We start from the raw sequence: 144,179 nt of genomic DNA, 5'->3' as shown, positions 1-144,179 counted from the left end.
CGAATCTGGGACCCTGGAGCTGTGAAGCAACTATGCTAACCACTGTGCTACCGTGCTGACTAGTCATTGGGCAAATAATGGTAACGCAGAACAGCAACCCCACAATGCAGGACGTCACAAGAGCTACAGTGGAGGAGGATGGCATGGATGGTAACGTTAAATGCCGCAGTGACTGAGAGAACAGGGGGAGATATTTCACCATTGTCAAAGCACTAGATTTTGATTAGCACATGTAGTCAATGAGTGTTTGGGGAGCTGCAACAATGAGTTTAACTTATGGATGAGAAAGATCGGTAACCCATGAATGTTTGTTAATCCAGCACCCTGCTAGCATTGATCTCCCAGTAATCTAATACTCCCTTTAAACTATGGTTGTTATTTAGCCAGTGATCAAATAAATAGTAAATGAATCATACTATCAAAATGTACATCCTCTGATTTTCATTAAATTGTGTCTCAGAGGTTATACTGAGAATGAAGCTGGGTGATGCGTGTGCGTGGAATTAAGTGCATGAGAAGGAAATGAGAGAAACAGGAGAGAGCGAAAGATCCTGCCGCCAACCTACTGGAGTAAATCATCACCAATGTTGTTCATCATGTTGAAGTATATCAATCTCTAATATTTGAATTATTTTTCTGCCCGTCCATCACATTCACACACCTCTTTATTATTTCAGCTGTCAAAATCAATACTGGCTGACTGGTCATTGTGATTTGTCAGACCGTTGTATAATAACTCCGAAGGAAGTTCTTGTGAACAAAGTTGAATTTATTTACACATTTACAATTGCAGGGAGGATATGGTACCACTGGAGGGAGTTAAGGCTAAGTGGGAGGAGGAGTTGGGAATGGCACTGGAGGAGGGGGGTGTGGTGTGGCAGGGTGAACACCATGACTTTGTGTGCGAGGTTAGGGTTGATTCAATTAAAGGTGGGGCATTGGGCATGTTTTAAAAAAATATATATTTTATTCAAATTTTTCGGCCAAACAAAACAGTACAACGGTTTTTCCCTTTTTACAACAATAAAACAATATAAATAACAGTGACCGTTTTTAACAAATAAATAAATAATATATAAACTAAATGGCAACTGCCATAACAAAAATAATAGCTCTCCCAAATAATAAAATCAAGCAATCCAATATACATAACCAAGTACAAATATCTATACAAAAACATCCCTGAGGACCCACCCGAGCCCCCTCCCCCCTGGGTTGCTGCTGTTACCTTCCCATTTCCTTTATCGTTCTGCGAGGTAGTCAATGAACGGTTGCCACCGCCTGGTGAACCCTTGAGCCGAACCCCTTAATGCAAACTTTATCCGTTCTAGTTTTATAAACCCTGCCATGTCGTTTATCCAGGTCTCCACGCCCGGGGGTTTGGCTTCCTTCCACACAAGCAATATCCTTCGCCGGGCTACTAGAGACGCAAAGGCCAAAACATCAGCCTCTCTCGCCTCCTGCGCTCCCGGCTCTTCTGCAACCCCAAATATAGCCAACCCCCAGCTTGGCTCGACCCAGACCCCCACCACCTTCGAAAGCACATTCGCCACCCCCACCCAGAGCCCCTGCAATGCCGGGCATGACCAAAACATGTGGGTGTGGTTTGCTGGGCTCCTCGAGCATCTCCCACACCTATCCTCTACCCCGAAAAATTTACTGAGCCTTGCTCCGGTCATATGCGCCCTGTGCAAAACCTTGAATTGTATCAGGCTAAGCCTGGCGCATGAGGACGAAGAGTTTACCCTACGTAGGGCATCTGCCCACAGCCCCTCTTCGATCTCTTCCCCCAGCTCTTCTTCCCATTTTCCCTTCAGCTCATCCACCATGATCTCCCCCTCGTCCCTCATTTCCCTGTATATGTCCGACACCCTACCATCCCCCACCCATGTCCCTGAGATCACTCTATCCTGAATCTCCTGCGTCGGGAGCTGCGGGAATTCCCTCCCCTGTTGCCTCGCAAAAGCCCTCAGTTGCATGTACCGAAATGCATTCCCTTGGGGCAACCCATATTTTTCCGTCAGTGCTCCCAGACTCGCAAACGTCCCGTCTAAGAACAGATCCCTCAGTTGCACAATCCCAGCTCTCTGCCATGCTCTAAATCCCCCATCTATTCTCCCCGGGACAAACCTATGATTATTTCTTATCGGGGACCGCACCAAGGCTCCCGTCATTCCCCTATGTCGTCTCCACTGCCCCCAAATTTTCAGTGTTGCCACCACCACTGGACCTGTGGTGTATTTCTTCGGGGAGAACGGCAACGGCGCCGTCACCATAGCTTGTAGGCTGGTTCCTTTACAGGACGCCATCTCCAATCTCTTCCACGCCGCTCCCTCCCCTTCTCCCATCCACTTACACACCATTGAGATATTGGCGGCCCAATAGTACTCACTTAAGCTCGGTAGTGCCTGTCCCTCCCTATCCCTGCTACGCTGCAAAACCCCTCCTCACTCTCGGGGTCTTCCCAGCCCACACAAAACTCATGACGCTTTTCTCGATTTTCTTGAAAAAAGCCTTCGTGACCACCACTGGGAGGCACTGAAACACAAAAAGGAATCTCGGGAGGACTACCATTTTGACCGCCTGCACCCTACCCACCAGTGACAGGGGCACCATGTCCCATCTCTTAAAATCCTCCTCCATCTGTTCCACCAATCGTGTTAGATTTAGTCTATGTAAGGTTCCCCAACTCCTGGCTATCTGAATCCCTAAGTACCGGAAATCTCTTATTACCTTCCTCAGCGGTAAATCATCTATTCCCCTACTCTGCTCCCCCGGATGCACCACAAACAACTCACTCTTCCCCATATTCAATTTGTACCCCGAGAATTCCCCAAACTCCCTGAGTGTCTGCATTATCTCAGGCATCCCCTCCACTGGGTCCGCAACATACAACAACAAATCATCTGCGTACAATGATACCCGGTGTTCTTCTCCTCCCCTGAGTACTCCCCTCCACTTCCTGGAGCCCCTCAATGCTATGGCCAGGGGCTCAATTGCCAATGCAAACAGTAACGGAGACAGGGAACACCCCTGCCTCGTCCCTCTATAAAGACGGAAGTAGTCAGACCTCTGCCTGTTCGTGATCACACTCGCCACCGGGGCCCTGTACAGCAGCTGTACCCATCCAATAAACCCTTCTCCAAAACCAAATCTCCTCAACACATCCCACAGGTAGTCCCACTCCACTCTGTCGAATGCTTTCTCGGCGTCCATAGCCACCACTATCTCCGCCTCCCCCTCTGGTGGGGGCATCATCATCACCCCTAGCAGCCTCCGTATGTTCGTGTTCAGCTGTCTCCCCTTAACAAACCCAGTTTGATCCTCGTGGACCACCCCCGGGACACAGTCCTCTAGCCTCGTCGCCATCACCTTGGCCAGGAGCTCAGCACCTACGTATAAAAGGGAAATGGGCCTGTAGGACCCACACTGCAGCGGGTCTTTTTCCTTCTTCAAAAGGAGCGATATCGTCGCCTCTGACATAGTCGGGGGCAACTTCTCCCTTTCCCTGGCCTCATTAAAGGTTCTCGTCAAAAGCAGGGCCAGTAGGTCCATATATTTCCTATAAAATTCCACCGGGAATCCGTCCGGTCCCGGGGCCTTCCCCGCCTGCATGCTCCCAATCCCCTTTACCACCTCCTCCATCTCAATCTGTGCTCCCAGTCCCGCCCTCTCCTGCTCCTCCACCTTCGGGAATTCCAGCTGATCCAGGAAACACATCATTCCCTCCTTCCCTTCCGAGGACTGAGCCTTATAAAACCTCTCATAGAATGCCTTGAACACCCCGTTCACTCTCTCCGCTCCCCGTTCCATCTCTCCCTCCTCATCTCTCACCCCACCTATCTCCCTCGCTGCTCCCCTCTTCCTCAATTGGTGGGCCAGTAGCCGACTCGCCTTCTCTCCATACTCATACTGTACATCCTGTGCCCTCCTCCACTGTGCCCATGCCTTACCTGTGGTCAGCAGGTCAAATTCCACATGTAACCTTTGTCTTTCCCTGTACAGTCCCTCGTCCGGTGCCTCTGCATATTGCCTGTCCACCCTCAGAAGTTCTTTCAACAATCGCTCCCTTTCTTTACCCTCTTGCTTCCCTTTATGTGCCCTTATGGATATCAGTTCCCCTCTGACCACCGCCTTCAACGCCTCCCAGACCACTCCCACCTGAACCTCTCCGTTGTCATTAAGCTCCAAGTACCTTGCGATACAGCCCCTCACCCTTAGACATATCCCCTCATCCGCCAATAAGCCCATATCCATTCTCCAGAGTGGGTGCTGTTCTTTTTCCTCTCCTACCTCCAGGTCTACCCAATGTGGAGCGTGGTCCGAGATGGCTATGGCCGTATACTCCGTCCCTGTCACCTTCGGAATCAGTGCCCTTCCCAAGACAAAAAAGTCTATCCGTGAGTATACTTTGTGAACATGGGAGAAAAATGTGAACTCCTTACTCCTAGGCCTACTAGATCTCCAGGGATCTACTCCTCCCATCTGCTCCATGAAGTCCTTGAGCACCCTGGCCGCTGCCGGCCTCCTCCCGGTCCTGGACCTCGACCGGTCCAGCCCTGGATCAAGCACCGTATTGAAGTCTCCCCCCATTACCAACTTTCCCGCCTCCAGGCCCGGGATACGTCCCAAAGTACGCCTCATAAAATTTGCATCATCCCAGTTCGGGGCGTATACGTTCACCAGAACCACCACCTCCCCTTGCAATCTGCCACTCACCATTACATATCTCCCCCCACTATCCGCCACTATGGTCTTTGCCTCAAACAGTACCCGTTTCCCCACTAAGATAGCCATCCCCCTATTCTTCGCATCTAAACCCGAATGAAACACCTGCCCCACCCATCCTTTACGTAGTCTGACCTGGTCTATCAGTTTCAGGTGCGTCTCCTGCAACATAACCACATCTGCCTTTAATTTCTTTAGGTGTGCGAGTACCCGTGCCCTTTTAATCGGCCCGTTCAGCCCTCTCACATTCCACGTGATCAGCCGGGTTGGGGGGCTCTTTACCACCCCCCCCTTGTCGACTAGCCATCCCCTTTTTTAACCCAGCTCATCACCCGGCTCCCACGTACCCGTATATCCCCCCGACGGTGCCCTCCCGCCTCGACCACCCCATCCCATAACAGCTCCCCCTTCTCCTTAGCAGCAGCAACCCAGTTAACCCCCCCCCTCTCCGCTAGATCCCCCCCTAGCGTAGTTGCACCCCCCATGTTGCTCCCAGAAGTCAGTGAACTCTGGCTGACCTCGGCTTCCCCCCTTGTCCTCGGCCCCCACTGTGCGAGGCCCCCTCCTTCCTGCGTCCCCGTTCCCGCCACAATTACCATAGCACGGGAACAAAGCCCGCGTTTCCCACTCGGCCCCGCCCCTAATGGCGCATTTCCCTTCTCCTTCCCCTTTCCGTCCCACCGGTGCCCACAGTTCCTCATACTCCCTCCCCCCCCCAACATGGGGAAGAGAGAAAAGTTACAGGATCACAGAATTAACAAATTGAAAAATCATTCCCCCCCCTTCCCCTTCCTCTCCCCACATAACCACCTCACCACTTTGTCCCAGAAGCTCTTTCTCTCGCCAGACTATTCCAGCTTCTCGTCGACAATGAATGTCCACGCCTCTTCTGCCGTCTCAAAGTAGTGGTGCTTCCCTTGGTGTGTGACCCACAGTCTCGCCGGTTGCAGCATTCCAAACTGAACCTTCTTTTTGTGAAGCACCGCCTTAGCCCGATTGAAACTTGCCCTCTTTCTCGCCACCTCCGCACTCCAATCCTGGTATACGCGGATCACCGCGTTCTCCCACCTACAGCTCCGAGTTTTCTTCGCCCATCTGAGGACCGTCTCTCTGTCATTATAGCGGTGAAACCTCACCACTATAGCACGAGGTATTTCTCCAGCCTTTGGTCTTCGCACCAGAACTCGATAGGCTCCCTCCACCTCCAGAGGGCCCGTCGGGGCCTCCGATCCCATTAGCGAGTGAAGCATCGTGCTCACATATGTCCCGACGTCCGCCCCTTCTGCGCCTTCGGGAAGACCCAGGACTCTTAAATCCTTCCTCCGCGAGTTATTCTCCAGTGCTTCCAACCTCTCCACATACCTTTTGTGCTGTGCCTCATGCGTTTCTGCCTTCACCACCAGGCCCTGTATTTCATCCTCGTTTTCAGCAGTCTTTGCCTTCACGACCCGAAGTTCCAGCTCTTGGGTCCTCTGCTCCTCCTTTAGCCCTTCAATCGCCTGTAATATCGGGGCCAACACTTCCTTCTTCAACTCCTTCTTCAGCTCTTCCACACAGTGCCGCAGGAACTCTTGTTGCTCCGGGCCCCATAACAAACGGCCACCTTCCGACGCCATCTTGCTTTGAGCTTCCCTTCCTTGTCGCTGCTCCAGAGGATCCTCCGTAATCCGGCCGCTATCCTCTCCCTTTTCCATACTTGTCCGGGGGGATTCCCTTCTGGTTTACCGCACAGTGTTTTTGGCCGTTTAAATTGCCGTTGGGGCTCCTATTAAGAGCCCAAAAGTCCGTTCCAACGGGAGATGCCGAAACGTGCGACTCAGCTGGTCATTGCCGCACCCGGAAGTCACAATTTGATTTTCTATTAAGTCACAGCAGCTGCTTTCTAGATATCCTCCTGAGGCAGCAGGTATAAGGCACAGGTGCGTGAATAAAACAATGATTTTTAAAATCGTTTCTGCCTGGAATACTCTTCAACTTCCAGGCATGGATGACCGGGGCGGTGTGAGGGAGGGGTCTCTGCTATGGGGGAGGAGCCTGTTATTGGGGGTCCTCTGCAATGCAGGTTCTCTGTTATGGGAGGTGGTTCTCTGCGATATGGGGCCCCTGTTGTGGGGGGGGTTTCCACTATGGGGATCCTCTATAATTCTGGTAGGGGGGGGGTTTCTCTGCTTTGGGGGGGACTCCGTTTTATGGGGAATTCACATTATGGGGTTATCTGAAATGTGGGGTCTCTGGTGGGGAGTCTCTGGTAGGGGTTGGTGGGGGGAGTTGGGTCATCTTCATGTGAGTGTTCCAGCAATTCCCATGGTGGAGAAGGGGAGGATGCTTTTGTGGGGGCGGGGGCTGAAAGGGTCGGGACCTGAAGGGAGAGCCCAATGTTGGCGATCCTCTGTGGAGTCGGGCTTGCTGGCACCTTTAGGCCCCAGCCCTCACAATTACAGTGCAAAACACACCCTCTTCAAAAAATTGGCAATGTGTGGGATGATGGAAAAGCAGCCTGGAAAAACACACTGGTTTCCTGTCAGAACCTGACACTTTGCCATTTGTTGGGAAAATTTCGCCCATGGTTCCAAGGTAATCAAACTTTGAAAAAAATTATTCCAGTGTACACAATATTTTGGAAAGACAGAATACCAATGGAGGAGGGCAAGGCCTGGTAGTAAAGGACGTCATATAAAAACATTAGTGAGAAAGGATCTGGCCTCAGAAGATAATGAAGTTGAATCAGTATGGGTGGAAATTGGAAATAACAAGATTCAGAAGACACTGATAGTTATACCAGTCATTATACCATTGGGCAGAGCATTAAACAAGAAATTATTGGAGCTTGTAACAAAGGTAATGTAATAATTCTGGGGGACTTTAATCCTCATATAGACTGGATAATCCAGAGGTCTTGTGGTGCAGTGGTAGCATCCTTCCCACTCAGCCAGACACTCTGTGTTCAAGTTGTCCTTCAGAATATGATGGCCATTGAAGATGTGTTTGTAACATGGCCAACAGGTTGATTATCAGCCCATTAAAAAAAAAAAATTCCAATGCACCTGAAAGGAGGAGTGTTTCGTGGTCAGCCATACTTCACAAGACAATGACAAACCATTGCAGCACTTTGCCAAGCATAACCATGGACCAATTGAACATAAGTCCATGATTGCCAATGCCTTCTTAATGCAAGGTACCTGGAGGAGGATAGACAGAAACAAAATGAGTTTGCGCAATGTTTTTGTGCTAGTTTTTTGGAACAATAGCTTGAGGGATAAAGCCATCTTATTCTATTATGTAAGGAAGAAGAGTTAATTAGTAATTAGCAAAACATCCACTGGAAAATAGTGATCATAATATCATTGAATTGCATGTTAAGTTTGAAAGTGATATTCTCCAATCAGAAATAAAGATCTAAGCTTAAAAAAAGCCATACATAGGTATGAGGCAAGAGCTGGCTAGGAATAATTGGGTAAGTAGACTAAAAAGTATGGAGGTAAATGAACAGTAGGGAACATTTAAAGAAACAGGCTAAAGTTTTCAACAAAGATATAATCCATTGGAAAACAAAACTCAGGAATCCATGGCTCACTCAGGAAGTTAAAGATAGTATTATATTGAAGAGGATCACAATATTGCAAAAAACAGTAGCAAGGCTGAGGATTGGAAATATAAAAACAGATTGTAAGAGCTTTTCTAAGTATATAAACAGGAGAGGAGTTGTTTAAAGTAACCATTGGTCCCTTAGAAGCAGGGACTGGAGAAATTATCATGGGGATTGAGGAAATGGCAGCGGCACGGAACATATATTTTGTCTGGAATTCCCTGACCTCGCTCACGGCTGGGATCCTCCAGTGCTGCTGCAGTGAATGGAGTTTTGGCTGTGTGTCAAATTCTCCGTTCTCGTTGGCAGCGGTTGAGGGGTGAACGAGATTGGAGAATCCCAGCCTTTGTGTCTGTTTTTACAGTAGATAACACAAGTTTCATACCAGGAATAGACTGCAACCTAACGACTAAGAAGAGTGAAGGAATGAGACTTCCGGTTGCGGCCATGGGGTGAGTGGGCGCACACAGGGCGGCTCTGGTTCAAAGGTGTTGGCTTTGGCCTTTTTCACCTAGGCAGCACTGTAGCACAGTGGATAGCACTGTTGCTTCACAGTTCCAGGGTCCCAGGTTCAATTCCCGGCTTGGGTCACAGTCTGTGTGGAGTCTGCACGTTCTCCCCGTTGTGGTGATATGCATCATTGTAAATACACAAGGGGTTAATGCAAATACACTAAGGCTAAATAAACACTAGAGGGAGTACCAGAGACATATGACACACAGACATTCAACCAATAGGTCAGTAAGATAGGACACGACCAATGGGCAGTCAAGGCACACCCAGAGGTGACACTACCACAAGGGGGCTACCCATATAAAAGGACAGGGCTCACATGCTCTTTCTCTTTTCCACATGCGGCATTCAGAGAGACAGGGGCAGATCAGGAAGCATCACACCCACTGCATGGATTAGAGCAGGCTGGTAAGTTAGATTGAGTTACTGTAGCAAGATTAGCAAGAGAGTCGAGCTCAAGTAGGAGAATTGTTAACTGTTCAATAAATGTGTTAAACCTATCTCCAAGTCTGAATCTTCCTTTGTCAGAATATACATCAAGGAAGCAGCTTATGCTACATGAAGAAGCATAACACAACACCCGTGTCATTATGGGTTTCCTCCGGGCGCTCCGGTTTCCTCCCTCAAGTCCTGAAAGACGTGCTGTTAGGTAATTTGGATATTCTGAATTCTCCCTCTGTGTACCCAAACAGGCACCGCAATGTGGTGACTAGGGGCTTTTAACAGTAACTTTATTGCAGTGTTAATGTAAGCCTACTTGCGACAATAAAGATTATTATTATTATTATTAATTTATTCCTTCAAAGGAAAGAGGATGTAATGATATCATGACTGTGTTGTAATGCATCGCCTGACCACTATGAGTCTCATTAGTATATAAGTGAATGTTAGGGTCAGGTGACCCCTCAGACTGGCTGGAAGAAGCTGAAGAGAGAGGTTGCTTGTGTTTGATCTTACTGTTATTCATCTGTTGTTTAGTATATAGTTTACCCACAGTTAATGTTAATAAATTGTTTATAGCTTTAGCTACAGTGTTCTTGTAAAATAAATCAGGCCATTCAACAAGAACATTACATCTGTGTCCTCTCCACAAATTACCTTTCCACCTAACTTGGTATGATCAGCAAACGTTGATACATTGCTGTCTCTCTCTTCATCTAAGTCATTAGTATAGATTGTAATTAGCGGAGGTCCCAACATTAATCCTTGCAGCATTCCACTATTCACTGCCTGCCAACTTGAAAAAGCCCCATTTATGTCTATTTTCTGCCTTCTATCTGTTATCAATCCTCCATCCATGTTAATCTAGTGCCCCAATTCCATGTGCCTTCAATGACTGGTTGCCTTTCATCTAATCGATTAATTACATCCTCCTCTATATTTGTCAGATAGTATTTCCCTTTCGTAAAACCGTGTTAACTTGTTTTAATCATATGATGCTTTATGCATTGTTGAGCTTTCCTTCACAATACAATCCAGCATTTTCCCAACAAATTACGTTCAGCTAACTGGCCTGTAATTCCATTTTATCTCTCACTCCTTTCTTGAAACGTGGTGCAACAATAGCCAACTTCCAATCTGATTGAACTGTTCCCAAATCTAAGAAATTTTGGAAAATCATTGCATGCGCACCACTATCTCTGCAGCTATCTCCTTTAGTAAACTGGGCTGTAGGCCATCAGGTCCCAGCGGTATGTTGATATTTAGTCCCTTAAGTTTCTTCAATACATTTCCTCTGCTGGTATTAATTTCCTTCATTCTTTCACTCTTCTTTTTTAAAATATATTTTATTCCAAACATAATAAAAATATCAACAAAATACACAGTCCAACAAAGTAGAGTTAACAGTTTGTACACTCTCCCCACCAGTAATGCCTTCCCCCTTCCCATAACCTCCCACCCCACGATAAACAGCTCCTCAAATAAAGTAATGAACGACCTCCGCCGCACTTTGAAGCCCTCTTCTGACCCCGTCAGAGCGAACTTAATCTGCTCCAGCCGGAGAACGTCATACAAATCCCCCAGACAGTCCGCCACCCCCGGCGGTATATCCGACCATCAGTTCAACAGGATCCTTCGCCGGGCAATCAGAGAGGCGAAGGTCACAACATCGTCCCCCTTCCCCTTCAGCAGCTCTGGCTCCTCCAAAACCCCAAAGATCGTCACCATGGGGTCCGGCCTGACCTTGGCCCCACTATTCTGGATAACACCGCCTGCCAAAAACTGTCCAACTTCTCGCAGCTCCAAAACATGTGAGCATGATTCACTGGCCCCCGCTTCTCAGTCCATCTGTCACCCTCTGGAAGAATCCACTCATCCTCGCCCGAGTCATATGTACCCTGTGCACCACCTTGAACTGAACCAAGCTCATCCTCGTGCAGGAGGAGGTAGAGTTCTCCCTCCCCTCCCTAACTCCTCCTCCCACTTAGGCTTTATCCTCACCACCCGTGCCTTGCCCTGCTCCCCCAACCACCCGGATATATCTCCAATCCTGCCCTCCCCCAAATCGTCAGGAAGCAGCAGTTGCTCCAACAGTGCGTACTCCGGTAGCTGGGGAAAACGTCTCCACTCCTTTCACACAAAGTCCCGCACCTGCATATATTTAAACTCACTGCCCCTCGGCAGCTCAAACCTCTCCCGCAGCTCATCCAGTCCAACAAATTTCCCCTCCAAGAACATATCTCTAACCCGCTCCAACCCCGCCTCCCTCCACTTCCCATACGTCCCACCCATCATCCCTGGCTTAAACATGTGGTTCCCACATAATGGCATCAGCGGCAACATTTTATCCAACTTAAAATGCATACTCAATTGGTTCCATATCCTGATCATCGACCGCAACACTGGACTCCCCCTATACTTCCCGGGCCTAACGGCAAAGGGCCGTCACCAGGGCCCTCAGGCTAGACCCCCTGCAGGACTCCTCCTCTAAGCTGATCTAATCGCCACCCTCTTCTCCCCCCTCCCCAAACTAACATTTGCAGCCCAGTAATAATACATCAGGTTCGGGAACGCCAACCCCCCCCTTTCTGACTCAGCCTTTGTAGCAGAGCCCTTTTCACCCATGATACCTTCCCCGCCCATGTGAACTCCGAATCAGTGCTTCCACCCTCCGAAGAAGGCCTCATGGAGAAAGTTTGGGAGGGTCTGAAAGACAAACAGAAACCTTAACAGCACATTCTTCTTTACCACCTGCACTCTCCCCGCCAACGTCAAGTGCAAAGTGTCCCATCTTTTAAAGTCCCCCTCAACATCTTCCACTAGCGCTGTCAAGTTCTACCTGTGCATCGTGACCCACTCGTGCCTCACCTGCATCCCCAAATACTTGAACTGCTCTCTTGCCACCTTAAATGGTTGCACCCCCAATTTGCCCCCCCCCCCCCCCCCCACCCTGTCGAATTCATCAGAAAATCCTCACCCTTCCCTACATTCAACGTATACTCGGAGAAGGCCCCAACTCTCTGCAACAGGCCCATAATTCTGCCCATACTCTCCAGTTGGTCCGACACAAACAACAACGGGTCATCTGCATGCAGCGACACCTGGTGCTCCCTACACCCCGCCCCCTCACAATACCTTGCAACTCAGCCGAACCCCGAAGGGCCGACGCCAAGGGCTCAATTGCCAACACAAATAACAACGGGCACTCCTGCCTAATTCCCCTGTGTAACCCAAATTACCCTGAACTCACATCGTTCGAACACTTGCCATGGGCAACACTTCCAAAAGGCTAACCCGAGCCACAAATTTCGGTCCAAACCCAAACCTACCCAGAATTTCACATAGGTACCTTCACTCTACTCAATCAAAATAATAATAATAGTAATAATAATAATAATTGCTGTTGTCACGAGTAGGCTTCAATGAAGTTACTGTGAAAAGCCCCTAGTCGCCACATTCCGGCGCCTGTTCGGGGAGGCCGGTACAGGAATTGAACCTGTGCTGCTGGCATTGTTCTGCATTACAAGCCAGCTGTGTAGCCCACTGTGCTAAACCAGTCCCGCCTTTTCCCATCCATGGATACAACCTCCAGTGCCCACCCCCTGACGGAGCCATAATTACATTCAGCAGCCTCCTAATGTTACTGGAGAGCTGCCTACCCTTCTCAAATCTTGTTTGATCCTCAGAGACCGCCACTGGCACACAGCCCTCCAACCTACACGCCAACATCTTCGCCAGTACTTTCCCATCGTTGTTCAGCAAAGAAATGTGCCTGAAGGACCCACACTCCAATGGGTCCTTCCCCTTCTTCGGGATCAGCGAACTCGATCCCTGAGACAAAGTTGCTGGCAACTCATCCTTTTCCACCGCCTCACTGAACATCCCCCAACAAGTGGGGGCCAACTCTGTTGTAAACTGCTTGTAAAACTCCACCGGAAAGCCATCCAACCCCAGGGCCTTCCCCGACTGCATCCTACTGATACAATCCATCACCTCCTTTAGCCCCAACTGCTCCTCCAGTGTCTGCCTCTTCCCCTCCTTCAGCTCTGGGAACTCCAACTCATCCAGAACCCGCCCCATACCCTCCGCATTTCCAACTGGCTCAGCTTTCTACAACTTTTCGTAGAATACCTTGAGCAACTCATTTGTCTTTTCCGGCTTCGACACCACCTCCCCAAGTCCGCCCTTATCTGAAAAACATCCCTAGACATTGCCTGACACCGCACCTGGGGGGGCCAACATATGACTTGCCTTCTCTCTATACTCATACTGCACCCTCCTTGCCCTCCACAGCTGCCCCACAGCCTTGCCCTTCATCAACCAATCAAGCTACCCCTGCAACCTCTTCCTCTCTGCCAATAGCTCCTTCGTGGGGGCTGCTGATTATCTTCTATCTTCCTCACAACCTCATCGAACAACCGCCTGTGCTCCCTACTCCTCCTATCCCTATGAGCCTTAAACAAAACAATCTCACCTCGAACCACCACCTACAAAGCATCCCAAAATGAGGCTGCTGTGATTAAGCTCCACATAGGAACATCAACTCACACTGAGTCACCAGAGATCAGTGTATGGAGTTCTACAATATAAGATCTGAACTCAGTACCATTAATGGAGTGGTACTCCGTTTGAACACTATAGTCATACCTCAATCTCTTTGCAAGGATGTACTAAAGAGGATACACAAAGGATGTCTCGGGATTGAGAAATATAAATGGAGAGCTCGTGACTCTGTTTACTGGCCAGGTATAAACCAGGATATTGACAGGCTGGTCAGTTGTTGTGACACATGCCAGACGCATCGTTTCAAGCATACAAGAGAACATATGCAAATATCTGATTTACCTACGGCACCATAGCAGAGAGTAGCTATTGATCTCTTTCACCTACAATGGAAAGATTATTTAATGATCATTGTCTATTTTTCAAACTTTCCCAAAATGGCTCTACTGTCAAGCATAATGACAAGCAGTATTGAGTTACAGAACATCACCATTGTCACATGGTAGATCGCCAGCAGAGTTACTCATGAATAGAAGGTTCCGTACCTCTCTTCCATACTTGGCAAAGAAGGAGGAGAATGGAGCGGTACTGCAGGAAATGTAAAACATTAAAGCAAAACAAAAGCAGTTGTATGATAGAGTGTCTATAACTTTACCACCTGTGAGCAGCGATGACATTGTGAGAGTAGAAGATTCAGGCAATTGGTCGAGAAAAGGCATTGTACTTGAAGAAGTAGGACCTCGTTCCTGCAATGTACAGACAGAGGATGGGTTGGTTTGAAGAAGAAATCATCGCTCACTCTTGAAAACTAGAGAAGACTTTCACAACAATGTGATGGATGACGAATCTACATCAGAATCAACGCAAGCTGCAGTGTCAGATAGTTCAGCAGTTCCTGAGCATGAGAATGTCATGGGGAACATTGAATCTACAAGTTCTGAGCAGCAAGGTCAAACTTTGAGAAGATTAGCAAGAGTCAGAAGAAAACCTGATCGACTCAATTTGTAGATTTGGACATTTTGTACATACTATGCTTGCTGTTCTTGTATATATACATATTGTTATGGGCGAGGCATTTTCAGAACCCTAAAATGTATCATGGAGTTCAACCTACCTCTCCCTTTAATGGATTTGTTGCTTTTCCTAGCACACGGCTTGTTCCCTAGGTGTGGGATTACAATTATGGACACGTGGGTTTTTAAACACAAAACACTGTTTACTCCATGAACTCAACAACATCTTAAATAAACATTGGATCTCTTAACTCCCCTTACTTCAAAGATAACTCAGAAAATATTGCAACAGTAAATAATTCCTCAAAATGTTCCTTCAAACTTCCAAGAGACTTAACACCTTTAAACAGAATCACATCAGGTTAGAGGCTTTACTATTATGAGTTTAAATCACCCAAATGATCCAGAGTTAGCCTTTCATGGCAGAGATCCAGCTCACTGGAAACACAGACACTCCCCAAGCACTTTTCCTCCAAACTGCAGCTCTCTGGAAACACACAGACACACACCAGCTCTTTTTCAAAACTGAAACTAAAAACTAAAATCTAAAGCCCAACTCCACCCACTCTCTGACATCACTGTTTTCTTAAAGGTACATTGCTTAAACATCCATGTCTTAAAGGTACTCTCACATGACAATATATGTATATATATAATATATTTGTTAAACCAGTTTTAAAATTAAAAAAAAAATTAACACTGTTAGACTCACAGGCTCATGATATCACATGTAAATATACTGATGATAATGTATTACGGATGGCCTGGCAGCACAGTGGTTAGCACAGTTGCTTCACAGCACCAGGGTCCCAGGTTTGATTTCCGGCTTGCGTCACTGTCTGTGCGGAGTCTGCACGTTCTCCCCGTGTCTGCGTGGGTTTCCTCCGGGTGCTCCAGTTTCCTCCCACAAGACCCAAAAGACGTGCTTGTTAGGTGAATTGGACATTCTGAATTCTCCTTCAGTGTACCCGAACAGGCGCCGGAATGCGGCTACTTGGGGATTTTCACAGTAATTTATTTGCAGTGTTAATGTAAGCCTATTTTTGACAATAAAGATTATTATTATAGAATTGTGCACCAGCCATCACAGATGTGATTTCCTCACGCTCTGTTATTTGGTAATGTTCTCTTTTGATATTCTCGTTAAGATCTTTAGGATTCATGCATATGCGAATATCGTTATTCGTTTTCTTCACTCAAACCATGGAGTTTACGCAATCAGTAGGTTATTCTAGCTTTTTGAGGTGATCCCGAAGAGGTGAAGGTACTTTTCTGGGTGCCTGTATCACAGATTTAGCATCCTCTTTTAAAAAAAAAAAAAAAAATTTTTATTGAAGGTTTTCATAAAATATCAATAACAAAATGAGAAAGAAAAAAGAACCCAAAAGGGTTAAGTACAAAACACAATCTAAAAAAGCAAACCCCTCCCCCCTGTACATAAATAATAAATTAACAGTAACACCCCGACTTAATACAACAGGTATATACACCCCCTCAGACCCTCCAGTGTAAATAACTTAAACAAAAATAAAGTAAGCCCCCCCGCCCCCCCCTCCCCCCGCCCCCCGAGCTGCTGCTGCCATTGTCTATCGTTCTGTCAGAAAGTCTAAAAACGGTTGCCACCGCCTAAAGAACCCTTGTACCGACCCTCTCAAGGCGAATTTCACCCTCTCCAATTTAATGAACCCTGCCATATCGCTGATCCAGGATTCCACGCTTGGGGGCCTCGCATCTTTCCACTGAAGGAGAATCCTTCGCCGGGCTACCAGGGACGCAAAGGCCAGAATTCCGGCCTCTTTCGCCTCCTGCACTCCCGGCTCCTCTGCCACCCCAAATATTGCGAGCCCCCAGCCCGGTCTGACCCTGGATCCTACCACCCTCCACACCATCCTCACTACGCCCTTCCAAAATTCCACCAGCGCTGTGCATGCCCAGAACATATGGGTGTGATTTGCTGGGCTCCCTGAGCACCTAACACACCTATCCTCACCCCCCAAAGAACCGGCTCATCCTTGTCCCGGTCATGTGTGCCCTGTGCAGCACCTTAAACTGTATGAGGCTGAGCCTCGTGCATGAAGAGGAAGAATTCACCCTCCCTAGGGCATCTGCCCACGTCCCCTCTTCGATCTCCTCTCCCAACTCCTCCTCCCACTTACCTTTCACCTCCACCTCCGAGGCCTCTTCCTCCTCCTACATCACCTGGTAAGTTTCCGAGATCTTCCCCACTCCTACCCACCCCCCCGAGAGCACCCTGTCCTGTACTGTGTGTGGCAGTAGCCGCGGGAATTCCACCACCTGCCGTCTGGCAAACGCCCTTACCTGTCAGTACCTGAAGGTGTTCCCCGAGGGGAGCCCGTACTTCTCCTCCAGCTCACCCAAGCTCGCGAACTTCCCGTCCACAAACAGGTACCCCAACTTTCGGAACCCTGCCCTGTGCCACCCCGAAAACCCTCCACCTGTTCTTCCTGGGGCGAACCGGTGGTTCCCCATAATGGGGTCCACGCCAAGGCCCCAACTTCCCCCCTATGCCGCCTCCACTGCCCCCAAATTTTGAAGGCCGCCACCACCACCGGGCTTGTGGTATACCTCCTTGGAGGGAGCGGCAGCGGCGCCGTTGCCAGCGCCCCCAGATTCGTACCCACACAGGACACCGTCTCCAGCCTCTTCCATGCAGCCCCCTCCCCCTCCATCACTCACTTATGCACCATCGGCATTGGCGGCCCAGTAGTACCCACAGAGGTTGGGCAGCGCCAGCCCCCCCATCTCTACTTCTCTCCAGGAACACCCTTCTCACCCTCGGAGTCCCTCGCGCCCACACAAACCCCATTATACTCCTGTTAACCCGCCTGAAAAAAGCCTTCGGTATAAACACGAGGAGGCACTGAAACAGGAACAAAAACCTTGGGAGCACCGTCATTTTGATTGACTGCACCCTACCCGCCAAGGACAGCGGCAACGCGTCCCACCTCTTGAATTCCTCCTCCATTTGCTCCACCAGCCTTGTAAAGTTAAGCCTATGCAGAGCCCCCCAGCTCCTGGACACCTGGACCCCCAAATATCTGAAGCTCCTCTCTGCCCTTTTTAGTGGGAGCTCGCCAATCCCCCTCTCCTGGTCCCCTAGCTGAACTACGAACAGCTCGCTCTTCCCCATATTGTGCTTGTACCCCGAAAAGTCCCCGAATTCCCTAACGATCCTCATTACCTCTGGCATTCCTCCCACCGGGTCCGCCACATACAGCAGCAGGTCGTCCGCAAAAAGCGACACCCTATGCTCCTCCCCACCCCGCACCAACCCCCTCCAGTTCCTCCACTCTCTCAGTGCCATAGCCAGGGGTTCAATTGCCAGTGCGAAGAGCAGGGGGGACAGGGGACACCCTTGTCTCGTCACTCGGTGCAACCGAAAGTACTCGGACCTCCTCCTATTTGTGGCCACACTCACCATCGGGACCTCATACAACAGCCTAACCCACCTGACAAAACCCTCCCCAAACCCGAACCTCTTCAGCACCTCCCACAGGTACCCCCACTCTACCCTATCGAAGGCTTTCTCAGCGTCCATCGCCGCCACTATCTCCGCCTCCCCCTCCCTCGCCGGCATCATGATAATGTTCAAAAGCCTCCGCACATTTGCGTTCAACTGTCTCCCCTTCACAAACCCCGTCTGGTCTTCATGGATGATCTGCGGCACACAATCCTCAATCCTCGTGGCTAAGACCTTCGCCAGTACCTTGGCATCTACATTTAGCAAGGAAATCGGTCTGTAAGACCCACATTGCAGGGGATCCTTGTCCCGCTTCAGGATCAAGGAGATCAGTGCCCGGGACATTGTCGGGGGTAAAGCCCCCCCCTCCCTTGCCTCATTAAAGGTCCTAACTAACAGCGGGCCCAACAGGTCCATATATTTTTTATAGAAATCGACCGGGAAACCGTCCGGCCCTGTTGCCTTCCCCGCCTGCATGCTTCCTATCCCTTTGATCAGCTCCTCCAGCCCAATCGGGGCCCCCAGTCCCGCCACCAGTCCCTCTTCCACCTTTGGAAACCTCAAATGGTCGAGGAAACGGCCCATCCCTCCCTCCTCCCGTGGTGGCTCGGATCGGTACAATTCCTCGTAGAAGTCCCTGAAGACCCCATTGATGCCAACCCCACTCCGCACCACGCTCCCTCCCCTGTCCTTAACTCCCCTGATCTCCCTAGCTGCGTCCCGCTTCCGAAGCTGATGCGCCAGCATCCGGCTTGCCTTTTCCCCATACTCGTAGACCGCCCCCTGGGCCTTCCTCCACTGCACCTCTGCCTTCCTGGTGGTCACCAGGTCGAATTCGGCCTAGAGGCTGCGCCTCTTCCTCAACAATCCTTCCTCAGGCTCTTCCGCATACCTCCTGTCCAGCCTCACCATCTCCCCCACTAGCCTCTCCCTCTCCCTCCGCCCCTTGTGGGCCCCAATGGAGATCAGCTCTCCCCTCACCACCGCCTTCAGTGCCTCCCATACCATCCCCACTCGGACCTCCCCGTTGTTGTTGGTCTCCAAGTTCCTCTCTATACTTCCTCGGACCCGTTCGCTCACCTCCTCGTCCGCCAACAGCCCCACCTCCAAGCGCCACAGTGGGTGCTGGTCCCTCTCCTCCCCCATCTCCAAGTCCACCCAATGCGGGGCGTGGTCCGAAATGGCTATTGCCGAGTACTCGATATCCTCTACTCTCGCTATCAGTGCCCTACTCAAAATGAAAAAGTCGATTCGAGAATAAGCCTTATGGACATGTGAGAAGAATGAAAATTCCCTAACCCCCGTCCTTGCAAATCTCCAAGGGTCCACCCCTCCCATTTGGTCCATAAATCCCCTCAACACTCTAGCCGCCGCCGGCTTCCTACCCGTCCTAGACCTGGAGCGATCCAGTGCCGGATCCAACACCGTGTTAAAGTCTCCCCCCATTATCAGGTCCCCCACTTCCAAGTCTGGGATCCGACCCAACATAGGCCGCATAAAACCCGCATCGTCCCAGTTCGGGGCGTACACATTGACCAGTACCACCCTCTCTCCCTGCAACTTACCACTTACCATTATGTACCTACCGCCATTATCTGCCACAATGCTCGATGCCTTGAATGACACCTTCTTTCCCACCAAGATCGCCACCCCTCGATTTTTGGCATCTAGCCCCGAGTGAAACACCTGACCTACCCACCCTTTCCTCAGTCTTACCTGGTCTGCCACCTTCAGGTGTGTCTCCTGGAGCATAACCACATCCGCCTTGAGCCCCTTGAGGTGCGCAAACACGCGGGCCCGCTTAACCGGCCCATTCAGTCCCCTTACATTCCAGGTTATCAGCCGGATCAGGGGGCTACCCGCCCCCCTCCCCCGCCGACTAGCCATGACCCCTCCTCGGCCAGCCACGCACCCGCACCCCACACCCGGCCCGTTCCCCACAGCGGCATACCCCGTCTCGACCCCCCCCCACTCGCTCCAGCACCTCGATTCTCCCCACCCACCCCCCACCCCCCCCAGCTAGGACCCATCCTAGCTGGTTTACTCCCCCCATTGCACTTCCGCAAGTCAGCTGACTCCTGCTGACCCTGGCCACTCCCGCCTTCCCTTCGACTCCTCCCATTATGTGGCACACCCTCCTCTCCCGCTCCCCACCCACAGGCTCTCCCCCTCCCCCCTCCATTCTAAGCACGGGAAACAATCCTCGCTTCCCCGCCCTGGCCCCGACCCGCCCCCCCCCAGTTTTCGGCGCGGGAAAAAAATCCCGCGCTCTCCACCTACCAGGCCCCGCCACCAACCAAAACAGTGCCCAACCCGCCCCATCCACCCTCCCCAACCCGAAAGAGAAAAGCACAGAGAAAAAGAAACCCAAAACAATGCAAAGGCCCCCCCCTCCCCCCCCGAACCAAAAATAGGCATAACATATCCACCGCAGTCCCCAATCGCCCATCCCGACCCTCAGTCTGTGTCCAGCTTCTCGGCCTGAACAAAGGCCCACGCCTCCTCCGGAGACTCAAAATAATGGTGCCGGTCCTTGTAGGTAACCCACAGTCGCACCGGCTGCAACATGCCAAACTTTACCCCCTTCCTGTGCAGCACCGCCTTCGCTCGATTGTACCCGGCCCTCCTCTTCGCCACCTCCGCACTCCAGTCCTGATATATCCGAACCTCCGCGTTCTCCCACTTGCTGCTCCTCTCCTTCTTGGCCCACCTGAGCACACACTCCCGATCGACGAACCGATGGAACCGCACCAGCACCGCCCGCGGAGGCTTGTTAGCCTTGGGCCTCCTCGCCAACATTCTATGGGCCCCTTCCAGCTCCAGGGGCCCCTGGAAGGACCCCGCTCCCATCAGCAAGTTCAACATGGTGGCCACATAGGCCCCCACATCCGGCCCCTCCAGCCCCTCCGGGAGGCCCAGAATCCACAGATTCTTCCGCCTCGACCGATTCTCCATCTCCTCTCCTCACCTTTACCGCCAGGCCTAAGATCTCATCCTCATTGTCAGAGATCTTTTGTCGAGCCTCTCGGATCGCCACCCCCTGGGCCGTCTGTGTCTCCAGCAGCTTATCAATAGAAGCCTTCATCGTCTGTAGCAAGTCCGTTTTAATCTCTCTGAGGCAGCGCTGGATACCCTCCTGTTGCTCCTCCGCCCACTGCCTCCACGCAGCCTGGTGTCCACCCGCCGCCATTTTGTCCTCCTTCCCTCCCTTCTTCTGGTCCACCACCACCTTTTTTGTCGCCCCGCTCCTAGTTAAAGCCATATACTGACATGGAGCTGTTATTAACTCCTTCCCACACCGGGAAACGTCGAAAAAGTGCCCGTGGGGGCCCTGAAAAGAGCCCAAAAGTCCGTTTTTGCGGGAGCCGCCGAATGTGCGACTTAGCTCCGCATAGCTGCAACCGGAAGTCTCGAGAGGGAATTCTTTTGGCAGTGTTCGCTTCACCAATCTGCCCCAAAAAGTCTATGGAAACTCTTGAAAAAGGTCTGAGAGTACGTTCCAGACGGGAGCTGCCGAATGCGCGACCTACTCCTCCATGGCCGCCACCGGAAGCCTCGTCCCCACTTCTTCAATGGTCTTGGTAGATCTTTTCACAGTTGTTCCCTCTGCTGCTAAAATTCACCTTTAATAGAGGCCCTCAAGTCAGCTTGCAGCTTTAAGCTTGCCCTTCCCCTGCCTGCATGCTGGAAGAGGCCCCTCTCTCCCCTGCAGTTACAGCCAAATCTTTTACTGTTTCTGCCAGGTCTGGTAACCAAAAGACATACCATTCATGGGGGACACTGTCAGGGGAATGTTACAGTCTTCTTCCCACACCGGGAAATGTCAAACAAATGCCGTGGGGGCCCTGTAAAAGAGCCCAAAAGTCCGTTCCAAGCGGGAGCTAACGAATATGCGACCTAGCTCTGCATAGCCGCAGCCGGAAGTCAGCATCCTCTTTCAGTTGTATCTTGTAGGTGAATGGTTGTGTACCAAAACCTGTGAACACATTGCTAAATTTGCTGATAATGTTCTCAGAATCATTGGAATGTTGATCCAATCCATTGTGGATGCTATATACCAACTGCACTGGACCTAATTCTTCATAGGACTAATCACCTAAGAATGAATCCAAGTTCTTGGATACAATACAGAATGGGACTGAATAAACTGTGTTCTTCACCGCCACACTCAGGTCACAATCATCATAACATTTATTGCTTGAACCATTATAATATTTTGTGTTTTCTTCTAATCGGCCGAATTTTTTGATTTTTTAAAATCAGTCATGCTGCTTAAATTGGATTTGGCACCAGCGTCTAACTTCAATTGGACCACTGTACCGTTCACTTCAAGTGGTATCAGCCATTTGTCCCCCTCAACCGCATTTATTTTAACAGGGGCTGTTTAGCACAGGGCTAAATCGCTGGCTTTGAAAGCAGACCAAGGCAGGCCAGCAGCACGGTTCAATTCCCGTAACAGCCTCCCTGAACAGGCGCCGGAATGTGGCAACTAGGGGCTTTTCACAGTAACTTCATTTGAAGCCTACTTGTGTCAATAAGCAATTTTCATTTTCATTTTTTTCAAATGGAGTATCAGTTTGCATTCTTTTCAGTGCTGGAGAATATTTTGATATCTCCAAAAGATTATTTTCCCTGTTATTACTCCAACAAACAATGATGTTATATCACTGGAGACTGTGCCCTCCACTGTGCTGACTGCTCTGGGGTTGAGCTTAGAGTAACAATTCTGAGCAAAGTGATTTTTTCCTTTGCATCTGGAACAAAACTTGCCAAACGCTGGACACTGCCTTAATTCATGCCTTTGACTACATCTTTTACACAGAAATACTTTACTGTGATCTTTAACCTGTTTGTTGGTGTGCGCAGAGCTGGAGGAATTTTCCTACCTTTCTCCGGAGGTTTCCCGCCTTTTTGGAAAAAGGGCAGCAACCGGAGTGTTTTCCTCTAAGATGCCGCCATTATTGAGAAACATTTTAGAATGTTGTGCTGCTATCTCATGAGCCTGGCCAATCTTAACTGTTTGTCCCAAAGACAGCTCTGATTCCCTCAGCAACCGTTCCCTCAGCTTATTTTCATTCACAACAAACACAATCTGGTCCCAGATCATGGAAGATTCCACCACAGAAAAATTAGAAGTTTTAGTTTTTAACTTTAAATCAGTGATGAAATGATCCATGGACTCTCCTGTCTTCTGTAAATGTGATCTAAACACATAGCGATCATAAATGTTATTGTTTCTGGGGCTGCAATGTACATCAAAACTTCGAATGACTTAGTTAAAATTTTTACTACCTTGATCGTTTGCAAATTTATGCGTATTAAACACAGCAATTGCTTCGGGCCCTGCCGCTGTTAGGAGCATCGCTGCCTTACGCAAATCTAATTGATCTTCTAAATTTACTGCAATAAGAAACAGATTAAATCTGAGGCTCATTGGTGGCTTCAAGGATTCCATGTGGTTCATTCTGGCAGTCTGCAAAATCTGACCCACGACACCACACAACCCTGCCATGGCAATCTCTGCAAGACGTGCCAGATCATCGACATGGATACCACCATTACACGTGAGAACACCACCCTCCAGGTACGCGGTACATACTCGTGCGACTCGGCCAACATTGTCTACCTCATACTCTGCAGGAAAGGATGTCCCGAAGCGTGGTACATTGGCGAGACCATGCAGACTCTGCGACAACGAATGAACGGACATCGCGCGACAATCACTAGGCAGGAATGTTCCCTTCCAGTCGGGGAACACTTCAGCAGTCAAGGGCATTCAGCCTCTGATCTCCGGGTAAGCGTTCTCCAAGGCGGCCTCCAGGACGCGCGACAACGCAGAATCGCCGAGCAGAAGCTTATAGCCAAGTTCCGCACACATGAGTGCGGCCTCAACCGGGACCTGGGATTCATGTCGCATTACATTCATCCCCCACCATCTGGCCTGCGAAATCCTACCAACTGTCCTGGCTTGACACAATTCAGACCTCTTTAACCTGGGGTTACCCAGTCCAACGCCGGCATCTCCACATCATGATATCATTATAACAGGGAGGCTAAAAAGTGATGTAGGCAGGTTAAATGAATGAGTAACAAGATGGCAGATGAAGTATAATGCAAGGAAATGTGAAGTTATTCACTTTGGTCAGAAGAATCGAAAAGTAGAATATATTTTAAAAGGTGAGGAACTTGTAAATGTAAATGTAAATGTTCAAGGAGACTTGGGTTTACTTGTACAAGGGACGCAGAAAGTTAGCATACAGGTGCAACAAGCAATTAGGACAGCAAATAGCAAGGGGATTGGAGTACAAGAATAAAGCAGTCCTGCTACAGTTGTACAGAGTTTTGGTGAGACCACATCTGCAGTATTGTGTGCAGTTCTGGGGTAGGATTCTCCATTGGCTGATGCCAAAATCAGGAAACGCAATTGGACGGAGAATTGGTTCCTACGTGGAAATCGCAGCAAGTGCAAATTTGAAGCCAAGTCGCAATTCTCTGTCACCTTGACAGCGGAATCAATGCGGTCTGGAACGCACGTGCAGTAAACACTGTTTGCATGTCATTAGTGGGCTTGACACGGAATTGTCCGGGGCCTCCACGATTCTTCGCCTCCGATGGGCCACGATCCCAATGGCGTGGTACATTTGTGTTTTTAAAAATCATGGCTGATGTGGGAGAGAGAGGAGAAAGGTCACAGAGACGCGTGACCGGGCCGGACACTGGGCCGGCTGGTTGGGGTGGGGGGGCCCTGCCAGGGCCGGGGAGGGAGGTGGGGGTGACCAGGGAACAGGCTGTGTGGCGGTGGTGACTCCCCGCGGGCCTGGGGCGGTCCCAGTCACACGGCCTGCAAGGCAGCCATCTTGCTGCACACCCCATTGACCACCCACCTTGGAACCTGGTTCTGCAGAGTGACACTGGCCCTATGGCTGCCCCCACCCGACTGCGAACCACCGGCGGGGCATCACGCGGCCCACTCAAGGGCAACACCCACTGTCGCACCTAGGGGGCCCCAACAGGGGCTGCAGAGCGTACCGCTGGAAAGGGCAGCAGCAGCTGACGGTACCCTTGGCAGCAGGGACGGGCGTCATGGCCAGAGGTCCCCATCGGTGCCGGGCAACGACGGGATGAAGAGTGTGGAGATGGGGAGGGGAATATGTAGGGGCAGAGCCCACAGAGCCACTATGTAGCCCGAAGACCTGGTTGGGCACGAGGGTACGCACCATGCTAATATGTTGGACTTTCATCCCCTGCAGACAATGGATATTGGAATTCAACAAGCAATGGTGGCCTTCCTCCTAGTCGCCACACCCCTGGTGGATGCCCTGCTGTTGTACGAGCTGGAGCTGCTCGAGGAGCAGGTGGAAGCTGCAGCAGCGGAGCGTGCAGCAGCGGAGCGTGCAGCAGCGGAGCGTGCAGCAGCAGAGCATGCAGCAGCGGAGCGTGCAGCAGCGGAACGTGCAGCAGCGGAGCGTGCAGCAGCGGAACGTGCAGCAGCGGAGCGTGCAGCAGCGGAGTGTGCAGCAGCGGAGCGTGCAGCAGCGGAGCGTGCAGCAGCGGAGCGTGCAGCAGCGGAGTGTGCAGCAGCGGAGCGTGCAGCAGCGGAGCGTGCAGCAGCGGAGCGTGCAGCAGCGGAGTGTGCAGCAGCGGAGCGAGCAGCAGCGGAGCGTGCAGCAGCGGAGCGTGCAGCAGCGGAGCGTGCAGCAGCGGAGCGTGCAGCAGCGGAGTGTGCAGCAGCAGAGCATGCAGCAGCGGAGCGTGCAGCAGCGGAGTGTGCAGCAGCGGAGCGTGCAGCAGCGGAGTGTGCAGCAGCGGAGCGTGCAGCAGCGGAGCGTGCAGCAGCGGAGCGTGCAGCAGCGGAGTGTGCAGCAGCGGAGCGTGCAGCAGCGGAGCGTGCAGCAGCGGAGCGTGCAGCAGCGGAGTGTGCAGCAGCGGAGCGAGCAGCAGCGGAGCGTGCAGCAGCAGAGCGTGCAGCAGCGGAGCGTGCAGCAGCGGAGCGTGCAGCAGCGGCGTGTGCAGCAGCGGAGTGAGCAGCAGCGGAGCATGCAGCAGCGGAGCGTGCAGCAGCGGAGCGTGCAGCAGCGGAGCGAGCAGCAGCGGAGCGTGCAGCAGCGGAGCGAGCAGCAGCGGAGCGTGCAGCAGCGGAGCGAGCAGCAGCGGAGCGAGCAGCAGCGGAGCGAGCAGCAGCGGAGCGTGCAGCAGCGGAGCGTGCAGCAGCGGAGCGTGCAGCAGCGGAGCGTGCAGCAGCGGAGCGAGCAGCAGCGGAGCGTGCAGCAGCGGAGTGTGCAGCAGCGGAGCGAGCAGCAGCGGAGCATGCAGCAGCGGAGCGTGCAGCAGCGGAGCGTGCAGCAGTGGAGCATGCAGCAGCGGAGCGTGCAGCAGCGGAGCGTGCAGCAGCGGAGTGTGCAGCAGCAGAGTGCGCAGCAGCGGAGCGCGCAGCAGCGGAGCGTGCAGCAGCGGAGCGTGCAGCAGCGGAGCGTGCAGCAGCGGAGCGTGCAGCAGTGGAGCGAGCAGCAGCGGAGCGTGCAGCAGCGGAGCGTGCAGCAGCGGAGCATGCAGCAGCGGAGCGTGCAGCAGCGGAGCGTGCAGCAGCGGAGTGTGCAGCAGCAGAGCGCGCAGCAGCGGAGCGGGCATCAGCGGAGCGCGCAGCAGCGGAGCGTGCAGCAGCGGAGCGAGCAGCAGCGGAGCGAGCAGCAGCGGAGCGTGCAGCAGCGGAGCGAGCAGCAGCGGAGCGTGCAGCAGCGGAGCGTGCAGCAGCGGAGCGTGCAGCAGCGGAACGTGCAGCGGCGGAACGTGCAGCGGCGGAGCGTGCAGCAGCGGAGCGTGCAGCAGCGGAGCGTGCAGCAGCGGAGCGTGCAGCAGCGGAGCGTGCAGCAGCGGAGCGTGCAGCAGCGGAGTGAGCAGCAGCGGAGCGTGCAGCAGCGGAGTGTGCAGCAGCGGAGTGAGCAGCAGCGGAGCATGCAGCAGCGGAGCGTGCAGCAGCGGAGCGTGCGGCAGCGGAGCGAGCAGCAGCGGAGCGAGCAGCAGCGGAGCGTGCAGCAGCGGAGCGAGCAGCAGCGGAACGTGCAGCGGCGGAGTGTGCAGCGGCGGAGCGTGCAGCAGCGGAACGTGCAGCAGCGGAGCGTGCAGCAGCGGAACGTGCAGCGGCGGAGCGTGCAGCAGCGGAGCGAGCAGCAGCGGAACGTGCAGCGGCGGAGTGTGCAGCGGCGGAGTGTGCAGCAGCGGAATGTGCAGCAGCGGAGCGTGCAGCAGCGGAGTGTGCAGCAGCGGAGCGAGCAGCAGCGGAGCGTGCAGCAGCGGAGCGAGCAGCAGCGGAACGTGCAGCGGCGGAGCGGGCAGCAGCGGAGCGTGCAGCGGCGGAGCGTGCAGCAGCGGAATGTGCAGCAGCGGAGCGTGCAGCAGCGGAGCGAGCAGCAGCGGAGCGTGCAGCAGCGGAACGTGCAGCAGCGGAGCGAGCAGCAGCGGAGCGAGCAGCAGCGGAGCGTGCAGCAGCGGAGCGTGCAGCAGCGGAGCGTGCAGCAGCGGAGCGTGCAGCAGCGGAGCGAGCAGCAGCGGAGCGTGCAGCAGCGGAACGTGCAGCGGCGGAGCGTGCAGCAGCGGAACGTGCAGCAGCGGAGTGTGCAGCAGCGGAGCGTGCAGCAGCGGAGCGAGCAGCAGCGGAGCGAGCAGCAGCGGAACGTGCAGCGGCGGAGCGTGCAGCAGCGGAGCGTGCAGCGGCGGAGTGTGCAGCAGCGGAGCGTGCAGCAGCGGAGCGAGCAGCAGCGGAGCGAGCAGCAGCGGAACGTGCAGCGGCGGAGTGTGCAGCAGCGGAGTGTGCAGCAGCGGAGCGTGCAGCAGCGGAGCGAGCAGCAGCGGAGCGTGCAGCAGCGGAACGTGCAGCGGCGGAGCGTGCAGCAGCGGAACGTGCAGCGGCGGAGCGTGCAGCAGCGGAGCGTGCAGCGGCGGAACGTGCAGCAGCGGAGCGAGCAGCAGCGGAGCGAGCAGCAGCGGAGCGTGCAGCAGCGGAGCGTGCAGCAGCGGAGTGTGCAGCAGCGGAGCGTGCAGCAGCGGAGCGTGCAGCAGCGGAGCGAGCAGCAGCGGAGCGTGCAGCAGCGGAACGTGCAGCGGCGGAGCGTGCAGCAGCGGAGCGTGCAGCAGCGGAGCGTGCAGCAGCGGAGCGAGCAGCAGCGGAGCGAGCAGCAGCGGAACGTGCAGCGGCGGAGTGTGCAGCAGCGGAGTGTGCAGCAGCGGAGCGTGCAGCAGCGGAGCGAGCAGCAGCGGAGCGTGCAGCAGCGGAACGTGCAGCGGCGGAGCGTGCAGCAGCGGAACGTGCAGCGGCGGAGCGTGCAGCAGCGGAGCGAGCAGCAGCGGAGCGAGCAGCAGCGGAGCGTGCAGCGGCGGAGCGTGCAGCAGCGGAACGTGCAGCGGCGGAGCGTGCAGCAGCGGAGCGAGCAGCAGCGGAGCGTGCAGCAGCGGAACGTGCAGCAGCGGAGCGTGCAGCAGCGGAGCGTGCAGCAGCGGAGCGTGCAGCAGCGGAGCGAGCAGCAGCGGAGCGTGCAGCAGCGGAGCGTGCAGCGGCGGAGCGAGCAGCAGCGGAGCGTGCAGCAGCGGAACGTGCAGCGGCGGAGCGTGCAGCAGCGGAACGTGCAGCGGCGGAGCGAGCAGCAGCGGAGCGTGCAGCAGCGGAGCGTGCAGCAGCGGAGTGTGCAGCAGCGGAGCGTGCAGCAGCGGAGCGTGCAGCAGCGGAGCGAGCAGCAGCGGAGCGTGCAGCAGCGGAACGTGCAGCGGCGGAGCGTGCAGCAGCGGAGCGTGCAGCAGCGGAGCGTGCAGCAGCGGAGCGAGCAGCAGCGGAGCGAGCAGCAGCGGAACGTGCAGCGGCGGAGTGTGCAGCAGCGGAGTGTGCAGCAGCGGAGCGTGCAGCAGCGGAGCGAGCAGCAGCGGAGCGTGCAGCAGCGGAACGTGCAGCGGCGGAGCGTGCAGCAGCGGAACGTGCAGCGGCGGAGCGTGCAGCAGCGGAGCGAGCAGCAGCGGAGCGAGCAGCAGCGGAGCGTGCAGCGGCGGAGCGTGCAGCAGCGGAACGTGCAGCGGCGGAGCGTGCAGCAGCGGAGCGAGCAGCAGCGGAGCGTGCAGCAGCGGAACGTGCAGCAGCGGAGCGTGCAGCAGCGGAGCGTGCAGCAGCGGAGCGTGCAGCAGCGGAGCGAGCAGCAGCGGAGCGTGCAGCAGCGGAGCGTGCAGCGGCGGAGCGAGCAGCAGCGGAGCGTGCAGCAGCGGAACGTGCAGCGGCGGAGCGTGCAGCAGCGGAACGTGCAGCGGCGGAGCGAGCAGCAGCGGAGCGTGCAGCAGCGGAGCGTGCAGGAGCGGAACGTGCAGCGGCGGAGCGTGCAGCAGCGGAGCGTGCAGCAGCGGAGCGAGCAGCAGCAGAACGTGCAGCGGCGGAGCGAGCAGCAGCGGAGCGTGCAGCAGCGGAGCGTGCAGCAGCGGAACGTGCAGCGGCGGAGCGTGCAGCAGTGAAGTGTTCAGCAGCAGCGCCTGCCCAAAGGAACAGGAGGCAACCGCCCAGGATGGAGAGCCGGCCGCCAACAGGCTGAGAAGGAGTAGGTGCCAAGGAGGCGCCGTATGAGGCCTCGTGTGTATCAGTCTTTGTCCGACGAGCAGGATGCGGGGGAGGGCAAGGGTGGGAAGAACATATAACCCAGGCAGGCAAGGGAGGCCGCACGGCGTGTGCTCCAGGGCCAACGCGCACAGGGTGCTCTGATCGCGTCCTGGTTCACCAACTAGAGGGGTGCTGGGAGGGGGATTGGCCAGGGGATCGAACACCTCATCCCACCCCTTCATCCTCTCACTGCCTAAACCAACCCCCACCTGCCTGCAACCCTCTCCGTGATACATACCTGACGCACTATGGGGTGTGGGCCCTGAGTTGGCAGTAACAGGGGGTCTGTTCCATGGATGGAGGATGATGGCAACCTGCTCTGTGATGAACTCTGGTGCTCTGCAGCGTTTGACAATGTCTGACTCCTGTCCAAGGTAGCACTTTCCACCAACTACCTGGGTTATTCCTGCAAGCAAGCTGGCCATTCCATCACATGGTGCCATCGAATCCCTGGGGTGATGATGGTTGTTGGGAGCTCAGGCCACCCACAATGCCTGCCCATTACCCCCCCCCCCCCCCCCCCGCACCCCCTCTCTGACCAGCCCAGACCAGCCCATCCCTCACACCCATCTGACAGAGAACCAAGACAGATTGTAACAGTGGTACCAGGTGTTTATTGTGAACAAATACATATAGATTTGTGCCCTAGCCCCTATCACTAAATTGTGTCCTGCACCCATGCCAACTTAACTGGTTTCTAATTTTCTGGCCTTACGGGCCCTAACGCTACATCTAGGTGGATCTCCAGATGGTACATCAGGAGTAGAGGCAGCCTGCTGTGATTCCTGCCCTGCGACCTGGGTCCCTGTTGGCGGTCGTCTCCTGGGGCGACCCGGCTTGAATGGGCCCAGCTGCTGCTCGGGTGTCCCAGGTTGTGTAGTGCCGCTCTGTTCTGTCCACTACCCCTCAGACATGCCAGGGACAGGAACGGGGGAGTCCGAGATGCTGCAGTGTTCTGGCAGCACCCTTGCGGGAATCACTGACATGGGCCCCATTACTTCCTCCTCCGTTAGGGTGCCCGATGGCCCCCAGGCTACTCCATGGGATGGGGCTGTGAGCGGTGCTATCCGCTGAGGCACCTCCCCCGCCACCTGCGGCTGCCAGTACTGCAGGCTCGCTCTGGTCTCCACCATGTTCGCATGTTCGCGACCATGGAGCCCAGGGAATGGACCACCTCTGCCTGGGACTGTGCCACATCACGCTGCGACTGCACCATCTCCCTCTGGGACTGGGCCACCACCCTCTGTATCACGTCAGCCAGTGCCTGGGCAATGCCGCCAACATTCCCAGGCATGGCCTGCTGTGACGGGCAAGCTCAGGAGTGCCGCTGCAATTTTCTCACTCCCAAAGCCTCCACCTCGGACATCACCCATGTGGTTTTGGCCTGGGTGGCACGCATTGTCGGCACCACCTCCAGCCGCAGCATGCGGTTGGACTCCTCCAACTGCGCCTGCAGGTGCTGTGGATGCTCGCCGACAACCCCGCAGCCCCGCAGGTGCTGGTTTAGCACAGTGGGCTAAACAGCTGGCTTGAACAGTTCTCCCAGTGAGACAGAGAAGACAGCCAGAGTGAGACAGCAAAGAGTGAGTTTGGGAATTTGAATCGAGGTGGGAATTGAATTGAATTAAATTGATTCAGTAAGGCAGCTCCTTTTAAATTTCAGGAGTTTAAATTAATTTATATTAAGCTAGTATTGGGCATTGTGCAGTGTAGGTTAACAAGGGCTGTCCCACCCACTCACATAACTGGTTAGCAGTTAAGTGTCAGTCACTTTAATCTACTTTGATCTGAAAGCAGGTGGGGGAGGGGAGTCAATTCAGGACAGTTTAAAAAGAGCAACTTGTAACTCACTCCCAGTGAGTTCTCCCAGTGAGACAGAGAAGACACAGCCAGAGTGAGACAGCAAAGTGTGAGTTTGGGAATTTAAATCGAGGTGGGAATTCGAAGCTGGGTGGGGAGGAAGTGTTTTTTTATCCCTGGTAAGTGACTGGTAAGTAGTGTTTCTGTTTTTCTGTTTCTTTTCATTGGTATATATATATATATATATATATTTTTTTTTCTTCATTGTTTATTTATTTAGTTAAATTTTGGGGGGGGAAATTGAAATTGTTCAAGTTAACCGAAGGTTTAAGACATGGCAGGAGATCTCAGACCCGTGTCATGCTCCTCGTGTGCGATGTGGGAGCTCAGGGACACGTCCACTGTCCCTGACTCCTTCACGTGCAAGAAGTGTGTCCAGTTGCAGCTCCTGTTAGACCGCTTGACGGCTCTGGAGCTGCGGATGGACTCACTTTGGAGCGTCCGCGATGCTGAGGACGTTGTGGATAGCACGTTTAGCGAGTTGGTCACACCGCAGGTGAAAGGTACTGAGGGAGATAGTAAATGGGTGACCAAAAGACAGAGCAAGAGTAGGAAGGCAGTGCAGGTGTCCTCTGCGGTCATCTCCCTGCAAAACAGATATACCGCTTTGGATACTGTTGAGGGAGATGGCTCACCAGGGGAAGGCGGCAGCAGCCAGGTTCATGGCACCGTGGCTGGTTCTGCTGCGCAGCTGGGCAGGAAGAAGAATGGCAGGGCTATAGTGATAGGGGACTCAATTGTAAGGGGAATAGACAGGCGGTTCTGCGGACGAAATCGAGACTCCAGGATGGTATGTTGCCTCCCTGGTGCAAGGGTCAAGGATGTCTCGGAGCGGCTGCAGGACATTCTGGGGGGGGGAGGGTGAACAGCCAGCTGTCGTGGTGCACGTAGGCACCAACGATATAGGTAAAAAAATGGGACGAGGTCCTACAAGCTGAATTTAGGGAGCTAGGAGTTAAACTAAAAAGTAGGACCTCAAAGGTAGTAATCTCAGGATTGCTACCAGTGCCACGAGCTAGTCAGAGTAGGAATGTCAGGATAGAGAGGATGAATATGTGGCTCGGGAGATGGTGCAAGAGGGAGGGATTCAAATTCCTGGGACATTGGAACCGATTCTGGGGGAGGTGGGACCAGTACAAACCGGACGGTCTGCACCTGGGCAGGACTGGAACCGATGTCCTAGGGGGGGGTGTTTGCTAGAGCTGTTGGGGAGAGTTTAAACTAATGTGGCAGGGGGATGGGAACCGATGCAGGAAGTTGGAAGGTAGTAAAACAGGGACAGAAATAAAAGGCAGTAAGGGGGAAAGTGTAAGGCAGAGAAGCCATAGTCAAAAATCAAAAAGGGCGACAGTACAAGGTACAGTGACTGAGGGGAGCTCAGTCAATAGGACCAGGAATACTAAAAGAAATAAAACGGGAAAACATTAATGGTAAGCGATGCGGCAGGTTGTTACAGGAAGATGTGGGTTCGACGACAAGGAAAATTAGGAGAAAGGTTAAGAGGAAATATAACTTGGGAGAGATTACTGATCGAGGTGTTAAGATTAAGGTAAAAAAGCCAACATAAGTGTACTTTACCTGAATGCTCGTAGTATTCGGAATGAGGTAAATGAGTTGATGGCGCAAATCATCGTGAATGACTATGATTTAGTGGCCATTACTGAAACATGGTTAAAGGATGGTCACGACTGGGAGTTAAATATCCGAGGGTATCAAACTTTTCGGAAGGACAGAGTGGATGGTAAGGGAGGTGATGTAGCTCTGTTATTTAAGGATGACATCCGGGCAACAGTAAGGGATGACATCAGTGCTATGGAGGATAAGGTTGAATCCATTTGGGTGGAAATCAGGAATAGGAAGGCGAAAAAGTCACTGATAGGAGTAATCTATAGGCCACCAAATAGTAACATTATGGTGGGGCAGGCTATAAACAAAGAAATAACAGATGCATGTAGAAATGGTACAGCAGTTATCATGGGGGATTTTAATCTACATGTTGATTGATTTAACCAGGTCGGTCAAGGCAGCCTTGAGGAGGAGTTTATAGAATGTATCCGCGATAGTTTCCTCGAACAGTATGTAATGGAACCTACGAGGGAACAAGCGGTCCTAGATCTGGTCCTGTGTAATGAGACAGGATTGATTCAGGATCTCGTAGTTAGGGATCCTCTCGGAAGGAGCGATCACAATATGTTGGAATTTAAAATACAGATGGAGGGTGAGAAGGTAAAATCAAGCACTAGTGTTTTGTGCTTAAACAAAGGAGATTACAATGGGATGAGAGAAGAACTAGCTAAGGTAGACTGGGAGCAAAGACTTTATGGTGAAACAGTTGAGGAACAGTGGAGAACCTTCCAAGTGATTTTTCAGTGCCCAGCAAAGGTTTATACCAACAAAAAGGAAGGACGGTAAAAAGAGGGAAAATCGACCGTAGATATCTAAGGAAATAAGGGAGAGTATCAAATTGAAGGAAAAAACATACAAAGTAGTAAAGATCAGTGGGAGACTAGAGGACTGGGAAATCTTTAGGGGGCAACAGAAAGCTACTAAAAAAGCTATAAAGAAGAGTAAGATAGATTATGAGAGTAAACTTGCTCAGAATATAAAAACAGATAGTAAAAGTTTCTACAAATACATAAAACAAAAAAGAGTGGCTAAGGTAAATATTGGTCCTTTAGAGGATGAGAAGGGAGATTTAATAATGGGAGATGAGGAAATGGCTGAGGAACTGAACAGGTTTTTTGGGTCGGTCTTCACAGTGGAAGACACAAATAACATGCCAGCGACTGATGGAAATGAGGCTATGACAGGTGAGGACCTTGAGAGGATTGATATCGCCAAGGAGGTAGTGATGGGCAAGCTAATGGGGCTAAAGGTAGACGAGTCTCCTGGCCCTGATGGAATGCATCCCAGAGTGCTAAAAGAGATGGCTAGGGAAATTGCAAATGCACTGGTGATAATTTACCAAAATTCACTAGACTCTGGGGTGGTCCCGGCGGATTGGAAATTAGCAAACGTGACACCACTGTTTAAAAAAGGAGGTAGGCAGAAAGTGGGTAATTATAGGCCAGTGAGCTTAACTTCGGTAGTAGGGAAGATGCTGGAATCTATCATCAAGGAAGAAATAGCGAGGCATCTGGATGGAAATTGTCCCATTGGACAGACGCAGCATGGGTTCATAAAGGGCAGGTCGTGCCTAACTAATTTAGTGGAATTTTTTGAGGACATTAACAGTGCGGTAGATAACGGGGAGCCAATGGATGTGGTATATCTGGATTTCCAGAAAGCCTTTGACAAGGTGCCACACAAAAGGTTGTTGCATAAGATAAAGATGCATGGCATTAAGGGGAAAGTAGGAGCATGGATAGAGGATTGGTTAATTAATAGAAAGCAAAGAGTGGGGATTAATGGGTGTTTTTCTGGTTGGCAATCAGTAGCTAGTGGTGTCCCTCGGGGATCAGTGTTGGGCCCACAACTGTTCACAATTTACATAGATGATTTGGAGTTGGGGACCAAGGGCAATGTGTCCAAGTTTGCAAATGACACAGATAAGTGGTAAAGCAAAAAGTGCAGAGGATACTGGAAGTCTGCAGAGGGATTTGGACAGGCTAAGTGAATGGGCTAGGGTCTGGCAGATGGAATACAATGTTGGCAAATGTGAGGTTATCCATTTTGGTAAGAATAACGGCAAAAGGGATTATTATTTAAATGATAAAATATTAAAACATGCTGCTGTGCAGAGAGACCTGGGTGTGCTCGTGCATGAGTCGCAGAAAGTTGGTTTTCAGGTGCAACAGGTGATTAAGAAGGCAAATGGAATTTTGTCCTTCATTGCTAGAGGGATGGAGTTTAAGACTAGGGAGGTTATGCTGCAATTGTATAAGGTGTTAGTGAGGCCACACCTGGAGTATTGTGTTCAGTTTTGGTCTCCTTACTTGAGAAAGGACGTACTGGCACTGGAGGGTGTGCAGAGGAGATTCACTAGGTTAATCCCAGAGCTGAAGGGGTTGGATTACGAGGAGAGGTTGAGTAGACTGGGACTATACTCGTTGGAATTTAGAAGGATGAGGGGGGATCTTATAGAAACATATAAAATTTATGAAGGGAATCGATAGGATCGATGCGGGCAGGTTGTTTCCACTGGCGGGTGAAAGCAGAACTAAGGGGCATAGCCTCAAAATAAGGGGAAGTAGATTTAGGACTGAGTTTAGGAGGAACTTCTTCACCCAAAGGGTTGTGAATCTATGGAATTCCTTGCCCAGTGAAGCAGTAGAGGCTCCTTCATTAAATGTTTTTAAGACAAAGATAGATAGTTTTTTGAAGAATAAAGGGATTAAGGGTTATGGTGTTCGGGCCGGAAAGTGGAGCTGAGTCCACAAAAGATCAGCCATGATCTCATTGACTGGCGGAGCAGGCTCGAGGGGCCAGATGGCCTACTCCTGCTCCTAGTTCTTATGTTCTTATGTAATGCAGAACAATGCCAGCAGCGTGTGTTCAATTTCAATACCGGCCTCCCCGATCAGGCGCCGGAATGTGGCTTTTCACAGTAACTTAATTGAAGCCTACTTGTGACAATAAATGATATTATTATTATGCAGTCCCTGGTTCTGCAGCTGCATCTCCATGATCGATAGGACTGTCCGTTCCCGAAGCCTGAAACCCTTCTGGAAGGCAGCTAGTCCCTGGGGTCGGCACATCCTCCGACCGCCCATCCCTTTGGGTGTTCCTACCTCCACATGATGTGCCGGAGCAGCTGTGTGGTGCGCACCAGAGAATGTCCCAGAAGCCGCTTCAATAAAGTGCCAACCCAGGTGAGTGTCTCTGGGATGGTGGACAGATGTTGGAGACAGCTGTTACAGGAAATCTGTGTCAACATTGGACTCGGACTCCGGGGTTTCCTGAATCCCGTGTCGAGGACTACCATCCGAGCTGCGCTCCTCATCACTGCTCGACTCATGGGGGGGGATGGGGGAGGGGAGGGGGGGGGCCTCCGGCTGTGGCACTCGCTGGGGGTGGCTCCGGATGGACCCGCCCTGTCACCAGCAGGTCGTGCAAGACACAAGACAAGACGCATGATTAGACTGCAGGCCGCTGGTTGGTGGGGCTGGTCGGGGTGCTGGTGGTATGTGGGTGTGTGAGGGCAAGTCTGAGGGTGGTATGAGGTTGAGAGTGGTGTGAGGGTGAGGGTGACGATGGTGTGGATATGAGGGTGAGGGTGGTGTGGGGTGGTGCTGGGGGAGCTTGACACATATGACACGGGGAACCGCAACACAGTGGGGTCTGACTTCCTTGCCCACGGTTGATCTCCACTCCTGCAACCCCCCTTTCCTCCGGGACGCTGGCCATGTCCAGGGCCCTCTGCTCTGCCACTGAGGAGCCGCAGGTCTGGCGGCCCCCCTCCAGTTTTCTCCCGCTCCTGGCGGTTATGAGCGGCCTTCTCCTGGGAGGAGAGGAGGGGGGTGCAGAAACAGAAAATGACACTGTTAGACAGTCCAACGCATGCAGCCTTGGGGGTGGATAGCTGGTGGCCTCAGTAGCCACGGCACCCGGCCATGGCGACCAGTATGGGTGCTGGCTTGTGGTGTAGGGTGGCGGTTCGGCCACCCTACGGGTGTGTGGGACTTGGGTTAGTGCCAGGGGCACAGTGTTGCCTATTCACCTGTGACGCCCTGAGGAGGTCATGCAGTTTTTTCCAGCATTGCTGGCCAGTTTTGACGGTGTTGCCCAGGGCACTCACCGCCTCTGCCACCTGCGCCTAGGCATGCTGAACAGCAGCGGCTGGCAACCTCGTTCCCGGGCCAGGATACAGGGTCAACCGCCTCTCCTCCACTGCGTCCAGGAGGGTCTCCAGCTCGGCGTCTGTGAAGCAGAGTGCCTTTCTGCCATCTTGTTGGCTGGGATGGTGTGTGCGGGGAGTGAAGTGTGTATATGTGGCTGCAGCTTGTCAGCCTCCTGAGTGTCAATCGCGAAACCGGCGAATCCAATACCATTTCTCCTTGGAATCGGTTGCGTTCCACGTGGCGCGGTGCTAGCCCCTCAACAGTAGCTATATTGGTCCAGATGTGGCGCCAGTTTTGCTGTCTTACCTAGAGGGTTGTGGATGCTCTGCCATTGAATACATTTGAGGCTGGGATAGAGAGATTTGTTTCTACCTCCCAGAGAATCAAGGAATAAGGGAAATTGGCGGGAAAATGGAAAGCCCAAGATCAGCCATGATTATATTGAATGGTGGAGCAGATTTGATGGGCCTTTTGGTCTACTTCACCTGCTACTATTTCTTGTGTGATGATTTCTAGATCATGGTCCTTTTGCTGGTGTGATCCGGGGGAAGGTGACTCTGTGCTTCGAATCTATTTGTTTTTAAAATAGTGGTCCGGCAATTGTCACCTTTTTCTCTTGACCTCTTGTCAATCCTAAGAATTGACATATTTTTTAAAATTCCATTTCCAGAAACCCTCTTTACGAGGCCACAGTTCAGAGATCTCGGCCGTTAATAATAACCAGATTCATTTAAATGTGGTTGCAATAAGTCCGAAGCTCAGATACTATCTCGCTATAATTTGTTTTTTTTAAAGGAATGTTTGTTTTGAACGTACATTACTTTAAAAAATATATTCATAGGACCTTTACAGTGCAGATGGGGGCCTTTTAGCCCATCAATTCTGCACCAACCCTCCGAAAAATCAATCTACCTATGCCCACTCCCCCATCTACCCTGCACACCTTTGGACTGTTGGAGGATACTGGAGCGCCCGGAGGAAACCCACATAGATATGGGGAGAAAGTGCAAACTCCACACAGACACTCACCCGAGGCCGGAATTGAACCCGGTTCTCTGGTGCTGTGAAGCAGCAGTGCTAACTGCCTGCCATTCTGTATAGGCCAGAATTTTATACTTTCCCCCATCCTCCAGTGGGTTTTGGCAGGGTCGGGGGGAGGGGCATGAAACAAGACCATAAGATCATAAGATAGGAGCAGAATTAGGCCACTTGGCCCATCGAGTCTGCTCCGCCATTCAATCATGGCTGATATTTTCTCATCCCCAGACTCCTGCCTTCTCCCCATAACCCCTGATCCCTGATCAAAGGAACGGGATTCCCACCAGGATGCCACCTGCCCCAACCTTTCAGAAACGTTACACAGGGGTAGACAAGGCCTTGGATGGGAAGTCCGCCCTTGCCACAATTGAGGCCTTTAAGTGGTCAATTGCATAGGAACATAGGGATTAGGAGCAGAAGTAGGCAATTCAGCCCTTTGAGCCTGCTCCTCCATTCAGGATTACTTAGGGTCTTTTTCCAGTCCAGCCTAAATTTTTAGGCTGGAAGAGAGATTGAAGCTCTGTGGGGGCAACCTGGAAATAAAGAAATTTAGATCTTGGATGGGAAGGATGGTATGGTGTGGGAACGTCCATCAGAAGCCCCCTAATGACTGGGGGACCCTCCCCTTAAGGCCATTGATCTCTGGACCTCCCTCTCTTCATCAGCTTATCCCCCAAAGCTCTGATTGCCCTTCCCCTCGAAACCCCACGGGTCTTCCCTACCCTCTCTGCCCTGGCACCCGTACACTTACCTGGGTCTTCTGTTCCCAGGAATTGGTTGCAGGCAGCCCTGTGCAGTTCATCGTGCGACTACTGCAGCACTGTTGCTGGTAGGGCTGGAGAACTATGGCCAATCAGATTGGCCAGCAGCCCTCCAAGGCAGGACTCCCTCCCGAGCGAGGGATTAAGTCTCACCTAACGCCAATCAACTCTCGTTGGAGCATAAAATGGCTGCAGGGCATTTGGAAATTTGGAATCAGTGAGGTTGTTGTGTTCACCATCAGCTTGGCACCCTGCCATCCTGAAGGGTCAGACCATAATTCCCATATATCCTGCTCCTAATGTTTAAAATTAATTTCAGTAATGGGAGGTGGGCATTGCTGGCTGGGCCAACATATATTGCCCATTCCTAATTACCTTTGAACTGAGTGGCGTGCGTGACCATATCTGAGTTAACCACATTGCTGTGGGCCTGGAGTCAGATGTAGGCCAGACTTGGTAAGGATGACAGATTTCCTTCCCTGAAGGAGATTAGTGAACCAGATGGGTTTTTACGACATTCATCATTAAACAATTGAATTAACTTTCCACAATTGACCATGGTGGAACTGGAACCCTGATCTCGGGATTACTGGTCCCGTGACAATATCATGACATCACTGCCTCCCTCTAAATGGGAATCAAATGAAAGGAATTTAGGTTTATCACTTAATTCCCTCTCTGTTAATAGCTTCAGTGTGAGTCGCTTCTGATTCTTAAACTATATTGGGAAATTCTTAATTTTTGTCTGACCTGTTTCTTAAGAATGTACCAACAATTCAAAAATACTGTTGGAGATATGTTAAACATTTATTTTAAGATCACTGATTATCTGTCATTTCAGCTGCCCCTGTGGCTTGTTCCAATGATATCCCTGTATGCTGCAACGAGGTGGCAAGATTTTCAGTGGAGACCACAGGGCTCTTGGAGCCTGAGAATGAACCCAGGTCACTGCATTTACAGGAAAGAACCCAGTTTCAGCCCTTGCTAAATGGTTATCACTCCCTTTCCTTTAAAGTCCTCCTTCAAGCCTGACCAAGCTTGTGGCCACCCTTTCTAATATCTCCTTCTTTGACCAAGCTTGTGGCCACCCTTTCTAATATCTCCTTCTGTTGCTCTGTGTATGTTTTATTTGATTACACTCCTGTGAAGCTCCTTGGGATATTTTCCTAAATGCCATTGAATGTAAGTACATTGTTTCACACTTCTTCCCCAATTTCCTCCTGTCCTCTACTTAAAATACTGACTTGTTCACTCTGTATGATTCATGGGTAATGACAGTCAGAACTGGCTATTTTATTCATTTAACAGACAACAACTGTTGGCAAACTATTGCACCAGACAAGGCATCACAGTCTTTAAGTACATTCTTGGGATGAAGATGCTGCATTTATTGCCCATCACTAATTGCCCATGGGAAGGTGGTGGTGTGGAGCCACCTATGTGAGCTGCTGCAGTCCTGGTGTAGGTACAATCAAAGAACAAAGAACAAAGAAATGTACAGCACAGGAACAGGCCCTTCGGCCCTCCAAGCCCGTGCCGACCATGCTGCCCGACTAAACTACAATCTTCTACACTTCCTGGGTCCGTATCCCTCTATTCCCATCCTATTCATGTATTTGTCAAGATGCCCCTTAAATGTCACTATTGTCCCTGCTTCCACCACCTCCTCCGGTAGCGAGTTCCAGGCACTCACTACCCTCTGCGTAAAAAACTTGCCTCGTACATCTACTCTAAACCTTGCCCCTCTCACCTTAAACCTATGCCCCTAGTAATTGACCCCTCTACCCTGGGGAAAAGCCTCTGACTATCCACTCTGTCGATGCCCCTCATAATTTTGTATACCTCTGTCAGGTCTCCCCTCAACCTCCTTCGCAGCACTATCAGGAAGGGCGTTCCAGGATCTTGACTCCATGCCAGTGAAAGAAGACAATATAATTCCTTGTTAGTGTGTAACTTGAAGCAGAACACGCAGGTGGTGGTCCCATGTGCCTGTTGTCCTTGTCCTTCTTGGTGGGAGAGATTGCTGGTTTGGAAGGTGCTGACGAAGAGGGCTTGGTGAGTTGCTGCAGTGAACCTTGTTGCCACTGTGTATCGGTGGCAGAGAGAGTGAATGTTGAAGGTGGTGGATGGGGTGCTGATCAAGTGGGGCTTGCTTTGTCCTGGATGGTGTTGAGCTTCTTCAGTGTTGTTGGAGCTGCGCTCATCCAGGCAAGTGGAAAGTATTCCATCACACTCATGACTTGTGCCTTGTCGGCTTTAGGAAGTCAAAGTTGAGTTACTCTGTGCAGAATTCCCAGCCCATGACCTGCTGACCCTTCTGCTGCCCTCATCACAAGGGTATGGGCCAAGGGCTGGCAAGGGGTTGCACAATGGCACAGTAGTTAACACTGCTGCCTCACAGCGCCGGGGTCCGGGGGTCAATTCCGGCTTCGAGTGACTGTGTGGAATTTGCACTTTCTCCCCGTGTGTGCGTGGGTTTCCTCCGGGTGCTCCGGTTTCCACCCACAGTCCAAAGATGTGCGGGTTAGGTGGATTGACCATGATCAATTGCCCCTTAGTGTCCAAAAGGTTAGGTGGGGTTACTGGGTTATGGGGGTAAGATGGAGACATGGGCTTAAGTGGGGTGCTCTTTCCAAGAGCCGGTGCAGACTCGATGGGCCGAATGGCCTCCATCTGCGCTGTTAATTCCATGAAATGGGATGAGGGCAGGTCAGGTGTCTTTCATGCGTGAGTGCAGACTCGATGGGCCGAAGGGCCTTTAATGCACTGTGATTCTGTGGTCTGATTCCATAGGTACATTTTCCAGCGGGGATAATGAACAGCAGTGAGACGTCTGTCTGGTTTTTTTCCGCCTCACTCGCTAAGGTCGTGGAGACCAAATTCAGACCTTTGATAGCGCTTCATTTTTGGGTCAACTCATCAGAGACCAGAAGGGAAGTGGGACATTCCTGGCGTGTGTGGAACAGTTACCACAATTGAAAAAAAAAAGAAATGGCAGCGTCATTAGTCGAAGTCTTGATGTTAACCTTGCACCTGACTCAGAGAATTCCTCCGCACTGTAACATTTGAAGGTCAGAACGCATGCTGATCTCAACGATTCTGCGAACGGTGAACTGGAGCTCATTCAGAGAGATGCATGCTCGCTTTCTCCCCGAAGCGAGACTGCCGTGTTGTGGAGTGTTCACTTTCCCACATTACCTGCCGTACGGGACAGAAACCTGTTTCGGCACCTGTCTGCAGGGCAGGTGTCTCCTGAGGAGCTGTACGGAGTGTGCAGTCTAGAAATGACTTCAATCCCGAGTCACAGGGATTTTCCTTCATTAACCAACTCCCCACCCACACACACACACAATCACTACGTTATATTTTCACAGTAACTTCATTGCAGTGTTAATGTATGCCTACGTGTGACAATAATAAAATTAACTCTTTGTTGCACTAATCACAAAGGACAATTCTTTTTTTTTAAAAAGACCTTAACATACGGCGGGAAAGGTGGGTACATCAGATCGTTATTTGCTTTTATTTGGTCATAAACTAACATATGTTGTCCCTGTATGAATATACACAACTTTATTCAACTTTCAAAGAAGTCCAGCTTTTCCAGTGCAAACCATTGCAACCTGACGTGGTTATGATTCAGGCGGATGAGAAGATTATGAATATGCCTGGATTTTTTTTCCCCAGCCCCATTTCTCACCCACCAGATGACTTGGGAATATTTGGCAGCAACTCGGCTCTGAGTATCATTTCCTATTCAATATGCAGTCTCCACCTCCCCGGGGCTCGACCAATGGCAAACACCAAAAATGGAATAAATTAGCCAAATAGCCATCTGCCGATTAGTCGGATGACTGGAAAATATCTGCTTAAAAAGCTGGCTGCGGGGAGCTGAGCATGCAAAACAATTGTCACAAGGTGGCTGCACAAGTTTGAACTGACTGCCAGGGTCTTTTTGGAGATCAGTGGGGCCGGGGCTGATTCTTCTATTAAACAGCACAATAACAGTTAAGAATCCACCTTTTGCAAAACGAAAACGCGCCCGACCATCAGTGAGGTGTCTGAATGAAGGCGATGACTAGCTTCACGTTGTGTCTCAGTCTGCTATCTCTGTTATCTACCGGCTTCTCAGAAAGACATTCCAAGGACGCAGTTACCTCTGGTAAGAATGCATTTTAAAGTTATTTCGAAGCGCTCTGCAGATTTTTTAAACCCTGTGGTTAAACAGTAACAGTGTTGGAAACTTTTCCTGCAGTCACATTTCAAGCTCGTGAAATTGACATCTCTGGGGGGGGGGGGGGGGGCCCAGCCCAGCCCAGCCCAGCCCAGCCCAGGCTCCCACTGTGCTCTGGCTATCATATATGTATGGTCCGCTTGATTCAACTTTTTATCCATCTCGGGACTGCTCTATGGGGCCTTTTATCCTGATTTGTCATTTTGCTTTCAAAATAAACCCAAGTTCCACAAAAGATCACAGAAAGATGATAGAGCAGGTGAATACTTTCACCCCTGGATTGATTCTCTGCTCACAGCTTCGGGACTTGACTGGTGGGTCGCTGCACAGGTAACCAATGACCTTCCAGCCCCCTGTGCCTTTCTGGAGTCGGTCAGAGATACAGCGGTGCACTGCCATTCAGACATGGTTCTATTTGCCCAGAAAGGTTTCTGCAGCCGCCAGCATCTCCTGAAATGCTCTTCTCCGCTGGCCGAGTGGCTGAATCGGCCGGGTTGGGGAGGTTTAAGTCGAAGTTTGGAAAGGATCGACCAAAATTAAGGCCTATTATTGAAAAAAAGACAAGGTGGTCAGCAGATTTCACAGTAACTTCATTGCAGTGTTAATGTAAGCCTGTTTGTGACACTAATAAAGATTTTTGTTATTATTAAATGGAGCAAAACCCGAGCTGGGCTTTTAAAAGTAAATATCCGGAAAGAATCCACATTAGAATAGAAAACAACCCCAAAGAGAGCAGCAGTGATTTACAAAGGGGGGAATAAGGCGGGAGGTGGGGGAGAAGAAAGTGAGAACATGGGGAAAAGGGGTAAAGGTGACAGAGAGCAGGGAAAAAGGCTGATTTTCCGCGTTGGGGTGAAGGTGATTAGGCTGGCAGTCTGCAACGATGCTGCCCCCTGTAAATGCTGAGCAGTTGTTCGGAAATATCGGCAGCTGAACACGTTTTCTTTTCCAAATTTACACCAGGAGAGTTTTTGAACAGTCTATAACACTTCCAAAACACTTCATCATCTGTAAAGCGCTTTGGGATAATTGTGTAAGAACAAAGTTCCCTTCCCCTGATATTAAAGACTGGGGGGAATTTTTAACAGCACCCCCATGATGATCGGGGAAGGTTTCGGGGGGGGGGGGGCGGTTTACAAACTGGATATTGCTGCTGTGTTTCACTGTGGCAGATTGGGAGGTGCATTGACAGGTAGAACAGTTCTCATTCATATTGAAAGCAGACTTGCATTGGGAGGGATTCACATTTAATGCTGGTCGGCTCTTTTCCAAGGAGACTATCTCCCTTTTTATTGTCTGTCCTACCATATCCCACTCTTTTCCCGCGATTTTTGCCTCCTTCCTCTCAATGCGATTAACCTCAACCCCCCCCCCCCCTCCCCCCGAAGTTGGGGCTCAGAAAGGTGAGCAGATTGAAGAGGTCTCCTTCACGGTGCACAGGGGAGTCTATACTGTCACACGCCAACTCGGCACAGAGCGAAATTGCACACCAACTCTGCTGCATAGGATTCAGGTGGCTCCAGGCTGCCAAAGAAATCCGGAACCGTAGAAAAGTTACTGAAAGAGGTCAGTCAGCTCAATGAGTCTGTGCGGGTCAAAAATGAAAGAGCAAAAGAATCTGATGGCTTTAAATCAGGAAACTGGACAGTGAATCTGTAAGCATGCACACAATGGACCAGAGCATTGTAACCACCCCAAATGGGCCACGTACTCATCCCCATGGCATAACGGTGGTGCCCACCATGATGGTAGCCAGAAGATAACTATGGGCAGCACGGTAGCATAGTGGGTAGCACTGTTGCTTCACAGCTCCAGGGTCCCAGGTTCGATGCCCGGCTTGGGTCACTGTCTGTGTGGAGTCTGCACGTTCTCTCCGTGTCTGCGTGGGTTTCCTCCGGGTGCTCCGGTTTCCTCCCACAAGTCCCGAAGGTCGTGCTGTTCGGTAATTTGGACATTCTGAATTCTCCCTCAGTGTACCCGAACAGGTACCGGAATGTGGCGACCAGGGAATTTTCACAGTAACGTCATCGCAGTGTTAATGTAAGTCTACTTGTGACAATAAAGATTATTATTTATTATTATATTTAGAAGGAGGGCTGTGACTGCTTCCATGGTAACTAACTGCTGCCGTGGAAGCCCGGGCAGCTGCCACCTTGGCACTGGGGGGCAGCGTTGACAAGGGCTTTCAGTGTGTCACATCACCCCAGCACTCCGGAACTGAGGATGGCAACGGCTTCATCAATGACGCCGCTGCTGTTTCCTCTCGCGGTGACCATGTTTGTGACCCCCACCACTCACTCTACCCTTGTTAGTGCCACACAGTCAGCTGGGTCAGACCTGCTCTGTGCTCTGACCTATGTTTAGATGCTGCAGCCAGGCCTTTAAGGTCACGGCCACCCCAAGTGTCCTTAAAGGAAGCTCAGCCAACCTCCACTTCCCAAACTGTCGGCACTGGGGAAACCCTTCATAGGAATACTGGGATAATTAAACAAGCTTTCCCCAAGGCCTTGTTTTGGAACAGTGTGGTTATTTCTGATAGAGTTCAGTTGTTTGATAAATCAACTTTTTGTTTTGTATTTGATGTTGAGATTTCTATTGGAGTGAATTGAGGGGAAAACTTACTGGGCTGGACAGAAGAAAGACAAAGCATGGAGATAAGAATGGTAATGGTAAGGGTTGTGGGACTGTTGGCGTATTGGAGGGTGGGGTGGGGGGTAGGAAGTATGGTTCATGTGAGGCATTCTGATTAGCTGCTGTTTCAGAGCTCTGGGGGTTGGGGCACCAGTAACCCATACTCTTCATCCAGCTCCTTATCCTCCTACACTGCCTACTCATGTTACACCTCCTGCTCACTTCTTGCTGCCCAGGTGGTAACAGGTGCAGGGCCCTCACGATGAGCGGCACGGTAGCACAGTGGTAGCACAGTTGCTTCACAATTCCAGGGTCCCAGGTTCGATTCCCGGCTTGGGTCACGGTCTGTGTGGATTTTGCATGTTCTCCCCGTGTCTGCGTGGGTTTCCTCTGGGTGCCCCGGTTTCCTCCCACAGTCCAAAGATGTGCAGGTTAGGTGGATTGGCCATGATAAATTGCCTTTAGGTTAGGTGGGGTTACTGGGTTATGGGGATAGGGTGGATGTATGGCCTTGGGTAGGGTGCTCTTTCCAAGAGCCGGTGCAGATTTGATGGACCGAATGGCCTCCTTCCACTCTGTAGATTCTATTAATTTTATGAAAGTTGTGGAGTTAAATTTGGATATAGTCTCATGGATATACTGAAATGCTCCTCCTGGATGATCCAGGCAGCGGAAGGATTCCTTCAGTATGTCAACTCTATGCTGGATGATCTTTCCGGTGGTAGCTTGGTTCTCAGTGAGCTCAGTAGCCTTGCGCAGGCTCCCAACAGGAGGTAGTAACCAAATCAAGAGGTGACAGCTCTTGTTACGCTGTAACCAGCCAGTGACCTGGTGACCTGGTTGGAACAAAGGCAGCACAGAAGACTGATGGATGATGTGCTGCCTGTGGTTGCAAACTGCACGAATATTGAGGAAATGGATTATTTTTCTACTGAGAACGTTGCCAGGTTTATGTTTGAAATCACACAAGGCAATGTGGATCCTTGGAGAAGTGAACCTGCATTGCATCTAAAACAGAACATTGGCTCAACCTGCCATGGGAAAGGGATGGGGGTATTTCTTCTGACGTAGAGAGCCTCTGTCACTCCCTGATACACTGCTGGCTTGCAAAATGTGAGAGGTCACTGACGTAACCTGCTGCAACTTGAAAGGAGGCCTGGTATAAAAGTTAGTACAAGTTAGCACAGTGACCTTGGCAGCTACAGGCAGGGATGAGCACAGTAAGAAGTCTTACAACACCAGGTTAAAGTCCAACAGGTTAACCTGTCCAACCTGGCATGTCCACATCACAGGCAGGGATGTTAGAGCCCTGGCATAATTGTTACGACAGGAGGTAAAATAGCTGGAATATAGTGTGCAGTTTTGGTCTCCTTATCTGAGGAAGGCATTCTTGTTATGGAGGAGGTGAAAAATGAAATGAAAATGAATGAGATGAAATTGAAAAATGAAAATCGCTTATTGTCACAAGTAGGCTTCGAATGAAGTTACTGTGAAAAGCCCCTAGTCGCCACATTCCAGCGCCTGTTCGGGGAGGCTGGTACGGGAAGGTGGTAGGTGAAGAGAAGGTTTACCAGATTGATTGGCAGAATTGACGGATGAGAGATTGAGTTGGTTAGGATTGTATTCACTGGAGTTCAGAAGAATGAGGGGGAATCTCATAGAAACCTATAAAATTCTAACAGGACTAGACAGGGTAGATGCAAGAAGGATGTTCCCGATGGTGGGTGTGTCCAGAACCAGGTGTAATAGCCTGAGGATACGGGTAGACCATTTAGGACAGAGAAGAGGAGCAATTTCTTCACCAGAGTGTGGTCGGCCTGTGGGATTCGTTACACAGGAAGTAGTTGAGGCTAAAACATTGCATGTTTAAAGGAGCAGTTAGATAGAGCACTTGGGGTGAAGGGGATCAAAGGATATGGGGGGGAAGGCAGGGTAAAGCTATTGAGTTGGATGATCAGCCATGATCTTAATGAATGGCAGAGTGGATTTGAAGGGCTGAATGGCCTCCTCCTGCTTCTATTTTCTTTGTTTCATTGACCACTTGCTGTATGATGCAAAGGTACCTGAGACATTCCTACTCACTGAAGTTTATGTAGGAGAATATATGATGGGGTTGCTGTAGTTTGAGAGCTTACGGACCTTGGGGACACTGATGCTCCATACTTTTCCCACTGCTCCTTGTTCTCCCACACTGCCTCCTCTTGCTCCCCCTCCTGCAACACGTTTTGCTGCCCATGTGATGATACCCAGTGTCCATCACCCCTTTTCTCTGAGCTAATCCTGTTCTTCCCCATTTTTCTTGTTGCCCCCCCTCCTCCAGCTCAAAGGCCCGCGCATAACTGCAGTAAAATTGGTTGGAAGGCAGAGAAAATCTACAGAGTAATATTCTCAGCGGTCAGAATGAAGTTTGTGCAGTCAAAAAACAATCCAAAAGCATCTAGAAGTTGGCCTCAGCCTAATTTGCAAGTGGCTCTTTAAGGAGCACTGTTCATGTGGCCAGTCTGGTGTTGAGGCAGATGAATATCCGAAAGATGTAGTGTTAGGTGACTTGGACGTTCTGAATTCTCCCTCTGTGTACCCGAACGGGCACCAGAATGTGGCGAATAGGGGATTTTCACAGTTAGTTCATTGCAATGTTAATATAACGTGGATAGCACTGTTGCTTCACAGCGCCAGGGTCCCAGGTAAGATTCCCCGCTGGGTCACTGTCTGTGCGGAGTCTGCACGTTCTCCCCGTGTCTGCGTGGGTTTCCTCCGGGTGCACCGGTTTCCTCCCACAGTCCAAAGACGTGCAGGTTAGGTGGATTGGCCATGATAAATTGCCCTTAGTGACAAAAAGGTTAGGAGGGTTATTGGGTTACGGGGATAAGGTGGAAGTGACGGCTTAAGTGGGTCGGTGCAGACTCGATGGGCCGAATGGCCTCCTTCTGCACTGTATGTTCTATGTTCTAAGTTCTATGTATAAGCCGACCTGTGACACCGATAAAGATTATTATTATCAGAAAAAGCCCCAGCAACAGGTTTAAGGACCCTAATTTGATTGTTTCAGTTATAATTTTAAATTTAAGGACCCTAACTTGATTGTTTCAGCCATAATTTTAAATTATCTGCCACGTGCCCAGGTACCTGGAGCAGCCCAATACAATATCTGCGGCAGTGCATTTCTGATGTGTGCATGTTCTCCGACCACCGCATTGGATTCTTAGGAATCTGTCACATACCAGAAAAGCTGGTTCAGCCCTAACAATTTTCCCGGTACTGAGCTTAATGTTAAACTATTCTAACCAGCCAGATCAGCTGAAAAGTTTGAAACCTAAGCATCCATAACATTTTTAGCCTGTAAGATTTGAACCAACATTAATAAAGAAGATGACCTTCTTTCGCCTAATTTAAACTTCTACAGTTCAAAGTCCAAGCTTAGCTCATCTTCAGAGCTGAGGCCACTGCTCCCAAACTTTAATGTTCAACCAGCACGTAATATTCTGGGAAGGTGAGTAAGTTTCAACAAATTGCTCCATGTCCTGAACAAACAGGCCTCAAACCTTCTGAAAAATCAGGGAGGTACAGACACCACAGAACTTTAAGGGGCGGAGGGGGAGGTCAATATCTGACTTCATGAGGGGACTTTGCCTGGTATGGTCCTCATTTAGCTCTCTAATTCTGGTCGCACACCTCTTCAAGTCATGCATTTTGATCTACAGCTGGGGTAAAATGGAATCAAGTCTGACAGTAAACGCTGTAACAGAGCAATGCGGGACCTTTAAGGAAGAGATGATTCAGATAGAGGCTCGGTACATTCCAACAAGGGCAAAAGTAGGGGACAGAAAACAGGACTCCTTGAATGACGAGAAAGATAGATTGAGATGAAACAAAAAACAGAGCTTGCATGAAACATGTCAGAAGAATGCTTTAAGTGAGAACTGGGTCAAATACAATGGGTTGAGGTGGGAGGTGAAGAGGAAGATAAAACTGGCAAAGAGAGAATATGAGAATGGAATGTAGCCAACATAAAAGAGAACTCAAAAATCTTTCACTAACAAGTAAATAGTAAGCAGGTAGTAAGAGATAGAGTGGTCCCTATTAAAAGTGCTACATGCTTAGAGGCACAGGGCCAAGCTAGAATACATTGTGAGTGCTTTGTATCGGTGTTTACTAAGGAAGATATATCTGACAAAATATCGGTAGTAGTGGAGATACAGAGGAAATGGATAGTGTGAAAATTAGAAGAGAAGGGTAGAGATATCACCTGCTCTGGATGGCTTGCATCCCAGGTTGCTCAAGGAAGTGGGGGTCAAGCTAACAGATGACCTTGCCATAATCATCCAATCTTCCTGACATTTAGGGGAGGTGCTGGAGGCCTGGAGAGTAAATGTGATACCCTTATTCGAGAAGGGCCGAAAGGCTTACTCCTGCTCCTCAGTCCTATGTTCCTAAGAAAGGATACAAGCATTGTCCTAGCAACTACAGGCCAGGTGGCAGAAAATATTAAGAAAGTGGTTAACGAAGTATATGATATCGTGGGCTTCATAAATAGAGGCATTCAGTAAAAAAAGCAGGAGGCTTTGCTGAACCTTTATAAAGCTCTGGTTAGCATACTGCATCCAGTTCTGGGTCACCACACTTTGGGAAAGACATAAAGGTTCTTGAGAGTGTGGAGTGCATTGCCCAGAATGGTGACCGTGGGTGATTGGGACCTTTGGGGGAGAAGCTGGGGATAGAGGGAGGTACAGACACCACAGAACTTTAAGGGGCGGAGGGGGAGGTCAATATCTGACTTCATGAGGGGACTTTGCCTGGAGGTGACCTCCCCACTTCCTGCCCAACATCCATCTCTTTTTCAGGCTTCCCACATGGAAGTTCAATCCTCCCACCAGCCTTAAAAGTGAGGCTAGGTGGGAAATAGCCCTTAAGTGGCCAAAACTGGAGAAGAGCTCCCCCCCCACCCCAAACTACCGTCGGTGGGGGAGTATGAAATTCTGGACTATGGCTCTATCTCACCTCCTTTTTCTCCTTTAAGATACTCTCTTTAGATGTACGTTTTTGTGCCAGCTTTTGTTCTAATGCCCCGGTCTCAGGCCTGGTGTCATTTGTTTGTCTGACTACACCCCTGTGAAATGTCTTGGGATTTTTTACAATGTCAGTGGTGTTGTTTGTTTTCAAATTGTTGTTGTCGTAATATTTGTCCGACATGGCCATTTTCTGAACGTGGGCCTTTGCCAGGTGTGCTAACTACGTGGTCCTAACTATTTGAAGTCTCGGAGCAGAGTCTGACTAACCTGATAGCTACGTGTATAGGATACCAGTGTGGGCATCAGTCTTAGTGATCAGTTGCAGAATCTATGTTATTTCTTCTTCCCTAACCTAGAAAGACACTAACTGGAATCAGCTCTAATGCCCACTCGCTGATAACAACTATAGCAACTCAGCAAAACCTGAGATCTCACTGCTCTAAGGCTAAGTTGTACAGTGAGCTGAGACATCAGGATAACTCCCAGGAAGTCACAATTCAAAATAGCTCTTTCTCATCAAGGCAGGAGTTTGCCCCTGTTTGCATTGGGTAGTTAGTGAAATTAAATTATGAGAAATGATGCTCCGAGTAAAATGTGAATCAATGGGTGGCTGTGAATTTGGAAATGGAAGAAATCAAATCATACGCTGAGGTTTCAAGATAATTTATCAGATGATAATGTTGCTTTAAATGATACATTCTGGAGCTGAATTGGCTGCCAGTTAAACATGTGCTAGTGCCTGCTTTGACATCTACATGTGGGAATCAAAACAGATGCTTCTTGTCACAGCGATGCAGCATCGAATTTCCAAAGAGTAACAATGAACTCCATGCTCCGGAGCTCACTGTATGCAAAGGCTGTCCCTGGCTTCCTGGAAGAGCGTAGTGCTAATCGTAGTTTATGTAGATCTATCTTTCTCTCTTCAAGATACTGGCTCTTGCTACAGCCAGTTTCCTTTGGGAGAGGCTGACCTCTAACATTGAACAAAGTGGAAATTTTCACGAAATGTGTTGAGAGAGTGTCTGAATGTCATTCAGCCTTGGGAGAAAGCGCAGTCATGCCCAATTCTTTTTCCCAATATCCTGATATGTGAACCTTCCAGCAAAGTCTGCTGAATGACAATCAAGAGTTGGAATTTTGGTTTACTTTTCCCCACTTGAGCTTCAGGAATGAGCAGCTAACTACAGCACATTGACCTTTCTCTGACTGAGATTAATTAATTTGAATTTCAATCTAGAACTGCATTGCTCAGTTCCATATCAAGCAGTGCATTCCAGTCTTGATATCTTAATGACAAAAGTAAAACATTCTTTTGTATATATTGTATCATGGTATTGGCTTCTTTCTGTGATGGCACTTAGTGTTGAGAGCCAGATTCATTTGCAATAACAATTGTCCATTGATACAATGCAGCCTTATGCCCCTCAAGGGATGAAGAGGATAAGAAAATCTAAGTGTTGACACAATAGTTTTGAAATACAGACACTGGGGTTAATTCTGGCTAAAGGCGATTGTATAACATGGGGAATAGCGAACTCACACCTGTTTTACAATATTCTGAATCAGGACAGATGTTGGACAGCTCTTGGGCTCATTATTAGCTGTTTTGCAATATCACAACAAACCAAAATTACCTCATTGAGTCCGATTAGGTATATAAAGGAAGAGATCAAGCCATTAAATTAAGATGCAACTGTTTACTCTACCACCTTCTGAAATCAATGGCACAGGACCTAAGCAGTAGTCAAAAAATATTAGCAAAGACTTTCATTTCAATCAGCGTGACCTGTTACCATAATATTTGGACGTGCACTCGAGGTGATGGGAAATGAAAGCTCATTTCTAGGAATGGTTTGAGATTTTGAACCATGGAAAAAATTTAGCCAGGAAGAATTCAAAAATGTAGTAATTGCAACCTGCCCTCCTCCCCCTCCAACCTCCAGTTCTAAAGTGCTGACAGTTGATTGCACCTTAGTTTATCTTTCTTTGTTCCTTCCTGCCCAACCTCCTCCCCTAGGTGAAACACTCCTTTGTAAGGCGTTCAGTTCAGTAGCTCAGTTTGAGTCTGGCTAGCTCATTATAAATAGACTGGATTAAGTTGACAGGAACGACAAAGTAGAAATATTTCAGATGAGTCAGCCTTTTACTGTATGTGTTGTGTAATGTAGTGGTGGTTGGTGGTCGGTGATATTAATATCGGGTGCCAATTCTGCATTCAACTGCCCCTCGTCATCTGTTTCTTCTTCCACTGTTTAGTTTTTTTGATCAATCTTGTTCACTATTCACTCCATGCCCTTAGGATGCTGGCTCTTTGTCGCTCTCTGAGTAAATCGTACCCAGCTTCACTCTCCCACATTGCAGAATGAATGGGCAGCACGGTAACACAGTTGTTAGCACTGTGGCTTCAGAGCGCCAGGTTCCCAGGTTCGATTCCCGGCTTCGGTCACTGTCTGTGCGGAGTCTGCATGTTCTCCCCATGTGTGCGTGGGTTTCCTCCGGGTGCTCCGGTTTCCTCCCCCAATCCAAAGCCGTGCAGGTTAGATGGATTGGACATTCCAAAATTGCCCTTAGTGTTCAAAAAGGTTAGGAGGGGTTATTTGGTTACGGGCATAGGGTGGAAGTGAGGGCTTAAAGTTATTCGGTGCAGACTTGATGGGCTGAATGGCCTCCTTCTGCACTGTATGTTCTATGTTCTTTGAATGGGCTCCTATCTGAGCCTATTCAGTGTGAGCTGGTGCACTATATGACTGAAGCACGAGACGCTGTCCTCGGCCAATGTCCTGAGGCCATGGAAGAGCACTCTATTTGGAATCTCTCCCTCCAGGAGAAACTTTGGCATCCCAATGTTTGTTCACACAGCAGTTTGTTGCGATCTAGGATGCTCTGGCTGGCGGAACACTATGGTGATTTGTTTTTATTCTTTCAAGGGATGTGTGCATCCCTGGCTAGGCCAGCATTTAATGTCCATCCCTAATTGCCCTTGGGAAGGTGGTGGGGAGTGGCGATGGTAGTGGGTACATACTTGAAGGGAAAATAAATTACTGGGCTATGAGAAAGGAACAGTGGGATGGGGCGAATTGGATAGTTTTAGTAAAGAGCTGGCATGGATACGAGGGGTGAAGTAATCTCCTTCTGTGCTATTTGCTTCTATAATTCTACGAACTGCTGCTTATCTGAGATTGACCAAATTTTGCATTTGAGACCTCCTCTGCCTATTGGCCTCAGTGTGGATTTTTCATGTGATAACATAACATGTTATGAAATCAACATTAAAGGATAACTGATTAGGATCCAATCACTAGAGGTTTATCGAATGGTAACAGCCAACTATTGGGGACTAATAAAATATTCCTTACTTTAGCACCAACACTTTTGTATAAGCTCATCAAAGATGTTGAAAGTAGTTGGGTATGTGCTTGTCTGTTCATTACTGTTGAACTGAATATAAATTTGATCACCTTTTTTTCTCCCAGCGGTGAATGGAGGAATATATATTCAGAAGTGATTTTATGCTCCCCCTGGATGTGGGTTGGAAGGTGGGGGCATAGGGGTAGGCAAAATCAGGTATCATGGCTGTGGCGCAATGCCCCCCACCTAACTGGCCACCCTGCTCCATGGGTACTTCAACTGCAGCGAGCTGTCACTGCCGAGTGTCCAGGTCGCTCAGCAAAACCTGGCCAACTTTGTGGCTGGGCTGGGAGGTGGGGATCACCTTCTGTGCAGACACCCTGCACCAATTGTAGGTATTTTAAATCCCCCATTCCCCCTCCCGCTGTTGATCTTGGGCCCTCCCAATCCTGTGCCAGGGCCTGCCAACTTGGCTCCGGCAAGACCCCAGAATTACTTGTCAGTCTGGGTTTCACACTGCCCATCCTGGAAACTGCCTGCAGTCCCAGCAACCACCATTCCCATTTGATTGTCCAACAGCTCTCAGAGGTGGGGCAGAAGACCTGTTTCAAGCCAATTAAAGCCTAATGACCCTAAAACATCTGTGGGGCAAACTGGCCAAGTGCAGGTGGGATTGCCATCGACCTTTATGCTGGAAAAGGAGGTAGGGCTGTGGACACCTTGCCCCGGTGTAAAATTCAGCTCTATTTTGACCTTATTCTCCTGTGAAGAATAATTTGCTGGTTCTGGTGCACTGTTCATCAGAACCCAAGCCGCAGAGAATTCTATTAATGTTAACCTGCCCATTATCTGATGTTGATAAATTTGTTCACTTACAGAGGATTTCACTTTTACTTCCGCTTTCCACTACTCTTTCATTTCTCTTGATATTTGCATAGAAACTGCCTTGCCCACTTTAAAAATAGAAGATTTTTGCCACTGATGTCATTTATTGATTATCATGAATTTAATATACAATTCAGAATTCCTAAAGCCCATCGCAGTCCAATTAAAAATTGTGCATATTCCTCATCATGGGTGGCAACTTTAGGTCAGAAAACGGAATTTTTGGAACATTGCCCCATACCGTACAACTTAAATTAGGGATTCTCTTATTTAAATTAGTGAATAATGTCTGTACATCTGACATTGAGTGAGGAAGATCTGCAGCTCAAATTCTCAGACAATTTCAAAATTTATGCAGGCTCGTTTCTAGTTGCAAAGGGAAAAATCAGTGCAGCTTACAAAGCTTGAATGCAATGTTAACCGATAACAGATATAATAGCTTCATATAATATATTCTACAGCATAATTTTAACAACTTCTGTGTCCAATATTGTTCTGCCGTGCCATTTTACTTATCTCCACATAACAACCTAACACAGTCTGATCCAATCTCATTGAGAAGTCAAAAGTCTTTTTTCCCTGTCTCCTTTTGTGTCTCTAGACTATACATAGCCTTGGGGAATAAAACCAGATATCAAAGATTGTGCATGTTGGATTATAATTTCATTATTATTTCATTTTCAGTAGAACTACAACCTTGCACTTAACAGCAATTCCTCAACCTGACCTTTTGCGGCTTTCTTACAGACAAATCGGCTCAGGATGTGATGCATAAAGAAAATATAGGTTGGGATTACAGCAATATTCAGACGAAATTTAACCTTCAGAGCTCAAAACATACAGAGGAAAAAGACTGTGGCATTATTGCAGGTGTGGGTGAGAGTCTGGTGAAATGTAACTTCAACATGACTTCTAAGACATTTGTTATCATCCATGGGTGGACGGTGAGTTGCACAGTCTGCTAACCTTAATCTAATTTCCTCAAAACTGGAGTACTGACTATCTCAGAGATATCATTTCCCTCATAACACAAATATTCAGAGTACTGTTATTGAATGCCACCAAGTAATTCCTTTTGGTGATCACGATTAAAACCCTTAAACATTTACTTTTTGGATGGGCTGAATAAATAGTACCAACATCTGTTCACTGACAATAAGTCAATTCCAAAATCTGGTTTTATTGACCCATTTTCTGCTAAGTCTGGGGAGCAGCCATTTTAAAACAAGGGCATTGATATAGAGTATCTCAATAATTAACATTTTTAGCAAAAATAAAAACATGATTCCTAAAGTTGTTGGAATAGGATAGGTTTTCAAAAACATGTTCCGGATGGCTTGATTTTGTTTTACAAACTTTGATCCTGTTAAAATGAAAAGACTTAAAAGTCCGACATTGACATGTATGTTTAAAACGAGGGTATTGTTTCACAAGTGGGAGTGGGCATTTGCCGCAGCCCTCCTCACCCCAAACTAAACATAGCTCGGGAACTTTGTAATGAATTGTGTGATCCCAATTCCTGCCCAAATCACCAAACTAAAGTGTAGGCAAATCTGGGATCTTCCTTTTATATAGCACCAGCTCGGAATATCCCAAACTTTGATACACGAGGGAATACACTCTGCTCTTCTTTGACTGATACCATGGGATCTTTTACATCAACAGCAGGTAGGCCCCAGTTTAACCAGAAGGCACATTCAACAGTGCAGCACTCCTTTGCCTCACCCAACCTATCTGCAATCTGCTCCACCCTACAATCCTTTGTGATCCCTGCACTCCTTGTTTAGCAACCCTGATTTCAATCGCTTCACCATCAGTGGGGCCTTGGGGCCCCCAGCTCTGGAATTTCCTCCGTAAACCTCTCCACCTCACTACCTTTCTCTCCTCTCTTGACATTCGCTGAACCAGCCTCTTTGAGCACATTTTTGTCACCTGTTCCTATATATCCTGATGGGGTTCGTTCTCATAATTTGTTTGATAGTGCTCCTCTGAAGTACCTTGGGACATTTTACTATCCAAATTTCACTATGTAAATGCAAGGTGCTGATGTGCTTCAACACGGCCACTGGTTCTTGGTTCCCGAGCTTGTTAGTTACAGTTTATATGTTGTGATATACTTGCTACAGAAAGCTCATTATAAACTGCAAGCTGTCCAGCCACCAATGACCAATTAATATTGCAAGAAATAGTGGTCAGCAGATCAGAATGAGGTTGTCTCTTGGAGGCTTTTGGAAGTTTGTAGTCAATTATTGAGGGAGAGCTAAAGCCTATTAACCCCGGGCAGGACTTTACGCAAGAATTAAAAAGCAATGAGTCTAATAACATCTTGTACCTATTGAGACTTCACAGTAAAGTGGCGCCTATCAGTGAAGCTAAAGGAGTGACTTTCTTTAATGATTATCTTTCTTTGTAGACAACTGGGCTGATGGAATCTTGGATGAGCGGTATGGTTAAAGCCCTTAAAAAACAAGAAGTACACGCAAACATCATTGTGGTTAACTGGCTAGAACGTGCACACCAGCTTTACACAGTTGCTGCCAACAACTCCGAGGTGGTTGGAAGAGAGGTTGCTATGTTAGTTGACTGGCTACAGGTAAATTATAAATTATATAATGCACTATACAGCAGAACCCTTCTGTATGTACATCCTTGATCAAAGTTATCTTTTTAAAGTTGATTATCATTGCTGTTGCTTGCACGGCTAGAATTGATACAGTTTCCAATGTGCTGATGTCAACTAGATGCACACTGCTGTAAGGCATATTGAGAAGGCTAATGTCCAGCAAAAATGTGTTCAAATCAAATCTGAAAAGGCGGTGCAGACCTTGAGGAGTGACCTGGGATACAGGAAAAGTGCTAATTTGTTTTCCTAAGCCCTGGCAGTGTGAGAAATGTTTAAGTGCGAGAAATTGAGAAGTGGCAGGCTAATGGCCTATGGATGAGCCATCACAGATGAGCGAGATTTTCTTTATAACCTGGTGTGCGCACAGGTCATTGCAGATCAACCGGGATCTGAAACCATGGTTGACTTTCTTTTTTTGTATTTCTGACCTCTCTAAACTAGTTTACTGAGGTTGACCAGAAATTGAACCTGATATTTTCTGTTCTATGTGACTGTGCTGGGATGAGAAGATCCGAGAAAATATACAGCTGTTTTATAAAAGCAGAGAAGGCTAAGGCAAAGCCTGATTGGGATGTACAAAGTTTTTAAAATATAAATTTAGAGTACCCAATTCCTTTTTTCCAATTAAGAGACAATTTAGCATGGCCAATTCACCTAGCCTGCACATCTTTTGGTTATGCGGGTGAGACCCACGCAGACACGGGGAGAATGTGCAAACTTCCTGGGGCCGGGACCCGAACCTGGGTCCTCGGCGCCGTGAGGCAGCAGTGCTAACCACTGCACCACTGTGCTGCCCCGAGATATACAAAGTTGATGAGTTTTAATAAGATATATAAATAAAGAACTTACATTTAAAAATCATCTTTCCTGACCTTAGGATGCCTCAACGTGCTTTATAGCCTTGGATAAACATGATGCGTAATGTAGGAAATGATGAAAGTCCATCTATAATTAGAGGGCATAAATTTACCACAGTCACCAAAATAATGAAAGCAAGGATTAATGAGATTTATTTTTATGTGGAAAATTGTTGGGATATGGAATGCCCCATCTGAAACAATGTCAGATACAGAGGCCAGAATTGTCCAGCCATTGCAATTCACTTTTCCTGCTGGTAGTCAATCCCCACCCGTGAGTTTACCGGCTGCATGGAGTGGCTTCAATGGGAAATCCCATTGGCAAGCGTTGGGAGTGTAGAATCCCACCGCCAGCGAACAGCGCACCACCGAGAAACACGCGGTTGGGTGACTGGAGAATCCAGCCCAGAATTGATAATAGCGTTTAAAGGAAATTAGTTAACTATTTGGAGAAGAAAAACATAAAAGGGAAAATGTTAGCGGAATGAACTAGTTGGCAACCCCTTTACAAAACTGCATTGGGGCTTGTCCAAATGTGCTCCCTTGTTTTGAAGTTTATATAGTGCCACACTATTCATTTCTATCTGATCAGGGCTCTGATTAAGCTCCTCATTTGAAACATCGCACATCTGATGGTGCATCAGTCTCGAAACACTGTGGATTATGGTCTAGATTAGTGGATCTCAAACAGGAATTTGCAGATCCCTAGTGATCAGCAGAGACCGTGAAGAGGGGATCCATGAGACAGATGGGCAACTGCCCAGGATACCGTGGTTAAGCATACGCTAGTGACTGGCAGCCGGAGAGATAATTTGCACCCCATTTTCCCCTCTCTCCAGGCTCCAGCACTCTCTGAGTTCCTGCTCTATCCAGGCTCCTGCTCCCTCTGGGCTTCTGCTATCTTTGGGCTCCTGCTCTCTCTGGGCTCCAGCTCTCTCTGGGCACCTGCCCTCTCTGGGCTCCTGCCCTCTCTGGGCTCCTGCCCTCTCTGGGCTCCTGCCCTCTCTGGGCTCCTGCCCTCTCTGGGCTCCTGCCCTCTCTGGGCTCCTGCTCTCTCTGGGCTCCTGCTCTCTCTGGGCTCCAGCTCTCTCTGGGCTCCAGCTCTCTCTGGGTTCCAGCTCTCTTTGGGCTCCAGCTCTCTCTGGGCTCCAGCTCTCTCTGGGCTCCTGCTCTCTCTGGGCTCCTGCTCTCTCTGGGCTCCTGCTCTCTCTGGGCTCCAGCTCTCTCTGGGCTCCAGCTCTCGTTGGGCACCTGTTCTCTCTGGGCTCCTGCTCGCTCTGGGCTCCTGCTCTCTCTGGGCTCCAGCTCTCTCTGGGCACCTGCTCTCTCTGGGCTCCTGCTCTCTCTGGGCTCCTGCTCTCTCTGGGCTCCAGCTCTCTCTGGGCACCTGCTCCCTCTGGGCTCCAGCACTCTCTGAGCTCCTGCTCTCTCTGAGCTCCTGCTCTCTCTGGGCTCCAGCTCTCTCTGGGCTCCAGCTCTCTCTGGGCTCCAGCTCTCTCTGGGCTCCAGCTCTTTCTATGCCCCTGCTCTCTCTGACTTCCACCTTTTTGGCCTCCTGTTCTCTCTCTGCTGTCATTTGAAAAGGTGTACTTCAACAAAAGATGTTTGGTTTGAGCATGCCTTCCAGTTGTGGAGTGGGATTTGAACACAGCCCTTTGATTCAGAGATGAGAGTATTGCATTACAGGCCCGGCTGACTCTGAATGCATTCTGTTGCAGTGTTATCATCAATGCCTAAGAGTAGGTTGTGACCACAACCGTCTTAATGTCTTTTGCGATATCAGCAAATGAAATAAATTATCCAAACACTTGTCTTATTGCTGAATATGATCAGTAATTTTAAAGCCAACCCAATTGGAATCTGGGAAGATTAGAGAAGGAGCTCACCAAAGCTCTTTGGCCTGCACTTTCCATACCCACAACCGCCACCATGTAGGACAGTAGGCACATGGGAACAGCACCACCTGCAAGTTCCCCTCCAAGCCACTCAGCATCATGACTTGGAAATATATCACCGTTCCTGGGATTTCGACCCGTTCAAGTCCATGGCATTAAACTTAGCTTTACTTAGCGAGGCCGTAAGGCTGACTGGTGCGAATAATGGGAATATCACTTATGTAGTGATATTCTATCCTGAAGCAAAAGAGGCAGAGTGTAATAAAGACAGAAAATGCTGGGAAAACTCAACAGGTCTGGCAGAACCTGTGGAGCGAGAAACAGTTACCATTTCAACTCAAATATGATTCTTCTTCTAAACCCGTTAAGTTTTTAAGAAGAGTCCTATTGGACTTAAAACATCAACATCTGCTTCTCTCTCCACAGATGCTGCCAGGCCTGTTGAGTTTTTCCAGCATTTTCTGTTTTTATTTCAGATTTCCAGCATCTGCGGTATTTTGCTTTTATTTGAGAGGCAGAATGGAATGCTTGCCCCTGAAGCAAGAACTGGAAATGTTCTTTAATGATGATCCTTCATGTGGATTAAAGCAAAAATTCTGGACTCAAAAGAAAACCTTATGTTCGTGAAGGAATAATTGTTTCCAATGTTGCATGTTAACATTTTGATTCTTAAAGAACTTTCATTTACGTAGCATCTTTCATTCCCTTGGGATATGCCAAAGCACTTTACAGCATTTAATATTTATTACACTTTGCAGCAATTTACAGTATTTAGTTTTCAAATGAAGTCACTGGAATGACATCAGAAAATGCAGCAGCCAATCTATGCGCAGCAAGGGTTACAAGCAGCAATGTATTTGTGGTGATAGATGAAGAATAAGAGTTGGTCAGAGCATGAGGCAAACTCCCCTGCAGAGAGTGCCATGGAATCTAACATTCACATGCACAGGGGGACACTGGCTAAACATCTCTCATCTGGAACAATGCAGTCCTTCCTCAGTGCTGCACTATATCGTCAGCCTTCATTAGGAGGGCAAGTCTTGGAGTGGGACATGAATCCACCAACCTGGGACACAGAGTTGAACCAGGCTGATATTTAACAGCCACTAATCTCTGTGTGACTTCTGTAAGGTTGAAGGCCAGATAATCATGGATGTGGGCTTCTTTCCATGCAACCTGCCAATGCCACCCTGCAAACAACTGGCAGCAGGTAAAATTGCAGCAGATTCAATTGATTATTGCAGTTGGATGAAAGGATTAAACTGATCCATCTTCACCCACAGAAATAGCATGTCCCAATGCAAATCTCTTCCTGCACCGCAATGAGGCAGACTTTCAGCCACTCCCAAAGCTAGTAATTTCCAGAACAGGTTGCTAGTCTGTCGCCAGGAGCGTACAACATGAGGGGCATCACTCCACATCAAGCATGGCTGACCAGGAGTCTTATAACCAGCCATTGATGTGTTGGAAGGATTTGCAGGTTGATACACTCAACCTGTTTGGCCATATTATGAACGCACCTTCCTTGGCCATCAAACCCTGGGGTGGGACTTGAACCCGGAGCTTCTGGCTCAGAGGCAGGGATGCTACCCACTGCGCCACAAGACCTCCTCCATCTAGCAGAGTTGCCAAATCCCAAGATTCAAATAGGCAGAATGCTCTGGAGTGGCAGCCTGGTTTATAATGAAAAGCAGCATTATGGTTAGCTACATAAGGCTAAGAACTGAAACACTATTCTGGCCCATTATAACAACTGGACAGCAGTGTCAGTCAGTCCAAAGACACATCTTAAGCTCCTGCAGGATAAGGGCTTTTTGGACCTATCTTTCAGTGGAGCAGTACATTAAGTCCGCAACAGAATTCACTGTCCTACCAGGTTAGATATTTATTTTCCCTTTTAGGAACATGACCAGTAGTACTAAATGATCAGCTCACTTTTTTTATCAGTTGTTACTGTGAAAAGACAATTGTCTAATTACATATTTTAAAACCTTCTCCAACTGCAGAAGGTGACTGATATACCGCTCCAGAAAGTGCATATGATTGGCTACAGCTTGGGAGCACATGTTGCGGGATTTGCAGGAAAAGCCACACAAAATAAAATTGGACGAATAACAGGTATGAATTGATGGAGATGGGTTGAACTTGTGACGATGTGTATTAAGTGTATAAGTATTGGACACCAATTTGACCAAGGCACAGTACACTGTTGACTTTACTGTGGTGAGTTCATAGCAGTCTGCCAGTTGATCCCACAGGAGATATAAAGTGAGAGTGAGCCCCTTCTTCTGAGAATGGGATGGGGTGAAAATTGAGATGGCTTGCCTCCTGGCGCTCATCGCAAAAAAAAATCAATGCAGGAAATGGTACTTAGAATATGTCTGAACTATATTAACTGAAGGAGTTTTGAGGTATTGAATTGTGAAATACTTTCATTTGGTTGGGGAGTCAATGATAATGGCCCAGCAATTTAATATAATTACCAAGGGATTTCTTTATGAGGAGAATTGTTGTGGATGGATTAATTGAGGCAAGGACTTTACCTCAATGTCAAACATTTGAAGCAGAACAAAATACAAGGCTATAGGGAGAGACTAGGGAGGAGGGATCAGTTAAACTAGAAGGCAACAAACGCAGATTTAATAGAATCAAAGCAAAATACTGCAAATGCTGGAATCTGAAACAAGAATGGAAAATGCTGCAAAAACACAGCAGGTCTGGCAACATCTATGAAGAGAGAAAATAGTTAATGTTTTGAGTCCACATAATTTTTCTTCAGAGCTTTAAAGAGCAGACTTAATAGACTGAATTGCCACCTTCTGTGCTGTAAATGTTCATAATTCTATGATTCTATCTCAGCCAGGGCATGCATTCGAATATTACACACAAATAAGCAACAGGGAAAATTAGCTAATGCTCCAACTCTTGATTGCTTGGAAGAGATTCTAGGAGGGTAACATGCGAATTTTAGATGAGAATAGACTCAGGCTTGTTTGTGATAGCTGTCATCATTGAATAATGTGAATCACAGAATCTTTAACGTGCAGAACGGTAGCATTGTGGATAGCACAATTGCTTCACAGCTCCAGGGTCGCAGGTTCGATTCCGGCTTGGGTCACTGTCTGTGCGGAGTCTGCACATCCTCCCCGTGTGTGCGTGGGTTTCCTCCGGGTGCTCCGGTTTCCCCCCACAGTCAAAAGATGTGCAGGTTAGGTGGATTGGCCATGATAAATTGTCCTTAGTGTCCAAAATTGCCCTTAGTGTTGGGTGGGGTTACTGGGTTATGGGGATAGGGTGTGACCTTGGGTAGGGTGCTCTTTCAAAGAGCCGGTGCAGACTCGATGGGCCAAATGGCCTCCTTCTGCACTGTAAATTCGATGATAATCGATGAGAAGGAGGCCATTTGGCCCATCAAGTCAACACGGGCCCTCTGGAAGAGCATTCTACCTGGTCCTGCTCCCATTCAGGCGGCTTCAGTCACCCGAGGGAGGTCATGGTTGGTACCCCAAATGAGTCCCCTTTTTCAGGACAGGAAGTGAGGAAAATCACTACCACTTCTTAGTAACAAAAGTGGGCTATCTCCATACAGCATAGGAGGGCCAGAAAACAGTGAATACATGGAATTCTGTGGAACAGAGGAGGCACTTATGCAATTAATAAAATCATTTATTTTCCAGGTTTAGATCCAGCTGGTCCATTGTTTGAAGGGACTGCCCCTGATAATCGACTTTCCCCTGATGATGCAGATTTTGTAGACGTGCTACACACGTTTGCATATGGTACTCTGGGAGTTAGCATTGGCATTGAACAGCCTGTTGGTCATATTGATGTATATCCAAATGGTGGCAGTTTCCAGCCTGGATGCGGCCTTCATGATGTCTTCAATGCCTTAGCCTATGGAAGTAAGTACTTATTTTATTATTTTGATCCCTCCATCCTGAAACTGTTTGTTAATTGCAATTTGTGTTCATGAAGAATGTTGTTTGCCTGATGGATAAGTCAGTAAAATCATTGCCTGTTTTACCCCTGATGAACAGCGAAGCTCTATTGCTTTTCACTGAGACTTATGATTTATTTATTTTAAAAAAATAATTTAGAATACCTAATTCTAATTTTTTTCCAATTAAGGGGCAATTTAGCGTGGCCAATCCACCTACACTGCACATCTTTTTGGGTTGTGGGGTGAGACGCACACAGACACGGGGAGAATGTGCAAACTCCACATGGACAGTGACCTGGGGCCAGGATCGAACCTGGGTCCTCGGCACCGTGAGGCAGCAGTGCTAACCACTGCACCACCGTGCTCTCCTCTTATTATTAATACTTGGCCTACATTTGAAACCAACCTATGACCTGACTTAATTGCAAGTAATGCCATGGATGTCTACAAAAATATTTGCAAGACACATGCGCCATGATCTGATTTAATGGTGGAGCAGACTCGAAGGGCCAAATTGTCTACATCTGCTCCTACTTCCTGTGGTCCCAAGTTTGCTTTTCAATCTGGCTGATCTCAAATTAAGCAACAGTCAGGATATAGTGGAACTTTTAGAAGCAGGAAACGGTCTCTAAACCAAGGAAGCCTATCCCATTTTCAAAGGTCAACTCTTTTCTTCTCCCACATCCACCATCTCACATTATCCTGGATTCCCTTCTTCCCACAGAGTCCAATCACTTGTTTCTTGAATTCACTTATATTCCACATCAGTTGACTTTACTCTTAACTTATTACACAAAACTATCATTCTATGTGTAAAAACATTCCACCAAATTTTAATTTACTCAAAACCTTCTAATTTTTTTAGTTCTGTGTCTTGACATCTGAGCCCATCAGCTGCTTTGGGTCAATTTTGCCTGCTCCTCAAAACATTGAAAGTTTAATTAGACTTGAATGGGGCTCTAATATTTGCTTGAGTCTTTTCAAAGAATCATAGAATCTCAACAGTGCAAAAGGAGGCCATTCAGCCCATCGAGTCTGCACCAACCCTCTGAAAGAGCATCCTACCCAGGCCTACTGCCCCGCCCCATACCTCAATTTCGACCTCCAGTGACTGTCTGTGTGGAGTTTTCACGTTCTCCCCATGTCTGCGTGGGTTCCTCCGGGTGTTCCTGTTTCCACCCACAGTCCAAAAATGTGCAGATTAGGTGGATTGGCCATGCTAAATTGCCCCTTAGGGTGGGGTTACAGGAATAGGGCAAGAGATTGGACACATAGGGTGCTCTTTCGATGGGTCCGTGCAGACTCATGGGCCGAATTGCCTCCTTCTGCACTGTAGGGATTCTATGATTCTATGATTACAAAGTGCAAACTCCACACTGACAGTCACCCAAGGCTGGAATTGAACCCCGGTTCCTGGTACTGTGAGTCAGCAGTGCTAACCACTGTGCAATCATAGGGTAGGGCAGCACGGTAGCACAGTGGTTAACACAGCTGCTTCGCTGCTCCAGGGTCCCAGGTTCGATTCCCGGCTTGGGTCACTGTCTGTGCGGAGTCTGCACGTTCTCCCTGTGTCAGCGTGGGTTTCCTCCGGGTGTTTCCTCCGGGTGCTCCGGTTTCCTCCCACAGTCCAAAGATGTGCAGGTTAGGTGGATTGGCCATGCTAAATTGCCCTTAGTGTCCAAAAATAGGTTGGGTGGGGTTGCTGGGTTACGGGGATGGGTTGGGGTGTGGGCTTGGGTACGGTGCTCTTTCTAAGGACCGGTGCCGATTCGATGGGCTGAATGGTCTCCTTCTGCACTGTAAATTCTATGATACTATGATTCTATGGTCATGCCACCCCGTCTTTTCTGCTTTAAGGACACCGATCCCAACTGTAAGATCCTAGTGAGGTTTAGTTGAAGTTTCCAAGACTCTGAAGAGAACTGATATTAAGGGAAATGGGCCCAAGACAGGTTAATGGAGTTAGGCCACATCAGCCATGATCTCATTAAATGGCAGGGCAGGCTCAAGAGGTTGAATGGCCTACTCCTGTTCCTATGTTGCTTTGTTGCTCATTTCCACTGACTTTTAAAGGGTATCAGCGTCACTAAAATGGGCGTCAGTAAAGTAGGGATAATTTAATGCCCATTCCTAGTTGTTTGTGGAAACCTTGTCTAAACCTTCGGTATAAATGCTATTATCTGTGATGCCCTCCATATTTGAATAGGCTCTGACACCCACTTCCTAGGTTACTGTTGAACAATTGGTGAGTGCGGGAAGACAGCCAGCACCTGTGGAACCGGAGCTAAGCTCTCTGTCAGTTCCTTCAGGAGGGATGAGGGGAACGTGATGAGATTGTTGAATGTTAGAATAATTTCCTTATTTCTATTGGCAGCTATTGGCGATGTTGTTTATTGTGAACATGAGCGATCAGTGCACCTCTTTGTCGACTCCATCCTGAACCAGGATAAACAGAGCCTGATGTACCGATGCCCCGACACTAAGACATTCGAAAAGGGGATGTGCCTCAGCTGTCGGAGGAATCGTTGCAACAAACTGGGCTACAACATTAATAAAATCAGAAGTAAACGTAGCAGCAGGATGTACCTGAAGACAAGAGCAGATATGCCCTTTAAAGGTGAGTAACAGAATAGATTGGTGTCGTGGCAGAGTCGATATCTGTCTAAACTACCATAAAAAAAACATTTTAAAGTGCTCTATCTGGAAATGACTCATATGTGAGATATTTATGCGAAATCTAAAATGTTTCAAGGCACTTCCTACAAAAAACCATCCATTTAGTGCAAAACTGAATAGCAGGTAATTCTACGAAACATCAAAACTGTTGTTGTTGCGTCCCGTAGTGGGAAGTCTGAGATTAGAAATTCACTTTGTGTTAATAGAGTCACAACCCAAGACCTACCACTCCAAGTTTTTAAAAAATTTGTTCATGGGACGTGGGCGTTGCAGCCTGTGCCAGCATTTATTGCCCATCGCTAACTGCCCTTGAGGGGGCAGTTAAGAGTCAACCATGTTGCTGTGTATCTGGAGTCAAATGTAGGCCAGACCAGGTAAGGATGGCAGATTTCCTTCCCTAAAGGGCATTAGTGAACCAGATGGGATTTTACAACAATAGACATTGGCTTCATGGTCATCATTAGACTTTTAATTCCAGATTTTTACTGAATTCAAATTTCACCATCTGCAGTGGCGGGATTTGAACCTGGATCCCCACAGTGGGCTAAACAGCTGGCTTGTAATGCAGAACAAGACCAGCAGTGTGGGTTCAATTCCCGTACCAGCCTCCTTGAACAGGTGCCGGAATGTGGCGACTAGGGTCTTTTCACAGTAACTTCATTGAAGCCTACTTGTGACAATAAGCGATTATTATAAAATTATTATAAGTATTACTCTGGGTCACTGGTTTACTAGTCCAGTGACAATATCACTACGCCACCGCCTCCCCTGCGCATATAACAATCCCAGTTTTTTGTACTTGTTGACTTTGAACAGCTGGGATCCATGCTGTAAAGGGAAAAACAATCACAAAATAACCACAAAGAGTTTTCGAACTTTTATTCCAGGCTCCAACGCCAGAACTGAATCAGATAGGGGCTTTGAAAATGTATCTTCTTATCTTCTATGGACTAAAATATATTTTATACTTCTTTTACAGTCTTTCATTACCAGTTAAAAATACACTTGTTCAGTTCAGAGGAAATACAAGATTGGAACCCCAAGTTGTATGTTAACTTGTATGGGACCAGTGGAGACAGCAAGAAGGCCAGTATCGAAATGTACGTAATATATCTGTACTGTAGGGATTCTATACTTCTATTCTATTGGGCAGCACGGTAGCACAAGTGACTAGCACTGTGGCTTCACAGTGCCAGGGTCCTAGGTTCGATTCCCTGCTGGGTCATTGTCTGTGCGGAGTCTGCACATTCTCCCTGTGTCTGCGTGGGTTTCCTCCGGTTGCTCCGGTTTCCTCCCACAGTCCAAAAGCATGCAGGTTAGGTGGATTGGCCATGATAAATTGACCTTAGTGACCAAAAAGGTTTTGGAGGGGTTATTGGGTTACGGGGATAGGGTGGAAGTGAAGTTGGTTAATTGGGTCGGTACAGACTCGATGTGCCGAATGGCCTCCTTCTGCACTCTATGTTCTATGTTATACATCTATACCTCTGTACTGTAGGGATTCTATACTTCTATAGTGTAGGGATTCTATACTTCTATACTGTAGGGATTCTATACTTCATACTGTAGGGATTCTATACTTCTGCACTGTTGGGATTCTATACTTCTATACTGTAGGGATTCTATACTTCTATACATCTGCACTGTTGGGATTCTATACTTCTATACTGTAGGGATTCTATACTTCTATACTGTAGGGATTCTATACTTCTATACTTCTGTACTGTAGGGATTCTATGCTTCTGTACTGTAAGGATTCTATACTTGTGTACTGTTGGGATTCTGTACTTGTGTATTGTAGGGATTCTATACTTGTGTACTGTAGGGATTCTATTCTATACTGTAGGGATTCTATACTTCTATACTATAGGGATTCTATACTTGTGTACTGTAGGGATTCTATACTTGTGTACTGTAGGGATTCTATACTTCTATACTTGTGTATTGTAGGGATTCTATACTTGTGTACTGTAGGGATTCTATACTTCTATACTTGTGTACTGTAAGGATTCTATACTTGTGTACTGTTGGGATTCTGTACTTGTGTATTGTAGGGATTCTATACTTGTGTACTGTAGGGGTTCTATTCTTCTATACTGTAGGGATTCTATACTTCTATACTATAGGGATTCTATACTTCTATACTTGTGTATTGTAGGGATTCTATACTGTAGGGATTCGATACTTCTACATTTCTGTTCTGTAGGGATTCTGTATTTCTATACTAATGTGCATGTCTTTGAAAGCCGATAGAGAGGTGGTGAGCTGTCATTTCTGGAGTGTGTATTTGTAATGTGCGTTGGAAGTAAGGGCAATTTCTGTGTGCTTCGTGGGAGTATGAGAGGAAAAGCAGGTTGAAATGTTGGGCATTGATGGTGGGAGGTGTGGAAGGTGAAAATTTGTTGTGGTCATTTTAGCCGCCCACCTGCCCAGCTTCTGTTTGGCACGTTTAAAATCTGCCCTAAAATGCCTGTTGCTACGTTTCTTACTTAAATTCTTATTTCAATTTGGTTTTTTTGCTTCTGCGGAAGCATTTAAATTTTAGAATGGTAGAGCTATTAACTGTGTATGTGACTGCTTTCCCTGCCGTATGTCAAACACCATCAGTTAACTGGAGCATGATAGTTTTCAGGGACTAGCTTGAGACTTGTGAATAAAATAACTTGCATTTCTATACATCTTTTCATGACCCCAGGTAGTCACAAAGCACTTTAAAACCAATAAAGTACTTTTGAAGTCCAGTCACTTTTGAAAATATAGCAGAAATTTGTACACAGCAAGGCGATAGTGATCAGATAATCTGGTTTAGTGATAGTGATTGAGGGATACCAGGGAGAATTCCCCTTCTTTCCAAAGTAGTGGGCACTCTTATGTCCACCTGTGAGGGCAGACACAATCTCAGTTTAACATCCCCTCTGAAGGACAGCCCCTCTGGCAGTGCAGCATTCCCTCAGTACTGCACTGAAATGCCAACCTAGATTTAGTGCTGAAGTCTTAGTGTGAGTCTTGAAACCACAACCTCTTGGTTCATAGGTGGGAGTGCTACCAACTGAGTAAAAGGCTGAAGGATAAGTAGGACCCATTTAGAGTTTGCGCAACTATATGCCAAAGGTTTGACTAGTTTTAAAAATTAAAACAATCTGCTTTTATTGATGATAATAGTAAACGTTTAGGCTCTGGGCCATTGATTATAGGATCTTAGAAGTTGCATTAACAGCACCTTTAACACACTCTGTGGGTAGCCAGCGATGAGCAAGGCAGGGCCTGGTGTTTCTGAGGATATCATTGAAATAGAGCCTTGATGCTCAGTGGGTAAATGCTTTGAAGTAACGTTATACAGAACCTTGCCTAGCTCAATCCCTTTTCTTATTGGATATAATGTCTCACCAATATAGAGGTGGCCCACTGGGCACCTTTGGCACTAAGCCAGCATCTCATGGCAGGGGAAGGTTTGTTTCCAATTGATGTGCGTTGATAGGTACAGCTCGACCCACACTTGGGCAAGAGGTTTGAGAGAAGTGACAGTGGCTAGTTACTCAGTGAGTAAGTGACAGTTCAGTCTGGTCTCAAGTTTTGTAAGGATTTATCAACCTCATCATGAAGGAGGTCAGGCAGGCTGGATGGAAGGCTGAATTCTCTGTGGGCCCAACTGCCACTCAGGTCTGGACCCCACCAGGCGCCAATAAACCTGCTTTCTCTCATGTATCAGCCACCCAGCAGAACCCAGGCACTATGGGCGTCACGGTAGCACAGTGGTTAGCACTGTTGCTTCACAGCTCCAGAGTCCCAGATTCGATTCCCGGCTTGGGTCACTGCCGGTGCGGAGTCTGCATGTTCTCCCTGTGTCTGCGTGGGTTTCCTCCGGGTGCTCCAGTTTCCTCCAACAGTCCAAAGATGTGCAGGTTAGGTGGATTGGCCATGCTAAATTGCTCTCAGTGTCCAAAAAGGTGAGCTGGGGTTACTGGGTTATGGGGATAGGATGGAGGTGTGGGCTTAAGTGGGGTGCTCTTTCCAAGGGCCGGTGCAGACCCGATGGGCCGAATGGCCTCTTTCTGCACTGTAAATTCTATGTTCCTATGAAGTGAGGAACGTTTAACCACTCCCCCAACCCCGGCAGCAGAATCCAGGTCCCAGATTAATTTTGAAACCTTCTGCCACACATTTCCTATGGTGCATCAGATTTTTGGGGCCATCACTATCAAATCAATGTTTGTGAGAAGCACAATCAGTGACAATCAGTGAAGTTTGGAAATATGCTTTGAGGTATCTAATTTTAGTTCTTTTCCAGGCCTGAGCAAGTTGCTGCAAACAGGACAAATTCCTTCCTTGTCTACTTGGAGGATGACATTGGAGACTTGCTGGGGATCAAACTGATATGGGAGGGGTCCTCGTCATCCTGGTCACTGTGGTTCAAACGTCTGTGGTATGGGTCAAGTTCTAATGAAACAGAAGACTTTAAAGAGCTGGAAATAAGGAAGATTCGAGTGAAGTCTGGAGAAATGCAGAAGAAGTAAGTCTGGACTTACCTGGGCAATTTTAACATTTGATGCTCGTGTGAACAGGGATGATATTGGACTGGCTGCCATTATACCCCTCCCATAATTTAAATTTAAAGGGACATTGGCCCTTATGCACTAGTGTGTGTCTGTATCACTAAGGGGCAGTCTGGGGCACCCGCCAATTCTAAGACATTGGACTGTCTGGCCCAACTTGATGGTGTTGATGTATTTAATTAGTTTATTAATTAGATAAATTGTTTTGGCGGGGGTGAAGATGACCTTTTTCCATGGATCCTGGGAATGATCCTATCTAGGTGCCCAAGTGGGGCCCACTTCTATCGCTTGGTTAGTCAGTGTTCTGACCAGATGTAATCTTCTGAGGAATGAAAATCTGGGAATTCCCAATGTAGGGAACCCCCTACACTGTCCCAGCTGCCTCCTGAACTAATGGTCTTGTTTGGAACAGGTGCACCTTCTGCTTCCAAGAACCAAGAAGGAAACTTCCACATGAAGCTGGGATCTGGATTTAAATTTAGACCCTTTCCGCCCTGCTCTTACCAGAGTTCCAAAGGACGTGTGCTGGGAGAACTACTGATTTTTATTTTTGGCCCCATGGTACTTGAGTTCATCTGATAGGCAGAATTTTGTGGAGTAGCCGCTTCTGGATTTATTTGTTAATTTCTGTCTATTAAATACTCTTGAACATGAAGAAACAGAAAGATTTATATATTTGCTTTGTGTTAGTTTCCCAACTCAAGTTTATGAAAGGCGCTGTTCCTACAGGAGGCTTAGCCTGATCTTAATACACTGTGATCCAAACCTATTGTCACCATGGCCTTGGAGCTCCTGTAACAATACAAGACCTTGGTTTCATTCACATTCTGCGAGTTGCGGTACATAATGTACTTAGTTACAGGAAGGCAGATAAAAACGTTACTGTAACACCTTTTTGTTGTTTGCAATTTGAATCCTCCCTGCCACAATTTTGCTATGCTGTTTTTCTTGACTGAGTGGATTTGTTCCCAGTTCTTTCTGACCTCTTTAATTTTTATTTATAATCTTATTGCGCCTCTGTTAATCTCTCTCTTGTTCCTCTTAAGATACAGATAAGCTTTCCTACTTGGGCTTGCTCCCTTCCACATTCTCACTGAATTGGAATCAGCAATTGGCAGCGGTGCTCGGTGCTGTGCTAGTGACACACGCCTGTTTAAAAATCTAGTTTTAGCAGTTTTGAGCCGAGTTACTGATTATCATACGTGCTAATACAGGTACCTGTAGGTTTATCACGCATGCACTGATTAAACGCCATTCTCATGAAGCAGTATGCATGTGCTCCTTGCACTCATTTCCACTGAAGCACACAGCACTGTGTTTCAGGATGGTTCAGGGGCTGAATGGCAGGAGACCTAGAGGTTGTGGGATGTCCAGTACCTGCGTGGGAGTAGGAAGTAGTGGTGGTGGTGGTGGGGTGTGGTGGTGCTGGTGGGGGGGGGGGGGGGGGGGGGGGGGGTCCACATCATCTTCGTCTACCTTTTTTCCTGCTGCTCTGCCTCGCCTCATGTCCTCCTTCTTCCAGAGCAAGAAGAAAGGTAGAAAAATATTGGTGACTTAACCCTTCCTTTCATGTGCTGACTCGTATAAGGTAGAATAGCACAGCACTTACTGTTTTTAGGTGAAGATCACAGAGCATTTCCAAAATAACAGTTGATAGAATCTTGTTCATGTCTTGAAATGAAATGAAAATCGCTTATTGTCACAAGTAGGCTTCAAATGAAGTTACTGTGAAAAGCTCCTAGTCGCCACATTCCGGCGCCTGTTCAGGGAGGCTGGTACGGGAATTGAACCGTGCTGCTGGTCTGCTTTGGTCTGCTTTCAAAGCCAGCGATTTAGTCCTTTCCCAACACATTGCAGAAGTCCTCTTCAAACCTGTGGCAGCAAGCGAACAGTAAAAGGTGACATACCTTTGAGTTGTGCTCAAAGCCCTCAGCACCCAATCAGTTGGTCACTGTTGGTGAGGGTGTTTGGTCAAAGACTATCCACCAAACAGCTGTGGAGCCTCAGCAATGAGTGCAAGCAGGAAATTTAAGCTTCTTAAAGCTGCTTCACAATCCTCTGGGCGGCCGGTTGTATTAGAAACTTCAACTCCTATCAAGATGGTGTCTTGTGTTAAGTGTGAACTGGCATTTGGGTTTAAGACAAATCTTGGCTACCCAGAGACTCATTAACGTCACAAGTCTCTGGAACAAAATCACCCCCTTGATTTTTCACCTTGATTTTTACGTATAAAAGCCCTTGGCTGATGCTGCTTTTGTGAGAACTGTGCAGAACAAATTAATTTACAACATGACATTCTCCTCTGAGGATGCCTTCTCAATTCTGATTTGATTTGATTTATTATTGTCACATGAATTAGTATACAGTGAAAAGTATTGTTTCTTGCATGCTGTACAAACAATGCATACCGTACATAGGGAAGGAAGGAGAGACTACAGAATATAATGTTACAGTTATAGCAAGGTGTAGAGAAAAGATCAACTTAATACGAGGTAGGTCCATTCAAAAGTCTGATGGCAGCAGGGAAGAAGCTGTTCTTGAGTCGGTTGGTACGTGACCTCAAACTTTGGTATCTTTTTCCTGACGGAAGAAAGTTTCATTCTTTATTTGACAGATTAGTTTAACTCACTCTACAAGAAACTCTGGGGGTAAGAATGGGAGGATTGCACCTTTCCCATTAACAGATCACAAGCTTCCAGGTTTTACACAAATCTTTACTCCAATCAAATCCAGCCTATGAAATTCCTCCTGTGCAGATTTAAAGCTTTATTTCCTGCTTGCTGCATAGAATCATGCAGTACAGAGGAGGCCCTTTGGCCCATTGAGTCTGCACTGATAAAACTACACTAAATCTACACTAATCCCACTCTCCAGCACTTGGCCGAAAGCCTTGAATTTTATGACATTTCAAGCGCTCATCCAAGTATTTTTTAAAGGTTGTGAGGTTTCCCATCTCTACCCTCTCAAGCAGTGCATTCCAGGCTCCCACCACTCTCAAATCCCCTCTAAACCTCCTGCCCCTCACCTTAAAGTTATGCCCTCTTGTTATTAACCCTTCAACTATAGCTGCCTCCTATCCACCCTGTCCATACCAATCATAATCTTATACACCTCAATCATGTTCCCCCCTCAGCCTTCTCTGTTCCAAAGAAAACACCATGAGACTATCCAGTCTCTCCTCATAGCTCAAATGCTCCAACCCAGGCAACATTGCGGCGAATCTCCTCTGCAACCTTCTGCAATCACATCGTTCCGATAGTGAGAGGACCAGAACTGCACACAGTACTCCAGCTGTGGTGCAACCAAAGTCCTGTAGAGCTCCAATATAACCTCCCTGCTCTTATAACCCCAAGATCCCTCCATTCTCCTGAGCTTCCTAGTGTCCTGCCATTCATTGAGTACTCCCTTGTTATTCCTTCCAAAGTCTATCACCTCACACTTTTCAGGGAAATTCCATCTACCACTGATCTGCTCATTTGATCAACCCGTCTATATCTTCCTGCAACCTTCTTCCTCAACATGTGTTTACCCTTAGAGTTTTTAAGGTCGACCAACCCTCACACCACCATTTAACAGATAGTTATATCTTTTGTAAATTTGTTCTAAGCATTTACTTAGATGCCACACAATCACAGTCATGGATTCACAACCAATCAGGGTAAACTTTGCTTTCACTACACTCACTGGATTGGTAACTTGATAATAATCTGGAACATAAATACTCCTTAAAAAAAAACAACCTCAACCCCTCAGCCCTTACTAATTATCACCCATCTCTAATCTCTGCTTCCCTTCCAAAGTCTTTGAATGTGTTTTTCTTCAGTCAGATCCGAGATCTCCCACAACTCTGTTTAAATCCCTCCAGTTAAGTTTCTGCCCCTCCCACAGCAATAATGCAGTCATGACTAAAGTTATGGCTGAAATTCTCTTGATTCTGATCGTGTTGCATTGTCCCTCCTGATCCTTCTCGGATTCTCTACTTCTGCGAGTGGGATATTCCCATCCTCCTCCAGGGCTGTTCCTCTGGTGTTCAGCTTGGTGGAACCGCACTCACTTAGTTTTACTCTTATCTATCTAATCGTAAACATCCGATTGTTAACCATCTTTGGTGATGGTCTCTCTCCCTATCCCTAACACATCACCGTGGTAATTCTCCAAGGATCGATCTGCATGCTGCTCCTTGTCAACTTGATCCACAGATAGAAAGTCAGCTCCCAAATGGACTCTTCTGACTCCCAGTTCTAATGCACTGCCACATTAGTCAACCGTACCATTTCCTGTGTGCTGTCAGAATGCCTGTGCTGTAAATGAGTTGTAAATTCCTCCAACTAAACTGAAGCCAAAAAGTCTGTGCCTTCGCCACCAAGTGCATTCCCTGTCTGGAAGCGGTTGCAGAAACAGGCAGGACAAAAGTTTAAATTTGTAACTGAGAAAATCAGACTCGAGGTGCTGGGAAGCCAGGAGCCAATGTAGGTCACAGTCGAGAGTGAGTGGAATATGGACAGAATTGCTCTGGATGGGTTGAGGTTAACAGACTGGAGGGTGAGAAGCAGCTGGAGGAGAATTGGAATAGTTGAGTTGACGGGTGACGAAAGCATGAATGGGTTTTCAGCGTCACATTGGACTGGGACAGGGGCTGGAATGGTCTAATTCATGGAGGTAGAAATGCAGTCTTTCTGTTAAAACGTAGAAACATAGAAAAGAGCAGGAAGAAACCATTCAGCCCTTCGAGCCTGCTCCGCTATTCATTATGATCAAGGCTGATCATCCAACTGAATAGCCTAATCCTGCCTTCCCCCCATAAGCTTTGATCCCCTTCACCCAAAGTGCTATATCTACCTGCTTCTTGAAAACATACACAATTTGGCCTCAACTACTTCCCGTGGTAATGAATTCCACAGGCTCACCACTCTTTGGATGAAGAAATTTCTCCTCATCTCTGACCTAAATGGTCTACCCTGTATTCTCAGACTATGAACTCTGGTGCTGGACACCTCACCATAGGGAAAATCCTTCTTGCACCTACCCTGTCTAGTCCTGATAGAATTTTATAGGTTTCTATGAGACCCCCCCTCGTTCTTCTGAACTCCAGCGAATACAATCCAAACTGACTCAATTGCCCCCCATAAGTCCACCCCAGGAATCAGTCTGGTAAACCTTTACTGCACTCCCTTGAGAGCAAGAACATCCTTCCTCAGATGAAAAGACCAAAACTGCACACAATAAGAACAGTATCCCTAATTTCCCCTGTAAGCCATGGATTGGTCACCTTTCCCATTGAAGACGATTGGCAGATTAGCTCTGGGTCAAATAAGAAGCTAGAGGTAGTTTACCGTTTATTTCAACCTGGGATGTGACAAAGGCATTTTTCCTTCCACTATCAAGGGAGTCAACTGTATGTTTTAAAAGTTTTGGCAGTAACTAACACAATTTTACACCTCATAATTTGAAGCGTCAAAAACAAATAAAAAAGAGAAATAAAGGCAGTCATTGCACTCCCTTTCCTGACCTACAACCAGAAATTTACAAGTTTCTTCTAATCTGCAGACCTCTTTTACCAAATAACAATTAAATTCTGACTTTGGGGACTTCTGGCGATTGGATTTAATGGCTTTAAGTTCCAGATCAACTTGAACACGGTACTTACCATCTTAAGCTAATTGTGGGTTACATGGTCTGACTCTTCCATTAATGTGAAATAATCTGATTCTCAGTGAACACTTGCCACATTTTGCATTTGTCATGCTGAAGGGGTTACAATAATTATTGGATTTTTGATATAAATAATCACAGCAAACCAATTTAAAATTGTGAAAAGAGATGAAATGAAATGAAATGAAAATGAAAATCGCTTATTGTCACGATTTTCATTTTCATTTTCATTTCATTTTCATTTCATTTTCATTTCATTTCATTTCATCTCTTTTCACAATTTTGATGCAAGTAGTGTCTGAATTGCATCAAAATGTTCAATTTCCTCTCTATGCTGGCATTAGAATCTTGTTTATGTTTTTTTGGGTTCATATCCACCTCGACAGAATAAGATGAAATGTTCCTCTGTCTTCTGGTTGTCAGGGTCTTATGTGAAATCAGTTTGGGCAACATCAACCTCGTCCCTCAGAGGGTAGAGGCTCTTTGTTTGGCACCAACAAAAAAGGATGATTGGTGTATAAAAGATCACACTGGCACGATGGAGATGTTCTCCTCAGACTGAGCTGTTGTTGAGACACAACCGTGGTTCTGATCTGAGCGTGCTCCATACTGACAGCATGCAGCCAAGGTGGCAAAGTTTTCCATTCTCCACCACAATCATTGATGAACATTTAATTCACCCAATAAAAAGAGCCCATAATGTAACTCAATTGTGCCACTTGCTGACCTATTGGCGGATTAACACTGGCTTCCTAGACAGGGCCTTGGAATATTTACCCACACTTCGTGCTGGGTAAACACTGCAGTCTTCAGTTAGAGAGAAGGAAGCTTGAGAGAGGGAATTAGCTGATCAGAGTAAAAGGCAGGGCGGAGGAAAAGAATACTTTATATTAAATTCAAGCTGCTTTTATTCCCAGATATACTTTTTGTGCCACCAATCGCTCAGCCATGAAAATGTCACCGGGAAGTGAAATGATGTTCACCAAATGCCTGGATGGCTGGCCAATCAAAAACAAGACAAGGTACTGAGCATCATTTCACTGTTAACATCTTTGTTCACATTTCAGGATGTGTTTGTCGGTGAAGGCAAGTTGTAAATTGTTTCCCTCATGCCCTGCATCTTAATAATGTGAAACATGTAATTCAAAGCTCAGTATACATGACTGCAAGCATTTTGAATATGGCTTCACCCTGGTTGCATGTGCACAGTGATGACCGGTGTACGTTACCCCCAAAACAGGGATGGCAAGTGTTATCAGTGCTCTAATATGGGCACAATATGCAAGGGTCGTTAAGGTTCAACTTTGATTTATATTCAGCATGCTGTCCATAATGTTAGTGGAGTAAGTGAGCAGAACTCTAGTTGGTCACCATCTGTTGCAAACAGGCACTGCGAGTTTTGCGCGTGGTGTTCCAGAACAGTTTTTTCCTGGATAAACTTCACCATCCAGTCTGCGTACCTGATGCTCAATATATTGCAACTGCTGAAAATCTGAAATAAAAACAAATTGCAGGAAATACTCCACAGTATCTGTGGAGAGAAACAGAATTAACATCAGTTTGATGAACAGTTCTGATGGAGGGTCATCAATGGGAAACATTTTTAACTCTGTTTCTCTCCACTGTAGCTGTCCAACCTGCTGAGAATTTCCAGAAGTTTTTATTGTCCTTCAAAAGGCCAGTTTGATGATGGAACCATCCACCATGATATTCCTTCTCGAGGACCAGCAGCTCTCTACAGGCAGGACTTCTGCCTCTGGGGTCCTTGATCTTGGGAAGGCCCACTGCTGGCCACTTAAAATGAATGAAAATGAAATGAAAATCGCTTATTGCCACAAGTAGGCTTCAAATGAAGTTACTGTGAGAAGTCCCTAGTCGCCACATTCCGGCGTCTGTTCGGGAAGGCTGGTATGGGAGTGCCTGTGTGGCATTTAATACTAATGAGCCTCTCCAGAGCAGTCAACATGAGTCTCTCAAAGGCTCACCAGAGAGCAGGAAAGACCCCCAACATCTCCATAAAATCCAGGCCGTAGCAACAGGAGTAGGCTATTCAGGGATAACTTAAACCAGGGCTGATCTGCACCTCAACTGAATTTTTCCACTTTTGATCCTTCTTGATATCTTTACGTAATAAAAGCCTGTCAATCACAGACCTAAAAATGTCAATTTTCCCACCATCCAGATCCCCTTACGGAATATTACTCCACATTTCGCTCACATTGTGTGTGAAAAAATGCTTCCTGATTTTACTCTCAAATGGTCTGGCTCTAATTTTAAGATTTTGCCCTCTTATCATTGGCTTTCTACCTGAGGAAAACATTTTTTGCACGGGCTCTGTCAAATTCCTTTATTTTAAAAGGCACAGTTAGATCACCCTCAACGTGCTGAACTCTCGGGAATGCGAACCAAGATTATGCAAAGTACTGCGAAGACTGGAAACCTGATTCATTAAATGCTGGTATCATATTGATAAATTCATGCTGCGCCCTCTCCAAGGCCAGTACATCCTTGCTGAGATGTGAGGTGTGATTCAGCGGACTCAAGTTAAAGTCCACTGAATGTGTGTTTAGCTGAGTGCTGGCGGCTGCAGGGCTGAGAAATATCATGCTATTCAGCGGCTCTTTGCCCTTTCCTTTGGTTTGGGGCAGTTTGTCCCCGCCAAGGCCGCAGGTGGTGGAAGCAGGAAAGTCTCCTCACAGAGCGGAGCTTCATTTTGGGAAGCTGCCCCGACCTTTCCCCACCTTACAGGCTTACCATGCTCTTTTGACACCCTCTTACCCCCCAACCTTGGGGAGGACCCCGGGAACCCTCTCTCAACCCCTTCTACCTGGCAAGGTCCACCCAGGCCTGACCCCTGGCACTGCCAGTATGCCACCCTAGCTGTGTTCCTGGCACCCTGGCAGTGCCACCAGACATCCTGGCAATGCCAGGGTGGCACTGCCTGGATGCCAGGTTGGCAGTGCAAAGGTGCCTAGGTGCTAGGGGAGTGGCAGGGTTCCACCCTGCCCTGTCCCTGACCAACCAGTGGGCTACAATGGCCTTGGCGAACCCCCCAGGTGTCATTACGACTGGTCCATGTTTGTGCGGTCCAGTACGAAAAGGCGCGCTGGCGAGGTATCCTAGGCGCGGCCATTGAGTCCCGGGAGCCGGATGAATCCGGGAGGCTCATTTAAGTATTCAGATCTGGAGAGGGTGAGATGCAGATCGTGCCGGGCAGATCAAGGCGAGTGATTCACGTGAGTGAGTTTTTGCGCCCGTCACGGAGACCGATTTGGGGCTCGCATGAGATTCACCCATTGCGCCCGGATCCGCGCCAGGTGCAACGGGCTCACTGAATGGAGCCATGATGTCCAGAGCTAAACTCAAAACCAGAAGAAACAGTTCACATTTTCCACTTAACTGGAGAATATTATCGTGCCTGGTGGGTGAGATAAGAGATGTAACACAACTTAAAAGCCAAACCTCTTCATAACAACAAATCTCTATAATTTATAGTTTCAGTGGCAGTGGAGAAAGATTAAATATCAGAATATACAATCAACATTGGGAATCAGAAGAAAAATTAGGTGGAACTTCTTTCTGACAAAGGAAGTGTAAAACTTGCAAATTATTTATTATGAATGCCAGTGAGCCAAATTACATGAATGGTTCGATGTAATAGTTCAGTATGTTTCTTGAGGCTGAAGGGTAAAGCCAGTAGATGAGCTGATAACAATTTCATTGGATCAAATTGGTTTTTTCTTGTTCTTAAATTGTTTTTGCGCGCTTGACTAGAGGTTTATTTCATATCGCCCGTAAAACATTTTTTTTCCCTGTTCAATTTTTTTCAGTTTGCACTCTTAACATTGCCGCAGTGATCTTTGGAGATATGCTACAGCGTGTTCAAGTGACTTTGAAGCCTAACCTTCCTGGTCCATGATTGACGTTTTGCTGGATGCCATCCTGGAACGGGTTGCAGCTGCTGTATGCCGTGAAAGATTATTCCTGCTGAACAGTTACTTTGTTTACTCTGCTGGGCTTGTTTAGTACTTCATCATGAGAAGAGACACCCTGAGCTTTGGCTGTGACGTTCATGGACTAAGAGGTCTCACGTTGCATTCGTACTTTTCATCTTTTGCAAAGCCCACATCCAGACATTGTGCGCAAGCTGCAGCTTCAACTGCAATGACCCCCTAATGCTATAAGCCACATTGATTTTTATACTGCTGATAATTTAAACAAAAAAGTCAGTTTCATAGTCCTATTTGTATATGTTGTATCGCTACATTTTTGTACATGGTGGACTTACATTTGTTAAATGCTATTTATATCTCAAAGTGCTGTATATTTGAAAATAAAGTTATTTTTCTGTAAGAAATGGTAAGAGTAGAATGAGTGAATGAATGAAAGTGCTCAGTTTGACACCTCCTATTCAGCTGGTTCTGTCTCTTCCTGATTCTATGTGGGCACAGTAAGAAGTCTTACAACACCAGATTGAAGTCCAACAGGCTTGTTTGGAATCCCTAGCTTTCAGAGCGCAGTGAGTCACCTGATGAAGGAACTACGCTCCGAAAGCTAGGGATTCCAAGCAAACCTGTTGGGCTTTAACCTGGTGTTGTAAGACTTCTTACTGTGCCCACCCCAGTCCAACGCCGGCATCTCCACATCATGATTCTATGCGCATCAGTCATGATTCAACTTCTTCCTCAAGCAGCAGTTCTTTGGCCCAGGTCTCAACAGTCAGGAGCTTATTTGACTGGGCAGGCCTAACAGTGGAGCCTGATCCAATTCTCACTCAGCCTGTTACACGTACTGTAAGCAGGGGTAGCTACTGAGGAGAAGCACTGGCTCATGTGCCAAGACCAATTTTAATAGTCCGCACCACGCACCAGTCCGTGGTCTATTTTGCAGATCCAGGTGAAAACGACAAATCAGGTAGCAGGCCTTTGGTGGTTTGCCGATGTGTGTGAGGAAAAACAGAAGAAAGACCATCACCCCTGTCAGTGAGGCTCATTTGCATCGATCTAATGCTGGGCCTCAATTAATGCCTCCCAGAAATGTGACCCTGTGGTTGTGGCCCAGGCTATCAGATCCTGCCAGAACTTGTGCTCATTCTGGAAGATCATTAAAATGAATATTGTTGGCCTCATTGAGTGCAATCTGATAACTGTGGTTCAACACTCGCACTCCTGCCATTGAATCCTAGGGCGGGATTCTCCTGCCGCGTCTGTCCGGCGACCGGAGAATCAATGGGCCAAAGTCAATGGTCTTCTCTATTTTCCACGTCTCGCCCGTGGCGTTCTTGCGGTGGGCGGGGCGGAAGAACCCAGCCCCTAGAGTCATTACGATAGTGAAAGAGGCCTGTCAGCCCATTGAGTCCATGCTAGCTCTCTAGAGAGCAACAACTGTTCGTTTTCCTCAGCCCTATCATTGTAGTCCTGTGAGTTTATTTCCCTCAAGTACACTCCAATTTTATTTTGAAATCATTCATCATCTCTGTTTCCACCACTCTTAGAGTCATACAATCATCGAAAAGTTACAGTACAGAAGGAGACCATTCGGCCCATCTTGTCCATGCCAGCCCGAGAATACTCAGGTGTCCTTTCTAATCCCACCCTCCTGCACCAGTTCATAGTCCTTGTACTGTACTATGAGCTAACGAAAACCGCTCTTCCTTGTCTACCTGACCTAACCTTGTCATAATCGTGCACACCTCTATCAAATCTTATCTCAATTGACTTTGCTCCAAAAACTGCCCCAGCTTCTCCAAGCTCACTTGTAGTTAAAATCCCTCATAGAGCCTTACAGCATAGAAAAGGCCCTTCCGCTCATTGAGCCTGCACAGACAATAACTACCCAAATCTCCCGCTATTTCTGCTTTCCCCAAGGACAGCATGGTGGCACAGTGGTTAGCATTGCTGCCTACAGCGCTGAGGACCTGGGTTCGAATCCTGGCTCTGGGTCACTGTCCGTGTGGAGTTTGCACGTTCTCCCTGTGTCTGTGTGGGTCTCACCCCCACAACCCAAAGATGTGCAGGATAGGTGGATTGGCCACGCTAAATTGCCCCTTAATTGGAAAAAATAATTGGGTACTCTAAATTTATTTATTTTTTAAATTCCACCTGTCCCATACACTTGAGTGTGATGGTGTTTCAAGTGCTCATCCAAGTGCTTTTTAGAGGTCGTGAGGTTTCCAGCCTCCACTACCTTCCCAGGCAGTGCATTCTAGATTCTCAGCCCTCTCTGAGCTAAATTTCTGTTCTCAAACTCCTTGGAATCTCCCGCCCCTTAGCCTAAAACTATGCCCTCTTAAGATTGACCTCTCAACCAAGGGGAACAGCTGCTTCCTATTTACCCCGTCCAAACCCCTCCATAATCTTATATCCTCAACCATATCCCCCCTCGGTCATCTCTGCTCTAAGGAAAACGATCCAAGCCTATCCAATCTCTCCTTACAGCTCAGATGATCCATCCCAGGCAACATCCTGCTGAATCTCCTCTGTATCCCCTCCAATGCAATCACTCCTTCCCAAAGTGAGGTGACCAGAATTGCACACAGTACTCCAGCTGTGGCCTAACCAATGTTCTGTACAGCTTCAACATAACTTCCTTGCTCTTATATTCCACAACTGATAAAGGCAAGTGTCTTCTTAACTACCCTATTCACCTGCTCTGCTGCCTTCAAGATCCTCTGTTCAGGGCAGCACGGTGGCTCAGTGGTTAGCACTTTTGCCTCACGGCACCGGGGTGCCAGGTTCGATCCCGGCTTTGGGCCACTGTCCGTGTGGAGTTCATGCATTCTCCCCGTGTTTGCGTGGGTTTCGCCCCCACAACCCAAAGATGTGCAGGGTAGGTGGATTGGCCACATTAAATTGCCCCTTGATTGGAAAAAATGAATTGGGTACTCTAAATTTAAAAAAATATATATCCATCTGTTCCTCTGAGATTCCTAGTGTCCTGCCACTCATTACATACTCCCTTGTCCGGTTTCTTCTTCCAAAGTGCATCACCTCGCACTTATCAGGGTCAAATACTATCTGCCACTGCTCTGTCCATCTGACCAACCCATCTGTATCTCCTGTAACCCATGACCCTCTTCTTCACTGTTAACCACCCTACCAATCTTGTGTTGTCTGCAAACCTACTTATCATTCCCCGCACATTGTCATCTGTATCATTTATATACATAACAAACAATAAGTGACCCAGCACTGATCCCTGTGGTACATTGCTCGACACCAGCCTCCAGTTACTCAAACAGTTACTCATCTCTGGAACCAATCCGGTAAGTCTTCTTTGCAGCCTCTCAAGGACCCCCACATCCTTCCTAATTCGTGGTGACCAGAACTCAACCAAATACTCTTGGTGAGGCCAAATCTGAGCTATATAAAGGCTCACTATAATTTCCTTGCTTCTGTGCTCTATGCAACTATTTCTGAAGCCCAAGATCCCGTTTGCTTTGTTAATTATGCTCTCGGTATGTCCTGTGTTGCTCTCTGGTTGGCTCTGAATATGGCGGTCAATATGGTCACCTTCCTTAATCCTAATTATGTTTGCTCTAGAGTCACCAGGTATCTTTCGATACCGCCACAAAGTTCAAACCCGAATACTGATCAAAGAGCCAATACACCAGTTAGTTAGTTCAAAGTCAATACTATTTATTTACACACACAGTAATATCTACTCATGCACAAAATACTACAGACTAAACTATCACGACTGCTAAAGCCTATACTTAGCTTCGGGCGCCCACTCAGTCAGAGGAACAATGGCCATTGTTCGGTTCTGAGCCTGCTGGGGTCGAAGTGGTAGAGGGGAAACAGCTAAGGTCGTCAGTCTGGTAGCGAGCGTTGACCTTGGACTTACTTGGAGCTGGTGGACGGGTCTCTCCGCTGCGAGAGCCAAGTCCAAGCGAACGATTCTCTCTTGGGGCCTTCTTCTTATACCTGAAGGGGGCTTCGCTCACTTTTAGGCGGGGCTTGAACTTGGCCCCAATTAATTGGACCGCATCTTGATCATCCGCATTGATCCTGACCAATAAAGGGGGTGGGTGCCCTGATGGCTGGTCGTGTCCTAGGTGGCCGTTGGCCTGTTTTGTTTTCTGCTTTCGGTTTGGGGAACTGGCGCCGCGAGGTCTGGAGCCAAATCAGTGACTTAAGTATCTCCCTTTGTTCCCGGAGATGGGCCATTCATATGCTAATGGGCCTACAGTTTCAGCCTTGTCTGGGAGCTGCGGCTCCAATATGCAGACAGGCTCTGTGCCTGCTTGCTTTCTTAACATTGTCTATTTTTCCCTGCAATCTTTGCAAATGTCCATTTTGTGTTCTGGAAGTGGCCATCCCAGATGGCTACACACCCTCCTTGTGATCCTCAATGCGAAGGGTGAAGGATCAAATAACCGTGTCGCCTTCGTTCTCCTCCCAAGTTGGGCACCCGTAAGCACTTCATAGGCTCTACACTACTTTGTCCTATGAATTGCAACTTTTACCTAAATTATTTATGTACATATATCATTATAAAATTTTATGGGGCGCTATGACATTCAGGCATGCATTACAAAAATAAAAAGACTTGAACCTCGAACTATCCTTAACTAAACTAACCTTACTCAAACAATCAAAAGAATTTATAACATTTTAAACTGTGCCAATAGCAGCAACACAGGTCTCTCTGGCTTGGCAGTCAAGCACAGAGTTTTACATTTCTTTTTATTGGAATGAACAAAACACACACAAAAAAACTGATGCACTTTAATTCGCTTAAAGGGGTTGGGGGGGTTTGTTGAAGTCCGAAAATAGGGGATCTGAGGGTGTACATCGGAGTGTGAGTGCGGGAGGCTTTCCTCCGCCATTTCCTCAGTCTTAGAGTCTGAACGACACTGCGGAGTATCGCAAGTACTAATAGTGATTCCACAACGTAGGATAGGGAATACCAGGTGATGAACCGGTCACATCAGGCCGGTGTACTGGTCACTGTCTCGGGGTTTAGTGTATGGCAGGGGTGTGAAACATTCACGGCCTGCGTGGTAGGGGTCAGGGGAGTAGCGTCCGCGCGCAACTGGAAGGATCACGCTAAGATCCAACTGTAGAGCATGATGGTTGTCTTCATCTTTCCTTCTATCTGTCTTCTTCTTTTTTTCTTCTGAGGTTCCTGAGGTTCCGGAGTTCTATGGACACAAGCATAATATCTGTTATTATCTTGCTTAAGATCTCGTATGTCTGTCTGTCTTTCCTCTTATTGCCAATTACCCATTATAATTGGTCACCATCTGTGACTCCCTTATTTAAAAAATTTTTTAAAACCAAATATTTTGGACAAGACATCCGAGAAAAACTGACACAGTGCGAGCCGTCTCTCAGCCTGTGCGATCTACCATTCCAGTGTTCGAGGATGTAAATAGCATTTGGAAGCAACCAGTGCCAGAACCGTAAACAAACAAAACGTTTTGAACTAAAGTGCCGAAATGGGGTGCGCATGGGTTGCAGCGGGTAAGAATGGGTGGAATCCCCGGGTAGGGCAGTGACCAGTGCCGTGTGTGCTCTACCCGAGCATAGCTGACCAGAGGGGGTCCTCAGGCAGGGCGGGGACCAGTGCCGTTTCTCCACTGCCTGAGCGACCGGCAAGAATGGTAAGAATTTGTGGTCGTCGTGGGGGCTGCCTCTTATGATTACCTTCGAATCAGAAGAGTAGCTATGATTGGTTTTCTGCCGACAAACTAGTTCCATTAACTGCCAGTGGGCGTTAAAAGAGTGGTGGCGTGGGGCCATGAAAAACATTAAATGAACAAACAACATTTAACATTCACCATAACAAACAAACATACATTACAAACATGGTGCAGGTTCCATCAGAAAGGACACCCTAACTCTCCATCGGATCCTTTTTACCATCACCTGGACACCTCATTGCTCAGTAGCGAACAGAGTCGCAAAGGGATTCGTTTGGTGGGAGTCAGACTCTATGTCATCCTCTTCTCCCGGCTGCCATACTCTTGACTGGAGTAGGTTTGCTAAAGCTGCGTGGGGCGAATTGGGGTCCATCTCATCATTCCGGATGAGCCTGAACGAATTGTCTCAGTGCCAGAATCTTGTGTCGAGGTTGGAGCTGCGAGGTTTTAATCTGTAATCGCCGGGCGGTGGGTCTAGGTCAGGGGCTTTAATGTATGTTATCTCGAAGGGGTCACTGGAATCATGTTTGGAATCGCTGGGAGTGGGGCCTGGTGCAGGGGAGTAATCGCAGTGTGGTGTGCTGGGGCTGTTGCTGCTGGTTGAAGGAAGGGAGAGGTGGAGTCGTGCCTCTGGGGGTGGAGCCACAGTCGTGTCTGTGGATGGGCTGGACAGGTTGGGGGAGGGTAGGAATACGACATTCGTGGGCGGGGCGTGCTCATCTGCTGCTGCGAGCAAGATGTGGTGTGCATGGTTGTTCTGCGAGCCATAAGCCTTAAGCTGGTTTATGTGAAACCATGCAGACTTGCCATTGGGATATGTGATCTTGTATACAGAAGGGCTGACTTTGTCAGAGATGGAGTACGGTCCGGAAAATTTGGGGGAAAGGAATGAACTGGGGTTGTATAGGGATAGCATCACTTTCTGCCCTACTGCAAACTCGGTGGTGTGTACCATTTTATCAAAGCAAGCCTTGCGTTGCTTCTACGGTGCCCCACATCTGACAGCTGCTGTGAGCTGGGCTGCCTTTACATTACCAATAATCTGCTGTACTGCTTTTTCATGAGTGAGGGCGGTGAATGTGGGGCTGGTCTGTTTGCAATACTCTGTCCCTTTCATGGGGCGTCCGGTCATGAGGGTGTGGGGGGTGTATCCTGTGGACGTGGATACTGTGTTTCGAATGAACATTGATGCAAATGGGAGAACGGTGTCCCAGGTGCTATTGTGCTGTTGTATCATTTTTCTGAGGGTGGCTTTTAGAGTTTTGTTCATCCTTTCTACAATGCCGCTTGATTGGGGTTGGTATGCAATATGAAACTTTTGCTTTATGCCAAAAGTTGTGAGGACGTTTTTCATCACTCGTCCTGTAAAATGGGAGCCTTGATTGGACTCTATATTGCGTGGGAGGCCCCATCTTGTAAAGATGTGCTGTGTTCGGATTTTAGCTGTCGTTTTGGCCGTGTTTGTTCTGGATGGAAAAGCTTCCACCCATTTTGTGAAGGTGTTGATGACCACCAACATATACTTAAAACCATTTCTGCAAGGGGGTAGGGGTCCTATATAATCAATTTGCAAATTCGTCCAGGAGCCATTAACGGGGTGAGTGTGACTTAGCTGAGCCTTTCTTACATATCTGTCCGGATTGTTCTGGGCGCAGATTAAGCAATTCTCGATGTAATGAGTAACATTGGCTTTTAAGTCAGGCCACCAGCAGATAGGTCTGAGGTGGGCTAGGGTGGGTTCAATGCCCTGGTGTCCATGATTGTCATGGAACTGACGAATAATTTGGTTCCTGTCCTGGCTGGAGACTACATAAATGCCGTCTTTTAAAATCACACCGTCATGTGTGGTTATCACGTTTTTAAACTTATCATAAGGGGCTGGGAAGTTGCCTTTTAAAACTTCCCTGAGCTTCTCATCTTCTTTTTGAGCCTTTGCCAAATCGTGAATGTTGGTCTGTAAGACCTGAACCGCGTGTACTGGGGCGCTTTCGGGGGGGGTTCCAAAAGTGACCATGTCTGGAATCTGCCTTCGCTAGGCCATCTGCTTTAACGTTACCAGGGGGGGAAGAACGATGATGACTGCGAACTTTAATAATGCCATATTTCCTATCTTTAGCTGTCTCTAGGATATGCCGGAGTAATGGGGCTGAGGGTAGGGGCTTTCCGTTGCGGAAACAAATCCTCTAGTTTCCCACAGGGGTAGGAATTTGGTTAAACTGTTGCAGACATATAAACTGTCCGAATATATGTCGGCTGGGGTCGGAAACGAGTCGGGGTGATCTACAATGTACGCTATGGCTGCCAGTTCTGCTGCCTGCGAGCCTAAGTATCCTGGCAATTTTAACGAAATCTCTTCCAGTGTGCGTCCCTGCGCATCCTCTACATAAATACCACAACCGGTAATTCTTTTCCCATTTAAAACTGTGGAGGAGCCATCTACATAGATTCTAAGGGGTGCGCACGTGTCTGTGGGCTGGGATCTCTGGGGTGTAGTACATGCTTTCCTGGGAGCTGACTTAGGTATAAAGAGCCCTATATTATGTCTAGTGGAGATGATCTCACACTCATGTGGGGTACTTGCATATTGTAAATTATCGGCTAGAAAAGTGTGGGTCTTGGTTTGCTTAACTGTTATGTCCCGAACCTGTAAGAGAAGGGTCCAACGGGCTGCACGGATCTGGCTGACTGTGCCATCCTTAAGTCGGCCATCTAGTAGTAGCTGTGTTGGGTTGTGTTCAGTGAGAATGGTGATGGGGTTGAGTCCTGTAATGGAGGCGAAGTATTGTACTGCCCAAAAAACTGCGAGCAGGTGCCTTTCGCAGGCAGCAAATTCTTGCTCGACAGGATCTAACACGCGTGAGGCGTATGCCACGTGGCCTAAGCGATCATGTCGTTCTTGGAGGAGTACGGCCGAAAGGGTTCGGTCGGTGCTTGCAACTTCAATTGCGTACGGGGAAAGTGGATCTGGGACCTGTATTGCGGGGGCTGTGCTGAGGGCTCTTTTTAAAGCATCCACGGCATCCGTATGCTGTGGAAGCCATTCCCAAGGTGCTTGTTTCTTGAGAAGTTCGGATAGGGGCGCTGCTTTTGTGGCAAAACCGTCAATGTGGTTTCGGCAGTAGCCAACCAGTCCTAAAAATGACAGGAGGGCTGTTACGTTATGGGGAATGGGCAATTTGACGATCGAGTCAATTCTCTTTTGCTCGATCTCGCGTTTACCATACGTGATTACTGTACCCAAGTAAATTTTTCCTGCAAAATCTGGGCCTTCTTGGCGTTCACTTTACATCCAATCTGTTGTAGGAGTCCTAAACGTTTGGCGAGAAGAGAAACGTGCTCTCCCTTTGTGTCCGTCTGTAGTAGCAGATCATCTACATATTGGACCAGACAATCATAGAATATAGAACATAGAAAATACAGCACAGAACAGGCCCTTCGGCCCACGATGTTGTGCCGAACCTTTGTCCTAGATTAATCATAGATTATCATTGAATCTACAGTGCAGAAGGAGGCCACCCGGCCCCCCGAGCCCGCACCGGCTCCCGGAAAGAGCACCCCACCCAAACCCAACACTCCCACCCAACACCAAGGGCAATTTTGGACATTAAGGGCAATTTATCATTGGCCAATTCACCTCACCACATCTTTGGACTGTGGGAGGAAACCGGAGCACCCGGAGGAAACCCACGCAGATACGGGGAGGACGTGCAGACTCCGCACAGACAGCGACCCAAGCTGGAATCGAACCTGGGGCCCTGGAGCTGTGAAGCAATTGCGCTATCCACAATGCTACCATGCTGCCCTTAAGAACAAATAAATCTACACTATATCATTTTACCGTAATCCATGTACCTATCCAATAGCTGCTTGAAGGTCCCTAATGTTTCTGACTCAACTACTTCCACAGGCAGTGGGGAAAATCGGGTCGGGAAAATTTTGCAAATCCATTTGCCAGCTGTCGGTGGAAAATAGAGGGGGAGTTGTGGAAGCCTTGTGGAAGGCATGTCCACGTATATTGTTGTCCCTGGAATGTGAATGCGAATTTATATTGGCACGCTATATGCAACGGAATGGACCAAAAGCCGTTGCTCATGTCCAAAACCGAAAAAAAGTTTGACTGGAGTCCCTGTTTGAGCATGGTCTCGGGACTCGTGGCTACGGTGGGGGCTGCTACTGGGGTTACTTTGTTCAGTTCCCGGTAATCAATGGTCAGTCGCCATGATCCATCGGGTTTCCTGACAGGCCAAATTGGTGCGTTATTCGTGGAGGCTTCTGATCGGAGTACTTCTTGATCAAGCAAACTCTGTATTACCTTTGAGATTTCTCCCTCTGCTTCTTGGGGAAAACCGTACTGCTTTTGGGGTCTGGGGTTGGGACCTGTAATATTCACTAAGCCATCGATCTTGCCACAGTCGTGCTTGTGCTGTGCAAATGCTGCTTTGTGTTGCTGCAGGACTGCCGTAACTTGTTTGTCCTGACTAATGGCTCGAGGGTCAAACCAGAAGTCTCCTACTGCGCTGATTCTATTTGCATACTCTCCAACTGTGAGCGTGGCCGGGCTCGTGCTGCCTTTGCCATTTTCCATACACATTTATTTACCGGATCAAATGATAGATTGTGGGAACACATGAAGTCAATTCCTAAGATGTGTTCAGCTGTCTGGGGTAGATCGACCAGAACTACGAGGTGTTTAGTTTTAATGTTCTCTATCTGGATTGCTACAGGGGCTGTGATGTGTCCCTGTTGTAAATGACCTGTAAAACTGCTGAGTGTAATTGTGTCTGTCGTGGGCCATGTGTCTTGCTGAAACATCGTGGAGGAATTGTGCGTGGTGCGGGACCCTCCTGTGTCCCAAATAAATTTTCCGGGGTGTCCCCGGACTGTGCCTGCCACTACCGGTCTACCGGACTTGTCCCAAATGGTGTCGCAGACCCAAGTTGGGGAGCGCGAACACCGTCAGTTGGTGCCGTTCATATCTGCATTCTCAGAACTGGTGCTAACGCTGTGAATTGGCTTTGCCCTATTCTTATTTAGGGCGCCTGTCTGTTGGTTTCTCTGCTGCTTCTGGGGCACATTGCACTCTCGTGCGTAGTGTCCCAATTGTCCACAATTGTAACACTCCTGGGATTTGGGTTGCTGTGGGCTGTTCCTGCCCTCATTTACCCATGCGGGGTTCTGGTGCGTTCTAACTGGATGCATGTCTGTCTGTTCTCCCTCTGCTCTACCAAATGCTGTTTTGCCTTGGATGGACTGTTCCCAAGTGCGGGACAACCTTTTCAAAACCCATTTCTCGTTGTGGGCCTCGTCTGAGGGGTCGTAATTTGCACAAGCTCTCTGTCCTGCCTCTGTCGCATGAGAGACTAGGATGCGAGTCCATTTGGCCATATTATCGAGGGTCAAATGGGCGTGGGCTAACTCTCCAAATACCGCTGTGAAATGAATCCACAGGCGTCCAGCAAACGCTGTGGGGTGCTCTGTCTTTTTCTGCCTACATTTGTTTAGGCCTTCTATGGGGTCTCCTTTGTTATAGCTGATCGCATCTAGGATCGCTGTGTGTATTTCTTGGAGTGTGCCCCCCTCCTACATTCTGTGGGTCGGGAAGTGCTGCCACGACTGAACGATCAAGGCTGTGAGCTGCACTTGCTCCTTTTCATCCAGGCCGTACATGGTCGCCTGCTGTTTTACTCCAGCAAAGAACTGGTGGGGGTCCGATGTGGGTAGGAATGATGTAATTTTATCACACGCGTCCCGTAATTGGGTTACAGTTAACGGGGTCGTGTAGAGGAAATCTGGATCTCCTTCTGTTGTGGCCCTGTGCTGTGTGGTTACAGGGTTCATAGAATTGTGCAGTCGGGGGGTTGGGGTGCTTTTAGTTTCTGGGGTTTTTCCTGTGAACATGTCCCATGTACATATCTGTGGGCAGTCTCATTTAACTCCTGCCAATCGGGGCCATTTTCCTGGTCTAACTGGGGTCCAAACGTGCTCTGAAACTCATTCTGAACGGAAAGCAGAGATTGCAATTCTGCAATTTGCTTCCGGCACTTTGCGTGACCTACCGAGCTCTGCCTTTGTTCCGTCATGGAAGTGTGGAGCGCTCGTAGGGCAGCTTTTAAGTCATTGCACTGATTCTGCAACTGCTCAACCTGTTGTTCGGTTTCCTGTCTTACCAAGACTGCACGTTGCGTGCCTTGGTAGGCCTTATCATATTGGGTCTGAAAACTACTTAAATGGGTGAGACAAGACTCGTGTGCCAGCTTAGCATCAGCCACCTCCTTGTCCCTCGCCGCTAACTGCTCTCTCAATTCCCTGTTCTCTTTCTCAAATTCGCTCACATCTCTTTCACTATTCCTGTCTCTCTCTTCAATCTCTCTATGGAGCGTCCTAACGACCTCCTCTGTGCCTCGCAACTGTGCCAAGCAGGACATGATTGCCATCGGCTTGCAAGCTTTCCCTAAGCTCTTCTTATGGATCTCTGTCAGGTTTTCCCACCAAGTATGCACTATACCTCCGGGACCTGTTTTATCATTGGCGCAGAATTCACTCCAAAGGGGCCATCCTTTCCCTTTGAGATATTTTCTGATCTCTTCTTCTCATACGGAACACTGTCCTACTCTACTGGTCGCTGCGACCTCGAATTCCTGGGGGTTCATAAGACGTTCCATTGCCTTCATTGCCATTTTTCTCTCTATCTAGGTTCTCTACTGAATTTGGAACAGGGGGTGATAAAGCGGTGATATAAACACGGGTACAGCTTACGCTAATTTCTGGCCTACAAAACTCCCGACAGTTTTACGCAACAAAATCTTTCAGGTTTACCTTATATCCCTGTTTGTACGCATGCATTAACACACTTCCAAATCTTGGAGGTTTGATCAGTATCGTTCTTACGCTTGTGGTTTCTGTTTCCAATTGGATTCCAATTCAAATTTGGGTTCTCTCGGAGTGACTAGGCCACTTCTAGGTCGAGTCCCACCAGAATCGCCAGTAAATGTTGCTCTCCTTGGTTGGCTCTGAATAGGGCGGTCAATATGGTCACCTTCCTTAATCCTAATTATGTTTGCTCTAGAGTCGCCAGGGATCTTCCGATACCGCCACAAGGTTCAAACCCGAATACTGATCAAAGAGCCAATACACCAGTTAGTTAGTTCAAAGTCAATCCTATGTATTTACACATGCAGTAATATCTACTCATGCACTAAATACTACAGACTAAACTATCACGACTGCTAAAGCCTATACTTAGTTTCGAGTGCCCACTCAGTCAGAGGAACAATGGCTGTTGTTCGGTTCTGAGGCTGCTGGGGTCGAAGTGGTAGAGGGGAAACAGCTAAGGTCGTCCGTCTGGTAGCGAGCATTGACCTTGGACTTACTTGCTTTTGGTGCAGCTGCTGGACGGGTCTCTCTGCTGTGAGAGCCAAGTCCAAGAGAGCGATTCTGTCTTGGGGCCTTCTTCTTATACCTGAAGGGGGCTTCGCCCGCTTTTGGGGGGGCCTTGAACGTGGCCCCAATTAATTGGGCCGCATCTTGATCATCCGCATTGATCCTGACCAATAAAGGGGTGGGTGCCCTGATGGCTGGGCGTGTCCTAGGTGGCCGTTGGCCTGCTTTGTTTCTGCTTTCGGTTTGGGGAACTGGCGCCGCGAGGTCTGGGGCCAGATCGGTTACTTAAGTATCTCCCTTTGTTCCCGGAGATGGGCCATCCATCTGCTAATGGGCCTACAGTTTCAGTCTCGTCTGGGAGCTGTTTCTCCAATATGCAGACAGGCTCTGTGCCTGCTTGCTTTCTTAACATTGTCCATTTTTCCCTGCAATCTTTGCAAATGTCCATTTTGTATTCTGGAAGTGGCCATCCCAGATGGCTACACCTGCCACCTTCAAAGATCAATGCACATGAGCTTCCAAGTCCCTCTATCCCTAATCTTCAGAAATGTTGCCGTAAGTCTCTAATGCGTGTTCCAAACCCTTTTGCCAAAATGGAGCAGCTGACACTTCTGCATATTAAATTCCATCTGCCATTTATATACACATTCTGCTAACCTACCTATGTCTTTTTATAGACATTCGTATCATCCTCACTGTCACACTTCCCAAGTTTGGTATTGTCTGCAAATTTTGAAATGTTACTGTAATATCCAACTCATTGATATACACACAAAAAAAAAACAATGGTCTTAGAACTGATCCTTTGGGAACACTATTGCCTACTATAATCTCAAATCCTCTGACACATCTCCTATATTGATTGGAGGCTTGCAAGATAATGGCAAGTCCTTCAGCTATCTCCACCCCCACTTCCTTCACTAAGGCTCTGAGCATAGCCAACCTTTCCCGTACATCCTGCATATCAATTTTTATCCTGTCCATTACCTCTCCCATCAAGTGTTCCCCGTTGGGTAAGAGTGATCAGAAAATTGTAGGTCCAAGCTATACCTCAAAGATTTGAAAACACAATCCACGCTGAAATTATAGTGCAGTAATGATGCAGTTTTGCACAATTGGATATAATCTTTTGAACAAGTTGTTAAACTAATCCGTTCTCTCACATTGACATAAACATCTTGCGTCACTATTCAGAGAGGAGAAGGACAGTGTCCATTTATTCCTTGGTCAGAGTCATTTAATAAAGAAACAAGATTCTCTGGCCATTTACCTCACTGCTATTTGTGGGGTCTTGCAGTGCACAAGTTGACTGCCATGTTTGACAACATTATTTTCTTTCTATTAGCTTCTTGAGAAACATGGCTGAAGGGTCAAAGGCCACTGTGCAGCGTTACACCAAAGATTAAATAAGAGAAGGTGGACCAAGTCAGAAGTTCCTGAGTAGGTAACACAAAGCTTGGTGTTTAAAAGCTTGTACATTTCTGGAGCAAGTGTGGAGGAAATAAAAGGGGGATAGGCGACACAGAGCTTTTCTATAGAGTATGATTGTGCTGTTTAGATTTGCTTTTTTGAATTGCATAAATTTACCTGGCTAGACTAGAAAAGCCTGAATGTAATTGCTTTCCCAACCCAACTATGTGCCCTGTAGGTAGGTTTAGCCCGAAGCTGCCAGGTCAGTAGTAACCTATATTTAGTTTGCAGTTCTATTTTCTACTCTGTGTAATCCGTAAAATATTATATCTGTTACATCTAATTGATGCACGATCAATTGAACAAAGACTAGAGTTGGATACAACTGAGGCTTTATTGCTCTAAGGTGTGTGGCCTCCCACAGCAGCTGGCAAAATGGCTGCTGATTGGAGGACATGCATATTTATACTCCGCCTACTGGGCGGAGACAGCAGGCAGGGACTACCGGCGAACCTGTAGTACAGGTCCTACCTTACATCACCTAATATAGGTGCAACAGTGGTTTACCACATTCACCCCCTGTTAAAATTGAGTCCGGCGGGGGTGGTGGAGAACTATATACAGCAATGAATTTATATTTACAGTATTTGATCAGAAATAAAATGTCTTTTGAAGTCCGGCGGACCAGTTAGAGGTTCAACCGGTCCGGTGCCTGGATGTTCCGCTGGGAGCGACGTAGTGGTGGCGGCGATGTCGATGCTGGCCCGATGTTCGGTGACTCCGGGAGCATGCCGAAATCCTCTTCATCCTCGGGTGTGGGCAAGGGAAGGACGGATGGTCCTGGTGGGGTTAATGCTGGGAGCGCCGGGAGAGGGGAGGGTGGCACCGGGCCGGAGGGGTGTGTGTGTGTGGAACCTGCTGGTGCCAGGTCCCTGAGGGAGACAGTATCCTGGCGGCCGTCGGGGTACGCCGCGTAGGCGTACTGGGGGTTTGCATGGAGCAATTGCACTCTCTCCACCAACGGGTCTGCCTTGTGGAGTCGGACATGCCTACGGAAAAGGACTGGTCCTGGAGCCGCGAGCCAAGTCGGGAGCGACACCCCGGATGTGGACTTCCTGGGGAAGGCATAAAGACATTCATGGGGTGTGTTGTTAGTGGCGGTGCACAGCAGTGACCAAATGGAGTGGAGTGCATCAGGGAGGACCTCCTGCCAGCGAGAGGCTGAGAGGCTCCTGGACCGTCGGGCCAGTTGGACGGCCCTCCATACTGTCCCGTTCTCCCTCTCTACCTGCCCGTTTCCCCGGGGGTTATAGCTGGTCGTCTTGCTGGAGGCGATACCCCTGCTGAGCAGGAACTGACGCAGCTCATCGCTCATGAATGAGGATCCCCTGTCACTGTGGATGTAGGCGGGGAAACCGAACAGAGTGAAGATAGAGTTTAGGGGTTTGACGACAGTGGCAGACGTCATATCGGGGCACGGGAGGGCGAAGGGGAATCTGGAGTACTCATCGACCACACTCGGTCAGTGGAGGTGGGGCCCTTTGAAATCCACGCTGAGGCGTTCAAAGGGGCGGGAGGCCTTCACCAGGCGCGCACGGGCCGTCCGGTAGAAGTGCGGCTTGCACTCTGCACAGATCTGGCAGTCCCTGGTGATTGTCCGTACGTCATCGACGGAGTAGGGCAGATTGCAAACCTTGACAAAATGGTACAACCGTGTGACTCCCGGGTGACAAAGGCTGTCGTGCAGGGTCCGGAGTCGGTCTACTTGTGCGCTGGCACATGTACCTCGGGATAGGGCATCTGGGGACTCGTTGAGTTTGCCAGGGTGATACAAAATCTCGTAATTATAGGTGGAGAGCTCGATCCTCCACCTCAAGATTTTATCGTTTTTGATCTTGCCCCGCTGTGTGTTATTAAACATGAAGGCTACCGAACGTTAGCCAGTGAGGAGGGTGAACCTCCTGCCGGCCAGGTAATGCCTCCAATGCCGCACAGCCTCGACAATAGCTTGGGCCTCTTTTTCGATGGATGAGTGCCGAATTTCTGAGGCATGTAGTGTGCGGGAGAAGAATGCCATGGGTCTGCCTGCCTGATTGAGGGTGGCGGCTAGGGCGACGTCCGATGCGTCGCTCTCTACTTGAATGGGCAGTGTCTCGTCTACTGCGTGCATCCCAGCCTTGACGATATCGGCTCTGCTACGAGCAAGGCCTGTTGTGCCTCAGCTGCCAGGGGAAAGTGTCTGGACTGAATGAGTGGGCGGGCCTTGTCCGCATAGTTTGGGACCCACTGGACGTAGTATGAGAAGAACCTCAGGCAGCGTTTGAGGGCTTTGGGACAGTGGGGAAGGGAGAGCTCCATGAGGGGGCGCATGCGGTCGGGATCGGGCCCCAGAACTCCGTTGTGGACCACCTAGCCAAGTATGGCTAAGCTGGTCATGCTAAACACTCACTTCTCCTTGTTGTAGGTGAGGTTGAGGAGATTGGCGGTGTGGAGAAATTTGGCAAGGTTGGCATCGTGATCCTGCTGGTCATGGCTGCAGATGGTGACTTTGTCTAGGTACGGGAAGGTGGCACACAGTGAGGGGCAGTAGGGGCCCGCCAAATTTGAGGATTAGGCTCTGGAAATTGCACTGGAACACCAGGCTGAGTAGTAGAGCAATGCAGCGATTAGGGAGGATGTAGAGGTGGAAGCCGCTGAATTCTACGCCATGGACCGTGAGTGTGACCGTACAGTACCCCCGGATCGCGATGGAATGGGATCTGGAGGCCAGGGAGATTCTTTGGTTGGAGGGGGTAAACCGCGAGGGAGCAGCGCCTTAACGTATCTGGGTGTATGAATGTTTAATGGTTCTATATTGGTTTGAAGTAAGATTATAGGATTTTGTCAATCAAACTTTCAAATAGTTCAGTTTGAATTTCTGTCCGTAAGACAATTTGGAAACAGAACAACAGGAAGCCAGATGCCTGAGGAAAAGAATGTTCTTGACAAAATAAATGACTTGAAAGGTGCCAAAAAGTTTTGGTTTAAGCAACTGTAGTTTTCTTAATTGTGCTGTGTGCAATTGAGGGCCTCTTTGTCAGCTTAAGAGAAATAAGCAAAAGGTTTGAGCTCAGCGCATTGAACTCAGGATGCCACATTGGGCGATGTTCTCAGGCCTCCCCGCAGTGTGTTTCTGAGCGGCGGGAGGCAGGAGGCGGGAGGTGACCCACTGTTGACTGGCAGCAGGATCCTCTTGTCCCACTGCTGTCAGTGGGATTTCCCATTGAATCCACCCCAAGCCGCCAGGAAACCCGTGGCGGTGTGCACCGTCGGCGGGACTGGACGATCCCCCCGGGGGTGAACAGCCGAAGATCTCACCCATTATCTTTAAACCAGAACCATCGTGTCTTTGAATGAGAATTAGGTTTGCTGATACCTTGACCTATAGACCATCTCTATAGGACAGAACACCAATACTTCATGAAGATGTCCTGTTAGGAATTATTACTTAATTCTTAAGTGTCTTAATATCTGTGGAAATAGGTTAGCATGTTTGTGTGAATTGTCTACAATAGTTTGTATTATTGATAAGTGGATGCAGCTTGTTTATTTGGCTACAATCTGTATCTACAAGGTTATGTTATTATTCACAATAGAATGTAGCCTCGGGGCCTAAGGAAATAAGAAATGGACATTTGTCTTTAGCCTGCATGATTTAAGTTACAGAGATGGGGTGACACCAGGTGGCTCCCTCCCTTAGCCAATGAAAAATGGTAATTCAGACTATTTCCTAATAAGGGCAGAGGAACAATCAGAATTAGGGATAAAAGTTGAAAATTCAGCGTTTCCTTTGGCACAGTTTTACCATTGCTTCTGTGGTGTAATCCTTTTGTGACACATTTCAAAGTACGATCATTCAGGGAAGAAGAGGAAAAGCATCATCTGTGCTTAGCAGCAGTCAAGGAAGCCTGGGCCTTGAGGGATAAGAAACTCACACACTCACTTCACTGCTTTTGTTTAGTATATTTAACATATTGCTTATTAAATTCTACTTGATTAACAAATTTGTACTATGTTAAGTCAGGCAGAAGTGAGGACCCCATTGCTATAAGTTGAGAGTTTGGAATTTAGATATTTTAATTAAAAGGGTTTTACGGCCATAGGTTTGTTCCGGGGAGAATGGATGGGGGATTTGGAGCATGGCAAAGAGCTGGGGTAGTACAATTGAGAGATCTGTTCGTAGATGGGACGTTTGCGAGTCTGGGAGCGCTGACGGAAAAATATGGGTTGCCCCAAGGGAATGCATTTCGGTACATGCAACTGAGGGCTTTTGCGAGGCAACAGGTGAGGGAATTCCCGCAGCTCCCGACGCAGGAAGTGCAGGATAGAGTGGTCTCAGAGACATGGGTGGGGGATGGTAAGGTGTCGGACATATATAGGGAAATGAGGGACGAGGGGGAGATCATGATAGATGAGCTGAAAGGGAAATGGGAAGAAGAGCTGGGGGAGGAGATTGAGGAGGGGCTGTGGGCCGACACCCTACGTAGGGTAAACTCATCGTCCTCGTGTGCCAGGCTAAGCCTGATACAATTTAAGGTTTTGCACAGGGCGCATATGGCTGGAGCACGGCTCAGTAAATTTTTGGGGGTAGAGGATAGGTGTGGGAGATGCTCGAGAAGCCCAGCGAATCACACCCACATGTTCTGGTCATGTCCGGCACTACAGGGGTTCTGGGTGGGGGTGGCAAAGGTGCTTTCGAAGGTGGTGGGGGTCCAGGTCGAACCAAGCTGGGGGTTGGCTATATTCGGGGTTGCAGAAGAGCCGGGAGTGCAGGAGGCGAGAGAGGCTGATGTTTTGGTCTTTGCGTCCCTAGTAGCCGCCGCGGCGCAGGATATTGCTTATGTGGAAGGAAGCCAAACCCCCGGGCGTGGAGACCTGGATAAAGGACATGGCAGGGTTTATAAAGTTAGAACGGATCAAGTTCGTATTAAGGGGTTCGGCTCAAGGGTTCACCAGGCGGTGGCAACCGTTCGTCGACTACCTCACAGAAAGATAGAGGGAATGGAAAAGAAGAAGACAACAGCAGCAACCCGGGGGTGGGGGGAGGGGGGGGGGGTGGGGGAGGATGAACCGGACGGACTCTCAGGGATGTCATTGTATATGTATAGACACTTGTTATAGGTAATGTATATTGGATTATTGGATTGTATCTTTGGAGAGTAACTATTTTTGACAAGGCAGTTGCCACTCAGTTTTGTTTTTGTTTTTGTTTATATATTATTTATTTATTTGTTTAAAACTGGCCACGGTTATTTATATTGCTTTGTTGTTGTTCAAAAGAAAAACTATGTACTGTTATGTTTGGCCACAAAATTTTGAATAAAATATATTTTAAAAAAAAGGGTTTTACGGGCGGGATCTAATGTTGCGCTGTGCCAGACATGAGATTTAACCGCTCACTACACCTCGTGAGATCTCGCAAGGTGTCGGGGATCCAGATTTGCATATTCAAGTGAGCAGTCAGCTTCACTTGAATATACCTACGCTGGATCTACTCAGTGCCCAGGATTGGATCCCCTCACCTCGGAGACCCCGGCTGGGTGCCGTTTAGCATTGGTCTCCACAAATATGGATCAGGCACAATGGCACTTGGGGGTCTCCCAGGCTATCTGTTGGAGGGTTCCCAGGCAATCGGTTGGGATGTTCCCAGGCAATCAGCTGGGGGAGGTTCCCAGGCTATCAGTTAGGGGAGGTACCCAGGCTATCGGTTGGGGGGTTCCCAGGCAATCGGTTGGGGGGTTCCCAGGCAATCGGTTTGGGGAGGTTCCCAGGCAATCGGTGGGGGGGAGGGGTTCCCGGGGGGGGGGGTTCCCAGGCAATCGGTTGGGGGGAGCTTCTCAGGCAATCGGTTGGGGGGAGGTTCCCAGGCAATCGGTTGGGGGTTCCCAGGCTTTCGGTTGGGGGAGGTTCCCAGGCAATCGGTTGGGGGGAGGGGTTCCGGGGGGGGGGGGGGGTTCCCAGGCAATCGGTTGGGGGGAGCTTCTCAGGCAATCGGTTGGGGGGAGGTTCCCAGGCAATCGCTTGGGGGTTCCCAGGCCTTCGGTTGGGGGAGGTTCCCAGGCAATCGGTTGGGGGGAGGTTCCCAGGCAATCGGTTGGGGGGAAGTTCCCAGGCAATCGGTTGGGGGTTCCCAGGCTATCGGTTGCGGGGAGGTTCCCAGGCTATCGGTTAGGGGGTTCCCAGGCAATCGGTTGGGGGGGGGGGGGGTGCCCAGGCAATCGGTTGGGGGGAGGTTCCCAGGCTATCGGTCAGGGGGTTCCCAGGCTATTGGTTGGGGGGAGGTTCCCAGGCAATCGGTTGGGGGGATTCCAGGCAATCGGTTGGGGGGAGGGGGTTCCCAGGCAATCGGTTGGGGGTTTCCCAGTCAATCGGTTGGGGGGGGGGTCCCAGGCAATTGGTTGGGAGGTTCCCAGGCAATCGGTTGGGGGGGGTTCCCAGGCTATCAGTTGGAGGAGGTTCCCAGGCAATCGGTTGGGGGGGGGGGTTCCCAGGCAATTAGTTGGGGGGTTCCCAGGCAATCGGTTGAGGGGGGGGTTCCCAGGCAATCGGTTGGGGGGGGGGTTCCCAGGCAATCGGTTGGGGGGTTCCCAGGCAATCGGTTGGGGGGGGGGGGGGGGTTCCCAGGCAATCGGTTGGCCTCTGGGCAGGGTGGTACCCTGGCACTTCCTCGCTGAGGCCTGAAAAAAGAACAGAGTCCCATTTAATAGCGGGGTTGTTCTCGGTGCTTCCAAGGTTGGGAAACACCCAAAACGGAGCTCTGTTTTCCCCCCGCTAAATCACACCCAAAATCCCTGAAGGTTGCAGAGTCAATGGGCCACTCGGGGCACATGTTGGGAGCCTGATTTCTGTCAGGCTTATGTTACGTGTCAGTTGGACTGCCAAGCAATTTTGGTATCGGACGACCTCAAACCTGTTTCCCATAGACAAGTTACAATTTGGCGGTGACTTGACTTGAGCTTTGTTTCCAGAGATGAAAGAAGTATGTTGTAACTCAGTTTATTACTCAGTCCTCGTCAGTCAACACATCTACTATGACATTCTGGGTTATATATACATTAATGCCTGGGCTGTGGTGGTACATTGTGTCTGATTTTGCACATTCCACATTGATGTAACCAGCAGGTTAAATATAGATGGGCGGAAACCAGTGTTATCTCTGTCACTGCAGAACAAACTACACGTGTTGGAGCCTCCAGTCATTCCTCATGGAAAATATCAGTAAAAATTCTTCTCTGAAAATAAACAAACTGTTTACAGCACAGAGAAGTAGAGTTAAGGTTTCAGGTTAATTATCTTTTTGTCAGAAATTGGATGGTGGCATCATGGTAATGTCACTAGACTGGTAATCAGGAGCCCAGGCTAATGCCCTGAACTGAATGTAAATTTGATTAATAAAACCGACGGTAGGGTCACAACACTGGACGAACTGACGAAGAGATTCCAGCTAGCTAAGGGCAATGAACTCAGATACCTGCAGCTTAAAAACTTCCTGCAGAAGGAGACAAGGACGGACCTGTGACCACCGCGATGGACGCTACTAGAAGAATTACTGGACGCAAATATTCTCGGTAGGGAAAACTGTAGTGACATGTACGAACGACTGATAGAGAGGGCCGACACTGTACTGGCCACGACGAGGAAGAAATGGGAGGAAGACGTGGGGCCTCGAAATAGGGTGGGAACTCTGGAGCGAAGCACTACCTAGGGTCAACTCCACCTCCATGTGCACAAGGCTCAACCTAACGCAAATAATAGTGGTACATCGAGCCCACTGAACAAGAACCCGAATGAGTAGCTTCTTCAGGAGGTGGAAGACAGATGTGAACGGTGCCAAGGAGGCCCGGCCAACCACGCCCACATGTTCAGGTCTTGCCCCAGACTTGCGGGGTATTAAACAGCCTTCTTTGAGGCAATGTCCAAAGTGGTGGGATGAGGGTGGAGCAATGCCCGAAAGTGGCGGTCTTCGGGGTATAAGACCCGCCAGATCTATTCCTGGGGAGGAGGGCGGACGCCCTTGCCTTTGCCTCCCTGATCGCCCGCCGTAGAATCCTGCTCAGCTGGCGGTCAGCAGCACCACCCAAAGCTGCAGACTGGCTGTCCGACCTATCGGAATTTCCCCAAATGGAGAAAATCAATTTCTCCATCCTGGGGTCGGAAGATGGCTTCTTCAGAACGTGGGAGCCATTGACCCGACTGTTCCGGGACCTGTTTGTGGCAAACGAACGAACAGATAAACAAGTAGCCAAGAGCCAGGGGAAAGTAGCCAAGACATGAGAGAAGAGAGGGAAGGGAGGGAGGACCTGGGGGGGGGGGGGGGGGAGGGGGCAGTGCAAGAGGGAGTAGCCAAACACAGCTGAAAAGAAAGGGGAGCAGCAGAGAGGGAGGGGGTGGGAGGGGAGGGGTGGGGGGAGGAAAGGGGGACAGGGAAGGGGGGGGTACAGGGAGGGAGGAAGGATGAGGGGAGGAGAACAACAGAGGATAGCCAGAGGGGAGGAAAGAGGAGGGGACACAAACTGGGGGGAGAGCACGGGAAACGACAACGACCACAACAAGCACAGCAGAGCAAAAGAGAGAGAGAAAGAACAGGAAGGAGGAACGACAGCTGGTCAAAGCTGAGGGAAATGACAAATGGACGAAAACAAAAAAGAAAACCGGCAAAGAGATGCAAGTGACTGTTGTGTTACGCTGCTTCGGATATCACAGGCTGCTACTTGATGCAGTCTTAACTAAAGGATGCTCCAGACTCTGAAATGAGTTCAACGTGTTTATTGATCTATTAACACAGTTCTCAAATGAGTGCGACTCTCTGCTAATCTAACTGTAGTAACTCAGTCTAATTGTAGCAGCTTGCTCTAAGCCACGTGCTGGGGTGTGATGCTGCTGATCAACCCTGTCTAACTCTGTAGATGTCTGTCTGTGGAAAGAGGCAGGGTGTGAGTGCCTCATCCCTTTTATAGTGCTTATGTCATGCCCCCTTGTGGTGATGCCATCTCTGAGTGTCCTGACTGCCCATTGGTTGTGTTCTGTTCTGATTGTTCATTGGTTGCATGTTTGCATACCTTGAAAGTGACATCAGGGCCCCCCCCCCACCCCCCCCCCACCCCCCCCCCCCCCCCCCCACCCCCTCTCACCCCCTCCCACCCGGTTTTGTTTTGCTTGTTTTGTATTTAATTTAAAAAAACTGAGAAGAAGGGGGGGGGAGAAAGCCCCTCCCGCCATAATGGCACATGTAATAACATTTTCTCTTCTTTGCTCCTCTGTATATATACTTCCCCTGTTTTATTTCCCCACCCCTTTATTTTAGTTTTGTAGTGATTTTGCTGTTTCTTTTTGGTTTCTCTGTGTGTACATCTGTAATTATACCATGTATAAAACCCAATAAAAACATTCTTAATGAATAAAATTTGATGAATAAAATCTGGAATTGAAAGCTGGTCTCAGTAATTGTGCCAATGAAACTATCATCAGGTTCGCTGGCATCCTTTAAGGAAGGAAATCTGTCATCCTTTTAAAAAATAAATTTAGAGTACCCAATTCATTTTTTCCAATTAAGGGGCAATTTAGCATGGCCAATCCGTCTACCCTGCACATCTTTGGGTTGTGGGGGTGAAACCCACGCAGACACAGGGAGAATGTGTAAACTCCACACGGACAGTGACCCAGAGCCGGGATCGAACCTGGGACCTCGGCGCTGTGAGGCTGCAATGCTAACCACTGCGCCACCGTGCCACCCCAGGAAATCTGCCATCCTAACCTGGTTTGGCCTAGATCATCGTAGAATCATAGAATTCCTACAGTGCAGAAGGAGCCATTCGGTCCATCAAGTCTGTACCGACCCTTGAAGCACTCTAACCTCGGCCCAATTCCCCATCGTGTTCCTGTAACACCACCGAGGGACAATTTTAGCATATCCAATCCACCTAATGTGAACATCATAGATTATAGAATTTACAGTGCAGAAGGAGGCCATTCAGCCCATCGAGTCTGCACCGCTCTTGGAAAGAGCACCCCACTTAAGCCCCATGCCTCACCCCATCCCCGTAACCCAATAACCCCACCTAACCTTTCTGGACACTAAGGGGCAATTTAGCATGGCCAATCCACCTAACCTGCACATCTTTGGACTGTGGGAGGAAACCGGGGCACCCGGAGGAAACACACGCAGACACGGAAAGAATGCGCAAACTCCACACAGACATGATGTGGAGATGCCGGCGTTGGACTGGGGTGAGCACAGTAAGATGTCTTACAACACCAGGTTAAAGTCCAACAAGTATCGAAACAAACCTGTTGGACTTTAACCTGGTGTTGTAAGACTTCTTATTGTCCACACAGACAGTCACCCGAGGTCAGAATCAAATCCGTGTCCCTGGCGCTGTGAGGCAGCAGTGCCACCCATGTGTTTGACTCTTAACAGCACGGTAGCATTGTGGATAGCACAATTGTTTCACAGCTCCAGGGTCCCAGGTTCGATTCTGGCTTGGGTCACTGTCTGTGCAGAGTCTGCACATCCTCCCCGTGTGTGCGTGGGTTTCGTCCGGGTTCTCCGGTTTCCTCCCACAGTCCAAAGATGTGCAGGTTAGGTGGATTGGCCATGATAAATTGCCCTTAGTGTCCAAAATTGCCCTTAGTGTTGGGTGGGGTTACTGGGTTATGGGGATAGGGTGGCGGTGTTGACCTTGGGTAGGGTGCTCTTTCCAAGAGCCGGTGCAGACTCGATGGGCTGAATGGCCTCCTTCTGCTCTGTAAATTCTATGATAAAACAGCCCTCTGAAGTGGCCTAGCAAGACCGAGGACAATTAGGGATAGGAAACAAACGCCCGCCTTGCCAGTCATGCCCACATCCCATGAACAAATTTTTAAAAAAGGTTTCTCACTCCGCAAAAGCTCCCAGACCTGCTGAGCTTTTTTTGACATTTCTGTTTTCAATTCCAATTGCCTGCGAACTGAAGCTTGTGTGATATTTGTCTGGCCATAGAGGCCACAAACTCTAACCAACAGGTGTTCTTCATGGCCAGGTCCTGAAGCTGACTGCCCTTGCAGCTGCTTGTCTCACCTTTGGGTTTCTATGTGGTATCTTTCCAGTTGGCTTTGATTTTGTCACCCAGTGAAGCCACCAATCATATATGTGGCCTAGCCATCACGACATGCTTGGTCACTGCATATAAGCCACTCCTTTTCACTCTTGCTAGACTTGCAGATCAATACCCAGGCAATAAATTTTGGGGGGTTTAGTAAAACGGAATGAATCCTTGCAATAAAATAAGAAAAACGAATCATAAATATTGCTGCGTTGACAGACATTCAGGGTTTTTGAGGATTAAATGGGCTGAGCAATAATGTGTATTTCTAAGTTGTTCTTCCTCTTTATCGCAGCTTATGCAAGGTCAGAGTATGTTCTCTTTGTCTCGCCTTGTTTTACTTTCCCTCCACTAGGACGTTCCTAATCAGCTTCTTATCTTTTCTTGTCTGTATACATTGACATTTTTTCCTATTATTTGATTGGGAGCTGCGCCAGTAAAGCATTGACAGTCAGCTATGGTTGCTGATTTCTTGCAAGGTTACAACAGGAAACATGTGCTCCCAGGAAAAAAAGCATTGGCAACATGGAACAATATCGTCATGAAGAAGTTCTGGCGAAGAGCACGGAGCGGACTAACGCGAAATGTAAAATTATAGATGTTCGCGAGCGAGCCGCCGTCGAAAATCTAATATTTCCTGTAAATTGAGAATCTAAAAATGAAAGGGTGAAGTCAATGGAGGACGTTCGCTGCCAACATATCCTGCTATGTCAGCAGAATAGCGGGAGAATTCCTAAATGCACTCACTGGGCATGAACCAGATTAGCATATTTAAGTAAGCAGTTAAATATGCTTTGTCAGCCGGATTCGGTCTGCTCCTGTGATCACTGAGGCCACTTCAGAGGAATTTTATTACACACAAATTGACACTGATCCACACAAGGAGATATCAGGACTGGTGGCCTAAAACTTGGTCAAAGAACTGCCTTTTAAGGAGTCTCTTAAAGCAGGAGAGGTAAAGGGCTCGATTCAACTAATTAGGAACAAAGTCCCATAGCGAGAGTGTTTAGCCACGTGTTTCCCAGCACTCACAGTGCTGGCACCCAGGTGGCACTGCCAGGGTGCCAGGTGGCACCAGCAGTGCCAGGGCACCATCCTGCCCAAAGGGCATGAAGATGGGGGCCTCTGATCCCTGGGAGATTCCCAGATCACCGTTCCGTCTGGTCCCCGTTTGTGGGGACCAATGCCGAAAGGTGCACGCACGAGGTCTCCGAGGCGAAGGGGATGAATCCCAAATCCACAACTACCTCGGGAATCTGCACTTTAGAGTGTCACTAGCTGTCTCGCATTAAATGCAGACTTACCAAAAAGTGACCTCGCGAGGCATTTTGAGCTGGGTCGATCCTGGGAGCAAGGTCTCCCGGCTCTTATCGGCCACGCTGTGTCGTGGCAACATGTTTTTCAGGCACAGCTTGGCCTTTGGATTGCCCCCTGTGGTGGTATGCATTAGAGGTATTACGGTACCCTGTGATGCCGAGAGGCTATTGGTGGATAGACTCCGGGTCCCGATTGGACCAGCCACCTAATGGCTCCACCCAGTAAGGCGGAGTATAAGAGCCCGGGTTCTCTCAGCAGTCGCTTTCTGTAACTGTGCTGCTGGGGAACAAGTCTGCGTAATAAAGCCATCGATTGACTCCTTCTCATCTCGTCTCGTCAGTGAGTGACTGTGCTACAATTTATAACGCAAACTTTAAAGAACATGGAGCTCCGAATCACTCCGGAGTGTTTGCGAATCAGCCTCCACGCGGCAAACTGAGCGGCCATGTTTAAACACTGGTTAGCGTGTTTTGAAGGATACCTCCGAACGGCCACCTGCGTACCTACAGAAGACCAGAAAATGCAGGTCCTGCATTCCAGGGTGAGCCCGGAAATCTACACTCTCATAGAGGACGCGGACGATTTCCAGGCGGCGCTCGCCCTGCTGAGAGGAATCTACGTTCGGCCGGTCAACCAGGTCTACGCACGCCACCAGCTCGCGCCGAGACGGCAAATCCCCGGGGAATCGCTGGACGAATTCTACAGTGCGCTGTTAATACTGGGGATAAATTGCAACTGCCCACCGTTTTCGGCTAATGAACATACGGAGCTACTGATTTGGGATGCTTTCGTGGCAGGTATGCTTTCGTCCCAAATTCGCCAGCGATTGCTGGAAAGAGACTCACTAGGCCTCAAGGAGGCACGGGCCCTCGCTGCCTCGCTCGATGTGGCATCGCAGAACGCCTGTGCCGATGCCCCCGACCGCGCGGCAGCCCCTTGGGCACCGTGGACCCCCGCTGCGACCGAACCCCCGGCACCCCCCGCAGGCCTGTGCTGCCAGAGCACCAGATCACCCGGGGGGCCCCGCTGCTACTTTTGTGGCCAGGTGAAACACCCCCGACTGCGCTGCCCGGCCCGCTCAGCCCTCTGTAAAGGGTGCGGCAAAAAGGGGCCCTTTGTAGCAGTGTGCCAGGCCCGGGGGGTCGCCGCAATCTCCGGGGGAGAACGAGGACCCCAACCTCAACCCCCCCAACGATCCATGTGCGGCCAACGGGCGCCGCCATTTTGTGTCCCGGACTCCATGCGGGAGGGATGGGCGCCGCCATTTTGTGCTCCTCCGGCCACGTGCGATCAATGGGCGGCGCCATCTTGTCCACCCCCGACCATGTGCGACCTGTGGACGCCGCCATCTTGGCTGACGGCTAAGGACCCCGGGATGGATGGACCCACGGGGCCTGAGGAAAACGCCCCGATGCAGCAACTGCGACAGGCTTCGATGACCCTGGACCAGTCGCGGCCCCGAACGCTCCAAACGGCAACAATGACGGTACTCATAAAGGGGTACTAGACGCCCTGCCTGATCGACTCTGGGAGCACGGAGAGTTTTATACATCCCGATACGGTAAGACGCTGTTCCCTTCCGACCCACCCGAGTAATCAAAAAATGTTTCTAGCGGCAGGGTCCCATTCTGTAGAGATCAAAGGGTTCTGCATCGCGAACCTCACGGTGCAGGGGAGGGAGTTCAAGAACTACTGACTTTACGTCCTTCCCCACCTCTGCGCTGCCACACTCCTGGGATTGGATTTTCAGTGTAATCTCCAGAGTTTAACGTTTAAATTTGGCGGCCCTATACCCCCACTCACTATCTGCAGCCTCGCGACCCTCAAGGTCGATCCGCCTTCCCTGTTCGCGAACCTCACCCGGATTGCAAACCAGTCACCACTAGGAGCAGACGGTACAGCACCCAGGACCGATCTTTTATCCGGCCAGAAGTCCAGCGGCTGCTGAGGGAAGGCATAATCCAGGCCAGCAATAGTCCCTGGAGAGCTCAGGTGGTAGTTGTAAAGACCGGGGAGAAGCAGAGGATGGTCATAGACTATAGTCAAACCATCAATAGGTACACGCAGTTGGATGCGTACCCTCTCCCCCGCATATCCAACATGGTCAATCGGATTGCACAGTACAAGGTCTTTTCCACGGTGGACCTTAAGTCCGCCTATCACCAGCTCCCCATCTGCCCGAGCGACCGCAAATACACTGGTTTTGAAGCATATGGGCGACTCTACCACTTTTTAACTGTTCCATTCGGCGTCACTAATGGAGTCTCAGTCTTCCAACGGGAGATGGACAAAATGGTTGACCGGTACGGTTTGCGGGCCACGTTTCCGTACCTCGATAATGTCACCATCTGTGGCCACGATCAGCAGGACCATGACGCCAACCTCCGCAAATTCCTCCAGACCGCAAACGCCCTGAATCTCACATACAACAGGGAGAAATGCGTGCTTAGCACCGACCGTCTAGCCATCCTCGGCTACGTAGTGCGAAATTGAGTTATAGGCCCAGACGATGAACGCATGCGCCCCCTTACGGAGTTCCCCCTCCCTCACTGCTCCAAGGCCCTGAAACGCTGCCTGGGCTTTGTCTCTTATTACGCCTAGTGGGTCCCCAACTACACGGACAAGGTCCGTCCGCTAATTCAGTCCACTGTCTTTCCCCTGTCGACAGAGACCCACCAGGCCTTCAGCCGCATCAAAGCGGATATCGCAAAGGCCACGATGCACGCGATCGACGAGTCCCTCCCCTTCCAAGACGAGAGCGATGCGTCTGACGTAGCTCTGGCGGCCACCCTCAACCAAACGGGCAGACCCGTGGCCTTTTTCTCATGCACCCTCCACGCCTCAGAAATCCGCCACTCCTCAGTGGAAAAGGAGGTCCAGGCCATAGTGGAAGCTGTGCGACATTGGAGGCATTACCTGGCCGGCAGGAGCTTCACTCTCCTCACTGACCAACGGTCGGTTGCCTTCATGTTCGATAATGCACAGCGGGGCAAGATCAAGAACGACAAGATCTTGCGGTGGAGGATTGAACTCTCCACCTATAACTATGAGATCATGTATCGTCCCTGAAAGCTGAACGAGCCTTCCGATGCCCTATCCCGCACATGTGTCAACGCACAAGGGGACCGTCTCCGAACCCACCACGAGGACCTCTGCCACCCGGGGGTCACTCGGTTCTATCACTTTGTGAAGATCCGCAACCTTCCCTACTCCATCGAGGAGGTCAGAACAGCCACCAGGAACTACCAAATCTGCGCAGAGTGCAAACCGCACTTCTACAGGCCAGATAAAGCGCACCTGATAAAGGCTTCCCGTCCCTTTGAGCGCCTCAGTCTGGACTTCAAAGGCCCCCTCCCCTCCACCGACCGCAACACGTACTTCCTGAACATGGTTGACGAGTACTCCCGTTTCCCATTCGCCACCCCCTGCCCCGACATGACCGCGGCCACGGTCATTAAAACCTTCTGCACCACCTTTACACTGTTCGGTTTCCCCGCCTACATACATAGCGATACGGGGGTCCTCCTTCGTGAGCAACGAACTGCGTCAATTCCTGCTCAGCAAAGACATTGCCTCGAGCAGGACGACCAGTAACAACCCCCGAGGTAACGGACAGGTAGCGAGGGAGAACGGAACGGTCTGGAAGACCGTCCTGCAGGCCGTACGGTCCAGAAATCTCCCAGTCTCCCGCTGGCAGGAAGTCCTCCCGGACGCCCTTACCTCCATCCGGTCGCTGCTTTGTACCACAACAAATCAAACACCTCACGAATACCTCCTTGTCTTCCCTAGGAAGTCCTCCTCCGGAACATCACTCCTGACCTGGCTGGCAGCCCCGGGACCCATCCTGCTCCAAAAAAATGTGCGGGCGCACTAATCAGACCCATTGGTCGAGAGGGTTCATCTCCTCCACGCGAATCCTCAGTACGCCTACGTGGCGTACCCCGACGGCCGACAGGACACAGTCTGTCTGCGGGACCTGGCACCCGCCGGAACTCCACACATCCCCCCAACACCAATCATCCCCTCCCTCCCACCGGCGCACCCCACAGCTGCCCCCTTCCCGGATGGATCGGTCCTTCCCCCGGCCCCGCCTAGGGGCAGTGAAGCAAGAAGAGACATCGCTACACTCCCAGAGACGACGGTGCCCGAGCCAGCACCTGCATCACCGCCGGAGCTGAGATGATCGGGGAGGACGACCAGGGCACCCATTCGACTCATCGAATCTTTATAACAAAGCAAGAAATGCCTCTGTAAATAATTCAGTTGCCCAGTAAAAGCGGCATTGTAAATAGTGCTAGTAGTTTGATATCGGAGCATAGCCGCTGTGTTAGTGGCATCCCAGGTACCGACTCTGTACACCCCTACCACCATACAGCCCACTACCCCCGCCGGGTTCCTTTTTAACAAGGGGTGAATGTGGTGGTATGCATTAGGGATATTACGGTACCCTGTGATGCCGAGAGGCTATTGGTGGATAGACGCCGGGTCCCGATTGGATCAGCCGCCTACTGGCTCCACCCAGTAAGGCGGAGTATAAGAGCCCGGGTTCTCCCAGCAGCCGCATTCTGTAACTGTGCTGCTGGGGAACAAGTCTGCGTAATAAAGCCATCGATTGACTCCTTCTCATCTCGTCTCGTGAGTGATTGATTGTGCTACACCCCCAAAGAAGCAAAGAGATTTAGGATGGAAATTCCTGAGCTTTAGGCTTATGAGACTGAAGAATGGTGGAAGCAGGTGCAATAATAATTTTCAAAGAGAATTGGATAAATACATGATGAGGAACAGTTTACAGGCCTCTTGGGAATGAGCAGGAGAATGGGTCCAATTGGATAGCTCTTTTGGAGACCTGGCACCGGAACAGTTTTGGACACAATCGCAAAAACATAGCACATCTGGAATTTTTGCTTACTGGTTATAATACTGACAAGACTATTCTTGTTTCCTTCTGTTACATTTTGCTGTACCAAAGATATAAATATCCATCTGAGTGGCCATGACATGCCAACGCTGCTTAAAGGGTCAGCTTCTTCTCAATGGGTTGTTCATCAGAGACCCAGGAGCTCACACCAGCACTGCTTTGTCCTGTCGTGACTTTCCTGAGAAGCTCTCTCCAGCAGATTCAGTCGTGAGATCCTGGCCTGTTTGTAGCTCTGGCCCTCTCTTTCTTATTACGAAATGATCCACTTTCAATTCTTCAGTCCTGTTCCTTGCTTGCTGGCAGCTCAAAATGGAGGAACCTCTCTCCCGTTCAGAGCATATGACATCGGTGTATGGGCGCGTGACCTGCTCTCTGCCGTTGCTTCCGGCAGGTAGACTCTATTGATTTAAAAAAGAAATCTGCGCCTAGGTCAGCGTGCAGACGTCAGGAGGAGGCGGCCTGCCCTGCTGGGCTTCGGACCTGCGCACTGCTGAGGGGACACGCACGCGCAGGATGGCAGTCATTCTAAAAGCCAGTCGTGGCAGACATTTTTAAAAGGCGGTCGCAGCTGCTGGCCACTTCTGCCCCTGATCTGGAATGCCGCGAAAGATCGCTCCACGACCCTCCCGACACCCGGTCGCGACACTGAGTTTGGAAATGACTGAGCTACATGTTAAGTTCAGAAGTCAGTATGGAGCAGCAGAAGGACTGAGCCCATCAGAGACATTATGATAGCCAAATAAGGAGTTGTGTCTTAAGGATCAATTTCATGACACATCTAAAGATTATTGATCTAACGAGATTGAGAAAGGGGTGGGTTGGTCAGGTGTTCCACTCTGGGCTGGACTCAAAGACTAGGGGGGTAGCAATATTGATCAGTAAGCGGGTGGCGTTTGAGGGTGGAAGAATTGTGCCAGATAAGGGGGGTAGATATATTATGGTGAGTGGGAAGCTGGAGGGTGTACGGGTGGTGTTTGTAAACGTATACGCTCCAAACTGGGACGATGTGGGATTTATGAGACGGGTGTTAGGTGAGATCCCGGACCTAGAGTCTCATGGTTTGATCATGGGGGAAGACTTTAACAAGATCATTGATTCCGATCTGGATTGGTCAAAATCCAGGACTGGAAGGAGGCCTGCCGCGGCGAAGGAGTTGAGGGGTTTCATGGAGCAGATGGGGGTGGATAGACCCGTGGAGATTTGAGCGGCCGAGGGCGAAGGAGTTTTTGTTTTTTTCTCATGTCCATAAAGTTTACTCTCGCATTGATTTTTTTGTTCTAGGCAGGGCGCTAATTCCGAAGGTGGCGGGGACGGAGTATTCGGCGATTGCAGTCTCTGATCATGCCCCGCATTGCGTGGATTTGCGGTTGAGTGAGGAGAGAGGGCAGCGCCCGCTGTGGAGGTTGGATGTGGGGTTGTTAGCGGATGAAGCGGTCTGCGGGCGGGTGAATAAGTCCATCCATAATTACCTGGATACAAACGGTACGGGTGAGGTATCAGCAGCGGTGGTTTGGGAGGCTCTGAAAGCAGTTGTAAGAGGGGGACTAATTTTGATTCGATCCCATAGAGAAAAGGTGGAGGGAGCAGGGAGGGAAAGATTAGTGGAGGAGATACTTCGAGTGGATAGGAGCTATGCGGAGGCCCCGGACGCGGGGCTCCTGAGGGAGCGTCAGAAACTACATGCCGAGTTTGAGTTGTTGACCACGGGGAGGGCGGTAGAGCAGTTGAGGAGGGCAAGGGGGGCAGTCTATGAATATGGGGAAAAGGCGAGCAGGATGTTGGCGCACCAGCTTAGGAACAGAGAAGCGGCCAGGGAGATTGGAGGAGTAAGGAATAGGGAGGGCAACATGGTCTTGGACCCAGGGGGGGCGAACAATGTTTTTAAAGAATTTTATAGCAAATTATATGAGTCGGAACCCCCGCCTGGTATAGAAGGGATGAGGTAGTTCCTGGATCAGTTGAGGTTTCCGAGGGTGGAGGAGGACCTGGTCGAGGGGCTGGGGGCCCCGATTGAAGCAGAGGAAATTGTTAAAGGACTAGAGGGCTTGCAGTCGGGCATGGCTCCCGGGCTGGACGGTTATCCGGTAGAATTCTATAAGTTCTCAGAGGTATTGTGCCCACTGCTGATGAGGACCTTTAATGAGGCTAAAGAGAGGGGGATCCTCCCCCCAACGATGTCACAGGCCTCGATTTCGCTCATCCTTAAACGAGAAAAGGACCCGGAGCAATGTGGGTCATACAGGCCGATCTCGCTTTTGAACGTAGATGCCAAGCTGCTGGCTAAGATTTTGGCCACTAGGATAGAAGACTGTGTCCCGGGGGTGATAGGGGAAGACCAAACCGGATTTGTTAAGGGTAGACAGCTCAATGATAACGTTCGGGGGCTTTTGAATGTAATTATGATGCCCTCAGAAGGAGAGGAGGCGGAGGTGGTGGTTGCGATGGACGCAGAGAAGGCTTTTGATCGGGTGGAGTGGGAGTATCTTTGGGAGAGGCTGGGAAGGTTTGGATTTGGTGAGGGCTTCATCGACTGGGTGAGATTGCTCTACCAGGCACCGGTAGCGAGTGGGTGCATGAACCGGCTGAGGTCGGGGTACTTTAAGCTACACCGAGGGACAAGGCAGGGGTGCCCCCTTTCCCTGTTGCTGTTCGCTCTGGCTATAGAGCCATTGGCCATGGCACTGAGAGCGTCATGGAAGTGGCAGGGGCTGGTTCTGGGGGTGGCGGGGGAGGGGGGGGGGCTGGCGGTGGAGCACCGGGCTTTGCTGTACGCGGACGATCTGCTCTTGTACACCTCGGACCCGGTGGAGGGGATGGGGGAGGTTATTCAGATCTTGGGGGAATTCGGCAGGTTCTCGAGATACAAATTGAACATGGGAATAAGTGTTCGTGATCCAGGCAAGGGGGCAGGAGAGGCGACTGAAGGAGCTGCCACTCAGGATGGTAGAGAGCAGCTTTCGCTACCTGGGAATACAGGTGGCTCGGAAATGGGAGGCATTACACAGGCTCAACCTAACCCGGCTGGTGGAGCAAATGGAGGGAGACTTTAAAAGACGGGATATGCTCCTGCTATCGCTGGCGGGGAGGGTACAGACCGTGAAAATGATGGTGCTCCCCAGATTTTTGTTTGTCTTCCAGTGCCTCCCCATCTTCATCCCTAATGTCTTTTTCAAGCGGGTAAACCAGATTATTTTGGGCTTTGTATGGGCGAATAAAACCCCGCGGGTGAAGAAAATGTTGTTGGACGCAGTCGGCGGAAGGCTGGGTTGGCGCTGCTGAACTTCTGCAACTACTACTGGGCGGCGAATATAGCGATGATTAGGAAGTGGGTAATGGGGGAGGGGTCAGCATGGGAGCAGATGGAGGCGGCGTCATGCAAAGGCTCCAGTTTGGGAGCACTGGTAACGGCACCTCTGCCGTTCTCGCCGGCCCGGCACTCCACTAGCCCGGTGGTGGTGGTGGCGGCGTTGAGGATCTGGGGGCAATGGAGGAGGCATAAGAAGGTGGAGGGTACATCAGTCTGGACCCCGATTTGCAACTATCACAGGTTCGCGCCGGGCAGGATAGATGGTGGGTTCCGAAGTTGGCAGAGAGCAGGAATTACAAGGATGGGAGATCTATTCATAGACGGGAGTTTTCCCAGTCTGAAGGCGCTGGAGGACAAGTTCAAGCTGCCGCCGGGGAATGGTTTCAGATATTTACAAGTCCGGGACTTTCTGAGGAAACAGGTGTTTACTTTCCCGCTGATCCCGCCACGGGGGATACAGGACAGAGCAGTGTCCGCTACCTGGGTGGGGGAGGGGAAAGTGTTGGACATCTATCAGGAGTTGTTGGCGGCGGAGGAGACCCCGGTGGAGGAACTGAAGGGCAAGTGGGAGGAGGAGCTAGGTGGAGAGTTAGAGGCAGGTCTGTGGTCAGACGCCCTAAGCAGGGTTAATTCCTCCTCACCATGTGCTAGGCTCAGTCTAAAACAGTTTAAGGTGGTACACCGAGCACACATGACAGCGGCAAGGATGAGCAGGTTTTTCGGGGTAGAAGATAGATGTGTGAGATGTGCGGGAAGAACAGCAAACCATGTCCAGGGGTTTGCCAAGGCAATGTCCACGGTGCTAGGTACACGGGTGGTGCCGAGTCCAGAGATAGCGATCTTTGGAGTGTCAGAAGACCCGGGAGTTTAGGGAGTGAAAGAGGCCGACGTTTTGGCCTTTGCCTCCCTGGTAGCCCGGAGACGGATCCTTTTAATGTGGAGGGACTCGAAACCCCCGAGTGTGAAGACTTGGGTCAGAGACATGGCTGGGTTTCTCAGGCTTGAGAAAATAAAGTTTGCCTTGAGGGGGTCAATGCTGGGGTTCTCTCGGAGGTGGCAACCGTTCGTCGACTTTCTCGGGGAAAATTAAGATGTCAGCAGAAGCAGCATTCTGAAGGGGGGGGGGGTGTGTGTAGGTGCCATATGGTGAAGGGATGTACAGAAGGGGTTGGGTGGGAAATGTCTAGTTTACCATGTTGATGTTTATGTTATTATTGTTTTGTTTGTTCTTGTTATAAAAATTTTGCAAATGCTTCAATAAAAATATTTTTTTTAAAAAAGGATCAATTTCATGCAAAACTTTAATGGAGAAGTGGCTTTTCTTGTTTTGAAAACTTGATGAGATTAGTAAACTTTGCAAATATGGTAAACATTCTTTTAGTATCAAGGACTTATCTGTTTAATGTTAAATATGTTTCATTGAGAGCATGATTCATCTGTTTGCTAAACCACATTCATCTCCAGAGAGAAGACATGCACCATGTTCCAATAAACTGGAAAGGAAATTGAGGAGGTGACAGTGGCTCTTAAAAGGCTGATTTTCGCCATCATAGATTAAATGGCTAAATTCTGAAGACCTGCCAGTTATGGAACTTCACTGCTTCATGGAGGAACTTTGGAAATGGTTCTGCAGAAGGTTCTGCACAGTAGAAATTAGGTCCACCCTCAGACCAGTCTGCTGCAAGGTGAGAGTTTTAATAATCTTTATTGTCACAAGTAGGCTTACATTAACACCACAATGAAGTTACTGTGAAAAGCCCCTAGTTGCCACATTCTGGCCCCTGTTCGGGTACACAGAGGGAGAATTCAGAATGTCCAATCCACCTAACAAGCATGTCTTTCGGGACTTGTGGGCGGAACCCAGAGCACCCGGAGGAAACCCATGCAGACACGGGGAGAACGTGTTGACTCAGACAGTGACTGTGAAGCAACAGTGCTCCCCACTGTGCTACCGTGCTGCCCATACTGCTGCCTCCATCTTTGGAGGAGCTGAGAAGGAAATCTGCAAGGTTACACAAGATTACTAAGTCTTTGCGATCTCACAGGCATCTTTGAGGCTGGATTTTATGTGCCCCTTGGCGTGAGTGTTTCCACGGCAGGGAAGGGGGCCTGTGGTCATGTAAAATAGGGGTTGGGTGCCCAGCCCAACACCTTCCTGCCCACCCCCGAGCTCAACTGCACAATATAGGGGGCAAGCTTCAAAATTGCTGCCTTTCTGCCATATTTAAGTAAGTAAGTTCAATTAGTCTCGTTATCAAGCGAATTGACCCCGATAATAAACTGCCCACATCATAAAAGGCCTGGCATCAGTAGTCAGGTGGGAGAGGGAAGCCTAATTCTTTCCCTTATTATAGGCTGGGAAGAAAAAGGGTGAGGTGATCGCACTGCAGGTGCTACCCTTTGCTAATCACGGGGCAGACTCCAAAGGGTGAACCCTCCCTTTACTCTTACCGACTCCCTCTCTTAAACACCCCCAACCCCACCTTGCGCCAACCCTCCACCCTGCCCTACCCACACCCACCCAGCTGAAAGCTCAGGACTTACTTGCTCTGGCTATCCATCGTCTCCTTCTGCTGCAGTCCCGGCAGAGGCCATTGAAGCCTTTGTGGCGCTGCCAGGACTGATGGAGCAACCAGCCAATTGGATTGGTCGGGGTCTCCAGAGGGCTCTGCCAAATGAGGAGCGAAAGTCCCACTCGGCCCCTGCTTATCTGCCCTGCAGAGTTTTATTGTTTCTGGTGGTGGGGGTGGGGGGGAGTATGCAATCTGCGCCCCACATTATACCCCATATTATCCCATCTGGGCCTTATGGTCGCTGTGGTTAAAAAGTGAATATTTTCTGAACTTTGAAAGGCATTGCAATTATGTGCCAAGCAAGGTTGCTGTCGATGACGGTTTAGCTGGAAGAATCCACTAATTGCAAGTGCACAGCCTTATATGATGGCTTTACAAAAACGCAGATCTCCAGTTAATGTGTGGGAATTCCAGGAACATTCCTCTACAAAGGGCCCTCAGATCAACCACATCTCCCTCAGATGCTCAGACAGCTGTCATTGAAGACTTGAATTCCTGAGTAGAATGGACTAGCACTTTGAGCATTGCTAGGCCTGGGGATTGGTTAGACAAACTCACAAGGACGTCTTCAATTATCTCATTGTTGTGATCAACTTTGTGGAAACACAGATTGGTAACCATGGTGAGAGAGTGCCCAGCAACAGGCATTGCAACAATGGACATGAAGGTTGATGCAAACTTTCAAGATAGAAGCATTTCTGGCTTCCTCATGTCAGCTTTCTCCAAAGCCTACAAATTGTTTAGAAAACTGGCCATGGCCCAGCTGTCATACCTTGAGCGCTAATCCCAACAACAAAGAAACCAACTCATTACTCTGAAGGAGCACCACAAAAAGCAATAGGCAATGTCGAGATGGCTGATGTATAGAAAGGGTGCTTGGAAACAGAAAGCAAAAGTAGGGAAAAGACTGATGGTAATCTTTTGATTACCATTTTTATTTGGGCATTGAACAACGCAAAATTTACTGATGGCAAATGAGGAGGCAGGACAAACTGTGAGCAATGAAAGAGATCAAACATACTAATTAGTAGCAGGAGTAGGCCATTCAGCCCCTCAAGCCCACTTTACCATTTAAAATGATCATGCCTGATCTGACTGTAACTCTAACTCCACATTCTCGCCTTCCCCATAATCATTTGACGTTTTTTCTATCACTATAGTTGAGCAATGCTGGGCACAGGCGTCAGCTATCCACCCCCAGTGTTGTTATTGCTTGAAGAATAAAATGGTTACAATATAAAGTATTATTTGCTTAGTCCAATTGTCACAGAATAATCAAATGCATGACACACTTGGTGGGGACCTTGCAGGTGGTGGTGTTCCCATGCATCTGCTACCTTTGTCGTTCTAGATGGTAGAGGTGATGGGTTTGAAAAATGTTGAAGGAACCTTGGTGAGGTTCTGGAGAGGGAGCAGAAGAGATTTACCAGGATGTTGCCTGGTATGGAGGGCATTGGCTATAAGGAGCGGTTGAATAAACTCGGTTTGTTCTCACTGGAACGACGGAGGTTGAGGGGCGACCTGATAGAGGTCTACAAAATTATGAGGGGCATAGACAGAGTGGATAGTCAGAGGCTTTTTCCCAGGGTAGAGGGGTCAATTACTCGGGGGCATAGGTTTAAAGTGCGAGGGGCAAGGTTTAGAGTAGATGTACGAGGCAAGTTTTTTACGCAGAGGGTAGTGGGTGCCTGGAACTCGCTACCGGAGGAGGTGGTGGAAGCAGGGACAATAGTGACGTTGAAGGGGCATCTTGACAAATACATGAATAGGACGGGAATAGAGGGGTACGGACCCAGGAAGTGTAGATTTTGGGCGTCATTCTCCGACCCCCCGCCGGGTCGGAGAATGGCCGTTGGCCGCCGTGAATCCAGCCCCCGCCGAAGTCTCCGAAGGGAGAAAAGTCGGCGGGGCGTTAATGGCACCGCTGCCGCGGAGAATGTCACGGGTCTGCGCAAGGCAGCCGATTTTCGGCCTGCCGATATTCTCCCTTCCGGATGGGCCGAAGTCCCGTCGACGTGATGACCGTTCACGTCGACGTGAATCAAACCTCCTTTTCATCGGCGTGACCCGGTGCTCCAGGCTCACGCCGACCAGCGAGGAGGTGAGTGACGGCCTGGGGGGTTGGCTCTGGGCAGGAAATGGCGTGGCCGCAGTCTGATTGCGTGAGGGGAGGTGTGTCTCGGCTTGTGTGTGTGTGTGCGGCGGGGGGGGGGGGGGGGTGGTTAGAGTAGGCTGGGCTCCGGGGGAGTGCCGGGAGGGGGTCCGTGCCGGGGTGGAGGTTGGGGGGGGGTCCGTGCCGGGGTGGAGGTTGTGGGGGGGGTCCGTGCCGGGGTGGAGGTTGGGGGGGGGGTCCGTGCCGGGGTGGAGGTTGTGGGGGGGGTCCGTGCCGGGGTGGAGGTTGGGGGGGGGTCCGTGCCGGGGTGGAGGTTGGGGGGGGGTCCATGCCGGGGTGGAGGTTGGGGGGGGGGTCCGTGCCAGGGTGGAGGTTGGGGGGGGGTCCGTGCCGGGGTGGAGGTTGGGGGGGGGGGTCCGTGCCGGGGTGGAGGTTGTGGGGGGGGTCCGTGCCGGGGTGGAGGTTGGGGGGGGGTCCGTGCCGGGGTGGAGGTTGGGGGGGGGTCCGTACCGTGCCGGGGTGGATGTTGGGGGGGGGGGGTCCGTGCTGGGGTGGAGGTTGGGGGTTGGGGGGGGTCCGTGCTGGGGTGGAGGTTGGGGAGGGGGTCCGTGCCGGGGTGGAGGTTGGGGGGGGGGGTCCGTGCTGGGGTGGAGGTTGGGGGTTGGGGGGGGTCCGTGCCGGGGTGGAGGTTGGGGAGGGGGTCCGTGCCGGGGTGGAGGTTGGGGGGGGGTCCGTGCCGGGGTGGAGTTTGGGGGGGGGGTCCGTGCTGGGGTGGAGGTTGGGGGTTGGGGGGGGGTCCGTGCCGGGGTGGGTGATGGGAGGGCAAATGAGTTGGTCCACCTGGCCAGGTGCCAGCCTCCAACAGTTGGACCCATGCGGTCCATGCCACCTGGCTGGGGGAGGAGGGGATATGGGCAATGATGACATGTCGTCGTTCCCCTCCCCCCCCACCAGGCCGTCATGTTTTCAGACCATCCAGCGATGTTGGCCGCCGTGGTGGCAGCCGCTCATGTCTATGTTGCCCTGGATGAGGAGGAGGAGGAGGAGGAGGAGCGTGCCAGAGAGGCGGCGCAGGCTGCCGCAGAGGGGCAGGCGGCAGCCGCCCAGGCTGGAGGGACACCTGACCGACAGGACGAGGAGGGGGAGGAGGACGTCGCGGCCCCACGGCAACGGAGGCACCCGAGGGCGCCCCGTGTGTACCGGCCCCGCCAGTCATACCAGGACCTCACGGACCGGGAATGCTGGAGGAGACTCCGGATGAGCCGGGAAACCGTGGCACACATCTGCCACCTGCTGGCACACCTGTCACCGCGTGGCACTGGCGGGGGACACCCTCTCCCCGTGTCCGTCAAGGTTACGGTGGCCCTGAACCTTTATGCAACGGGGTCATTCCAGGCACCGAGTGGGGACCTGTCCGGCATATCGCAGACATCGGTGCATCGGTGCATCCGGGCAGTGACAGATGCCCTTTATGCCATGGCGCACCGCTACATCCGCTTCCCCGTGGACCGGGCCAGCCAAGATGCCCGTGCCGTGGGCTTCTCTGCCGTTGCCGGGTTCCCCATGGTCCAGGGCGCGATCGATGGGATGCACGTCGCCGTGCGGCCACCTGCAGAGAACAGGGCCGTGTTCACTAATAGGAAGGGGACCTATTCGATGAACGTACAGGTGGTCTGCGACCACCGCATGATGATCCTGCACGTCTGCGCCCGTCACCCAGGCAGTGTACACGACTCATTCGTGTTGTCGCGGTCATCCATCCCCGGCATGTACGAGGGACGCCATCCCCGGCTGAGGGGCTGGTTGCTGGGCGACAGGGGCTACCCATTGCGATCGTGGCTGATGACGCCTATACGGAGGCCACGCAATGAGGCGGAGAACCGCTACAATGATGCCCATGTAGCGACAAGGGGAGTGATCGAGAGGTGCTTTGGCGTGCTGAAGATGCGTTTCAGGTGCCTGGACCTCTCTGGGGGCGCCCTCCAGTATCGGTCAGATAGGGTCGGCCGCATCATTGTGGTGTGCTGCGTCCTGCACAACATAGCCCAGCAGAGGGGCGATGTGCCGCAGGCAGAGGAGGGCGGAGTGGAGGAGCAGCAGGAAGAGGCGCAGTCCTCCCCAGATGAGGGGGATGGGGGCAATGGTCAGGGCAGACGGGGTAGACACAGGCGGGTGGCTGTCCACCGTTACCGGCTGGCCCCAGCGGGCACGGGACAGACTGATAGACGCCCGCTTCACTGACTAGATGGGCGTGGGAATCGGGTAGTATGGCCACAGACCGCACACCATGGCAACAGCCGACCACCCACCCCCCCCCACCCATCCACCCACCCAGCACCCTCACCCCCCTCCCCAACCCCACACACCCCACCCGCATGCACACCACCCCCCCCAATTGCCGATCCACCGGCGGCACAACGGGCCGGGCTCACCCAGTTGCGGGTGGACGCGTGTCTATCGCAGGCCATGGAGGATGATGACAACCCGCCTCCGATGAGCTCCTGGCTCTACATCGTTGGACTATGTCTGACCCATGGCCACAGTACCACCATCCACCCGGACCATCCCTGCATGCGGCTGTGACGCTGCAGCGCACGGTCCCGTCCTCTGCCCGGGGGATGTTGATGGCGGCCCAGGGGGAAGGGGGCAGACTCACCTGGGGCTGAGGTAAGACCACCCGTCACACACACACTTGCGCTCAACGTACATGACACGCCCGCACACTTTGGACAGAGCACAAAGGCAGCTTCGGTAGGTGTAACATTGACTTTAATAACCAAAGGAGTTCATGCACGTGCCCTAGCCCCTAAAACTCATCTGTGCCCTGCACCCGTGCCAACTTACTCAGTGTCTAATTGTTTGGCCTTACGGGCCCTTTGACTACGTCTACGTGGTTCCCCGGACGGTACAGCAGAACTGGAGGTGGACTCCTGTGATTCCTGCCCTCTGACACTGGATCCCTTTGGCGGCTGTTTCCTGGGGCGTCCTGGCCTAGATGGGCCAGGCTGCGGCCCGGGCGACTGGGATGGCGAGCTGCCAGCCTGTCCTGCCCGTTGCCCACCCGATGCACCTGGGACGGAAGGGGGGGAGTCCGAGGTGTCGCGGTGTACCGGGACCTCCCCTACAGAGGGAGCCGGGACGGACCACACCACCTCCTCCTCCCTCGGGGTGCCCGATGGCCCCCAGGCCTCTACATGGGTGGGGGATGCAAACGGACTGGCCATCCGAAGCGCCCCCGACATCTGGCGCTGCCAGTCCTGGAGGCCCGTGCTCGGTATCGACAGGGGTCTGCAGGTTTGCAGCCATGGAGCCCAGGGGGTTGTCCAAACCCTGTCTGTGACAGTGCGACGCCGGCTCGCACATGGCCACTGGCGCCGATGCCCTCAGCGATGGCCTGCTGAGACTGGGCCATGGCCTGCAGAGACTGGGCCATGGCCTGCAGAGGACTGGGCTATGGCCTGCTGAGACTGGGCCATGGCCTGCTGAGACTGGGCTATGGCCTGCTGAGACTGGGCCATGGCCTGCTGAGACTGGGCTATGGCGTTGAGCGCCTCTGCCATCTGGCGCTGGCACTGGCTCATGGCCTCCTGTGAGAGGGCAGCCATTTCCTGGGCCACAGACGCCGCCTGCACGGAAGGCCCCAGGCCTCTGCAAACCGTTCCCCATGGTCTGACACTGTCGCACCCATTGCCTCCACCGCGGACGCCACCCCGTGCGGTGTCAGCCTGGGTGGCACGCATGACCGGGACCACTCCCAGCTCCTGGACGCGGGTGGACTCCTCCACCTGCGACCGCAGCCGCCGCAAGCCACCCGTCACCCTATTCGCTCGTCTCCGTGTCGGTGGTTGCATCGGATCTATGTGTGGGTGTGGTAACTGCAGGACCCGGGATCCATCTGGGCGGCAGATGTTCGCTTGGCCTGGGCTGCCCTCCGCACCGCCCGGCCCCTCTGCTGCTCCTACCTCCACCTGCTGTACCGGGACGGCTGTGTTGTGCGCACCAGTGAGTGTACCAGACGCCTCATCACTAAAGTGCCCAACCGTGGTGAGTGTTTCTGCGATGGTGGAGGGTGTTGGTGACAGCAGTGGCGTTGTGTCGTGCTCTTCGTCCCACTCTGACTCCATGGCACTTTTGGGTGGGGGTTCGTCTCCACCCATCCACTCTGAGTCACTGTCCGGTATTTCGTCTTCCCGGGTAGGGGGTGTCCTGGGTAGTGCTGTCCGCGGTAGTGCTGTCCCGGGTAGTGCTGTCCCGGGTAGGGGTGTCCTGGGTAGTGCTGTCCCGGGTAGTGCTGTCCCGGGTAGTGCTGTCCCGGGTAGGGGTGTCCTGGGTAGTGCTGTCCCGGGGTAGGGGTGTCCTGGGTAGTGGTGTCCCGGGTAGGGGTGTCCTGGGTAGTGGTGTCCCGGGTAGGGGTGTCCTGGATAGTGGTGTCCTGGGTAGTGGTGTCCTGGCTCGGATGTGACGGGGGCCTATGGCTGCCCCCCTCATCGCTGGGTGGTCGCTCCCCGCACATGACGGGGGTGTCGTCTCCCTGTTGCTCCAGGTCTCTCCATCTCCCGTGGTGTGCGAGGGGCATCCTGCGGGCGTCGCATGCTGGAGGGTCCGGGTCTCTCCGTCTCCCGTGGTCTCCGAGGGGCATCCTGCGGGCGTCGCATGCTGGAGGGTCCGGGTCTCTCCGTCTCCCGTGGTCTCCGAGGGGCATCCTGCGGGCGTCGCATGCTGGAGGGTGCGGGTCTCTCCGTCTCCTGTGGTCTCCGAGGGGCATCCTGCGGGCGGTGTGCATCTGCGGGGATGGGTGCCTGGACGTTTGGTCCTGCGATACACAATCAAGCATGCATGGTTAGACATCAGGCAGTGATCAGGTGATACGGGGGAGGGGGATATAGGGGAGGGGGGATATGGGGAAGGGCTGTTGATGGCTCACTTGCTCGTGGGCCCCGACCTCTGCATCAGCAACCTCCCGGTCCTCAGGTCCGCCAGCCAGTTCCAGGGCCCTTTCCTCGTGTACGGTCAGTGGCCTCTCATCAGCGGGCCCTCCTCCAGTCCTCACATGCTCCCTATTGTTGTGTGCGCGCTTCTTCTGTGGGGGAGGGGCGGGGGTGGCAGGGGTAAAAGTCAACAGTGTTAGGCAGGTATATGAATGCACGCCATCGGTTGCGCGTGCATTGCAGAGGTTAAGGTTAGGGCTGGATTCACTTGGGGATATGGGGGATATGGGGGAGGGGGGATATGGGGGAGGGGGGATATGGGGAGGGTGATATGGGGGAGGGGGTTATGGGGGAGGGGGGATATGGGGGAGGGGGGGATATGGGAGAGGGGGGATATGGGGGAGGGGGGGATATGGGGGAGGGGGGATATGGGGGAGGGGGGATATGGGGGAGGGGGGGATATGGGGGAGGGGGGATATGGGGGGGATATGGGGAGGGGGATATGGGGGAGGGGGGATATGGGGGAGGGGGGGATATGGGGAGGGGGAATATGGGGGAGGGGGGATATGGGGGAGGGGGGGATATGGGGGAGGGGGGATATGGGGGAGGGGGGCTATGGGGGAGGGGGGGATATGGGGGAGGGGGGTATATGGGGGGGATATGGGGGGATATGGGGAGGGGGGATATGGGGGAGGGGGGATATGGGGGAGGGGGGATATGGGTGATATGGGGGAGGGGGGGATATGGGGGATATGGGGGAGGGGGGATAAGGGGGGGATATGGGGGAGGGGGGATATGGGGAGGGGGGATATGGGGGAGGGGGGATATGGGGGAGGGGGGATATGGGGAGGGGGGATATGGGGGAGGGGGGATATGGGGGAGGAGGGGATATGGGGGAGGGGGGATATGGGGGAGGCTCACCCTGCCTGCTCTGACGAGGTCGTTCACCTTCTTGTGGCACTGGGTGCCTGTCCGTGGTGTCAGGGCCACAGCGGTGACGGCCTCTGCCACTTCCCTCCACAGACACCGGCTGTGGCGTGGGGCAACTCTGCGGCCGTGCCCGGGATACAGGGCGTCCCTCCTCTGCTCCACCGCATCCAGGAGCGCCTCCACATCGCGTGACTCGAACCTCGGGGCTGAGCGATGGCCAGCCATCCAGTCGGGTGTTGCGGTCGGCTGTTCTGGTCGGGTGGGGGGGAGTTGCGTGGCCTTTTGAGCCGTCACGCCGTGCAGCGTGTATGACGCTGCACGGCGTGAACCACTGCGCAAGCGCGGATCCCGTTACGTCGCTGCTAGCCCATTTCGGGACGGAAACTATCGGCCCATTTTTATGACGTGACGCAAGTGGGATTTGCGCCGTTTTTTGCGCCGATCGGCGGACTCTCCGCCGATAATGGAGAATTTCGCCCTTTGGTTTAGACGGGCAGCATGGTCGGCACGGGCTTGGAGGGCCGAAGGGCCTGTTCCTGTGCTGTACTTTTCTTTGTTCTTTGTTCTTACATATGGGGCACATTGCCGTCGTTGCGTGTGAGCGGTGAAAGGAGTGAATGTTTGTGGAAGGTGTGCCTATCAAGTGGGCTGCTGTGTCCTGGATGGTGTCGAGCTCCTTGAGTGTTGTTGGAGCTGCACTCATCTAGGCAAGTGAAGAATGTTCCATTACACTCCTGGGTTGAGCCTTGTGGATGATGGACAGGCTTAGGGAGATAGGGGGTGAGTCACTCACTGCAGGGTTCCTCGGGCTGGATTTTCCATGGGTGGGTTCCCTGGCGGCAGGATGGGCGGGCCCCACAAAACGCCACAGATATGGAGAGGACCGGAAGATCCTACTGGTGGCCACTGGTGAGCCGTCTTCACCACTGGAAAACACACTGCGGTGGGGGGGGGGGGGGGCGCGCGCGTAAAATCCCACCCAAACCGCTGACTTGTTCTTATAGTCACAGTATTTACATGGCTAGCCCAGTTCAGTTTCTGGTCAATGGTAACCCCCAGGATGTTGTTAGGGGCGCATCAGTGATGGTAATGCCATTGAGTGTCAAGGGGAGATGGTCAGATTCTCTCTTGTTGCAAATGGTCATTGTGAATGGTAAGTTGTCATTTATCAGCTCAAGTGCGAATGTTGTCCAGATCCTGTTGTGTGCGGAATGGCCTGCTTCAGTACAACAAGTCCCTGTTTTAAATTGCCTCATTTTAAATCATTTTGCTTTAATACAGGCCAGCCTGTTGATATTTAACATTGAGAGCTTTGTTTAAATATTGTTTAAAAATTAAAAAAAAAAATTCTCCTCCTTTTTCACATTTTCTCCCACATTTACATCCATCAACAATAAACAATAATCAGCAAGATATGTCAGTCTCCATAATAACAACGATCCCATTTACCCACCAACCCCCAAACCTCAACCCGCATGTTTACATAAACAAATGACAAAAAGGAATCAGGGATTACCCGTAGTCACCCTTAATCTTACACAGCTCCCGCCCCCACCCCCCCCCGCCCCGGTCTCCAGCTCCTCCCGTCCACTGCCTCTTGTAAAACTCCTCCTCCCAACCTCGGTTCCTTCCCCCCAACTTTCCACCCCGGCTAGACCACTCGGACCCTGTTCTGCCAGGCTCCGATGGCCGCAGCCCCTCCCCCCACCTCACTCCCGTTCACTGGCCGGCTTAAACCGGCCAGCGTGGAGGCCCCCGCCCGGGTCTCTTTCCCACTTGCCCGGCCCTCGGAAAGCCCAAAGATCCCCTTTTAGCACACAAACCCCGCATATCCACCTACACCCCAAAGAACCCTCATTTCGAGTGAAAGTCCCGTCCCTTCCCTTGTCCAAATATATACCACATTGGCTCCTTTAGTCTCTACACCCGCGCGCAGTGATACAAAAAAGAAGAAAATACAGTCATGAGGTTACATCGGCACATGGCCATTCCTTAGTTTGTCAGTTCTGCCACAGTCCTTCTGCTTTCGCAAACTCCTCCGCTGCTTCCGCCGTTCCAAAATAAAAGCCCCTGAGCTTGTAAGTCACCCTCAGCTTCGCTGGATATACAATGCCGCACCGCACCTTGCTAATGTACAGTGCCCTCTTCACCCGGTTGAAGGCAGCCCGCCTCCTTGCCAGCTCCACCGTAAAGTCCTGGTATACACGTGCTCCAGCCCACTGCACCACCCGCTTCTGCTTAGCCCAGCTCAGGACCTTCTCCTTCACCCTGTACCTACGGAAGCACAGAGTCACTGCCCTTGGCGGCTCACTCGCCTTTGGTACAGGCCTCCACGACCGATGAGCCCGATCCAGTTCATATCGGGAGGGATCCTCCCCCTCCCCCAATAGTTTTGCCAGCATCGCGGCAAAATACTCAGTCGGCTTCGGTCCTTCAACTCCTTGGGGCAGCCCCACAATCCTCAAATTCTGTCGCCTGGATCTATTTTCCAGGTCTTCCATTTTTCCTCGCAGATCCTTGTTAGTGTCCATCACCTTCCGCATCTCTTTCCCCATTGAGGCAAGTTGATCACGGTGCTGCAATAACGTCTCCTCTACTTCCTTCAGTGCCTCCCCTTGCTCTCGCACCTCCGCCACTGCGCTCGCCACCTCTGTCCTCACCGGGGTAACCGCCTCCTCCACCAGCGCACTCAAAACCTCCCTCATCTCCTTCCTCACCGTCTCCATGCATTTCGCAATCTGCGCCAACTGCTTTTCAAATTCCGCAGCCATCACCTTGGTTATTTCTTCAGCCGTAAGCAGTGCGGCCTTCCCTGTTGCTCCAGCCTCCATTTTCCTTGGTGACCCCGCGGTGACCTTTCCACTCCCCGACGGACCTTCAGCTGTTTTTTTTCCGGCCATTTTCTTGCTCACCCTCGACATTTTTCTTTGTTCTTTTTTTCCTCCTGTGTCTTCACTGTGCCTCCTCCGTGCCTTCTCCCTGCTTCTGCCGCCTCCGCGGACCCTGGGACCGGGCTTAAAGCCCCGAAAATGCTGTTGCCGAACGGGAGCCCTCCATTGTGCGGCCGCCTCCCACCCGCCGTCACCCTTGTTTAAATATTGTTTTGCAGCAGGCCTGATGTAGGGTCATGATGCACATCCCTTTTCGCTGACCCTTCCCTCTCGCTGACCCTCCATCTCACCGACCCTTCCCTCTCACTGACCCTTCCCTCTCACTGACCCTCCATCTCGCTGACCCTCCCTCTCGCCGACCCTCCCTCTCACTGACCCTCCATCTCACTGAACCCTCCCTCTCACTGACCCTCCCTCTCACTGACCCTCCCTCTCGCTGACCCTCCCTCTCAATGACCCTCCCTCTAGCCGACCCACCCTCTCACTGACCATCCCTCTCACCGACCCTCCCTCTCACTGGCCCTCCCTCTCACTGACCCTCCCTCTCACCGTCCCTCCCTCTCGCCGACCCTCCCTCTCGCTGACCCTCCATCTCACTGACCCTCCCTCTCGCTGACCCTCCCTCTCGCTGACCCTCCCTCTCGCCGACCCTCCCTCTCGCTGACCCTCCATCTCACTGACCCTCCCTCTCACCGACCCTCCCTCTCGCCGACCCTCCCTCTCACTGACCCTCCCTCTCACTGACCCTCCTTCTCACTGACCCTCCCTCTCACTGACCCTCCTTCTCACTGACCATCTCTCTCACTGACCCTCCCTCTCTCTTACCCTCCCTTTCACTGACCCTCCCTCTCGCTGACCCTCCCTCTCGCTGACCCTCCCTCTCACTGACCCTCCCTCTCACCGACCCTCCCTCTCACTGACCCTCCCTCTCACTGCTCCTCCCTCTCGCTGACCCTCCCTCTTGCTGACCCTCCCTCTCGCTGAACATCCCTCCCACCGACCCTCACTCTACTGACCCTCCCTCTCACCGACCCTCCCTCTCGTCGACACTCCTTTTCACTGATCCTCCATCTCACTGACCCTGCCTCTCACCGACCCTCCCTCTCACTGACCCTCCCTCTCACTGGCCGTCCCTCTCACTGACCCTTACTCTACTGACCCTCCCTCTCACCGACCCTCCCTCTCACTGACCCTCCCTCTCACTGGCTGTCCCTCTCACTGACCCTCCCTCTCACCGACCCTCCCTCTCACTGACCCTCAGTCTCACTGGCCGTCCCTCTCACTGACCCTCCCTCTCACTGACCCTCCCTCTCACCCACCCTCCCTCTCACTGACCCTCCGTCTCACTGATTCTCCCTCTCGCTGTCCCTCTCTCTCACTGATCCTCCCTCTCACTGACCCTCCCTCTCACTGACCCTCCCTCTCACTGAGCCTCCCTCTCACTGACCCTCTCTCTCACTGACCCTCCCTCTCACTGACTGACCCTCCCTCTCACTGACCCTCCCTCTCACTGACCCTCTGTAGCACCATCGATCACACACGAGGCGAGACGTAAAGAACTTCAATCGAGGCTTTATTGAGTAGATTTGTTCAGACTCGTTCCCCAGCAGCTCAGTCACAGAATGCCGCTGCGGGGACTAACCCAGGTTCTTTACCCCGCCTATCTGGGTGGAGCCCAGTAGGCGGCGGATCCAATCGGGATACAGCATGTGTCCTCCAATGGCTCCTCGGCATTCATGGTGTACCGTATTACCCTTAATACATACCACCACATTCTCCCCTTGTTAAAAAGGAACCCGGCGGGGTAGTGAATGGTATGGAGGTCGGGGTTTACAGGGTCGGTGCCTTAACCATTGAACTATATACAACCATGCCGCTTTTACTGGGCCACCAAATTATTCGCATTTTACCCGATTAGCAGCGTTAACTATTTACAACAATGCCGCTTTACTGGGCCACTGAATTATATACACCTTAAGTCGATTCGATGAGTCGAGATGGTGCTCTGGTCGCCCTCGCCGATCGTCACAGCCTGGGTGGTGGTGATGTTGCTGGCTCGGGTCCGGTCGACTCTGGGAGCATCGGGCTGTCCCCCTCTGTTTCCTTACCCCGGGATGGGCCTGGGAGGAGAACTGATCCCCCGGGAAGGGGGTGGCTGTGGGGTGCACCGGCGGGAGTGAGGGGGAGGTGATTTGTGTTGGGGGGGCGGGTGGGGAGCTCCGGTGGGCGCCAGGTCCCGCAGAGAGACCGTGTCCTGTCGGCCGTCTGGGTACGCCACGTAGGCGTACTGCGGGTTTGCGTGGAGTAGATGTACCTTTTCCACCAGTGGGTCTGATTTGTGCGCCCGCACATGTTTCCGGAGCAGGATGGGTCCCGGGGCTGCCAGCCAGGTCGGAAGTGACGTTCCAGAAGCGGACCTCCTAGAGAAGACAAGGAGGCGCTCGTGAGGCGTTTGGTTAGTGGTGGTACACAGCAGGGACCGGATAGAGTGAAGGGCATCCGGGAGGACTTCCTGCCAGCGGGAAGTTGGGAGACCCCTAGACCGTAGGGCCAGTAGGACGGTCTTCCAGACCGTTCCGTTCTCCATCTCTACCTGCCCGTTCCCCCGGAGGTTGTAGCTGGTCGTCCTGCTCGAGGCTATGCCCTTACTGAGCAGGAATTGACGCAGCTCGTCACTCATGAAGGAGGACCCCCTGTCGCTATGGATGTAGGCGGGGAAACCGAACAGGGTAAAGATGGTGCCGAGGGCTTTAATGACTGTGGCCGCGGTCATGTCGGGGCAAGGGATGGCGAAGGGGAAGCGGGAGTATTCGTCCACGACGTTAAGACCACCACGTACGTGTTGTGATCGGTGGAGGGGAGGGGTCCTTTGAAGTCCAAACTGAGGCGTTCAAAGGGACGGGAAGCCTTTATCAGGTGCGCTTTATCTGGCCTGAAAAAATGCGGTTTGCATTCTGCGCAGATTTGGCAGTTCCTGGTGACTGTTCGGACGTCCTCGACGGAGTAAGGGAGGTTGCGGGCCTTTATGAAGTGGTAGAAATGAGTGACCCCCGGGTGGCAGAGGTCCTCGTGGAGGGCTTGGAGACGGTCCACTTGTGCGTTGGCACATGTGCCGTGAGATAGGGTATCGGACTGCTCATTCAGCTTTCCGGGACGGTACAAGATCTCATAATTGTAGGTGGAGAGTTCGATCCTCCACCGCAGGATCTTGTCATTTTTTATCTTGCCCCGCTGTGCACTATCGAACATGAAGGCTACCGACCGTTGGTCAGTGAGGAGAGTGAATCTCCTACCGGCCAGGTAATGTCTCCAATGTTGCACAGCTTCCACTATGGCTTGGGCCTCCTTTTCTACTGAGGAGTGGCGAATTTCTGAAGCGTGTAGGGTCCGGATGAAAAAGGCCACGGGTCTGCCCGCTTGGTTAAGCGTGGCCGCCAGAGCTACGTCGGACGCGTCGCTCTCGACTTGGAAGGGGAGGGACTCGTCGATGGCATGCATCGTGGCCTTTGCGATATCCGCTTTGATGCGGCTGAAGGCCTGGCGGGCCTCTGTCGACAGGGGAAAAGTAGTGGACTGGATTAGTGGGTGGGCCTTGTCTGCGTACTGGGGGACCCACTGGGCGTAATAAGAAAAGAAGCCCAGGCAGCGTTTCAGGGCTTTGGTACAGTGGGGAAGAGGGAACTCCATGAGGGGGCGCATGCGTTCGGGGTCGGGGCCTATCACTCCATTACGCACTACGTAGCCAAGGGTGGCTAGACGGTCGGTGCTAAACATGCATTTTTCCTCGTTGTAGGTGAGGTTAAGGGCGTTGGCGGTCTGGAGGAATTTGCGGAGGTTGGCGTTGTGGTCCTGCTGGTCGTGGCCGCAGATGGTGACATTGTCGAGGTACGGGAACGTGGCCCGTAAACCGTACTGGTCGACCATTCGGTCCATCTCCCGTTGGAAGACCGAGACTCCGTTCGTGACGCCGAATGGAACCCTTAAAAAGTGGTATAGCCGCCCGTCTGCTTCGAAGGCAGTGTACTTGCGGTCACCGGGGCGAATGGGGAGCTGGTGGTAGGCGGACTTAAGGTCCACGGTGGAGAAGACCTTGTACTGTGCAATCCGATTGACCATGTCGGATATGCGGGGAAGAGGGTACCCATCTAGCTGCGTGTACCTGTTGATGGTCTGACTGTAGTCTACGACCATCCTTTGCTTCTCCCCTGTCTTCACTACTACCACCTGGGCTCTCCAGGGACTATTGCTGGCCTGGATTATGCCTTCCTTCAGCAGCCGCTGGAATATCGGACCTGATAAACGTCCGGTCCTGGGTGCTGTACCGTCTGCTCCTAGTGGCGACGGGTTTGCAATCCGGGGTGAGGTTCGCAAACGGGGAGGGTGGTTCGACCTTGAGTGTCGCGAGGCCGCAGATAGTCAGTGGGGGTATAGGGCCGCCAAATTTGAGTGTTAAGCTCAGGAGGTTGCATTGGAAGTCCAACCCCAGGAGGGTGGGAGTGCAGAGGTGGGGAAGGACGTACAGCCGGTAATTTTTGAACTCTCTCCCCTGCACTGTTAGGTTTGCGGTGCAGAACCCTTTGATTTCAACGGAGTGGGACCCTGCCGCAAGGAAACATTTTTGGGTGCTTGGCCGAATTACAAGGGAACAGCATCTTACCGTGTCCGGATGAATAAAACTCTCCGTGCTCCCCGAGTCGATCAAACACGGCGTCTCGTGCCCGTTCACCAGCACCTTTGTCCGGAGCGTCCGGGGCCACGACTGGTCGAGGGTCACCGATGCCAAACGTGGTTGGTGTATCAGATCGTTGTCTTCAGGCAGTGTGGAGCCGTCCACACTGGGGTCCTTGCCTGTCAGCCAAGATGGCGGCGTCCATGGATCGCACGCGGTCGGGGGTGGACAAAATGGCCGCTCCCATGGATCGCACGCGGCCCGTGGGTAGGAAGATGGCGGCGCCCGTCCCCCCCTCGTGGTGTCCGGGGTCCAAAATGGCGGCGCCCGTTGGCCGCCCGTGGGTCGCTGGGGGGGTTGAGCCCGTGGTCCCGTTTGTTCCCCGGAGATAGCGGCGACCCCACGGGACTGGCACAACCGCTGCGTAGTGCCCCTTTTTGCCGCAGCTTTTACAGGTGGCCGAGCGGGCCGGGCAGCGCTGGCGGGGGTGTTTCGGCTGCCCGCAAAAATAGCAGCGGGGCCCCCCCGGGTGGTCTGGGATTCTGGCTGCGCACGCTTGGGGAGGGGTGGGGGTTGCCGGGGGGTCGGTCGCGGCGAGGGTCCACGGAGCCCAAGGGGCTGCAGCGCGGTCGGGGGCATAGGCGCGGGCGTTTTGGGAGGCGACGTCGAGGGAGGCTGCAAGGGCCCGTACCTCTGTGAGTCCGAGAGAGTCTTTCTCTAAAAGTCTCTGGCGAATTTGCGACGATGCCAAACCTGCTACGTAAGCGTCTCTGATCAGGAGGTCCGTATGTTCGTTCGTCGTAACCGCTGGGCAGTTGCAGTTTCGTCCCAGGATCGTTAGAGCATTGAAGAAATCGTCTAGCGATTCCCCGGGGATTTGTCGTCTCGTCGCGAGCTGGTAGCGTGCATAGACCTGGTTGACGGGCTTAATGTAGATCTCCTTCAGCAAGTTGAGCGCCGCTGGGAACTCTTCCCCGTCCTCGATGAGTGAGTAGATTTCGGGACTCACCCTGGAATGCAGGACCTGCATCTTCTGGTCTTCTGTTGGTCTGCTGGGGGCCGTTCGGAGGTATCCCTCAAAGCACGCCAGCCAGTGCTTAAACACCGATGTTGCATTAGCTGTTTGGGGGCAGATTCGCAGGCACTCCGGGGCGATCCGGAGCTCCATATTCCTTTTTAAGTCTGCTCAATAAATTGTAGCACCATCGATCACACACGAGGCGAAACGTAAAGAACTTCAATTGAGGCTTTATTGAGCCGACTTGTTCAGACTCGTTCCCCAGCAGCTCAGTCACAGAATGTAGACATGGCTGACCCACACCAAGCACTGGCACCAAGAGGATAGGCTCCCCCAAATCGCAGGCGCGCCCGCAGATCGGTGGCCCCCAATCGTAGCCTGGCCATCCGAGAGGCCCCCTCCCGTGAATGATCCCCTCGAACCCCCCCCCCCCCCCCCCCCCCATCAGGGCAGTCGCGGACTGAGTCCGCAACCGCCACACTGAGTTCCCGCCGGGTGGAACCATGAGAGAACCATGCCGGCGGGAACTCGGCCAGCTGCCCTCGGTGAATCGCTGTGGGGGCCTCTTTCAATGGCCCCCGACTGGGGCCGTGCCGGCCGTGCGCGCCCGATTAGCAGTGATTCTCCGGGGACCGGAGAATTCTGCCCACGGACCAAGGGAAAAGCTATCCTGAACTGCCAAACTGTCATTGCGGCAAAGAGGAAATTGAGGCCCAGTGAGACTCCAATTCCCAGCACCAACAAATGGAACGTAATGCCCCCCACAGTGGTGAGTTTGGTTGAGGAAGGCATTTAATCAGGCAGGTGTGGGGCAAGTGGGACCCCGTCATCTTCCCATCTCCCCTCTGATTAAATCCCTGATGGGAAGGCTCATAGCTGGACTTCCTGCCTTGTCACCAATTCTTTGGTTCTTCAATGGGCAATTAATGTCCATCTAATGTATTCACCCAGTGGAGGGTGTAAACGTCGCCATGTGAGAAGCTCAAAGAACAAATCCTGTCCAGGTTTCTTGTGGGCTTCCTGGGAGATCCCACATTGTCAGCACTCGGTGCCTGATCAAGGGACAAGGTGTCAGGAAGAACACCAGCCCCCCATCCTCTTCCCTCTTTGCCACTACAACCTCTTTCCTTCCCCTCCACGATCCCCACAACACAATACCCCTACCACCATTACACACCTGGGGCCTCGGTGATCCTGGGCCTCTAGGGTGATGCATTACCGGCAGCTTCCACCAGCTCTCCGATGGCGCTGCCGAGCAATGAAGAGCTGCTGGCCTCTGATTGGTCGAGAGCTCTCATGTGGCAGAATATCCACCCTGGAGTTCATGACTTCAGGAAAGGCCCGTTGCTGCCCGCACAAGTGCCTGATCCAGTGTGCCTTTCCAAAAAGGATGACCCGGGTCTCCCAATGTCTCTCTCTAGCCAATGGATGAGGACCCCATCACCTATGTCAAATTACACGAGTGTTTTTTTATGTTGACAAGCATAAACGTCACACGCAAATATCATGTGAGAGTACCTTTAAGAAATGGGTGTTTATAAATGGGTGTGTATAAAAGTATCTGTAGTGAGAGTACCTTTAAGAAATGGGTGTTTATTACTGCAGAGATGTCAGAGAGTGGGTGGAGCTGGGTTGTCTGTCAGCTTTTTACTTTTGTTTTAGGCGGTTTGCTGCAGGGTGTGTTTTAGTTTTCAGAGCTGGATAGCTGCAGTCACAGCCAGAAGGTGTATGAATCTCTCTCTGTAATCTAAAGATTGTAAATCGATCCTGGTGATTTAAAACTAATAACAGTAGTGACTTAACCTGATGTGCTTCTGGTAAAAGGTGTTTTAAGTCATATGGATGTCAAAAGGAAAGCTTAAAGGATTACTTAGTGTTGTAGTCTTTGGGGGTTGTATTTGAATTAATGATTGCTAAGATGTTCACTGTATGTTTTAAAAAGGTTAACTTGAGTTCATAGAATAAACATTGTTTTGTTTTAAAAATACTTTTCCATTTCTGCTGTACCGCACCGGTAGAGTGGGTTGTGTGCTCCCCATACCACAATCTATTAAACGTTGTGGGTCAGGTGAACTCCATGATATACTTTGGGATTCTCTAAACTCTGGCCCTTAACACAAAGGTAAAACTGAATGTATACCATAATAAAAGAAAATGTTGATTCTTCTTATAATTCATTTTGAAAATGACAACTATTAATTATTGTGGTTGCCAGAGGCTGTCTTGGGGTCTGGAGGATCACTTGCTTTCAGTTTTGCTGTGTGGGCGAGGTTCTTTCCAGAAACACATATCAGCATAAGGGATGTGTGTACCACCATCATGCTTCTCCTCAATATCACAAGAATTCCCAAACAAAAGAAGAACGGCAACAAATAAATGATATGATCTATTCATTAAAAACTAGTGTTTCTTTTATGACCAAGAGTTATGGAGAAATCTTTGGTTGTGCCTCCACATGTTCAGATGATAAAATACGCAGACTATGATGTATATTAAAAATATAAACATTCAAAAATATTTAATCAGGGCTTGGCAAGGTTTCTCTGTTTCTAGCACATAAATAGCTAAACAATTGTGTACATTTTTAGCCACAGACAATGGCTGTGATTTAGCAGCTATGCTAGCCGTGAGCCCATGTCCTGTAGTGGCCACTAAATTTCGTAAGAGGCCAAAAATGAGATTTGCGCCAGATCTCAGAATGAGATCATCCCGCCTGCCGCTGGTGACATAATCAGGTTCACGCCCAGGAAGGGTTTGAGCCTGATTTACATACTTTATTATTTCAATGGTGGGCCTGACGCTGCAACTTCCTACTTGTTGTAACATCCCACCAAGTTGGCGTGACATCACGATGCTCAAATCACTACTGGTTTTCATAAAGAAAAACCAGTTGAGATGACCACATCGGGGGCACATGGGTAAGTATAGCCCCCAGGTGGTGAGGGACATGTCTGGGCATGTCCCCTCTGGGAGCAATGCTGGGGGAACTGTCAGAGGGCCCTCTGGAGAGCTCCATTGTGGGGGTTCCCCTTATACATGGGGGATGGTGGTGGAGTTATCCTTCTGCAGATGGAGAAGGGCGGAATTCCCCCTTATACGTCAGGGGTGGGGGTGGGGGGGTTCCATATCTGTGTGGAATCTCGATATCTGTGGTGGGGGTAATCTCCATGGGGGAGGGGTTTGGTGACCGTGGGGGCTTAGGGGGAAATGCTTTTTATTTAAATCGGAAATTGGGGTGCCCTTTTTAAAGAGGACCCCGATCTCGGATTTCCAGTGTTGCTGGCTTTCTTATGCCCCGCCCCTCCTGCTGACTGTGCGAATCTCGCTTCCCCTTTGAAATTGCACAGAGTGCTGTTCAGTACGACGAGAAAAGTCAGTTGTGCAACCTGCAAGCTTCACATTGGTTTTCTGGTTTGAGCCGAGGCTCTGTGCATTTTCGGAAAGATTCTGGCCAGTGGGTGCAATCTTTACCACCTCTGAAATCTTCGACCAAAAGCGGGTCCTGACCTATCTGGTGGGCTGCATGCGATCCTCCAGGAGCGAGGCAGCCAATGAAGAGGCTTTGGGTTTGGCGTCCAAATAAACACAGTTGTCAGGTTCTTGAGGCAGGAGGCCCTGTTAGAGGGCCCAAAGACCTGGATGGCTGACAACCCTACCGAGAGGGATGGGTCAGAATCTCATCATTAGACATAATTTCAGGTTTTTATTGAATTCAATTTTCACCATCTGCTGTGTTTAAATCTGCCATCCTTACCTGGTCTGGCCTACATGTGAGTCTTAGTTGCGTTAAGGGATGGGCAACGCCCACATCCCATGACTGAATTGAAAAAAGCACATCAACACTTACCTGAAGATGCCCTGGGGCTACCTCAGGAGTTGTAATGGAGACCTCCAGAGACTGTAGACACAGCAGTGGCTTTCTTGGAGTTATGGAATGGGCTTCGTCAGAATTTTATGGAGGTGCATCTTCTGTCTTCAAACTTGGGCCAGTTATGTCCACATGCCATTTAAAAATGGCACCCATTGATGGTAGGGCATGGGCCATGCAGCCTGTCCTGCCACACAAAATGTTGCAATGCCCCCACTGCATATGTAATGAAGCTGGGGTTGCGTGACATGGTGCAAATTCTCAGCAGTCTCCATAGTGGGAAACAGTCCCTGTCCCCACCCCCACCCCCATCATGGGTCTTAGTCCCAGCAGGGAAAGTCCCACCCTGTTTTTCCTCTCCACCTATGTTCTGGGTGCCCTCACTGGCGTCAATGAACCATGTCTTCAATGGATGACCTTTGTCACCCAATAACCACCTACCCAGGGCATCAGGACCACCATGGCCTGGCACCTGTGAGCCATGCAGAATGAAGGGGTTGTGGCTGCTGCCCAAGTGCCTTTTGCATGCCAACATTAACCGTTGATAATGATCACAGACCAGCTGGATGTTCAATGAGTGAAAGCCCTTCATGCTGATGAAGGTGCAGAGCTGTCCAGCAGGAGTTTTTATGGTGACATACATGCAGTCATCCTGGGAAAACCTGCAGTCGCCGCAATCCCTCTGGGTCTTTCAAGTCGACTCTGGTCATCCACTTTGAAAGAGATGTATTTCCCTGCCCTTCGAAGCATAGCATCAGTGAATACCTTAATGCCATGGTGTGCAGCAGGCTGCATTATGCCACGGAGGTCCCCATGTGCTGTCTGAAAGGATTCTGTCGCAGAGATGTCGAACGCAACAGTGACGGCAGTCTCTGCTCCATTCCAGCAATTTCTTGGCTAATATTTTTTAAATATCTCTGAATGAGAAAATATGTTTGAATGCATGTGTTGGCTATCTGAACAGTCAAATTCAGCAGGAAATTCAGAAACCAGTATGATAACAGTATGGCAGAATAGTATCCTTCATGCATTCTCATCTTACAATGCTTCATACATTAATAGGCTCATTTGAACCTCTTTGATTTATTCCACACATGACAAGTTAAATCTGGTGCCTAGACATCATTAACGCGTTGGTACCTTTTAATTACAAAATCCATCAGAGTGTATCTCAGAAGTACTTCTTGATAATTATTGAGAGTCTATTCAATTTGCTAATTGGCATCTCACTTAGCTGGAGACATAGATCTGGGAAATATGAGTCTCAGAACCTGATATCTATTTCCTTTTGTAAACAAATTTTTGTGAGACACATTGTGGAAGTGGCAGTTCCAGGTCGGGTGAAGGAATATCTTGGGACATCTCTCTCAGTTTCCTGGGTTTCTCCTTTATCACTCCTTTGTCATCCATGTGGAAGTATCCCATGGGCCAATGTGAATACCCACATATAAATATTATATTACAACCACTAGTCCAGATGAACTATTATCGGTAGCATTTGGCATGTGAAGCTTCGCTTTTGTACCTGAGCAGGGAATGTGAGATAAGGGTTCATAGAAATTGTGCCAACTGCTATAATTGGCTGGAATTTGATACCCCGATGTGGGGAAAACCCTTGTTGGATGGGGAGAAAAAGACAGGGAACTGGAATTCTGCGATTGCCACCCGATTTCACTGGCCACCATTTTGATGTGGTGGGTCGTGACCCATTGCACGTGACAGTGGTCGTTGGGACTTTGATGTTGCTGGCTACCTCAATTTTGCATTTAAACATAGAAACATACATAGAAAAAAGAAGTAGGAGAAAGCCATTTGTCCCTTCGAGCCTGCTCCGCCATTCATTATGATCATGGCTGATCATCAAGTTCAATATCCTCATCCCGCCTTCCCCCCATATCCCCGATCGCTTTAGCTCCAAGAGCTATATCTAATTCTTTCTTGAAATTACACAGCGTTTTGACCTCAACTACTTTCTGCGGTAGTAAATTCCACAGACTCACCACTCTCTGGGTGAAGGAATTTCTCCTCACCTCAGTCCTAAAAGGTTTACCGCCTTATCCTCAAACTATGACCCCTAGTTCTGGGCTCCCCCACTGTCGTACCATCAATAACGACGCTAGTGGGTAAAACGGTAAAGAAGGCTTTAATAAGCTAAGAACTAGCCTGGTGCCGAGACGGGATGCTTACTGGGTGCCGCCTGCGGCCCCTTATATACGACTCCCAGGTGGGCGGGGCCAGAGGCAGATTCCCCCAGGGTTCAAGGCCCGGTCTTTAAGGGAACATCACCTTACATGATGATAAGGGTACAGTAATACAATAACCGTTCATCACATTCACCCCCTGTTAAAAAAACGAAGTCCGGCGGAGGTGAAGTGGAATCACAAGTCCATTCGTTTCAGCGACCTGATCATCCTCATCGCCTCCTCAGCTCGGATGGTGGTGCGGCGGACACGGACGTCTTAGTTGAGGGTACGTCTGGGAGCACGATGGTCGGAGCCTTGGTCCGGGTCGGGTAGGGGATCGGGGCGCAGGGGAAATAGCTGGTGCTGGGTGTAGCGGTGCCTGCGCCGGCGGGGTGTAGAGGGGGGGCGCTAGGGGGAGCACACGGTCGGTGTCCACCGACGGGGAGTGGGATCGTGGGGGGGGGGAGTAGTGAGTGCCGGATCCCGCAGGGGAGCCGTGAGGAAGGGGGCGTCATTAGTGGGGGTACCAGCGGGTGCCAGATCCCGGAGGGAAACCGCATCTTGCCTGTCGTCGGGGTACTCAATGGAGGCATATCGGGGGTTCGCATGTAGTAATCGGACCCTCTCGACCAGGGTGTCCGTTTTATGGCTCCTCGCGTGCATCCGGAGAAGAACAGGTCCCGGCGCCGTCAGCCAAGGTGGAAGCGAGACCCCGGAGGTGGACCTCCTGGGGAAGACAAACAAGCGGTTGTGAGGGGTCTCATTTGTGGCCGTGCAGAGGAGCGACCTAATGGAGTGTAGGGCATCGGTTAGGACCTCTTGCCAGCGGGTGGTTGGGAGACTTCTCGACTGCACGGCCAGAAGGACAACCTTCCAAACTGTCGCGTTTTCCCTCTCCACCTGCCCGTTTCCCCGTGGGTTATAACTGGTCGTTCTGCTCGAAGCGATGCTTTTGCTGAGCAGATACTGACGCAGTTCATCGCTAATGAACAATGTACCCCGGTCGCTGTAGATATAAGTGGGGAAACCAAACAGGGTGAAGATGCTGTGCAGTGCCTTTATCACGGTGGCCGAGGTCATGTCAGGACAGGGGACGGCGAATGGGAAGCGAGAGAACTCGTCAATGACAGTGAGGAAGTAGGCATTGCGGTTGGTGGACGGGAGGGGGTCCTTGAAGTCCACATTTAGTCGCTCAAAGGGCCCCGAGACCTTCACGAGACGAGCCTTGTCTGTCCGGTAGAAGTGCGGTTTGCACTTCGCACAGACTTGGCAGGCCCTGGCCATGGCCTTGATCTCCTCGGTTGAGTAAGGTAGGTTGCGGGACTTGATAAAGTGGACGCGCCGGGTAACCCCCGGGTGACAGAGGTCATTGTGGATGGCTTGCAGGTGGTCCTCCTGCGCGTTGGCACACGTGCCGTGGGACAGGGCCTCTGGGGGCTCCTTAAGCTCCCCTGGACGATACTTGATATCGTACGTGTACGTATACGTCGAGTTCGATCCTCCACCTCAAAATTTTATCGTTTTTTATTTTGCCCCGTTGTGCATTATCAAAAATGAAGGCTACCGTCCATTTTTCGGTAATGAGGGTGAACCTCCTACCGGCTAGGTAGTGCCTCCAGTGCCGCACAGCATCCACAATGGCTTGTGCCTCCTTCTCGACTGCAGAGTGCCAAATCTCGGAGGCGGTGAGGGTCCGGGAGAAGAACACTACTGGTCTGCCTGCCTGGTTGAGGGTAGCAGCCAGGACGATGTCTGACGCATCACTCTCTCCCTGGAAAGGGATAGTTTCGTCCACCGCGTGCATAGCGGCCTTGATGATGTCGGCCTTGATGCGGCTGAAGGCCGATCGGGCCTCAGCCAACAGGGGAAATATCGTGGTCTTTATGAGTGGGCGGGTATTTGTCCGCATATTTGGGGACCCACTGGGCATAATAGGAGCAAAGCCCCAAGCACCGTTTGAGGGCCTCAAGGCTGTGGGGGAGGGGAATCTCCTTAAGGGGGCGCGTGCTGTCGGGGTCGGGAACTAGGACTCTGTTTTCCATGACATAGCCGAGGATGGCTTGTGTGGAAAACGCATTTTTCCTTGTTATAGATCAGATTGAGGGCTCGGGCGCTCTGGAGAAACCTTTCGAGGTTCGCGCCATGGTCCTGCTGATCATGGCCGCAGATGGTGACGTTGTCCAAGTACGGGTATGTAGCCCGCAAGCCGTACTGGTCCACCATTTGGTCCATCACCCTCTGGAAGACGGAGACCACATTTGTGATGCCGAAGGGG

At 50.3% G+C, this 144,179-nt stretch overlaps 1 protein-coding gene across 1 annotated transcript; it reads left to right on the top strand.

Moving 5' to 3' along the window:
* Positions 1–43,195: 43,195 nt before the first annotated feature.
* Positions 43,196–81,990, top strand: LOC140409189 (endothelial lipase-like). Its single transcript, XM_072497427.1, has 10 exons — positions 43,196–43,492; positions 56,185–56,381; positions 57,851–58,030; positions 62,819–62,930; positions 64,490–64,714; positions 67,127–67,369; positions 68,408–68,528; positions 71,717–71,938; positions 78,551–78,655; positions 81,464–81,990. The coding sequence occupies exons 1-10, from the start codon at positions 43,396–43,398 to the stop codon at positions 81,474–81,476; spliced, it is 1,515 nt and encodes a 504-aa protein (XP_072353528.1). The 5' UTR covers positions 43,196–43,395; the 3' UTR covers positions 81,477–81,990.
* Positions 81,991–144,179: the final 62,189 nt, after the last annotated feature.

Source organism: Scyliorhinus torazame, chromosome 3, assembly GCF_047496885.1.
Source record: "Scyliorhinus torazame isolate Kashiwa2021f chromosome 3, sScyTor2.1, whole genome shotgun sequence".
NCBI lineage: Eukaryota > Metazoa > Chordata > Chondrichthyes > Carcharhiniformes > Scyliorhinidae > Scyliorhinus > Scyliorhinus torazame.
Note: the sequence above shows the minus strand (reverse complement) of the source record. Positions and strands in the feature narration are given on the sequence as shown.

What these genes read in the sequence shown, in the direction of transcription:
- LOC140409189 (XM_072497427.1), top strand. Translation starts at nt 43,396, where the DNA reads ATGAAGGCGATGACTAGCTTCACGTTGTGTCTCAGTCTGCTATCTCTG. An exon ending in CAAGGACGCAGTTACCTCTG is followed by an intron (nt 43,493 to 56,184) that starts GTAAGAATGCAT and finishes GCTTTCTTACAG; the next exon opens with ACAAATCGGCTCAGGATGTG. An exon ending in CAATGCCTTAGCCTATGGAA is followed by an intron (nt 64,715 to 67,126) that starts GTAAGTACTTAT and finishes TTCTATTGGCAG; the next exon opens with CTATTGGCGATGTTGTTTAT.